Source organism: Crassostrea angulata, chromosome 2 (genome assembly GCF_025612915.1).
Source record: "Crassostrea angulata isolate pt1a10 chromosome 2, ASM2561291v2, whole genome shotgun sequence".
Lineage (NCBI taxonomy): Eukaryota > Metazoa > Mollusca > Bivalvia > Ostreida > Ostreidae > Magallana > Magallana angulata.
The window spans coordinates 46,888,808-47,032,986 of record NC_069112.1 but is presented as its reverse complement, the minus strand read 5'-3'; the positions used below and the strand labels follow the sequence as shown (position 1 = coordinate 47,032,986).

Genomic DNA, 144,179 nt, shown 5'->3' with positions numbered 1-144,179 from the left:
CTTGTACATGGCTTTGCGTAGATCATCGCTATTTGTGAATAAATATGTCGCTTGAAAGTCCTCGAGAAAACAAAACACTTATTAGGTTAGTTACTGACTCACTACGCCTCGCCATCTATGAGATTGATCAACCCAATATATTTCCGTAGTGAGTCAGTAACTAACCTAATAAGTAATAGTATTGTATTATAGATTTTTGAATTTTATCAAATAATACAATATCATAAAACATAATACAATATAGTATTATATGAAACAATATCATATTGCAATAAAACATCATAATATTGAAACATATGTTATTATATTGTATAATATAGTATGATAGTGTATTGTATGATACTGTATCATATTTGATAAATAATATGATATTGTATTATATGATACAATATAAATTGTATGATATCAAATGATACAATATCATTGGATGAAATAAAATATTATATAATCCAATTATATTAAACATAATGTATCATATGATACAATAATATATATTACAACATCATAAGATACAATTTCATGTAATATGATAATATAACATATAAACCAAAATCATATTATACAATATCGTATGATACGATATTTTATAATATTACAGTATCATATATACAATCTCATTTGATATAATTCTATATTACAGAAACCAACATCATATTATACAATACTGTATGATACAATATCATAGAATATACAATATTATATCATAGGATGCAAAATTATATATTGCAATATGATATGTAATAGTGTCATGTGATTAAATAATTTATTATTAATACAATATAATATAATACAATATTGTGTCATAATATACAATTCTATACATAACACTATCATGATACAATATTATATAATTAAATATTTAAAAAATGATACAATATTATATTATTTTCATGCATTATAACAAATTCTATGATTGGTTCTTTTGATATTACGTGTCGAAGCATAAAAATGCGAATTGACCTGTACTCTCTAAAAATAAGCTTTAAAAACTCGGATTGACCTGTACTTTCTAAATATAGATAAGGGAAATTTTGCTCTAATGTTAAAATGAATTTGATTGGCTGGCGTGATTCACCCCAACCAATCAATATTCTCTCCGCGTAAACAAACAACAAAGATGGAAGTTGCAGACGTTAAAGTAAAAGGTCGTTCTGCGACAATCAATGACGCGGAAATGAAAGTTATAATGGAAAATGTTGATGCAAGGAACACTAACATGGTAACTGCAACAGCCGTTGAGCTATTTAGGGAATATCTCGAGTCGAAAGGCGAGAGCGGAGACTTAAAAATTTCAAGTGCGAGAAGTTAGACGACTTGCTGGCTAAATTTTACATGGAAGCTAGAACGAAGGATGGAGATAATAAAGTGTTGTTATTTCAGGAAATATGAAATTACTCTATTAATCAATTGTTTTGATAAAATATTGCTTTATCAGTATAAAAGCACAACACCGATTTTAAAACTGCTTGATTGCTTTAATTTTTTTATTATGTTTTCATAATTTTAATCTTGCCAATTCTTCTTTGGAAAATAATATAACGAATGTAGCCCTTTCGCTTGGTCGATCCATAGATATATCGGCTTCACAGAAAAGCATATCGACCTCGCACTTCGTGCTCGGTCGATATGCTTTTCTATGAAGTCGATATATCTATGGATCGACCTCATGAAAGGGCTATATTTGTATAATATCGTATAATATAACATTTTACAATATAACATATGGTTTTATATTGTCTCCTTTTAAACAATAGTGTTTCATATCATACAATACTATATCATAGAAGTTATGTTATATCATTTAACAACAACCACATCTATCTATCAAGCAGGTTTGAGTGAGGTAGGAGATTTCTTTAGCATCCTTGCTAATGGAGACCAGGCTCTGCATCTGAAGCAACCTCTGCGTTTCATTTATAATATAGTTAAATCATAGTAGTATCACTTCTTCGCCTTCGCAACTTAGCACTTTCGTCTTCGCATCTTCGCGCTTCGCCGTCGCATCTTCTAAATTCTTCATATTCTTCATGGATTATACTAGCATTGAGGATTTCCACAATTACTTTGAATACAATAAAGATTGTGTGATCAAAATCAAGGGGGATATAAACCCCTAACATAGGCCCTAACCTTTTATCAACGCTATTAGAAACAAGTCTATTCAAGATCACAAATACAACATTACAACAAATGTTTAGAATATGATGTTCATGTATTACGAAGAAGAAAACAAAACAAACGCAAAATGATTTTTTTTAACATCACTTTCCTCATGAAATGTAAAAAAGAAGTATTCATATACCTGCCCCCTAAGTATTTTTTTTCATAAAGATATATACATGTATCATTCTAAGATTGACAATTCATTCAACAATAAATATTGCTTATATTATTACAACAATTATTCTTTCATGATTATTGTTCGTTAATTATCACACAATATCCTCATTGTGTATGAATCTTTCTTTATTTGCGTCATTTCCCGCCGTATGTCGACGAGAGAAGTGACGTAACTGTTAACAATCAATTTGTGGCAATGTAAGAGTGATTTGTGTGTGCTTGCTACGGATATGAAAAACTATGTATAGCGATTTATTTACGGGGTAACCAATACGGGGGGGGGGAAGTAGATTTCCCCCCATTTTTCTATGGGGGTCATTTTTCTTCATGTTTAACATAAAAAAAATAACCCCTGGGTCTTTTTTCTTCAGAAAAATCCAATTATTCTTCAGCTAGGGGGGTCATTATTCTACGTCGAAAAATGACCCCCGGTCATTATGTGGTAGTGTTGATTTTGCGTGTGTTTGTTTATTAAGTCAAAAGATCAATATGTGTGTTTAAATAAAATAAAATATGTGTTCATGTTCTTGTTGTTTTCATCAAATCATCATTTCATTCTATATTCATCTTCTTCTTTTGCATGTTACTATTAATAACTAAACGACCTGATCGACGAGACAGTTGTATGTAAAAATATCAACGCATTTGATTGGCCTAGCCACTTTGGCGGGTCGTGCATTTTATAAAAACCAGTTAACAGGTTCTGAGAGTGACCAGACCAGTTACGACTCAGGGCGTAGGCAGAGCATATTCTAGCCATTACGTACATATAAATTGTTACATACAGAACGCACAGTAAGTAGTTTTTATCTCCTACTAATATTTCCTCTTTTGAATGAGTGAATGAATGAATAGTTTTATAGTCTGCCAGACGTATATATTAATTTAGTATTATGATAATTTTACTTTATAAATAATGAAAACGTAATGTTGAAGTTTACTTGTAACGCTGTATTCTATGCTCTAATATTTCATGTACTTTTTAATTGAAATACGGCACTGTTCCAGGTATATGTGACAGCTACATTGCCCAGATATAGTTAGACTAGATTCAGCTCGATTCCATAAATCGGTACGATATCCTTAGATATGCACATTATTACATTTATATTATATGTAATTCTAGAGTACTATTTTATAGCCAATTATAGCGAGTAACTGAGTATAAAGTTGCTGATATCATTTTAAATTATCAAGTTCAATAACATAAACGTAATTATTTTATTACCAATGTTAGAGGCTGTGGGACTGTGTGTTTTACTTATATAACAAATACATGTTAGCGTGCAAATGAAATTATTGTTTGTCATATTGTATATTAATATTAATGTTGATTATTGTAGGGCTGATCCCATATATAATATAGTCCTGGGGTCAGGCAATAAAGTGAGATAACCCACAACCGGACTTGTTTTCCTTTATAAAAAACCGGCTACAAATGGCGCCCAACGTGATTGACCACGGACTATGAGGACCATCCACTCGACCCACTACTAACTTGTGAAGGCCGTGAATGGTGGACTTTCCTTGCCATAGGAGGACAAGACGGATTCGTTCTTCGGATCAGCAGCGGAGCCCGAACGTTTGACGATCCGGACTTTCTCTCCTCATGGACACATTTCAACTTATGTTGCACGCATTCTTGTGATTCATTGTTTTTTTGAATATGTGAAATTCCACAGTCCCACTGAGTAAGGTCTGTAATTTTTTTACAGTGTTTACTATTGTATTCATCGTTACGCTAGAGTAATCATTTTATTTGAGTCACAGAGAATCAGCTGATTGATATATTGTAGTCTCACCTGGGCTGATATCGTAGCATATTTTTATTTCAAATAATTGTTACATGTCAAGTAGTGAAAGAGGGTGATAGCGAAATACTATACTTTCTATTAATATCCTTCATCCCATAGCACTTAAACCACATTACATCAAGTACACTGCCCTTTGTATAGCGACAGAGCGAATAGATAGGAAGCGTCTGATTTAAAGTTTGTCTGTTGTCAATAGATTGAGTATACCTGTGACGAAACTTACAATTTCCTTCTAATTGCATGTTTTAAATCATTTCATTGTTTCATTCACTTTGCATACTTGTAGTCCACATCAGTATTGCTTAAATCGCTGATCCATTCTGTACGCATAACGTGTTCGAATCGGAAAAAAAAATCGCTCTAGTTTCCTACCTTCGGTTCCGACTGAGTGCACTTCGCGTGATCGGCGTTTTGACAGTGAAGACAGCTGCGCTATTTTAATTTCTAAAAGGTACTTGGGTTGAACATATTGAGTTATTTTTTCCAAGATTTTTGTAGATTAGATAGTTTTGTCTCATATTTGATTTATTTTTTTTTGTGGTGATTTTTTTTTAATACTGACCGGTCAAATATTTTTTTCTGCTTGTGTGTATTGAATCTGAATTTTGAAAACAATTTTTTTTGTAACACAGAATTTTGTTCTTTATTGATTAAGGCCATATTATTTTAAGGTATTGTTTGGATAGAGATAGTTTAATTTTTTTTAGATATCTTGTGTTTATCATTTTTCTTTAATTTTTTTCTGAAAATATTTTACCTGTGTACCCTTGAGTCATTTCAAAAATTTGGATTACCTCCCTTTGATCAGTTAACTTAAATTTTGTTAGGCACATTTTAAATTTACTCAGTAAATTATTTTGATTTTTTTCCTGAAAAAAAAAACTTATCCATTATTTTCTCAGTTATTGATATTTTTGGAAATTTATTCCTTTATTCAGAAAACTTTTTTTCTTCATAGATTGAAATTAATTTTAATCAACTCAGAGCCCAAACCAATTGTTTGATAGCAGGATTAATTTTGTATAATTTTTTTTACCTCGATTCAGGTGTGTTTTTGATGTTTGAAACCTGATTATTTCTATTGTCACATTGTTGATTTTGTTTTTTGGGTTTGATTGAGAAATATTGTACTTAATTAAGAATGCCACTGACAGATGAGTTCAAGGATGAGGAACTTAAGACCATGGCGGAAGGCTTTACAGAGATGGGAGTCATACCTAACCTGCAATCTAAAGAAAAATTTCAAAAGTGGTTACTTGATTTCTCCACATGAGCAAAGCCAAAATCTGATGGTGCTACTGCCAGCGCATCCACACAGGACAAATCTCCAAATACATACCAAACTCCAAGACTTCCTAACTTTTCTGGAGATAAAAAAGGAGATGCCACCTTTGATCTGTGGAAGTATGAAGTTGAATGTTTATGCAAGGACAAGTACTCAGTTGCCACAATAACTCAAGCAATTCGTAGATCCGTTCGAGGAGAGGCCGCGAGAGTCATCATGAGACTAGGAGCAGATGCAAAAGTTGATGAAATTGTGTACAAACTGGAAAGCATCTTTGGAACAATTGACACAAAGTCAAGCATCCTTTCAGAATTTTTTAGTGCAAAACAAAAAGATGATGAAGATGTAGCAAGCTGGGGATGCAGACTAGAAGATCTGATTAATAAGGCCATACATTTAAAACAAGTCAAACCATCAGAGGCAAATGAAATGCTCCGGAATATGTTCTATGAGGGAATGAAGTCAACATTGCAGGATACTACAGGTTACATCTTTGAGAAAATAAGAGACTTTGATGAACTCAGAAAAACTGTAAGAAGGAGAGAGGAAGAAATGAACAAGAGGAAAACATTCACATCTGGTCAAGTAAAACAAGTTACAACAACAGAGTCTCAATCTAACATAGATCAACTAAAAGACATGGTTCAGAAACTATCACTGGATGTGACAGACATGAAGAAAAAAGATATAAATGAAGGGAAACAAAGTACACAGGACAGTTGTACTCAAATACAACAGATAAATGATGGATACAGAGGATATTACAGAGGAGGGTGGAATAGACCCTACAACAGGGGATACCAGAAGTGGAGGCCTAGAGGAGGATATATCCAGGATAGGGATCCTCAGCAAAGCATGATGGGAAATCAGCAAAGCATGGGAAATACGGAAGATAACCAAGAACCTACCTGTCATAGATGCAATCAGAAGGGACATATAGCTATTGGTTGTAGAGTCAGACTGGACCACTCAAAAAGAGATTTAAACTTCAGACGACCTTTGTCAAGGCGCGGACGATAGGTCGCATACAACAGATGCGTCAAGTCAACAGAGAAAATTTAGTTGGAGAAGCATGTGAAGTAGATTTGATTATTGAAAACAAAATGACAAGAGCATTGTTAGACACCGGTTCGACAGTATCAACACTAGCGCTATCATTTTACAAAGAAAATTTTCCACAGACGGAAATAAGAAGTTTTGATGGAATCTTAGAATTACAGGGTGTGGATGGAAAGTCTTTGCCATATGAAGGATACATAGAAGCAGAGATCATAGTTCCCGGACTGCAGAATGACAGAGTTTATCCTTGTTTGTTCCTGATAGTACAAGGCACTAATTATCACCAATCAGTACCATTACTATTGGGAACAAATATTCTGAAAACTTTGCTAGAAGATACAAAAGTAATTCATGGAGAAAAGTATTTACAGAAAGCCAATCTTCACACCCCCTGGTTTTTAGCCTTTCAATGTCTGTCTAGAGAGAGAAAGAGCTGAGAAGGAATGGCTACAAGCTTGGAATTGTAAAATCTGCAGAGGAAGCAAAGATCACTATTCCACCAAACAGCCAGAAAACTGTCATGGGATATGTTGATAAACAAATGCGGTATCAGGAATCCTGTGCAATGCTACAAGCATCAGATGAATCTCGTATACCCAAAGACTTGGACATAGTTCCTACTATCATCAACTACAAATATGGGAGAAAGGATGCTGTACCTGTTCACATTTGTAATATAACAACTTCAACAGTAACCATTTCACCCAGAGAAATGCTGTGCGAATTACAAGCAGTGAACATAGAGGATTTATCTATTGGAAATAGTGAAATCAATCCTAGAGTAGACAGCTTTGGTATTGACATAGAAAATGTAACAGCTAATCAGTATAAAGAAGCAAAAGAGTTTCTCACTAGGAATCTGGATTTATTTTCATGGAACAGTACAGATATTGGACATGTCACTTCAGTACAACACAGCATTGAACTGGAAAATGACACACCATTTAAGCAGAGGTCGAGACGCATTCCTCCTGCTATGTACCAAGAAGTGACGGACCATCTTCAACAACTTCTAAATGCTGGAATCATCAGAAAGAGTAAATCTCCATTCACCAGCAATGTCGTGCTATGCAGGAAGAAAAATAATGAACTGCGGATGTGTGTTGACTATAGGCAATTAAACAGCAGAACAAAGAAGGACGCCTATGCACTCCCTATAGTTGAAGAAATTTTGCAGAACCTGAGTGGAAATTCTTTCTTCACTGTCTTAGATGCAAAGTCAGGCTACCACCAGGTCAACATCAAAGAGGAGCACAAAGAGCGCACTGCATTTACAGTCGGCCCTCTGGGGTTTTACGAATATAACAGGATGCCCTTTGGCTTGTCAAATAGTCCTGCGACGTATCAGAGGCTAATGGAAGAGATCCTTGGCGATTTACACCTTAACACCTGCATGATTTTTCTGGACGACATAATCATTTTTGCGAAATCGTATGATGAACACATGAAGAGATTAGAAGAAGTGTTCAACAGATTAAGAACAGCAGGTCTTAAACTATCACCCAAGAAGTGCAGTTTTTTGATGCAGCGTGTCAAATATGTAGGACACATTGTTTCTAAGAAAGGATAGAGACAGATCCAGAGAAGACAGAAAGAGTGCGAAATTGGCCAACACCAAAGACACCTGAGGATGTGAGGAGGTTTTTAGGCTTCATTAGCTATTATCGTCGATTCATTAAAAATTTTAGCAAGATAGCCAAGCCATTAACAGCGCTCATGCCAATACCAAATGACAAAAAGAAGGGGAAACAATCAGCGCAACAGAAATGGAAATGGGGTAACACAGAAGAGGAAGCTTTTAAGAGACTGAAAGACTGCTTAGCATCACCGCCAATCCTGGGTTTTCCAGACTACTCTCAACCGTTCGAGGTACACACTGACGCAAGTTTACAGGGACTCGGTGCTGTTTTATACCAAAACCAAAACGGAACAAAACGAGTGATAAGCTATGCCAGTCGGAGTCTCTCCAGAGCGGAAATGAATTACCCAGCCCACAAAATGGAATTTCTTGCGCTCAAATGGGCCATAACGGAAAAATTTAAAGATTATTTGTATGGAAATTCCTTTACTGTATATACGGATAATAATCCGCTGACGTACGTGTTAACTTCCGCCAAGCTGGATGCCACAGGACATCGGTGGCTTGCAGAACTATCCAACTTTAATTTTAACATAGTATACAGACCAGGCAAGAAAAATCAGGATGCAGATGGACTTAGCAGAATGACCAATGATACAGAGGTTATACGTAATGATTCTGTCAAAGCCATATGCCACTCTATGTATTTTGAAGGATTGATTTGTAGCATATCCTTAAATACAAAGACCCTTGAAAGTGATACAAGCAGCTCAGCAGTAGCAACTGTAATAGACTGGAAAGAAAAACAGGATACTGACCCTATACTTATGGAATGGAAGCATCATGTTCAGTTGGGGAAGAAACCTAAGATGCACCAGTTGTCATTTGGCCAGGACTCATACGCCTTAATCAAGAACTTCAAAAGACTGTACATCGAAGATGGTGTGTTGTACAGGAAAACAACAGTCCACGGAAATGAGAAAAGACAACTTGTTTTTCCAAAGTGTTATGTCAATACTGTATTAGAACAATTGCATAATAGGTTTGGACATGGAGGGAGAGAGAGAACAATGTCCTTGATTAGAGATTGTTTCTACTGGAACAGGATGTTTAGCGATACGGAAGACTGGATACGAAATTGTCAGAGATGCGTCTGTAGGAAAACATCAACTAATGAGCGAGCCCCACTTATTGGAATCAAAACATACTACCCGTTAGAACTTGTCTGTATGGACTTTTTGACGCTTGAGAAATCTAAAGGAGGTTTCCAACACATATTAGTACTCACAGACCACTTTACTAGGTTAGCACATGCAATACCTACACGCAACATGACTGCAAAGACAACAGCAGAAGCTTTGTACAACAATGTTATAACATATTACGGGATACCATCTAGAATACATAGCGACCAAGGGGCCAACTTTGAGAGCAAGATCATAAAAGAGTTATGTAACATCACGGGGATGGTGAAATCAAGGACAACACCCTACCATGCCATGGGGAACGGCATGACTGAGAGATTTAACCGTACTCTCTTGGATATGTTGGGAACCCTTGAACCACATCAGAAAATCAATTGGAAGTCCCATGTTGCACCGCTGGTTCACGCTTACAACTGTACTCGTCATGAGAGTACAAACGAATCGCCGTATTGTCTAATGTTCGGCCGTGATCCCAGACTCCCGATTGATTTGGCATTTGGAATCAATGTGCAAGAACAAAAAACACTGACAAAATACATGGAGGATCTTAGGGGGAGGATGAAGAAGGCATATGAGCTTGCATCAACAGCAGCAGCACAGGCACGTGATAAGCAAAAGGATTACTATGATTTGAAAGCAAGGGAATGTAACATCAGAGAAGGAGATCGGGTGCTTGTAAAAATTGTAAGTTTCGAGGGTAAACATAAAATAGCAGATAGGTGGGAAGAAGAAGTTTACATTGTCCAGAAGCAGCCCAACCCAACAATTCCTGTTTACACGGTATTCAAGGAAAATGGGGAAGGAAGGAAAAGGACACTCCACCGAAATCTTCTTCTTCCCATTGGTCATTTGGATGGATTTCGGCAAAGACAGTCGAAATATACTACCAAAGAAATACCACCTGTTATAACACCACAAAATGACCAGCATCAAATCAGAGAGGATGAATCAGAACTTAGTGACGAATCCAGTGAAAGTGAATCAGAAATAGATGTACCGGTACAATACGCAGTAACAGAGGAGTACACACCACAGGATGTACATGTACAAGATGTTACTGGAGAAGATCAGCAAAGGGAGAACGTTAGGGACGCCCAACAAGCTGATGACACAGACAACAGTTTTGCTGAACATCAGCTACCTTAAGCTGAGGAAAGAGAAGAAACAGATGCAGTTAATGTTCTATCTGATGAGGAATTGGAAGCACTGGAATATGAAAATGAAGAGAGACAAGAAAGAGATGAAAGAAGAAGCACAAGAACAAGAAAACAACCAGTATGGTTAAGAAGCGGTGAGTACGTCAACACAATTCAACAAAAGCAAACTAAAGATCTGGAGTGGAAACAAGGTGAAAAGTTGAAATACCTCCAAAGTATGCTTTTAACAGGTACCTGTAAAGGGTTTGAGAATAAGATAATCGAAACGATGCTCGATATTATTAAACATTGATTTTATTTTTAGCTGTTTTTATGCCGATGATAATATACCGTTTGCGAGAATCAATTGCGTTTACTGTAAATAGTGAAAGTTATGCGTATGGTTTCATATAATAACCTCGTAACTATAATCATATAAAACGTTTTCGATATAATATGCGTAGTTAAATGACGAGGACGTCATTTTCCAGTCGGGGGGAGTATGTGGTAGTGTTGATTTTGCGTGTGTTTGTTTATTAATTCAAAAGATCAATATGTGTGTTTAAATAAAATAAAATATGTGTTCATGTTCTTGTTGTTTTCATCAAATCATCATTTCATTCTATATTCATCTTCTTCTTTTGCATGTTACTATTAATAACTAAACGACCTGATCGACGAGACAGTTGTATGTAAAAATATCAACGCATTTGATTGGCCTAGCCACTTTGGCGGGTCGTGCATTTTATAAAAAACCAGTTAACAGGTTCTGAGAGTGACCAGACCAGTTACGACTCAGAGCGTAGGCAGAGCATATTCTAGCCATTACGTACATATGAATAGTTACATACAGAACGCACAGTAAGTAGTTTTTATCTCCTACTAATATTTCCTCCTTTGAATGAGTGAATGAATGAATAGTTTTATAGTCTGCCAGACGTATATATTAATTTAGTATTCTGATAATTTTACTTTATAAATAATGAAAACGTAATGTTGAAGTTTACTTGTAACGCTGTATTCTATGCTCTAATATTTCATGTACTTTTTAATTGAAATACGGCACTGTTCCAGGTATATGTGACAGCTACATTGCCCAGATATAGTTAGATTAGATTCAGCTCAATTCCATAAATCGGTACGATATCCTGAGATATGCACATTATTACATTTATATTATATGTAATTCTAGAGTACTATTTTATAGCCAATTATAGCAAGTAACTGAGTATAAAGTTGCTGATATCATTTTAAATTATCAAGTTCAATAACATAACCGTAATTATTTTATTACCAATGTTAGAGGCTGTGGGACTGTGTGTTTTACTTATATAACAAATACATGTTAGCGTGCAAATGAAATTATTGTTTGTCATATTATATATTAATATTAATGTTGATTATTGTAGGGCTGATCCCATATATAATATAGTCCTGGGGTCAGGCAATAAAGTGAGATAACCACAGCCGGACTTGTTTTCCTTTATAAAACACCGGCTACAATTATTCTACGGGTGTCATTATTCTTCATTACACCGGCACCAAAGTTGTCGTTTTTTGTGTTAAAATAGGTTTCACAGGTAAGGGACCAATAATCAATAGGCATTTATGTTCTAGAATAACATGACACATTGAAACACACAATTTCACTTGAAAGCAATGAATAAATAATGGAGAGAAAGATAACAGAACGATTTTTGGGGTTATTTTTTCTCAAAAGTAATAAACATCACTTTTAAATGTTTGTTTAAGCTATTTGGTCGTCCCTGTATCAGTATTACCATTAGTTGCTTTCACACTGACTAAATCCAGGTATTGATTTCTAATATATGTGCAGTCGTAGCGAATCTTATTTTGATGTAGCCGACATTGAAAAATCAATATATCCATTTGGTAATTACCCGCAACGTTTATAAACACTTGCTGCACTAATTATTTGGTTATCAAATTAAGAGTGGATATGAAACAACGATCAGTCGATTGAATTTGGGTTTTAAACTGTGTATTGTCAAAATGGGTAAGCAATTCATGTAAAGTTATAATGCTTTATTTAAAAATATTGTTTTTGCCGAAGAAAAAAACTAACTAAAAAGACGTACATTACAAAATTAATAATTAATTCTCTGCTACTTATGCTTAGTGTAATAATTCATGATTTGTTCAGATATTTATGCTTTTTTAAACATCAAAATTAATTAGATAATATGACGATAATAATCTTTTGACGATACATCGATTAACACAACTGTAGTTTGAAAAAAAGTGAATGTTTTCTGTGTCGACTATCACACTTGTTCTATCACTTCTATGTGTGTTTATAATTATGCAGTGAAGGTTATGTACTTGTTTCAAAAACCTACAATCATTCAGATTATGATCAATTATTAAATATCGATACTAAACATACTGTTTAAAAAGACAAGACCAAGACAAGAACAGGCCCATGGAATTTTTTGAAGTTTTTTTTAGTGATCGCTGAAACAGTATCTGCGCTTTGATTTTATGAAAATTGTTGTTTTTTATTGTCCTTATAAATGGATATATGTTGGGTGTCATATTTAATATCTTTTATAAAAAAATTAACATTTTTTAAGATGTGTTTAGTAATATAAACTGTTTTTGCTTAGAAAAGATTATATTATATATAATTTTATTTCTTTGTAACGCACTGGCAAAATACGTATACATAACGTCAGAAGAAAAGTAATGCCATGACATTAATAAAAATATGCTTTTTTTTACTCTGTTTCACATGAGGAGTCAAGAATGCACCGTTGAAGAAGCAAAATATATCAGAATTATTGTACATAAAAAAGAAAATGCATAGGGGGGATTTTAAAGTTCATATCAAATATAGTTCTTTACATTTGGATTTTAACGCATCCGAAAATAAATAAATACGAATGATATATAATAATTATTCCTTTTACAATAATTTTTAATCAAACTAGACTTTGCCCCGTGCGTGCAAGGGTTGACAAAGCATTGCATATCGAACATTTACGAAATAGAAACATCGACACACCATATTGTTGACATTTACATAATAAAGTAATGCTATTAATTTCATACGCTTTCCTTAGTTAGAATAAATCTAATCTAACTGTGTCTTAGGAAAGGCCCCCACCATGGACAGTAAGAATGCCTCCAATATACCCGTAACGTAACAGCTAGAAAATTGCAGAATCGCCCCGAAACAATTTTGGAGAAAATTAATGAAGTTGCATGGAAATTAACAGTCAAATTAATCATAATAAACCATTTTGAGACTGTCTGTAAATACCTTTTATCTTTTTTAACAACGTACACGTATTTTCTTTGCTACAGATCGTCATTTTAACAATAAAACTCTATAAATCATATATTCACCCTCCTAAGAAATATATTGTGAATTCTATGCATGAAATCAAATATTTCTTGCCACCACAAAGACAAAAGTAAGTACTAAGTAGTTATGTATATTTGTTATTTTATAATTTCTCTCATTTGAAATTCCAGATGATTTCCGGGATTTTTTGAGGAATTTTCACTGATTATTAATTATCAAAGCTTAATTGAAAAAAATAAAAACAAATTGGTAATCTTCAAGTACCAATGATGTTTAAAATATATAAAACAAAGGCAGTACTCGTCCGATTTATCAGTATTAAAGCTCAAATATTTGAGTCTATTATTTTAATATAGTAGTATAGATAAGAGATGTCAAAAGGGCGGACAATTGTTCGTTTAAGAAAATTAATTTGTGAATGGAAATAAGAAAATTCGTTATCTTGAATCAAGATGTTGGAAAACTTAGGATCATAGGATTTTATGTTGATCTTCATTCTTATACTTTACTTAAAACGTCAGTAGTTACGTCATGTGTTCTGTTTTTGTTATTTGTGGTGTTGTACTTGTATTCATATTGCAACTACCAACCTACCTTCACTATAAATCATACATTAAACTTTTTTAACATTTTTAGTTAAACTTGTTATTTTTAAGACAAAATTGACCTGTTTGACAATGTTTGGAGAATTTTTAGCTTTAAATTTGATTTAAATCAATGATAACAATTAGAAGCCTTTAAAAGAAAACCCTGAAGAATAAGATATGTAGATAATAATTCAAATAGTGAAACAGACCATTGCTTCTTCATCCGTTACACATTGCACATATATTCCTCTTAATTCACGAGATTCTAGGAACCGGGTATTCGTCCTTTGAGAAACCATCTGTAAATGCTTAAAGTCAATATTAGGTGTAATGATGAAAAGAAATTTAAATGAAAATACTTTTGAGAACATTCTCAGATTTTAAGACTTCAACAGGATTATTTAAGATTTACCGCGTTTAAATTTGGTAGGATAAAATGTACTTTATGTTCATTTTATTATTTTTATTGTGGGGAAGCATCCTCAGATAGTGTAGATTCAAATTTGTGAAAATCATGACCTCCGGGAGTAAAGTGGGGCCACAATGGATTAGGGGGGGGGGGGCTTCTTCTCAGAAACTAATCAGCCAGATGTTTCTTTATAATTATTAAGACTTTGGCCTCAGGTGGCAGGGGACAGTTTTTTTAATACAATTCATTGTAGCCAAGGGATGATGCATGTCTTCGGAACTCTGTAACTAGAATTTCCTCAGTTCCCATTCAGCACAAGTACTTTTAATTCACTCTTTATAAGGCCAATCACCAATTTCTTAAGAAAATTACTAATCAAAACCTGTAAAATTCTCTACATACTGGTTTTTATGAGATTTTGACCCTTTCATATTTTGCAAATTTTTCATGATTTTTCAGCTTTTTAGACCTCCCCCAGCTAATTCCCTGCAGAGGGTTGACCTTCCGTACCGCGTGCATGTTGCATTATCACATGTCAGACTTGCCAGTGTATAGTTTACAATGTCCCATCCACCTACTTTTCGTGTTATTTTACCTCCCGTCTGTAACTTGCAATTTCACTGTGTAAAGTCAGCACAACAGTCATAGCCGCAGGTTTCGCATTTTACTTCTGATTCTGATGTACCTAACATAAGGGGCCTACATATTGCATATCAATTTCAACAAGAGACACCCCTCTAACTAATGATAATCATTAAAAATCATTTCATGAATTTTAGCAACACTCATAAGCCTTCAAGTACAGCAACTCTCAATTTTACAAAAAAATATTGACGGGTACTTTATTCGAAATTGTCCCTTGCTAACTCAGGACAATTCTTCAGCCTCACAAGAGGGTTCAGAGTTTGATGTAGGTTTATATCCCATATATAAACAATTGTTAAGGATCTATTTGAGAACTGCAATACTCAGCATGTGATATGACCATAAAATCATCCTGTTAGAAAAGGGACTGATGATTATAAACATAAGAATATCCGAGGGGGGGATGGATTTTATTTATACAGGATCTACATGTATTATTGTACATTGTCCAGATAGTTTGTGATATGACTCCATTAAGCTGATTTTATCATACCTATTATTCATCAGGTGAGCGATGTGGCCCATGGGCCTATTGTTAATGTCATTGTTTATTTGCAATTAGTACTAGCTGTTTATATACCGAAGTTTGCAAGTACTTTCTTAATGTCAATTTGATTACAACAGATATCGATTTCAAATTCATGCAAAATCATTTGTAGAGTATTCTGTTTCTTGTGTTTAATTCTAAATTCGAAGTTTTAGAATTGGTTTTGTTGATATTGTTTTTAAATCAAGCATTTTCTTTTGAATTGTAACATCACAATAAAGAATTGATTGTGAAAAATATCCAAATGGGATGACGCATGTTTTTATGCTTAAATAAGTTTCACAGGTAGGGGACCAATAATCAATAGGCATTTATGTTCTAGAATAACATGACACATGGAAACACAATATTATTTGAAAGCAATGAATAAATAATGGAGAGGAAGATAACAGAACGATTTTTGAGTTTGTTTAATCTCTAAAGCAATAAACATCACTTTTAAATGTACTTTTTAAGCTATTTGGTCGTCCCTGAACCAGTATTACCATTAGTTGCTTTCACACTGACTAAATCCAGGTATTGATTTCTAATATATGTGCAGTCGTAGCGAATCTCATTTTGATGTAGCCGACATTGAAAAATCAATATATCCATTTAATATTTACCTGCAACGTTTATAAACACTTTGTGCACTATTTATTTGGTTATCAAATTAAGAGTGGATATGAAAGAACGATCAATCGATTGCATTTGGGTTTTAAACTGTGTATTGTCAAAATGGGTAAGCAATTTAATGTTGAATACATGTACAGTTATTAAGTTTTATTTAAAAATATTGTTTTTGCCGAAGAAAAAATAAAATAAAAAGACGTACGTCACAAAATTATCAATAAATTCTCTGCTACGTACCTATTCTTTATGTAATGATAATTTATGATTTGTTCAGATATTTATGATTTTTTTAAACATCAAAATTAATTAGATAATATGACGATGATAATCTTTTGACGATACATCGATTAACAATTAAGTGAATGTTTTCTGTATTGTACTATCACACTTGTTCTATCACTTCTTTGTGTGTTTATAATTATGCAGTGAAGGTTATGTACTTGTTTCAAAAACCTACAATCATTCAGATTATGATCAATTATTAAATATCGATACTAGACATACTGTTTAAAAAGACAAGACCAAGACAAGAACAGGCCCATGAAAATTTGAAGTTATGTTAGCTATCGCTGAAACAGTATCTGCGCTTTGATGAAAAATTGTTGTTTTCTATTGTCCTTATAAAAGGATATATGTTGGGTGTCATATTTAATATCTTTTCTAAAAAAAATTAACAGTTTTTAAAATGTGTTTAGTAATAAAAATTGTTTTTGCTTAGAAAAGATTATTTTATATATAATTTTATTTCTTTGTCACGCACTGGCAATATACGTGTACATAACGTCAGAAGAAAAAGTAATGCCATGACATTAATCAAAAATATGCTTTTTTACTCTGTTTCACATGAGGAGTAAAGAATGCACCGTTAAAGAAGCAAACTATTTCAGAATTACTGTACATAAAAAATAAAATGCATAGGGGGCCTTTTTAAGTTCATATCAAATATAATTCTTCAAATTTGGATGTTAACGCATCCGTAAATCAATAAATACGAATGATAATCTTTAATCTAATACGAGATGTCAAAAGGGCAGACAATTTTTTGTTTAAGAAAATTAATGCTAAATTCATGTATCCATGTTTTCTTTGCGCAAAAGAATGAAAATAGTTTTCATAACCAATTGTGAATGGAAATAAGAAAATGCGTTATCCTAAATCAAGATGTTGGAAAACCTAGGATTATAGGATTTTATGTTGAACTTAATTCTCATACTTTACTTAAAACGTCAGTAGTTACGTCATGTTTTCTGTTTTTGCTATTTGTGGTGTTCATTTTGCAACTACCAACCTACCTTCACTTTAAATAGTACATTATATTTTTTAAACATTTTAAGTTAAATTTGTTATTTCAAAGACAAAATTGACTTGTTTGACAATGTTTGGAGTATTTTTGGTTTTAAAACTGATTTAAATCAATGAAAATTATTAGAAGCTTTAAAAAAAACCCTTAAGAATAACACATGTACTAGTTAATAATTCAAAAAGTGAAACAGACCATGGCTTCTTCAGCCGTTACACATTGCACATATATTCCTCTTAATTCACGAGATTCTAGGAACCGGGTATTTGTCCTTTGAGAAACCATCTGTAATTGCTTAAGGTCATATTAGGTGTAATGTTGAAAAGAAATTTCAATGAAAATACTTTTGAGAACATTCCCAGATTTTAAGACTTCAACAGTATTATTTATGATCTCACAGCGTATATATTTGGTAGGATAAAACGTACTTTATGTTCATTTTATTTTGTTTATTCAGACCGGCGTTTTATAGGTGATTGATGCGGCGTCCTAAGTAATCTTATGATTTAAAATTTACGTTTTTACAATATCTGATGAAACAATAAATCTGTTTGAGGGTTAAATAAATTTTGATCGATCCATACAACAAGTGCATGACTCATCAGTTGACTCCTTATTGTGTCAATTGAGTGATTGGTGGTTGTCGGAAAAAGTGTGTAGTTAACGGAACGGGTAAGATATTTTAATATTAAATTCATATAATGTGAGAGTATGTTTTTCAAAAACAAAAACAAAAACAAACAAACAAACAAACAAAATAAAGTACAAACAAAAATTATATATGAATTATCCTATAACTATTGTTAAATTTTAGAATATCATACTTCAAAATTGAGGGCATTTTGAGCAAAGAGAAAACAATGAAAAAAACTTCAGATGCATGTTGGAATAGAGAAAAGATATAAAAACAGTAAAAATAAAAGCGTAGGTCCATTTGAATGCTGGAGAAAATGTACCCAGGAAAAAAAGTACTCAGGAGAAAACGTACCCAGGAAAAAACGCACCCATGACTTAGGGTATGTTTTCTCCAAGAGAAAACGTTGCCTGAAGAAATCATAAGCAGAATGAGAATTGGTTATGAAAACTATTTTCATTCTTTTGCGCAAAGAAAACATGGATATATGAATTTAGCATTAATATCTTGTACAGAAGGAAATCGTATGTATCAGTTGGATATTTGATTTGAGTTCTACAGTAACTGTTTTGAAAATTATTTTTCAAAATATTATATTTAGAATGAGATACAAGCAAGAGACGCGAATCTTGAGTCTTATATTTGCTTACATGGTCGTTTCATTAGTAAACATCCTACATGTATTAAAATTTTATTTTTCTGTGAAGAAGGATGATTTTGAGAAAAATGAAATCATTAACAAAAAAAAAAAAAAAAAAAAAAATCAGAATAGTTTTTATAATTAAATGTTTTACTTTTTGGTTACGATTTCTGCAGGGCTGCGTTTATGTGCAATTCCTTTTACCATAATCTTTAATCAAATACGAAATGCGAATAAGTGGTGTAATGTTGAGGATTATGGATAATTCATAATGACCGCCTATAGATTTCGTAGGATAAAACGTACTTTTGTTCTTTTTTGTGTTTATTCAGACCAGCGTTTTAATAAATTTATTAGGTGAGTGATGCGATGCTGTGAGAAATCTCATAATTTAAAGCTTAAGTTTTTTTAAATCCTTGATCGAAAGATAAATTCTTCTAAGAGTTATCTAATTTTGTTAATCCTGTATACCACACATTTTTCAAAGTGTTAGACTTCTTAGTGATCTCATGATTTATAGCTGAAATTCTTTTAAATCCCTGATCGGATGATAAATGATTTTTTAGGGTTATATATTTTTGATTATTCCGTATAACACATTTCAAAGTTTGTGTTTTATCTCCGTTTAATAAACATAACGTTAAGAAAACAGTTTTCTTTCTTGTCCCACAAATCTAATACATATGTTCCAAAATATTTGGGAATGCTGTGCTTTTATGTACATATAAAGTTTTCTAAAGGTATATGTGGCGTATTTGGAGTAAAAATTTTGACATGAGTATGAGTAAAAATATACATCATGCTTCTTATAATTAGAAGTTTCACAAACTCTAGGTCCATAAAAGATGTTTTTTCTTTAGTTATTTGTCTCTTATCTTTGCTACATGTCTCATAAAGGATGAGAAGTCGTAACACATATTTGCCGCTCATTTTTGTGATGTGTTGTAGAAAATACACTTTGATTTTGATCCCTTTCAAAAGTTAAAAGAGAGATTTTTAGCTCTCTATTTCAAATTAGTAAGTATAAACAAAATAGATGGATCTACGTACAATATCATAAATGCATATGAAGATTTTAATTAGATCAAGCACAACTTTTTTCATATCATGTGACACTGTTTATTGCCAAAATCCCACAAGTCAATATATAATTTAGTGTTAAAATATAATTCAGGTTAAAAAAGATCTTATAAATTATTTAAAAGTGTGTTTTATGAAAGACAATAACAGATTCAGCAAATTTGAATACGCTTGCTGAAATGCATATTATATGACACGTTTAGCACAAGCGAGTATAACAAAGATAAACATTAAGGCATGTACTTTCTTGCATTGCTACTACAAAAATCATAATATATATATATATATATATATATATATATATATATATATATATATATATATATATATATATATATATATATATATATATATATATATATATATACACATACATGTACGTACGTTTCTATATCGTATTGACTGTACATAAGCTTATGAAATTAAAGCCATTTGAGGTATAAGCCAGACAATAATCTTCAGTTTTTTTGTTCCTTGCATACCCTTATGTTTTAACAGAATAAGAGCTCCTTCTCTCGAGAAGATGGGTGGTAATCAAATTGGCCATCAGAAACTGCATATAAGGCTAGCTAACAATTCTTAGTTTTCTTTGTTAGACAATTCCTATTGAGCTCATTAACGCTATTAATTATATTTAGAGACTCAATAAATTCGACCAAATCATGCACAATTTTCAAAGTGCAATACGATCTAGCAACACGCAAAAAATAGGAATTTTAAACATCGAAGATTTGGTTCCAAACTTATTGCACTTTCAAAGTTTTGAAAGTGCGTTGTAACACAGCATGAACGTCAGAAAATGTATCGTTTATTTGTAAATAACTGATATGAATTATTACACGTTGTTTCTGTCAGATTTAGTGTTTCGTATTTGCTATGTTTAATCCAGTGCCGGGGTTTACAATTTGATGCAAACATTTTGTACGAATGAATGACCGACGTGTTCGAAGTGCAAGAGCTATTTCAACTAAATATTTTTTTATGAATTTCTGTCAGCTTTAAGCGAGTTCACATTTGGCAAACAAATGCACTTTTTATGGGCAAAGCCAAATGGACTGTTAGCATTTTCGACTAAATACACCTTAACGCAATATGGTGCATTTTTCTTCTTTCATATGTAGATTGAAATTGATTACATACTTTGAGCAACAAATGAGAATACAATTGATTTAAAGATTAAATGCGTGCAAAATTGAACGGAAATTCAATTTTTTTTATTAGTTGGTCGTATTTCACTACATAATTTGCCGAAAATAATCGAACAGCCTACATACACCATTCAACTCCTGATTAGAAATTAATAATTGACAATACAAGTTGGAACCTGATATACCATGACTGTATCAAATTTAACATATCATTATTAAAAATGAATTAGACATGCAAAACACAATACCTCGAGAAATCGATAACTCAATTTTCTTACAACGTAACACCAGCAAAATCGATTACAAATGCTTCAACCATCTTAAATTTCATCAAGATAGCGCGAAACGTGCATAATATGTTTTCAATTAACATGACATTTAATCAATAAATTAATAATTAACATATGTGTCTGTTTACGCCAAAATTGATTTATACGTAAGAATATTTCGTCTATTAAAGTACCAAAGAACGACACGTTGAAAGTTACACAAGCAAAAATCTACACAAGACTCTGTAAAAGGGGGAAATGTCGCCAGAAATGTGAATGGTTGTTTTCTAAAAATGGGCAAGACATTTATAACTTTAAAAAAAATGATTAAACGGGCTTTTAATTGTAAAAAAACCCCTAGATAAAACAAATATGTCCTCGTCATTATGACCACTGTTTCATAAGTATGAAGAAGCATAACACAACATTCAAACTTTATATTTTAATTCATTTGAACGTTAAATTGCTATCTTTCAACTTAATAGCGGAAATATAAATTACTAAAGTGAGGATTTGACTCAATAGAATTCATATTCATATGGACTTAGTCTGCCAATTTGTGAAACTAGTAAATGAAGTAATACGTTTGTTAACTGAACGTTCTATAAAAGGAGAAAATTTTTTTAAAAAACAACTTTACAGTAAAAAAAAAATTGGAATGTGGAAAGGTACTTTTAAAAATACTCACTTTAAAAAGTATTTTCAAAGTGCATTACATTTGGGACCAACTCAGCCCATTTTGAAAATATTTTCAAAGTGTGTTGATTTTTTTCCCAAGGCAATGCATTTTGAATATTTTTCAATGTGCTTTATGATGGTATATCAACTATTTGAAAATAAAAGATAGAGACAGTTAAGGACAAAAACTAGTAAATGATTCCAAAGTGTCCTTTAATGCTAGAACAATTAAGACTTCATTCTTGATTTATGAATCTTTTTCCCTTGCTTTACGGCTTTAAAGGAATGAAGTAAAAAAAAGGAACAATTTCATAATATTCCATATTAAATAATTAATGTAAAATATCCACCATTTATTGCATTTTATAAAAATATCTGAGGGTAACCGTAGTGTTTACAACTGGCAATTACACATTTGTTTAGTTAAGGAATTATATTTAAGATTTTCAGTAGTGAAGTCAATGAGTATTTGAGTACTTGACTATCGTTAGGACACTACGATCATCGCATAAAATTTTTCTAGTCGATTAATTGTAATGAAGGGAAAAAAATATAAAACTTTCTTTTATATTTAGTGCAGAAGTTTTTTCCTACTAAACCTAATTTTAATGCAGGGATTCAGAGAACGATTTCATTGTATTACGCAATGTACATGTACTATAATATCCCTTTTTTGATTCATGTTCAAAGTACTGCATATCCCGTAAATATGTTACTAATTAAATAAGTCTTTTCATGGCTCAACTCTGGATCTAAACTCAATAAAATCTTGCTTCATTAATATTGTATTAATAATACAATAGCTGTATTCGTTTATAATAGATATATTTTATTATTCTTGCCCCAAAAAACTGGCACATATCAAACTGGCCCAGCTTTCAGTATTTTAAATACTTTGATTCATCATAGGTAGCGCTTTCACGAAGCATCCGGGTTGCGTAACAGTTTTGGTTAAATGACAAAAAACATTTAGCTTATATGCTAACTGTTTCGAAAAAAAGCGTTGTTGTTCATATGGTACAATGATATTGAATAAAAGCTGCCAAACAGTAGTTTGAAATCTAGAATTCTCAATTCAACATTCAAAACGTAAACAAAAACATTCTTAAGTATTGTTTACATGACTAATAATTGTGAGCTCTATATCTCGCTTAAAAAAAGACGTTTGACATCATCAAATTTAGATTGTCTTCAAGTATTAAAATAATATCTTACTGAAGCATTGTAAACATTAAGACGGAAAATGATTTTTGACCAAAATCGTTACTATGCCCCTTAAATATCCACGATATCAACATACTTTGAGATAGAATTAACGCCTTTTAAAATATTTTAGAATCTGAATGATGCTTTATAAAAGTAGATTTATGCATAAAAATAACACTAGATTCATTCACTTAAAGTTAACTAGATGTTCACAAAACCGAGCACAGTTAGAGTGCACAGGGTATCTTTTTATATTCATGCAGACGTAAGTGCAAAGTCAAAATGTTCTTTTATATTGTGTTTGTATTCAAAATTAACATCATCCGTAACGTTTATGAATTTATGAATTTATGATATTATTACCATAATCGGGTAATATGCTAAAATGGTATTCGCTACTTCATCGCTCGCAAGCACTGTAAACTATGTAATAAGTTAAAAAAAAAAAGACTGACTCATTATTTTAAAGCGGTCTTTGATTTTGATTAAGAATTCTTTTTTACAGAGCAGTTTAAAAAATATTAGCAGTTTTTGTTTCCTTAAAAAAATAAAGTTTTCTAAGCCAATATACACTGAATCAATATTTGAAACTTAATTATTATCTTTTTTAAATTATTTATTCATTTACGTAAATACTTAGAAGTTTTGTTAACTGTATACTGTAATACGCCAAATTAAGAGAGATTGGGCCTTGAAAATAAATCTACTTTGCTTAAAATTTAAATTTCACCATTTGGTGATTTTTAACAATAGTTTTTATATATATCTAAAACTAAACGAAATCCCAAAGCCAGACTACATAGAAAATTGTGTTTATTTGGTAGATTTTAAACAAATTCAACAAAGTTTGAACAGTAAAAATCGATACTTTTCGAGACTAACACCTAGAAAATTGGAATGGTTAATAAATCATTTTTATTTTAAAAATCCAATTGATATACAAATGTAGAAGTACTATAGAAGGGAATTTCATCAAAATATGTATGGCCTTGTTAAAGTCAAGATCTAGTAAATAATTTCAGGATGAATTAATTTTGTTCCCGTTCCGTATGAAATTATATAAATGGAAACCCCAAAACTAATTTTCAAAGTTATTTGAATCGGAAAGGTCTTTTGTTGGAAAAGGAAGACCTTAAAAACAGCAAAAACATGATTTAAATGTTACGTGTTCTGCTAGAAATGGAAGTCTTAAAAAATGTAAAAAAAAATATATGTTAGAACCAGTGCCATAAACAAAGGTAATGCGGATTATATGGAAGAAATGGATGTTATTGTATATACCATGAGATAAGCTAATTCTGGATATTTTTGATTGTTATTAAAAAGGTATCTACGATTCATTTTCTTTTTTAAGTGAATTGAGTACATATGAGCAGGCTAAACGTATTGTTGTTCTATCTCATTTTATGTTAAAGAATATACGTAAGCTATTTATAGTTGTCACGTGATAATGCATCTATGTGGCAGTAATGCACTAACCGATTATATTGCATTGACATATATTTCGGAGGAAAGTACTAATTTTTTGATCTGATGCAAATCAGTTATTTAATCTCAGGATTTTTAACCCCTTTAACAGTCAAAATAAGACACTAAATCGCCCATATGCATCCTTAACCTACTTGCATAGGTGTATGCGTATTTCTTGGAAATTTATAGGTTCAACCAATTTTTTGCATTAAAGTTTTTTTCTGATATTTTCTTTGCCATCATTGTTTTTTAGTAGAAAACTCTTTTTTCGATAATACTTTTTTCTCGTGCACAAATATTGTGAAATGGCAAATTATATGTTTGATTATTTATTGCGTATACTTAGCCAGTAAAGTAAGATAATAATTATCGTATTAAAAACCAGAACAGAGAGCCATTACACATCAAACGTGTTGTATAAACGATGTTTTTTTTTTTGCTTCTAGAGAGCGTGCAGAGCAAGGAAGAAACCAGGACAAATGATGTTTCACCCAAAGTAGATCTGGTAGTTTAAATTGTAAAACAAATTCTTCCGTTTTAATTTTTTTCTAAATAAACATAGTATAAATATTTAGTTTTTTTATTGATATCATCGATATCATTTGAAAATTTAAAAAAAAGTTAAGGTAGACTCGGTGTTTCAGACAGACACGATGTTTTCTGAATAATATGCAAAAATGACTTTCTAAATCTTAAAATATAGGTAAATGCATGTCTATATTCAACATTCTTCATTTAAAAGAAAAGAAAAAACCCCGAAAAAACCATAATGGCAACATAGTTAATTCATCTCTTTCATAGATATTATCTAGCAAGTCAAGTTCAACGCCTGTGCCTCAAGATCTATTAAGATTTAAACGGAAACTTTCGCTTGGAAAAAAAACAGGTACGAAATTTCTAAAAATACCTTAAGCAAAATTTGTAAGAAACGGAAAGGTACAAAGTTTTCGAAAGATATTCAAAATCTATTTTCTCATTTTCAGAGTCACTACAAAGGTCTTCAGTTAATTATCATATTTTCGAGGTCAAGTATTTTCCGCATTTTGAATATATCTACACACAAACCTGGGACTGCAAAAAGCGTGTTGAGAAAGTGCAAAAGGTAGAGACTCTGGGAAAAGGATTGCCAAGAGATGTCTTAATCAAAATAGGAATCGTAGGAGATTTTTCAATAGATGACCTTCGCCTAATATCAAAAAGTACAGGTAGAGTATAGTGGATATCACTCGCGGGATACATTTCTGATATTCCACTGTGTGTTCTTACGCCACATGACGTCATAATTAAACATTACGTAGGTTTAGGCGGTTGGTTGACGTAGAATGAAAAAGTAAATAAATAATTCAGTTGAGTTTTAAATGTGAAAAATTTAAAGTTGTTTCATTTATTTTCCTGAATCCATAAAAAAGTTCGAAAAATAAAATGTTTGCTTGCAAAACTTCAAGGAATTTCTTTAAAGATTCCGTAAAGATGCCGACATCTTGCAGTTAATGTGTTGTTCAGCTCACAATTACAATTCTAACCAAACTAAATTATGATTAAAAGAATCTGTGATAAAAAGAATCGCTCATGATTTGCGTAGTATATGATTTTTGTCCAACTCGTGTGTTTTGTATTCCCCCCTCAAAGGCTCGGGGAAAGAAATGGCATAACTCGTTGGATAAAAATCATACACCATTGCAATTCACTAGAGATCATATATAAATTTATATAATCAAAATACAAAACTAACAGATTTGAAAAAAATATTGACGCCATAGTATTATTGTTGTCGTTATCACCAGGTAAGGCAATTACGTCAGATTTTTAACGGATGTAAAGATGCGGTTACACTATGCGAATTTCCATTCGATTGTCTTATCTGATTTGCTAAAATCGTAACTTGTGTATAAAGTCTAAAGCTAATATGAAAGTCGATTGAAAATGGGAAGTGCATCAGATTTTTGTAATTGACTCTCTGGTAAAAATCGTTCGGTCACAATGTTTTTCCCGTACAATAATCAAATTGAGTTGATTGTATCAAATGAAAATCCATTGTAAAATCGTATCGTGTGACCACCTCACCAATGCACTCTAATCGATTTACCTGAGCAAGTTGATTGGAAATCGATTAAAATATCGCATCGTGTGACCGCACCTTAAAACTACTGAATAAATGAAATTAAAGTGGTAACGTTTTACAATTTGTTTTGCTTTTTTTTTATCACAAACACACATACACACACACACGCGCGCGCGCGCGCACACACACACACACATACACACACACACACACACACACACACTGAATGTGTCACAGTCTCAATAAGACCGTGTACACAGTAGTGCACTGGATCCAAAGGTCATGAGTTCAAATCCCGGCTGGGGCGGAGGTTGAACTCATAAAAAGTGAATTTCTCGTCATTATATACAAAATTTCTTCCCCAGGGGCAGATTTATGTTAATTTGAGAGTTACTACAATGTCTTGGCTTATCATATGTATGTACATGTATCAATGAAATGTGTATCGCTCCGATCCTCACAAGTTTTCATGAAACTATATTCCATCTAAATCTCAAAACGATCGTGTTGTGCGCGGCTAGAACGCTGGTTCCGTTCGTTATTGAAAGCAATATTTTTGATAACCACTAGATGGTCCAGTGGTTAACGCGCTGTCCACTTATTACTGTGAGAGTGGGTTCTGAGGGTATTGAGCTCAAATCCCGGCCGGGTGGAGATAGACCTCCAATTTAATGCATTTCTCTGTCTTTATATAAGATTATTCTTTCACTTTGAAATTCAAAACACTTTCTGTGATAGGAAAGAGAACAATTTCCAAAGATCAACACATCTGGGAAGCGCAACCTCTCATTTGCTTTCAAAATGACCTTTCACCCCAATCAGAGTTAAAGGTATGTGTTAGGTTTGCTTTCTAAAAACTCCAACATTACTTTCAACATTCAATACAATTTTAGTTTCCATTCATTTCGGCTTAAAAGTTTCATATTTGAAAATGATTAAGATCACGCACACTATGACCATGTTATGCAAATGGAACCGATAAGGATTTTTTAATGAATTAATACGTATGTCTTTGCGAGTTTTTATGCGTAGAACCCATTGGAACGTTGTAGTGACCTTATTAAATGCACACAAAAAGGAAATGGATCATAGAAAAAAGTCTTTGATAGTCATTAGTTGAAAAAAATAATGATTGTCTTTTAAAATGCACTAAAGCGACTTTCGTTAATATCAGATACTTTTAAATATCACTGTTTTACATCAGAACTTAATTTCTTAATAATCTTTTCTTGAAGAAATATATTTTGCGTCAAGAAAAAGCATGCCACAAGGTCCTCATCAAACCTACCACCTTTTGCAATGATACAGATGAATCACATTATTCAATAATCAGCGTTGTTCGGAACAGAGCACATATTCAAGAGGCAATTACCATCTGTTTAGAGGAACCCATTCATCAGATGTTAGAAAAACTGTTGAAAGATGTCAAAACTGCCGGTTTAAACAAAATGCAGGAATCAGGAATTACTGCTGAAATAGAGGCTATTCGCAAACAGATGATATTAGAGAACAGCAGAGCTATATCTGCTGCTCCTGTTTTAAAAAATGAAGGAACAGAATCCGTTATCCCAAAAAATATAAAAGCCTACCTTTTCGGGTAATTTTTTATTTCATTTATTTTTAAAAACAAATTCATCAATTCTAAGATATCAATCTTAAAACAAATTCTTTTCTTGTTATGACATCCTTGTTTGTTGTTCGTCTTGCGTTGTGTATCTGCTTAGACCATTTTCCTCATTTAAAAAGGAATATACTAAATTTTTAGTTTGATTCAAAACATCAATTTAATCTGGAGATTTTGTATATTACAATCAAAATAAAACTTTAAATTGACAATATGCTTCCTTAAGCTTTTCACTCGGTATGCTTCTCCATTTTTATTTGCAGGAGACCTGACGTTCATTCTTTCGGAATTTGGAGAAATTCGTCGTTTAAAGTTCTTGTCAAGAAGACTGATGACAGTGAATTGAAGAGTAAATTGACAAAGGTGAATCCAACTTTCTTTGAAACATATAATTTAGAAGTAGAGAAAGGAAAATTGGAAAACAAACACACCAATATGATGCAGGGCGATTCAATACAATCAAACTATTGCAAAGGAACACTTGGCGGGTTTGTTACAAAATCCGACGAAGAAGGGAAAAAATATGCATTGACTTGCAACCATATATTTCCCGAGGTTGATGAACCTGCATATAACCACGATCTTGAGAACATTGGATCTTGCAAGTTTACAACACGGGAACAATCCTGCGATTTTGCGGCGATCGAAATAGAACAGTCATTTGTGGATAAATGCGACGTTTGTGTCACAAGAGAGGACAGAAAGAAAACTAATGCTCGAGTGTATGCTGAAAGCATAGGAAATATTGGACTTGTTCATAAAATAGGAGCCACAACAGATGTGACGAAAGGTAGCATTCTTAGTCCCGAATGGCATGAACGAGTACTCGATAGTGATTGGATGTCCACTTTTCTTGTACAAGGCATCGGTGAAAACTTTTCCGAGGAAGGTGATAGCGGATCGCTAGTTTTCTCAAGACCGAGAAATGTGCAACAAAATTGCGTTGATGTCATGGGCATGGTATACGGCAATAAATTAACGGTGTATGATACTGATGAAGAGAACAAACATGTTGAAAATAATTCAAATGAAGGTGAGATTGCAGCTTCAAATGTTCAGGATGCCGATAATATTTCTGGTTGTTTTCGTATACATACAGCTCTTGAACTTTTTAAAGAGAGTCAAGGGGAAGATTTTGACGTAAAATTTAAGGATGACCTATCGTCGTCATCTCCTTCGTCGTCTCTGTCTGATGATCTCATTTAAATCATTTCAAAACAATATTTCAAAATTGTTTTGTTCTTTCTGAATAAAAAACCCTCAAAAAATGCTGCAAAAATTGTTTTTAACATTATCTCAAGGAAAAAGCTGAACAGTTTGTTCAGTAATTATTACAAATATGCTCAGAAATTCATTATGCCATTCCAGAATCCAACTTCATTTTTTAGAACTTCATTCATGTTAATATTTTTGAACAGTTAATATACATTTCATATAAATGTTATTTCAACAAATTTTTAATAACTAATAAGCGTTTTTCATTCTAAAAAAAATGACAAAACAACAGCTAAGTTACAGATTAATTTTGCAAAACATATTTCAAGTTATACAAAATATATATTTACATTCCATTTTTATGAAATAAGTTTTATTTTCGTCTATAGTAGATTGCTACTCATAAATTATAAAAGTTTATAATAATATATAAACCAGTGTTGTTCAATGTTTTTGAAATATTAGATATATTATACAGATATATCTTTTTTGTTATCCATGTATTTATGTATTCATCGTGGTTTTCTTTCAAAGTGATTTTAAAATGTTTTATCAGATATGTTTTTCCTTTAATTACAATGCATAAAAAACAATTGTTTAGAATATACATAGACAAGAAAAAATATAAGAACAGATGACTATTTCAATGAACAGTTACAACTTTATATACTTTTGATTGTACAAATAAGTTATGTTATGTTGCTTTGGCCTCTGTGGAGAGCAAAATAGAAAGTGAAAAGTGAAAAGTGAAAAAAAAATGCACAAAGGTAGATGTCCAAATGAAAAATTTTATACTTATTGTTGTTATGACTCTGCATTTTTGTTTGAAAATCAATCATAATTTTCTTAAGCATACCCAGTTATGCCTATTGATTGGACTCACTTTTTCTGTCGAAATGTGTTTGTGCTTTGGAATATATCTTTATAGCGTATGGTCCAGAATTGAGCTTAAATTTTAGAACTTATTTTTAAAGGATTAAATCTAAGTATATTAGTTTTTTTTAAGATAATAACTGTTTGGGGAAGTTTATGCAAAGCGGTTTGATAAAAAAAATATCTCTTCCAAACAATTTTGTATCGTATAAAACAAAGAAATATTGAGTTCCTTCCTTATGATTTAATTTTTTGCTATTAATTGTAAATAAAACCGGTCATTTGACTTAACAATTGACATCAACATGTATAAAATTTAAACGCAAAATTAAGCAGATTGATACGTTTTCGACGTTAGTCTTACTATGACGAAGGCAGCATTTTTTATACGATATAAAATATTTTTTAGCCAATCAGAAAGCGCGTTACAAAGAGAATTAAATTATTTTTTAAATATATGCTATGCTTAACTTGGGTTGCTCAACCAAATTTTGGAATTTACTTGTCAAGTTATAGGGAGGAACAAAGCTCACATATCTTTGTAATTATATAAAAGGCTCGTGCCATGTTTTTGTTTTTATATATAAAATATATTGGTGAACGCCGTATTTCAGATTCTTTCTCTTTTATAGTTCTTTATGAATACAAATCAACAGTTTCTATAATTTTTCATTTTCAATTTTCATTTAAACCAGGTTTTAAGTGTTCGGTATGTAAACAAAGCTCTGTTTACGCATTGTTGTTAATTCTATATCATGATAACAACTTTCACTGGTGGCTCTAAAAAAGTACTGAAAGTGCCATTTTTACTGATAATTCTTTGATATTTACTGATATCAACATGTACAAACATTTACTTTTGGAAATGCATTAAAAGCATTGCAAACATCAGAATATGTAATATAAAAACAATATAATCTTAAAAGGGGGGGGGGGTATGAGTTGTCATGTTATATTTGTGTGTTTTCCATGTATTTGTAATGTATATAACTGTGTGTAACTTTGTATTGTTTTTTCTTAAGCATAGCAAAGGGTTAACTTTCCAGTTTAAATTAGATAATAGATGATTGCGTATATCAAAGATTTTATCTCATAGTTTTAATTTATAGCCTCCTGTCATGTATTCATGTTTGGGTATATAATATATTAAGTATTTTTTTAAGTATTATTAAAAAACGACTCGATCTATCATTGCATAGCTAATTAACAAATGATTTAATTTATTTACTACCTCTTAAAACCCGTTTATCCATGGTATGATTATTTTGATAATACCATTATCTGAACTATTAAGTCAATTGTGTAGATTGATTATAAAACAACGATTTCACAAACTGCTGATAAATCATTATTTGAGTTTAAAACTCTTTGTAGTGCCTTATATATCAATCCCAAATGTTGTTCTATGCATGTCTGTTTTCAAAATAGTTTTACCTGATTATATTTTACTGATACTATCACAGACCATATAGAGCATGAACTCTGTAATAATTTCCTGGTTACTTTTTATATTAATAAAAGTGGTTTCTACTAGGATATGGTACATTTTTACATATTGCATATACTTAAGGACATTAATTACAAACGGTGTATTTTTTTAAACGACATTTAAGCAATTATTTTTTTTTTATTGTATCAATGAAATATTACTGTTCGAAATCTCGATTATAAAAATATAATAATTTTTAAAAATTTACAGACATGTATTTATGCATGTATATATGTATGCGTTTGTATTCAAAATTGACATTTTTTTTTTTTACAAAAGGTCACAAAAAATATATGCACTTATTTTATGGTAGATATTATTTAAGATTTTTTATAATAAATGTTATGCCCATGCATTGATCTTAACAGTTACCAATAAAGCTTATTCCATTAATAGACTTAAATCTTTCGTTCCATCTATGAACTGCAGCTTGTTAATTTTTTACCTTAAAAAACAACTAAATGGTCATTGACGAAATAATGTCATTTATTAATGACGAATCAAAAACTTGTACAAATAAACCACATCACAAACAGGGAGATCCCTGACAAAGTCAATACTTAAACTTATTAAAATGACTTATGTAACAGGTACTGTGGGATCTCCCTTATAAGTTAAAAAACACCTGAACAAATATTGAGATCACCCGGTAAAATATAACCAAAAATAGTAAACAACAATGGCAGGGTGATCTCCCTTAATATAAACATGTAAAAAATTAAGGTGGCATATACAAAGTTCTGCCATAAATCTAATAAAACCATGATGCACACAATGTAAACATTAGAATGGATTTCTGATATTGGCACAAGCTATTATGAATGTTGTAAATTATAAAAATTTTTGGACGGTTAGATGGGGATGGTGGTGGGTTAAACTTTACAAAGCGATCAATATCTTAGATTACGGAAACACGTCTTTCTCACACTTGAGTTTAAAACAGAAGTTATACAGTGGGGCCTCAGATATCCGGACGCCAGATAACCGGACGCTTCAGTTTACGGACGATTTTATTTGGGAACAGATTTTTTATACGTTATTTTGTCTCATTTATCCGGAATTTCGCGTTCCGGATCCGGACGGTCTGTTTTTACCACAAAACACTAATTTACTACTAATCTTGCTTCATTTAACCGGACGGTAAAATTTGATGATACCCTACTCAGTACAAAAGATTACCCCTGTCGATTAAGTTTCACACCTTTTTAACGTGCTAGACCCTCATGAGTAGCTTGTATAAATACACCGACTTCCCAAATCTCTTTCAAAAATTGAAAAATTGCGAACAACAGTGTATCACACACATATCACACTTGGACAGAAAAAATTCAGCTAGATTCGGTTATCATTATTGTCCGGTTAATATTTCATGACAAAATAATAAAATAAGCAGAGTTCTTTATCTCTTAAAAACGTTCACTCTAGCATGTGTTGCTATATGGTATGAAAGGCAAAAAAAAACTAGTATCAACACTGGAAGCCATTGCATACAAATACATTATCAATCATGACAACAATAGACACATTTCAGATATCCGGATGCTTCACCTATCCGGACGATTCAACTTGGGAACGAAAGCGTCCGGATAACTGAGGCTTCACTGTATACACGTGATCGAAATACTCTCATTTCATTGGCTAATGACGCGGTACAAGCACAGGCATTTATAAATAGATACATGATGGACAAATTAGCTAAAAATAACCAATAAAAACCGGAACTTAAATTGGAATTTCTAAAAATAGAATTCACGATACAATGATGACATAAAACATATTATTTGGCAATAATATTTCATGATGTGCAATATGTGTGTTAGTATTTTGTTATTAACTATACATTGACACTTATAACAAAGTGCGTTAATTTGGATAAGGATTTATAAGATTTGAAATTTATGAATTACATATGGTGATAACGAACAGTGTTTGAAATCAAAATCCAAAGGAAAAATACAAAGCAGGAGCAGAGCAAACACGAACCTCTGAAAAATTAGAGGTAAAAACAGGTGCCATGTAGGATTGATGCATCCTCTGCTGACCAGTTTTCAAAAACCTCCATTAAAGTCGTAGAGAAATATAAAAAATGATGTCCGAAAAAGTAGGCTTCTTTTATGTATTGTTTAATGTAAGGTCAAGTCTTGGAATATAATAGAGTTTTACAATACAACATTTCGAAATAAAATGACACAAGAACTTTTGTTCTTGTGTAAAGGATTTGATCCATGGGTCTCTTGTTATTGAAAAGAGATCATCAGTATACATCGGTTTGATTAAAATAAGGCAATTAGCATGAACGTCTTTTTTTTGCTTTAATAAATATAAGTATGAAATTACAATATCATTTTACAAAAGATTTGATGTCAATTCTACTACAGTTATTGCCGAGATCAAAGAAATACCGCGGACATTATTCTCCAATATACCACGAACGTCATCACTAAATTATCAGATCAGAAATACCTATTTGTCTCGCACTGATCATGGAAGTACAACTTCAAACCGTAAAAAGTTTTGAAACAATGTCAATTTCACGTGTTAGTTCCAGTCAAAACAATGTGTATTGTCTCAAATTTTTATTTTTAGAGATCAATGCGGCTGTTCCTAGGACCTCCCTACCACATTTTAACTGCGTGGTTTTTACATAAAATATAAAACGTAAAACGTGTAGTAGTAATAATCGTATTAAATTGCCCTTAACATGTTAGGAATGTGATTCAAAGATGTTTATAAATAAGTGAAGAGTATTAAAATCCTAAGAAAAAGTATGTCGTCTGCATGTGATTCCTTTGATCGATACACATGTAAACATTACTAACAAAACCGTTGGGGTTACAAGGAACAGCCGTCAAAATGACCTAGATCGTCTCTCTATAAGAGAAACGATCTGTAGAAATACTGGGCTGTTAGTAGAATAGAAATAAAGTTCTTGTTTTCGTGAATGTTGCAGGATAACCTCCTCGGTCTCGAAATGTTGTTTGAAATATGAAAGCCTCGGCTAACGCCTCGGCTTTTATATTTCAAAACAACATTTCTTGACCTCGGAGGTTATTCTGCAACATTCACGAAAACTCGTACTTTATTTCTTAAATCATTTGGATTATGGAATAATTTCTCATTAAAGTTATTTGTCAAGAAAGCGATCAATGTAAAAGCGCTAAATGATGACTTGATAGCGTTAAACAAAACAACTTCTGTCAATAATATCTACTAGAAATAGAAATATTGACGCAAGCATCAAATAGACCGCAACAAATTTAATTGTTGCATTATATGAATCATCATTGATTGTTTACATAAAAAAAACCACCCCAAAGAAGAAGATAACAAGTTAATTGTACTAATTTTCATGGTAATTTTCAATATATTTTTAGCAATTGCACGTTTACTATTTTACTATTATAATAAGAATCGAGTTCTTTACTGTAAGCATTTCTATCGAAAATTGTATGGTCATTGCCATAGTATGAAGTAATGGAGAACACATAAATTTGTACAATATTATAATACAAACTTCTACTCATCTTTATACTCTTGGATATTATGTATTTCAAACCATTTTAATTTTTTGTTGCATTGTATTGAATTAAAACTGCATTAGTATATGATTTGAAGGGATCACATAATAAAATAGAAATGGGTTATTTTAGAGGCACATGTAAGATTATGCTCGTCCGGAGGAATCTGCACAATTTTAAAGGTACAAAATAAGCCGGATATTTTTTTTCCTAAATCGAATAATATCTTATCTACACTTCAGTTTATGAAGATAATCATGGTTATTTAAATGCATGAGTTTCTCAAAAGAATTTTTAAAAAATCGGATTAGCTCAAATTTTCCGGTAAATCTTTCATATTTTTGCGTAATTAATTGATATGAATGTCATTTCATGATATTTTTCTACCACAAATCACTTGGAATTATCATAAATACACACACAGAGTCATTTTATTTGATGCAGCACATAGAAATTCAAGTATATCATATATAAATAAAATATATGTCTTTCAGGTCTTAAGTATTTCAAGTCTTTAGTATGTCCCATATACCGTTTTGAAAAGAATGAACAACTTTGAAATTTTCCAAATCGATTATAATCTCGATAAAAACACTCCTAACACGACAGACAATGACCTACATTTACGAGTAAAAAAAAAGTTTAATATTTTTAAAAGGCATAAAACATATTTCTACATGCAAATGAACTTTAAATAAAAAAAGAATAAGCATAATAATAATTAATATCTAAAAAAGAATATATCGCAGAAACGCAGTTAAAATATTTCAATGTATATCAAATAACGGACCGCCTTAACAATTCTGGCGGCCCGTAATAAAAAGGTGGACGGAACTGCAAACGCTAAAGCAAGTGAGTTCTAGACTAATATTCCTAAAATGAAGCGACAGGAACACTTGGGGGTTTGTAACAAAAACCAATAATGATCAGAAAATATATGCATTGACTTGAATCATTTATTTCCGAATGAAAATGAACCGGCTTATACTAATGACTTACGAGAAATTGGCGCCTGTATGTTCACAACCAGGGACAAAGGGTGTGATTCTACTGCTTTTGAGATAAAAAAAAAAGTGTTTTTCAGATTCCTTCGACATGGCCTTCAGGAGAGATGACAGACAGAAAATCAATGCAGAAGTTAATTCCAACAGTTTAGGAAATGGAAACATTGTACATTGCTGACTGTCTCCATTTGAAATACTATTTGATGGACAAACAATACATGAACTTCATGGTCAAGTTACTCTGGCACTACACAAATTAAGATCTACATGTAATTATGAAAAGCATATCAAATGTTGTTATAAACGAAATATGTGGATTTAAAGTTTATACCTTAACCAAAAACAAATACACAAGCTATTTTGTTACACTGGTCAATGATTTAACAAAGGTGTCAAAAAGCTAAGTATGTGCAATAGCCTTTGAGGTACTTGCAGAACATTTTAAAAAGCCCAAATATTAATCTTTTAAATCGACCCCGTCTACAAAAGTCTTGCATGTTTATATGAACGTAACGGCTTTAATTATTAAAACAAAATAGTTATATCATATTAATGTTTGCTGTGGGGAAGGTAAGACTCTGATACGGACCCTTTACAGCGAATTTAATAAGATTGAGATATCCAAGTGGGGGAGGGGGGTGACCTCCCTAAATAGACATTGTTTTTTATTGTATTTAGCTATTCAATACAGGCATAAACTGAGGTAGGAGATGAACATTTTATCAAATGCGAATGAGTGTACATTAATTTAGTTGTATGGATTTTTTATATGTATATTTTTCACAAAATGACATTGGTAAACGAAAAACGAGTACGAATTCAGCCGAAGGGGGGGGGGGGGGTAGTTCAGAGATCGTATCTATTATTTGGCTTATCCTGATTCTCTGATACATGTAATATATGTGAAATAAGTAAATTCAGATCCAAGTCGAAAATGTTGGTATATATTTACATGTACATGTACATGAAAGGCAATATGAGCTAAATTTACTTTTAGAATCAAATTTTGCTCCACAAATCTGCTTCTATGATAATCTCATATGCATTTTACTTAAACATTCATATGATATAATAAAATTAAAATATAACAGACTTTATCAAAAGAAAGATTTACAACGCAGTCTGTAACTTTAATTTTTCCATTTTGTCTGCAACTCTTTCGGCTCGGTAAATATTTACTTCTCGAGTATCTAACTCATTGCACTGACCTCAAAAACAGCATTGACTTCATAGTAATTGCCAGACATAAAAAAACCAAAATCAAAATGGATTGTTAAATTGTCCACGTCTTATAATATATAAACGACCACTTAAAGTTGAAAAACATGTATAGTCTTACTGAAGGGTTGTGATGTTTCAAACTAATTTCCATTTATGCTTACTATTATAGATTTATTGTTTAAATATACAAGATTTGCGATATACAAAAGTAAACAAAGAGTTAACGCTTACAGAATAACCTGACACACACACCCTTCTATATTAACTCATGATCATATTAACGGCATCAACGCAAGGTAAGTTCAATATATTTTTTTTTTTGTTTTATTTAAATTACAGGAACTAAAAGTTTAGTTTTTTTTACGAATTATATATGCTTCAGAAAAACAAAAGCACAAAACCACCCCCCCCCCCTCCCCCAACAAAAAAGAAACTTAACAATTTTAAAATGTTTTTCGTCTAATAGCACTTACGTTGTCTCACCAGAGGTCGTGCTACACAAGAATCGATCTCACCTCTGTCAACGCCCGATGTACAATATTCTTGTACAAACTTAAACGATGGGCAAAATATATTTGAAATCCATGCAAATACTTAGTTTATCTATAACTATCTATAACTATAATTCAATTTAAATCTTAAATACTTTTATTACTTAAATACTTATATTCATATTTATTTCAAAGTGGTACAACATAAAGGTAAACATTAAAACCTGAGGGATTCTAAATTTTTGTCAAAATGATACCAAGTAATCAGTTTTCAAAACGACAAAATATCCATAAGAATGGATGAAATCACATGAGTTTAAAAATTCTTTGCTACTTTGTTCGCCAGGAGTATAGTTTTTCCTAATACTTTTTCCAAAAATTCGGCCAGATTCTGTTGTTTGGAGAAAAAGGCTTAAAGAATGTATTTTAAACCCAATCTGAATCACATTGAAGTTTGATAATTTGCTTTTTGATAGTTACGTCAGTGTAATTATTATGTAATTTAATGTTATTTTATTTTTTAAAATAGCGCATCGTAAATAATCTAATTAATGAAAAATGAAAATGAGGAGAAATAAACAAAAACTCTGAAACCAATAGAACCTTTGATTTCGTAATAATCATTATACCTAATGTTTGTAAACAATGATTAGAGCCACTGTTTATTTATACTGGAGGTCATGAGCCAGTTGTTTCAAATAAAGTCAAGAGTTCTATCTCTTGTTTTTATTGTACTTTAAAATCTAATGGTATCAGAATGGACAAGTAGAGGTTCTGCAACATACATGATGATTATTGATTGCATGAATATTATTATGTTAAATATACCGATGCATAGAACCAGCTTGAAATTCAGTTAGTATCATGTTTTTTTGGAATTACATGTACACCTGTAATAATTTCAAATACCGATAATGCGAATAAAATGTGTATAGCCTTTGTGCATGTAATGAGCCACTTTTAATATGTCCGAGTAATTTGAATAGAAATAGCTTTGAGAAGAGTATTGCAATTTACATACTCAATTCAATAATATTTTTAAAAGACATATTTGTTAAAAAAAATAATGGACCGATTCACTAATCTTTAGACATAAGGAAATCTAACTAATGATAAATTGAAAATGAGGAGCGGTAATATTATATCAGGAACTTAAAAATTAGGGGGAAAATGTGACATGTCATTTATCTGTTTTAACATCAAGCATGTTCTAAGCTACGCATAAAGAAAGTAAGAGTAACTATTAGATGAATATCATTTTCAGATGATGAAGTCAGCCGAGAAAAATGTATGAAGCAGAACTGTTTATGATGACTAATACAAACAAATAAATGATCCATTAATTTTTTTTTTTCGGCAAGTGTTAGTTTTGCCCATCTTCACTTTCAAACAGTTTCGCTCCGTCTTGAAATCTCTCACGCATAGCTGTGTTTAAAAAGAGAAAATTTGAGACATTAAAATTCGGTCAATATTAAATTCGCCCACTGATAACAACGGTGGAAGGGGCGAAAACAAGAGACATGGGCGGTCACATCGCTCCCCAGAGCAACAATAAACTAAATAAAATCAGCTTAAAGGAGTCATAGATAAAATTTCTAAACAACATCGAATAATAGATGTTAATTATTTAGTTCTTTGTAACAGGATTGTTTACAGTCATAGGACATATTGAGCATAGTAGTTCTTGAGAAGATGATCAGACTTAAGATCTAGTAAAGGAAAGGACCTACAGGCTTATAAAATGTAAAATAAAGATTTTTTTCAATGATGCTTCATAACAAGAGCTTTGTTTGATAGGGTATACCCGGGCTAAAATTCTTGGTAAACACAATAAAAAATCAAGTTTTAATCTGGCATTTTCAATGAAAAATGAAGGAAATAAGGAACGAATTTAGGAGTTTTGTCCATTTTAGATTAATAAAATATATATAGAATGCCTACAGTCTCTTTAAAAACGGAATTATACAAGATCTTGAACTCCTCTTTAAAAAGATGTCAAATTAAATATAGGTATCAGGATTACTTTTTCCATGATTTAATATAGAATGTAAAGATATTGTTTAATTTTTTACATAATTTCTTTAAAGCCGCAAAGTACGGGAAAAAGAATCTTCAAATCAATAATGACGTCAAAATGGTTCTAGCATCAAATGGACTCTTTGTTATTTTTTTTACTAGATCTTGACCATAAAAAAATGTTTGTTTACGGTATTTATTATAAACCTTCATCAAACTGTGAATCCCTTGTGAGGCCCATAAACTGTCCCGGGACAAAGTGTAAACAATTTTAAAGAATCAACAATATGACAAAATGTTTGCATATGAGTAAACCCAAATATAATTACATTTAATCTTTTGTGAATAAATCAAATGTTTTCCTTTGTAAATGTGGTTTGGAACACCCCCCCCCCCCAAGTGGCCCAGCCCTACACCTAAAGATTATAATTTTGACAAATTTGAATCACATCTATCTAAAATGACTAAAGTTACAGTTTTAAATAGGCAAAGTGTGTTTTAGATGATTTTTTAAACGATTTTTCCCTATATATTCCTATGTAAAAAATTAACCACCCCTATTTGTGACTCCACCCTACCCCTGGGGATCATATTATGAATTAACTTGAATCTTCTCTACCTGAGGATGCTTCTACACAAGTTACAGCTTTTTTTCCTGATCGGTTTATGAGAAGAAGAAATTAAAAGATTTACTGTATATATTACGATGGGAAAATTCAAACCTCCACTGTGGCCGAACCCTAGCACTCGAGATATCATGATCTTATTAAACTTGAATCTTCCGTAACCAAGGACGCCTTCACACAAGTTTCAGCTCTTTTGGCATATCAGTTTTGAAGAAGAAGATTTTTAAATGTTTATTGTATGCATTCTTACGTAAAATTCGACCACCCATTATGACCCCATCCTACCCCTTGGCAAACTTCAATCTATTCTACATAAGAATGCCTCCACATGAGTTATAGCTTTCCTGGCTGATCAGTTTTTGAGAAGAAGATTGTTATAGATTTTTCACTGTATATTCCTAAATAAAAATTCGACCCCCAAAATGGTCCCATCCTACCCCTGAGGATCTTCATTTGAACAAAAATGGATCTTCACTAGAGAAAGTTTCCAACAAGTTACAGCTTTCCTGCCTGATCAGTTTCAGAGAAGAATATTTTTAAAAATTTCCTTTATATACTAGTATTCCTATGTCAAATTCAATCTCCCATCGAGGCTCCACCATACCTATGTGGTTAGTACAATTTATCTTAATTTCTCATTTGGTTGATCAGTTGCATAATTTAATCAATATTGTTTTGTTTATAATGTGTTTTTAATGGAAATTATTTATTGGAGGATCGTTATAAATCAATAAAGGATCATAATTCATATCTGAGCATGCTAGGTCATCTTTATCTTACCTGACTACTGATATGTGTTCAACTTTAAATTTATACGTCGTTAAACCCAAGCAAAAAAAGGAAGAGTTGTCCCTCTTTGTTGAATCAAAATGAACATCGAATAATATTGTTTAAAAAATTCATGTAGTTGCCTTTGATGGAAAGATTAAGTTACTCCTCTTAAATAATTCAGTTACATCATCATTCAGTATTGATCAAAACAGATAATTGTTTTCCCTTTTATCCTTAACGCATCTCAAGAAATCGTAATATTGCGTTAATTTGATGTCAACTTGATGTACCATTTATTTTAAGCATATAATATTTTTACCGAAATAGTCGAAAATTCTTTACAATAACCAAACATTAAGTACAATTTTTATTAAGATATAAGTATGCAATGCACACATCATGGTTCTTTGAAATATTTCATTAAGTTAATAAAAATAAAAGAACCCTTAAATACATAGTCAGCAATCTTCTTATATTGACTCCAATTCCTTGATTTGGTCTTCTTTTTTCTAGTCCCGCGTTTTGATTTGTATTGTCCTTTTTGAAAATTTTCGAAATCCTCCTGTGTATGATCATGTATTGTATGTATTTTGTTAATTCCTGTTCGAGTGTTGTTACATCTTGATTGCAAGCTGTTGGAGACGGTTTGTGTGTTGTAACATCCCGAGTGAGGAAAATTACTTCTTGTTTGAGTTTTGTCAATTTCAAAGCGAGTATTATTTCTTCTTTTTGACACAACTCCGTTAAATTTATAATTTTCTGATCGACTTAGACTACATTCTTCAAGACACAGTCGAACGTTGTTTAAACACATTTGCAAAGTATTCAGTAAAGTACTTTGATTGCTGAATTTTGGTCGCATGTTAAGTCTGGTTATAAATTTGTCTTTCCAAAATGTCAGGTTTCTTCTATCTCTTCTCCGAGCTTTGTTTACTGTTGCTTGACCAGTTTTGCGTCCTGATTGAAAGCTGTTGTAGAATATAACGTTACTTTGTATTCGTCGCAGGGGCTCGTTGAATGGCAGCGAAATCTTATTTTGTTGGAATAAAACACAAATCAGTTTTGAGCGACAATTCATTTTAATTTGCTTATTCCAGATATTATGCTCTTGAACCCTTTTATTCTTAGTCCAGTTATCATATGCGTGTTGCTACGGTCTAATATCATGCAGTGACTTACTTCATGTCAACGTACTACCGGGTCCTTACAATACCTTCTGGATGCACTTTATAAATATGTCCCAATGCTTTCAATTTAAGTAATAGTCTGATGATATAATATGACTCATAGATTTTGTTTCACAAAGAAAACATGTGTAAGACAATGTTGCGAAACATTGCTAAAGTAGACATAAATACAAAGCAATGATACCGATCTAAGCTTTGCACATGGTCTATTAATATTTAAAAGGTTCGCGTTTTATACTGCACAAGCGATCGTTAACTGTCAAATACAATGTAGCCTTTTAACATTACAAAGCATGTTTTGAATTACGTAAGGTTAGGATTGCACAAGTATAATTAAGTGATTATCGATTTAGAATGACTTGTTCATGAGCATTCAGGGCTACACAATATTTCGTTTTTTTTTTCTGGGGGGGGGGGGGGGTGGTAGACACGATTTGACGTTGAAAGAGAGATGTTTTTTGTGTGACAAAAACTAAATGCCAGGCAAGTCAATAGGGCACTAGTTTTAGTGGCTGACAAAAACTAACACAGTTTTCAAGTTAGTTAAATGCTCTGGATCTTACCTATATATTTATATGTAGATGTTATCACACTCCAAATGATTTTGTACACAGGACAAAATTGCTAACTCACTATTTAGAATAGAATAGTATTTATATCTTAAAAGTCTTTAAAGATGAATTTAATGTTTAAATTGGTGACCTTGATTTGATTTGAACATATTTTATTATGCAAATATACATTTACATCAATGGATTAGACAGCAGGCAATGCCTATGTATAGGTGACCTTAATTATAAGTAAGACATTTGAATACCCAAATGGACAAATGGATACAATGTTAACCGAAACGAACATGAAACTTTTCTTTAGATGTGCTCAAATCGTGTTAACACTTTTTTGGAAAAATAAATCTTTACTTTCTTTTTTGTGTTCTTATTATAGTTGCATGCATTACTAAAAACTAAAAAAAAACCTGATGGGGCATGCTGCGTTTGACCACGGAAGAGCGTGGCAGGGCAGTTTGTATGGTTTCTGCAGGGTTCTTCTTTAGAGAGGTTAGAAAAATGTTCATAATTAACGATAACGATTATCGGTGATATTGGTTAAACATGATGCAGCATACTTATCTAGTAAAACAATGTATTTTTAGGTAGCTACATCATTTAATAGGCACCACACGTCAATTGCACGGTTGTACCAGAATTTTGTGCAAACCGGAAGTGTGAGGGTCCGAGCAAGAATAACAAAGCGCCACGTAACTACAAGGTGACAAGACAGACACATCGCATTTATAAAAGATAACAGCTAAACACAAGCTGGCGATTTGGTCTTGACTTATTTATTAATTAGCAATAAGTTTAACAACCGACCTGTCACCCACTTGATGAACAGGTATATGGCTGCACAATAAATCAATGAATGAATCAAAATCAATAGTTATTCAATCAATCAATAATCAATAAATCAATAATCAAAGTTCAATCAATCAATCAATCAATCAATCAAAGTTCAAATATGAAAGTCAATATCAATATGGCTTTGCTTTAAGCGGGTTGCTGGCTAGGTTAGGTGGACCCTGGGAACAGTTGACCACCTATTCCCAAGCTTTGAGCAGGCCCTGGGAACAGTTGCCTACATCAAAGACTTGAGAAACCTTGCCATGATGCAAATTCCGCCATACAAACAGCTTTACTTAAGGTGTTTGTCCGCCAGACAATTTGCAAACCCAAACCCATCGAGAGAGGGGAATGTGTTCAGGGCAGTTGGGGGCAAGTTTAATGTTAAGCCATAACCAGGTTATTGGGGATTAGGTAAAGGGAAAGGGTAGGGGGTTGGAATAAGGTTGTGTTTGTGACAAGGATAAGCTAATACATATGATCAGGATATACTGATGAATGGGTTTATGAGAACAGATAAAGTGCACCCTGCAATGTGTCAAGGAAAACATTATTGCCCAATTCGGATAAATGTACTCCGTCTATGTAAGCTTAACATTTGGTTGTTATATTTATTTAATTCGAGGTGCTTAATAAAAGCCCCTCCCAGTTCAAAATTTGAGTTGCAATTGCATTGTTAAGATGAATTCTGGACTTTTCTGCTGCAATAGTACTAGACATATAACGCCAACATGACCGTGGCAAAATTTCGGACCAAACCAACAAAGTGTTAGGCAAAATTGTAGCTAGTTCAGATATAGTTTCAAACATTTTTAGTCGAAGGTCCAATAAAGGTAATGCACCAATACTGTTGCCTCCGCAATGTATCACTAACATGTCAGGAGGAGTAGTGTAAAATAGCTGGGTAGAAATGCATGTAAAAACGTCCCCCACCTCATACCAGGTCTGCTTATTCAGCGTACCTCAGCCCCAATCAAGTCGTGAAGGCCCATTGAATTGCCTCCAGCGCGCGTTTGACTGTGTATTTTAGCTTTGGAAATAACTGATGATCCGACTATACATATATGTGGCGCTCGACCTGAAATTCTTGTTATATGTTAGCATTGGTGTTAAAATGATGCAATAATAGAGAATTTAAGACTATAACCTTATGTATTTCTTGTAACACATTGACTTCCAACGCCCCTTAGACTGAATTTGGTGTTCTGGGATACCTTTAATGAAAGCTGCCGTGGCAGCGCCTATGCGAAAAGAGTGGGATTTAAAGGCTGCGTGAGGGATCTTTAGATGCTGTAAAGTCTTGGTAAGGACTGTGGAGAATTGGTATGATGTAAGAGGTTTATTATTAAAATGGCAAAGTAGTTGGCCTTCAACAGGTGGTCTTACATAGAGAAATTTTGTCAGAGCTTGTTGTAATATTAAAGATTCGTGATCAATAGGTATAACTATGGTGGTTCCCGTGCCAGTTTGATCTGATTTCGAAAACTGCAGGAATAATCGTATGGTTTGAGATGTAATTGAAACTGCGTTAGCTTGCAGAATTCAACTAGGGGATGTACCCATTGTGACTGTTAATTCACCAACACGCAAGAAGCCAAAATAAGCTAAAAGGTAAGCAGAAGTGAAGAGAATTGACTCATAAGTGGAGTGGCATGTGTGTGGTAGGGCCTGAATTATTTCATGAAGAAGAGGAAATGTGATGGGTCTTCGAATGTCGAGAGAAGGGTTTTTCATGGAAAGGCCAATCAGGAGCTTTTGAATTATGAAGGATTTAGTTGTGTCCGGGAAGTTGTTACTTTTTTGATGGAACGCTATTGCGGACGTGTACGTTTTGATGGTAGAGGGGGCTAATTTTGAAGCAGACATATAAGCTATGAAATTAATCAAATGGTCCAAAGGGGGGGATTGGTGTGCGGTCAATGGTAAGAATCACGAAACTGGGAATAAGTGAGCTGAGTATTTGTTGAAATCGATGCCGACAGTAGTGTTTGGACCTCCTCTACAAAAGGCTCCAGAACTCGGATGGGATTGGTTGCGGGTTGGGTGATGCTGCTGGTGCTAGCTGACGAAAGCGGTGCCACTGAAATCGTGAAATAGAATCAGCTATTTGATTAAGTTTGCCCGCTATATGTTGAGCCTTTATTTGAAGGTTTAAATATAAGCATTTTAGGGCCAATGGCCCAATGAGGGACATGACGCGTTGAGACTTTGATGATTTGGAGTTAATAATGGATACCAAGGCCATGTTATCTGTGTGAAGCAAGAGTTTGGAACTTGACAACTGACATCCCCAAATATAAATGCCCATTACAATTGGAATTAATTCTAAGTAGAATATATCTTGCCTAGTGGCTGAGTCCCAATGTTCGGGCCACGAGATGTAAGCCCATTCCCCATGGAAATAAACACCACCACCTGTTAATTTAGCACTATCTGTGAAAAATTCCAGATCCGTGTCAAAAGACCACGACTGAAGGGGCAGGTTCCATTAAAGGAGTGAATGAACTTGAGCTGAATGGGTGCATCTTGCCGCATTCCTGAGGTGACCCTAATCATGTGGTGAGGTCTGTAAGCGCTAGACATAGCACCATAGAACCTTCTGATAATTGCGACTGTACAAGAGTAACTGCTTCGTCAAAAGAAGAGTACTTAACTGAACAATATTTGGGGTCAATGAAGTCATTAATACTGTTACCTTCCGGAGCAGACAAATGAGTAATTAACCTCCAGCCGCCCGATTTTTTGGGAACAATGCCAATTGGAGAAATACGCAAGTTTGAAAAGGGTCTGATAGGATAAGGACCAGCCATTCTACCTAGCTTAATTTCTTGACCTAATATATTTTTAATTTGATCAGGGTGTTGCTGAGCGGATTTCAAATTTTTGATTCAGTGAGGGTTCTAGGGCCTGCAACGTTGAGTTTAAAACCCTTTGAAAAATCTTGTAATAGAAACTGCTTGTCCTCTTGACGAGGGTATTCTTGAATATACATATGTAACTGCTAAAATATTATTGGGGTAGCTCCTAGTTGCCATTTGTCTATATTGTCTTGGACCTGACATATGTGGTTGGGCGTGGCGAGGTCTGGTGAAGTTGAAGCGGGGGGATGATGGGCCAGAGATTCTAATTTGTGCGGAGCCTTGGCTCCGAAAAGGCTGATTGTAGGCGGGTGATGCGTTGCTGTGAGTTTCTCGCCTTTGTTGAGCACAGTGAACTTGTGGGTGTGAACCGGAGCAATACATGCATAGGTGAGAGTATAAGCAGGACTGGCGAGAACAATAGCCCTTAAAGTTGTAATCGTAGCACTTGTGTGAAGCTGTGGGGTTGTTTGTTGTTGAAGCCATGTAGATAAGCCAAAGCTCTTAGTCGATTGCTGACCAGCTAATTGATGGATATATAGACTTGTTTATCATAATCAAGCCAGCCTTGACTGCTAGGGTTGCGGGAAGCCCCTGTGCAAATGGTGTCAATATATTTAAGCAAATGGGGGGGGGGGGCTTGGTCAATATGGCCAGAGATGTAGATGCCGGCGAACACGAGCATTGAGTCAGTCCACCTCTCTATGGAAGTTAGTTTGAATGCTTTTGGTGCATTGGAAACAATGGCCAGCTGGCCGTCTTTAACTGTAAGTTTATGATGGCCAGCATCAGAGGAGTCTGAGCCTGATTGCAACATGTTGGCTAAGTCAATGTATTCCCCCTTAAGTATCTTTTGTTTAATTGGTTGCGATATATGATTCCCAAGAGAGGACCTGATATATGCAGGCGTTGTATGTCTTGAGTATCGGAGATTAGCGTCGGAATCGGTGCTGCAGTAGATACGACTTCTGTCTGGAGGGTTCCACAGGGAAAAGATATGGGTGCTGCAACTTCCTGATGTTGTGGACCGGCAGTGGTGGAAGTAGGTACCGTGGTTGGAGCTGAATTAAGAGGTTCCGCATCTTTGCGGGCCGGTCTGCGTGTCCTAGAAATGGGTGGCCTTGCCGGGGATTTTTTTTATTTGGCTTTTGGCATAGTTCTACAATGTTGTTTAACAATTTAAGCCAATTGTTAAAATTTAGTTATATACATTATGCAGCAATACTGACAGTGTACTGCTATTTATTTGGCATAGCTTTACAATGCTGTATAACACTGATAAGCTAAGTGTACCAATGTAATGTTGCGACGATATATATAATTATATAAGTATAATGATTACATGATTTAAGTTTTATGATAATAAAGTAAGTAACATATGTATAATAATAATTGAGGTTTTAAATGATGTGTTGTCAAAATAATGGAACTTTTGTGTGTAACAAAATACTGCACCCCACGTGGTGTAATTTTATCACACAAAGGAAAATTCGACTTTACCCAATTATCGACGAAATAATTATCGAAATACGACCATATTAGTTGAATTGTATGAAAGCCAGTACTTACCGTGATAGGAGATATACTTAATTCCTATGATATGTGAAGATGTTTGTCGATGACGCCAGATTCCCTGGATTCTCAACGTTGAATTTTTCAGGGATGCTATGTGATGGATGGGTAGACAAGAAAAGGATGTTGAACCCGATATTAATCAGGTCAATCTAACCTGATTGATTTGTTAAACCCAACTCCGTCAAAATATTTTAGTGTTAATATATTTATCTGTAGGGATAAATTCCATTATCCGAGGAAATGGAGGCTACGCCCGCTATTGATATGTGAATCACATATCGGGGATACTAATGTTTCATAAACAGTACTCAAAGCAACTGGTCAGTTTGCAACAAATGATGTTTCATTTTCTGTATTATAATAAACTTTTGAAATAATAAACTAATCAATCTTTGTTGCGTTGAGATCTAAAACAATCAAAGAAATAGTAAGTGGTGTGTTAGCAGTTTTGCCTAGTGCATATGATACCTAGTTGCTTCAAAAGATTAAGTCAGTTAGATATGTCTATTAGTATGTGTATTTTTCTATTGTTTTCTGTTGCTGTAGTCGAAGTACAATAACCAAACAGATCATGTCAAACTGGATGCTATTGATTCAAACTTGATTGAAAGGCCGAATTATTTTGAAGGTATAACAGGTATAAAAAAAAGGTGGACAGTTGTTCAATGTTCGGGCTTTAAGGAGTAAAAGACCTTTAAGAAAATGCTCTACAGGTAATAAAGTCTGAAGAGAAAAAGGTTTAGTAGTTTTTCCCAGTAACAGACGATGAGCGCCCCTTCCCCCCACCCTGCGATCGTTCCTTTTAAAAATATGGAATGCTACATTTCATACGTTACTGTCAGATGGTCGAGGTAAAAAAAATGTATGATTTGGACGAAAATGTGCATGCATGAGTTAGTGCGGCGCTTCAGACTGCTAATACATAGTATCGATCGATCACCATGGCTATTTTATCATTTCTTAAATTACAGAATAAAACATCTGGTGTTTCCAGGTTTTAATCATTATGAAATCAACGATTTTATCTCACTTTATTGCTTTTTTTCAAGGGATGGTGTGTGACAGAATGATGTGAAGTAGATGCCATTAGGATGTCCCAAAAACCTCCGATGACTTGAAGTTCAATTCCTAGCAGTAGGAAATTTTGATATACCTTATTTAGTCTTCAAACATTCAAATAGGTTGATGGTAATTTTTTCATGATTTTTTTTAATAATCACGCATATATCATCCCAAACCTTTGCTTGATATAATTTGTAATTATTTGTTAGTTGATAAATCATGTTAAAGGATCCAAACTCTTCAAAACTTGTTTTTACATAAGGCATCAGTAATGGTTGATAAACTACTATACATTGATATATCTATCGTTTTGGCAACTGCCTTGCTTTGTGTTACGTTTTTGATGGCCTGGCCAATGCCACAATTTCAACTTCAAACCTTAACATCTATCTTTAAAGTAAAAACGTGATTTAGATTTTCAAAAGAGAGTAAATATTTATAAAATGTGTATTTTATTCCAGGTGCATAAATCATTTATAATGAATCTTGTAAAGAAAACAGATATCAAACAGTTTTCAGTAAGAATATTTTCATTGATAAATGAGGTCAGAGTTCTGGTAAGAAGGAAATTTATGATTAAGACGATAATGTATGCATGCATTGGTTACACTGAGTGCGGCACTTCAAGTTACTGGTTTATATTACATTCATCGATCTATATTTTACAACCATTCCTTGAATTCCTGAACGAACATATCTGGCTTTCATGATTTTCAGCCTGATTTAAACTACCCCTTCTCTTACACTCGTCAGGGTCTGACAGGTATCGACAGAAGATCATATTTACTCGACCTTTACATCTGACCTATCAGGAAAGGTTTGCCTTAACAAGTTTGAAACTTTATACTCTTTTTCCATTATGTGCCACAATCTATTAGAGTAAAATATTCAATAATGTTATTAAAGTTTAATCTACCTGTTTTAAAACATTTGCATGAAATGTTATTTTTTTCCTTTTGTAATGTGGTTTAACTCTCTATTCCCCAAACCCATCCCACGCTTTACACCTTACTTCTTAACAATTTCAAGTTACTTAATGAGTTCAATACCTTTCCCCTTTTTTATTCTAAAATCCCATTGGAATGGCGTTTTAATTTTATTCCCCATTCTTACCGATAGTTAATCTTATCTTGTATTTTTGATTTACAATAGTTCAGGTTTACATTACCACAGGATGAATGACCATAACTTTAAGATAACTTAAAGATGCTTAAAGGTAGCTTAAAGACGATCTTTAAGTCACCTTTAAGCTATATGTGTTGCTTAAAGATGGCTTAAAGAATGCGTAAAGATGGCTTATCTTTAAAGACTATCTTTAAGCCACCTTTAAGCCACCTTTAAGGACAACTTATAGGTCCTTAATGTCCAAACTTCTCTAAGCCACCTTTAAGCTACCTTTAAGTCACCTTTAAGCCATCAAAAAATCTTTTAATTCAATATTGTGCTTAATTTACCAACAATATATATTAACTAAATGATAATGACAGAAAAGGTATTAAAACGGTTTTGTGTTCTAGACAATAAAATGAAAAAAAAATAATCAATACGCCCAAGATGAGGATTGAACCTGGGACCCTTCGTTTACCAGCATCACTTCGCTTCCAAGTGCCACGGCAACTTACATATTCAGGGAGGTTTTTATATCCTATATATCAGTAGATATTGAATCAATGTATTCAATGTGTATTTTTTACTTGAAAAGATTTTGACTTCCATTCAAATTGTAGCAATCAATCATATCTAATTTATAAATTACATGCATGCATATATTTAGAATGAAATACGGAACTTGGTCTTCAGTGAAAAAAAATATATTATACCTTAATGGAAACCGTTAGGCTTACTTAGTAAATAAATTTAACGCTGAACGCTGGTGTTCAGCGTGCCTCTGTTTACTATGTCTAAAAATATCAATTTCAGCAAGTGCTACTATTCGTAAACAGAAATACCGCGATGCCATAGAACCCGCGATATGATAGGAAGCTACTACCAATTACGGGTGACGTTTTTACTGCATGTGGCAATTGCAAATAATGTATACATATACTTGTACATACAATTGTATGATGTACCAGGCCGGGTATGTGACATATTTACTCTTTTACATATATTTAAACAATTAACCCCTATTTATGATCACCGGTACAGGAATTAATTATAGCCTCTAGATTTTACTCTTACATACATGTATCTTTGATTTGTAGACGTAACATTTTTAAAACCCAGGGTTGGGAATTAATACTTTGAAAATGAATTACAAATGTAAATAAACTTTTATTCACTAGACTTAACGTATACACGTACATAATAAGATTTGAACGCCTTTAGAAACCCTGACTTGCACCTGGGCACACGACACACCTGTTGTGTATATCTTGTATATTCTGTGTTAGTTCCAGGGGTTTTCTTAAGTTGGACAAACAATAGACTCTAATTAGATACACACAAACGTTCACCTGGGCACACGACACAACTGTTGTGTATATCTTGTGTATTCTGTGTTAGTTCCAGGGGTTTTCTTAAGTTGGACAAACAGTAGACTCTAATTAGATATACACAAACAAACAAAACTATGTCTAGACAAACAAAGCAGTAATATTCTGCCCGATATAACAAAGGCAGTTGAGAGTCTTTTCATCTTAAACATGTATCTAGCAGATTTAGAATTATACCTAGAAATAATTAAAATTGAAAAAAAAATACATACCTTCAACCAATTATTAAATTAAATCATGCAGTTTTGGTTCATTATCTTTATTTTGTTTAATAACCGGATGAACTAAGAGAGAGAGAGAGAGAGAGAGAGAGAGAGAGAGAGAGAGAGAGATTTCGCCGATTAATTTATAATAGGAGACAAACATACATAAATATAATTTCATGCACAAATTTAGATACAGAGACTGCGCTCACCCCTACAATAATTTTGAATAATTTTGCGACCAAAAAAAAAAATTATAAAAATTGTTATAACGGCAATCTGTGTCCATCGGAGCGTTATTGATGATAGCGATATGTGTTTAATGGCACGACAATTAAAACCGCCTGGAACACCCCCCCCCCCTTTCCTTGGAAATTATATCATCACTCGGATAACCCCCTCCCCTCTTTATAAAAGAGCTTTTGCATCTAAGACATGTTTTTATTGTTCAGTTTCAAATTGATCAAACTTGACTTAAAGGGAACTTAAAGATGGTTTAAAGACAACTTAAAGGGAGCGTAAATGCCACTTAAAGATGCTTAAAGGTGGCTTAAAGATGGCTTAAAGGTGACTTAAAGAAGTTTGGACATTAAGGACCTATAAGCTCAGCTTAAAGGTGACTTAAAGGTGGCTTAAAGATTGTATCTCCTTTAAGCCACCTTTACGCCAGCTTTAAGCCACCTTTAAGGACTTGCTTAAAGATTGTTCATCGCCCTGTGTACGTTACTTACAAGATCCTTATACATGCCTTTATGTTATAAGAAAACTACTAAAGGTTTTTCCCCATTTTAGATTTTAAAAAACCTGCTACGTGATAATATGTACAAGTTCTTAAGTTTATCTGTTTGCAAGCTGCTTCCTCGAACAAAGAACAACTTAAATTTTAAAATAAGCACTGGTAAATTGAATAGATTATGAATGTTAAAACTAATATCAAATGAAAATAAACACGGTTGTTTTTGCGTGGCAGGTATTCATTTTGAATTTTTAATCGTGTATTTGTTGCTGATTTAAATCGCAGCTATCATTAAAATCTCTACCTAGTTTGCCTTTTTTATGCCCATTTAAATTTTCTTATTGCTGAAATAAGATGATGTTAAATGAACTATTTTTTAATTATTCTAAAACGAAGGAAAAACTTTGATGAGTTTGACTTCACATTCAAGTAGAGTTCCATAGTTCTGGGTTTTAACTGCAGACATAACAATTAGATTTGGTGTTAAATTACCTATACAGATGGAACATTCAATGTTTGAATTAATTTGCGACGACTGATCAATAATCAAAATCGTTGAAGAAGAACTATTTGATATGAGGAATATATATAAAAACACCAGAACTTACAAACATGCAAATACATGAATACTGAATTTAAAAACTTCGAAATCCAGCAACAGCATTCGATGCCTCTTATTTAAGATACAATATTTGACAATGCCAGCAGTGTTTCACACTGTTGGGCACAAAAGATCAAGAAGTTTTTAACATTTAAAAAAAACCCGGTGAACTTGCTCAAGAAGACATTTTAAGTCGAAATATCAATTCAAATAAAATTCAGAAACAGCAATCACATTTGATCACCGCATACCAAGAGGCTTAAGAGAGCAACATTCAAGCAACATATGTTTACAGAGAGAATGTATTGAACAGAAGAAGAGAGAAATCAGCCGAGAAAGAGTAAACTTTAAAAAGATCTAGTTAATAAAATTAAACAAAGTGATAATACAAAAGAAAAAAAAAAGAATTTTATTGCTCTAACCTAAAGGCTCAAAAATACACCGAGAATAAAATTGCAGATTGGTATATGATATCCAGAAGTTCTGGCGACGCATTTCTTTATACACATATGCATTCTTGTTTTAGATATCAAAATAGCAGGAAGAAGACAATCGACATTGGAGACTGTGGTCGTAACGTCACACTGATGTCAGAAAATTGTGGTAAGAAGTCAAGAAATCCAATATTTCCTTTTATCTCGTTGAGAAAAGAAGAAAATATGAGTATTTAGTTCTTAAGATGACAGGTTACTATATAATATAACCATTGGTTCGGAACACCTACCAACGCAAAGAGCTTAGTTTGACATTTCAACTTCTTCAATAGTGTTTTAGCAGTCTTTTCAGTAATACAATACACCAACTCGTCTCAAAGGGCTAATAAACAGAGTACGAATTGTTTTGTAAATGTATTTGCTGGTTTATAGGCAAATCTTTCATCACTTTTTTCTGATGAGCTATTCTTAAAATAAAAAGAACCATAACAAACTATGTATTTTTACTTTTATATTTAATATATTTTAATGAGCACGCAATTAACTTTTTTTTAAAAGTTCAAATGCATAGGAATACCCACCCCTGTGTCACGCCCGTTGATGTTTTCAAAAGTTAAGAGTAATTCTGTATTACTGTTAGTATGCCTATCAAATGTTTTATCATATGAAGACTAGTTAATTCTTGGTTTAATAATATTCATAGTGTTTTGTGAATTTTCATCATAGTAGTTGCAACGGTTTTGTCGGAATTTTAGCTTTTTTTAAAATTAAATTTCATGACTATTAAACTAATCCTTGTTTTCTTACGATAAGTTTTATACATGTATTTGTTCCTATACTGATAACATTGACTGGTATTGTGTTTCTTATTATCCACAGCCACTGCTGATACTTATCACACTCACTTACACATAAACGGTGGGTTTAAATACTTGAAAGATCAGATGTCATTTAAGATGGAATGCTACAACAAAATTTTATCTTATGGATCGTAAGAGTATCATTTCTGTAACAAGATTGCGTTGTTTAAAGAAGGATATTTGCCCTTAATTTTATTATACGATTTTTATTTACGACAAAGTAGAAAATATATTAATTCCCATTAAAATTTAAACTCTGCAGTGCGTTACTTGCAATCAAAATAGATTTTTTACTTTTTCGTAAAAAATACAAAAAACATTTGTATATAAGAAATAAGGGCATATATCCTTTTTTGAACAAAGCAATCGTGCTTCAGAAATAATAGTCTTACAAGCCATAAAATAAAATTTTGATGTAGCATTCCACCTCAATGAAAACTGTAGACGCAATGTGTCAGAAATTGTGGTGAAAGGTAAATGAAATTTAAGACGCTTATACTTGGTAGAAAGGGCGGAAAGACAATCTTCAACATTTTAACCTGTATCATTGAACCTGAACATACAAGGAGCTCTTCATTACATTATACGATTTGCGTTCAGCAAAGAAACATACGTGAATGATTAGATCGGAGAAAGGATTAATGGGAGAATACGTGGATTGATTATTCTATTTATTAAACACAATGGGTAAGACACATTTTCATTAATTGAAAATAAATAAACTAACAAAGATTTGGAAGGCGATACAAACTTGACATGTTGTCCAAAGGAGGAGGAAGGCATGGCTTTCGACGAACCCTTATGTAACATAACCTTTTCACAAAATGTAATGTCTTTGACAGATTTTCCAAAATTTATTTGATAAAGTTTTAGGTGTAGCATTTAGTTGGTTTTTTTTTTGCATGCACAAAATTGAATACATAACTTAATCAAATTATCAAATAGAGTAGAAGTTATATTTCCCCCTTCTTGAAACATATTTTCAGTTGATTATCCATGCCCTAAGTTCTGCATTAATGTATATGAATTTTGAATCGTAGCGGCTACTATAACAGAACAACCACATCCGTCGACTTACTCTCACCATGGTCAAGCTAAGGTAATTTCAAACAATTATTGTATTGTGCAACGAAATATACATATAAAAATATCAAACTGTAAAAGATTATGTGTCTTAAATGATTTTATTATATTTAAAGAATACCCTTTTGTATGAAAGAAGAAGGTACAGTTTCCTTCAATATTTGCCCTAAAATTCAAACGTTGTTTAAATCTCATAAAAATACACATTTACCATCTTAAACATGTGTGTATATAAAGTACCAAGTTATACACTTTTATCTTGTTTCCAAAAATAACTATGACTTAAGAATTTTGGCATATTTCTAAGATTTAGTCAAAAATGATGAACAATAGCGCATTTTCTCGTAGTTTATTGAAGAGGAAAATGTGTCCGCAGCTGTCGCCCACAACGAAATTAATATATTTTATATGATATCACATGATACAGTTAAAATGTAGGTTTCATCGTGGGCGACGACTGCGGACATATTTTTCTATTCAAAACACCACTGAGGAACTGATGTCTTCTGCTCAGTTTTATGAAAATTACGGGAAATTTCACTGTTTATGACGTCCCAATTAATCTTGTGAAACTCTAATCAGGTAACTATTTATAGATTCTTTATTTATGGATATCCTTGTGTAAATAAGCATTACATTTCAATTTTTTGTGATATTTTTAAAAATCACTCTAAAACAGGGCAAAATATGATTGAAACTGTACCTAGTTCTTTACACTGAAACTTGTTTGTGTTATATACGACAATACTTAAAAGAAAGTCTTTTTATAGTCTAATTAGTTTCTCTACCACCTAATCCTCGAAATAAGCCATACATGACACATTAAGATTGAAAGATACCTAGTGGTCATCAAATTACCCACAAATCTACATGAAAGTTATAGAACAGCCATAATTTATCATTGATGAAAGGAAAAATCTATTAATTTTGGGTTTACAATTTGAATGTTTCCTTATATAAAGGAGAATTATATAGTCCAAAACGGTACAACCTCTTACAATCATTTTTTTTTTTATCATTTTGTTCCCATTTTGTATATTACTCTTATAACAATGCATATATAGACTGTCGAAGTTTTCAGGAGTAAGTGTTTTTTATTGAGACGAAAACACAAACAGAAATACAAAATAACCATTTAGATAAAAGGTGTTTAATTTTGGTTATAACATAGGCAGGTGTTTGAACAATCTTAACATCTTTTCAGCATCGAAACGCATTCAAAACATGGCCACGAGGAGGATGTAAACGGGAAGGTAAAAACTTGAATTTTTTTTTTATGATATTAATAATTTGAAATATGTAAGAGCAGGCCTAGCCCCACGTTGTTTTTGTGCAGTCAAGTCATTGAATTTGAAGTCAAAGGCTTCACATCTTTAATGTATCAGTTACGTTTGCTTTCGATCTCGTAAAATTGGAAAAGAAGGTCGAACAAACCATGTTAACACCTAATGCACGGCAGAGTTGACGAGAAAAACAAAAACTAATGATCACCTTTTTGCAAGCTAAAACAAAAGCAATTTTAAGGGAAACTTTTAAAAGGTTTTTGAATGAATGAATAATATTCGACCGCATGATTAGAATTCAGTGCTAGAATACTTTAGAATTAAATATTTTGTTTTATGTTTTCTAACAAATGATAGACTCAAATCAAGTTTTAAAGCCCTTGGTCGAATTTCTTGTAAAAAGAATTTATATATGTATTATAGTTTTAAATCAAGTCCACATATTGCAGTAGAAATTATAAAATGTTATTTAAAAAGATAAAGATATGAAGTCTTTAATTTTCATATCATTCTTATTTAAGATCCCTTTTTAACTCTAAATCGAAATCAACATGAATAGTTTATACACTATGTTCAGAATACATATCATTAACATTTTAGTGAAAAATAATAGAATTAATCGTTTATTAATCGATAACTTGTTTTAAAGTAATTGATTACAATCGATTACAGGACAGAAATGAGTTTAATTTAATAAAATCGATCACACAAAATTCCACAAGTTTTAAGTAATCATGCCCATGCCTGGTTAGTACCTCAAGGTGAAGGAGTGAATAACTAAATGCACAATTGTTGGTCAATAGTTATTTCAGAAACTTTCTGTTTTCGGCTCATTGCATTATTGTTTGGATAGTAGTGACCCTTTCTGTTTAGATAAACAGTTATTTAACATAAATAGACAATTGTTTGGAAAAAGCGGCGACAGTTAATATCGTAAATATGTGTATTTTGGTTTTTTGACCGACTGACGAAGCAGGCTGCCTTCTTCTTTATTCTCAAAAAAATTGAGTTGATCTAGTACCTGAGTACATGTATCGGTTTCACATGCATTGGATATATATATCAATCGGTGAAGAGAAAAATATGAAAAGAACATGTCTCTTCCTGAAAACATACCTTATTTATTTGCATGTGATATGCCCTTTTTATTTGCAGAAACTGATGTAAAATGTTCAGAAAAAACAACAGCCCCATTGTTGGAAATGGAGTCTCATACTGCAAGATGCAAAGTAATTTTCAATTTTTAACATAAGTAAATAATAAGAAATGTATGATGGAAAGGAACAATTTTGGATAAAGTACCCGAATAAAGTTACCGTGAATATTTTTGTAACGAGATTGTAACTGTATTTGAAGGCTGGTATTCATTATGATAATTAGGGAATTGATTATGGGTGATTAGTTGATGGTAGTAGAGTGTCATTCCTGAATTTTTATGTAAAGTTTATAAATCCCATAGTTTTATAAGAGGGTGCTTGTGAGTTAAATAGGAAACACTGGCTGCTGACGGGGTTAGCAAATTTTTACGTGAGAAGAAAGTAGTGCTGACGGTCAGTGAAATTGTGCCAAAATGACATGTATCGAGAATGGGGCAGTACAAACTGGCAGGGCGGATCCATATCAGATTATAGATTTCACCCTGTCCAGGGGTCATCTCTTTGCAGAAGGGCGTTAGCACTGGTTAGGGTGGTACGTGTATCGAATTGGGAGAACATTGATAAAAATTTTCAAAGTACACGGGGGAGGGGGGATATGGCCAGAAAGCATTTTTGCTGATTTTCTTTCCATGATGTCATCCAACAGGTAATTATAAGCCATTTTGGCCAAGATGCAAAAAGTGAATTTCCAGCAACACAGTGGTAAAGGGGGTCCACACCACCAATCCAGGAATAAAAAAAATTGCCTTTTGCCACGGCCGATTTTCCTACAGTCGAATAATAAAAAAAAATATAATCTACTTAGTTTTCATTTTATTTTAACCGATTATTGATTTTGCATCATGATAATATATTTTTTTACAACTGAAAAGCCAGTTATGTAATTATCAGTTGCCCCCTCTATAGCTTTTAATTAGAAATATGAACAGAGGTACCTTGTTAAAGAAGTTCTTGTATTACCCAAAAGTCAATTATTTGCGGTATATATTTTAATATTTTTTAGAATCAAGAGAGGTTAAAATCATGGATACCGAAAGAAGGTGAAATAACAGGTAAATACCTTCTTTGTAATAATAATCATGGGTAATAAAGCTATGACTGAATAACAAAAGTGGATGAGGATGTATTTGCATGTACATTATATAAGTTGCGAATGTAACTCTTTCATGTGGAGGATTTTTAAATTTGATTTTAATTTATAAACAATAAAAATAAAGAGTGGTTAATTTAATCATAATTGCAGTTGTAAGAAGCATCAAAATTTAATTTTTTTTTTTCATTCAGAATTATTTTTAAATTTTCAATTTTTAATCGAAAACATGAGTAAAAATATACACTTTTTTACTTAATTGTCAAAATTTTCAGAAGGTCCAGTAACCAGATTGATTATTTCTCGAAGTCCTACAGAATCATCAAGTGATGGGCCATCTCACCATACAGGATCAGGGATAGAACAAAAAAGCAAAGGCAATGGTATGTTTTATTACAAAAAAAACCCTTTTAGATGTGAAATGAAACATAAATGATTTCATCATGGTCAATGACCTTAGATAGTTTTATTTACTTAAGGAATATGGAATCATTTTCTGAGCATTTTGAGATGAACAAATACAGTCGGGGTGATCAAATCCAATAAGGCCTAAAGAGCTTTTTTAATAAATTTGGTCAACCCCGACCGTATTTGATCACCTCATGATATTAAAGAGTGATTTAAAAATGCTTATATTTGAATAATTTTCAGTTATTGTACAATCTAATATAACAATTGTTATTGAGGAAATACATAACAAAATTGTATTGAAGTGTTATTACAGACAAAGCCAACTTAAAATGGTATTATTAATGAATAACAGAAACAATGTATTTTGATCAAATTACATAAGAGTTAATGAGTAAAACAGGTAAAAGTAGATAAAAATGCGTTGTACTGAGGATTTTTGACAACCTTCATATGCTATTTCAATCGAAATTGAAGTTATGAAAAACATGATATTTCTGACTAATCATGAATTTCATTCCAAATTCCCAAAATTGAATAGAATGGTAAAATATTTATTGAGTTTCTAAACATTTCAGAAGGTACAGTGAACAGAGTGAATCAAGGTTCCGCACATTCATCAAGTGATGACGCTTCTCTTTACACAGGCTTTGAGGAGGAACAGAAAACCAAAGGTTAAAGTTTCCTTGCTTTGCAACTTTGATTACCAAAACATCTTATATGTAAACTGATATAATCTATATTGGATATGTGAGTGATATTTAAAGAATTAGTTAAGTCTGTAGCATATATAATGCGTCTGTAATGCATCATTTCATTCCTTGTTCCATAACCGTAAATAGTTAAACTTATTGATGATTAAAAGAAACCTTCCATTTTAATCATGTTTATAAGTAAATGGGCTTGGCAGATAATATTAAATACTAAGTGCCATTTTACTAAGGATATTCCTAACCTTCATCAGATTTCTGACAATTTGACAATTTATCCCAAATTCTCAACGATGAATAAAATGGTAAAACATTCATTGAGCTATTAAACATTTCAGAAGGTACAGAACCTAGAGTGATAATTTCTCAAAGTCCCACAGATTCGTCATCTGATGGGGCATCTCATCACACAGATTTTGAGAAAGAACAGAAAAGCAGTGGTAAATATTTTCCTTATATTGTAATTTTTATTTCAAAATGTAGTGTAAAATGTTCTAAATTGGATATGTGAGTGTTATTTAAAGTATGAGTTATAGACGGTTTTATTTACTTTATCATCTTGAATTTTTTTTTTCAGTTTACTTTCTATTATATGATACATGTAATCTTTATGCGTTTATTTACAACCAGGGAGATTTAAGCAACTTTTGAAAGTCTCGCATTGCGATTTTAAAAGTCATTTTTTATTCAATTGAAAGCATTAACCAAATATCTTTAAAAAAGAAAGAAAGAAGGAATGTGTTATCTTGCTTCATTTCTGTATAGGATCATAACTACGATTATCAAATTATCATCTATGCAGTGTACACAATGACGTTAAAATCGAGCACTTATTTTTCTTAAATCTCATTCAGTTTAGAACATGACGAATGACCAACGAAAGGCCCGTTAGATTATAATAATCCTCGTCATACATGTTTAATGTCTTTCTTAAATAAATTTCTTTGTAGAACCTTGCATTATTCTTTCCCTTATATCACTGAGTAAATCTGTGATTTCACTTTGGTTGATTTCTGAGGAAACTTTTCTTAGTTTAGACGTTTCAACGTCATGCCCAGCTCGCAAAGGGTTATCTTTCAAATGAGAAATACAACACTTGACCCCATTTAGAACAAGCACGCATTGCTATATGAAAATGTCTACAGGTGCTTAACGTGAAATAATACACAAACCTTTGGACTTTTTGCGACAAATTATGTACGTCGCCTTGGTATATCCAATAAACATAACGGGGAGGGCGATAGTTGCAAATGTAAAGGGATATTTACGTGCGGTTTGAGCACATTCATTATTCACTGTGCGTTCAACTAAACTCTGTTTAGTATTTACAGCTACATTCGTTATACGAGAGTACGTACCTGATGCCGAGACGGAAAACCCTAACTTACTCAACTCCATTTTTTTCTATTCTATAAACCTTTTTTCTTCATTTTTGACATATAATATCGCCAATGCACACGTTCTTTCCGAAGAATACACTACATCTACATTCCAATACTTCTCCCACACCGGTACCATTTCCAAGAGTTGTTTTTGAATGGCAAATACAACAGTTTAAATCGGATTTTTTTTCTACGTTGCACCTATCTTGTTTAACACAGAGTAAATTATTCTTGTCCTCTAATAAAGCATGCTTACACTTACAGTAGTTATAGTTCTAGTTGATTACTTTTAGAAAAAGTTAAGTTTATGCTTTTTCCATCGATATCTTTAATTCAAAGTGCAAATGTTCATTTATGGAAGAAGATGGGCGTTAAAAATACAGAATTCTATTCTACACTATTCTTCATAAAAAAACTGTGTTTATAAATGCTCTTAATTTTAAAAAAGAACTACTATCAGTACTTTGATTTAAAATTTGAATTAAAATGGATCATCAAAATTCATTTTTTCATCAAGGGAATATAACTCCTTAAAATAATGTAAGGTGCAATATGGCCAGTTTTCTATGTTTTTTATCGTGTAAACTTGGTTCATTTTACTTTTATTTTTAACTAGCAATATCAAATACTCTAGTTTAAAATGATTCAGACTTTTAATGCCCCTTCAACATTCACTGAATTTCTTAACCGATACGGTTATGCATTTTAGTGTCAACCATAAACTGTTTTAAAAAAAAATAAACATAATTAACTGTTGCACAACATAACATCCGAGTACTTGACAAGCACCTTTGAAATAATGATTAACACATTTCTGAACGGAAGAGATAGACCATTTCTTTAAAGAAAATATGACACAACAATTAGCGGAACGTCATTTTATTTTCTTACCAATTTTACAATGATAAAGAAGCTTGTTTTCAATCAAGTGAACTTTTCGAGAAAAATTGGTTCCTGTAATTCGCAAACAGGAGACATGCTGTGATTTCTAAATGCTCAAACAACAAAACTATTTTTGCCTTTTTTTTCCTCTCAAAAGTTTTAAAAGAGAAATTCGTCCGGTTTATATAGTTTCCAAGAACAATTAAGTATTATAACTTGTTCTGCTCTCTGACTTTTTATACACTGAATCAAAGTGTTCAATTTTCATATCATATTATGTATTTATTACATGAAATAGTACCCATCTGTTTGTCTTGCTGTTGGAATTGTCTCTTTGCAACACCCCCGATTTGGTTGAGATCCCCCCAAAACTTGCGGGTTGTTGTTGGTTGTCATTGGAAATGACGATACACATAACATTTAAAAATTATTTCAAAAGTATTTTTGTATACGCTTTGGCAAATATTCAAAACAATATAAGTGAGCCAAACCTGTCGTAAAAGGAATTTAGACAGACACATTCAAATGGCTTTGATTTTTTTTCCTCATTGGTAATTCTCCACAATTGAAGTGTTTTTCGTTTGAGACTATTACTGCCATTTATGTCAATTGTAAGAATTTAGAAGTTGCCATCAATCTTAAGCACGTGCTGAAAATGCCGATTTCTCTTTTTCATGTATCGTCATGGTTTATTGATTTTGAATCAATATTGCTTATCGAAGTTATAATTGAGAATACGTATTTTTAAGGGAATGTTGAAAACTTCATTTTTTTAATGATTTTTAAATCATTTATTCATTAGGGTGAACAACTATAAGATTTGAAATGTAAATGTATAATGCTATAGATATGATTCAGTTTTGTTTTTAGTTGTATTATATTATATTTCATATAAATTAATTTGCGCAAATTATTAACTGATATATAAACGAAATTCTTTGTTTTCATCAAGAACATATTTAAAAGTAAAAGAAGTAGACAAGTTCAAAAATATACAAAATGAAGTTCTACTGAGGATCAATCAAAATTGAAGTCATCGGAAGCATCAGATTCTGGGTTATCAAAAATCATTTCCAAAAGTTTGCAACACATTAATAAATGGTTAAATATTTTCTGAGTTGTCAAAATTTTCAGAATGGACAGTAACCAGAGTAATAATTTCTCGAAGTCCCGCTGCATCATCAACTGATAGAGCATCTCACCACACAGAATTTGAGGAAGAACACAAATGTAAAGGTAAAGGTTGTTATTAACCTTGTTATTATTACATGTATGACAACAACAAATAAAATGTATATTGAAATATTCAAGATTGGAGAGAGTTTTGCATATCCAATGTTTGATTTGTGAGTAATATTTAAAAAAATTAGGTAAGCAATAAGCAGATATGAACCATGAATATTGGGGCAGAACTTTATCCAGGGTTTATTGCAAAGATACGAGGTCGTTATTTATTTAATGACAAGTCCATATTTAGTAAATTGCAATCGAGTGGACATAACTGTGTCTTTTGTAGAAAGTACAAGAGTAGAATATATACGCCTTAAACAAAAATCTTTAACCGATATTCGGTATATGAGTGCCAATCGTGGATGTTAAAATAAACATCAGTTGCTGAAAGACACAACCTCCAAGTACATGACTAGCCCCAACTCCCCCCTCACCCCCCCCCCCCCCCCCCCCGGAATTATGATTTCAATCCTTCTGAACATTTTTGGGACGAAGCTACTAACGGCCCTGCAACAATTAGCGGAACGTCACCATTATCTTATTATCAATTTGAACAATAATGAAGAAGGTTGCTTTCAATTAAGTGAACTCTCTGATATTGTTATACTTTCATGTTAAATACTGAAATCTGATTGGTTAAGACGCAGTTAATAATATTTACTATTACCCTCAGCGTTAGCAACGCACTTGGCAACGGGTAACATTAAAAAATGTTACATGCGCGAAAATTATGCGCGTACGGTTCGCTGTAGAATTCACGTTATTCCTATATAAAAGCAGTAAAATTTTCTTAAAAATTTTAAAAAAGACATTCAGTATAACAAAATAAATAGTGCCTGTTTGGGAGGATAACAGTTGAAATTGACACCCCTCGAAAACCATTGTCAACCTCCGCTTCGCGTCGGTTGACAATGGTTTTCGAGGGGTGTCAATTTCAACTGTTACCCTCCCAAACAGGCACTATTTATATAATAACATGCTTTAATGTAAGATAAAACACACTCAGTTATTGAGTGTTGTGATTTATAAATGCTCAAAGCAACAATACACTTTTGCTTCCGTTCTGTATAGTCCTCTCATAAAGTTTGACAGAAAAAAATCGTCTTGGCAATTTCAATTCCTAGTTTATAAATTGTGAAATCACCAATGTCAGGTCGTTTCCAATACCGGGTCACTCATATGTGTTGTTAAAATAAAGCAGTAAAAATCTTATACATTACGAACTGTGTGCCTTTCTGTTTTTGATCAGTAAAAATTTGTAAACACCAACATTTACAGACCATTCCAGAAATAAAATTAGGAATAAAGCGCTATCGAGATGGAAATTAAATTTTAACACATCTTTGACGTGCTACTTTCGTACTTTAATCCGCAGCTTGGTTTATGTGAAAGTTGTATTCGAGCATTAATAAATGCGAAATATTGTGAATGCATCAAGTCATATGTCATTAATATCATCAAAAATGTAATTGCTTAAACAAAACTACTCTAATTGATAAATGAAATTGAAGGCGTTTCTACAGTTGCGAAATATTTACCGGATACTTAATTGACTGTGTGGTTTTACGATAACATGAACGAGAGAGAGAGAGAGAGAGAGAGAGAGAGAGAGAGAGAGAGAGAGAGAGAATATCAAATTTCTGAGGGACTCATTTGACCTAAAAGCTAACAGAGCAACACAAAGTTGGCACATGTTCGTCTCAATAATAGCTTTCCTTATTCCTTATAGATTTCTTTGTTTGAAATAATTTCTAATATTTTAAAGGAGTTGTTATTCATATATGAAAGAAACTTCGAAATTAGCTCATGATACCATACCATAGCATTCATTGGTATATTCCACTAATGCATTTTCCATAGGCGGTTATGTTAACATTAGGGTTCATAGCTCCGGCTCTAATGTTTGTTTAGCAACGAGGGTCCCCTTGAAAAAAGAACTCTCCTAATAGATATTGTTGTGTGATGTCAAAATACGCCTATATTGAAAAACTATGAAAATGAAAGTAAAAATAAAGAACTTCTAAGTTTGGGAAAGGGTGTACATCACGCAATTTCAATTCTTTCTTTCAAATGATAATTTATTTGACAGATTTTTAAAAGATATTCATAGAATGACTGTACTATTTTCAACACCATTTCATTTAGCTTATCACAAGCAGCTAAGTAAAGGCATTCCGAAAATACTGTTTTTATAATTGAAAATATACCATAATCAGGAATGTTCCTCAAATCTTTATTATATAAATTAACAGCGATATCGAATACAATATTGTATGCATTTCTGTTACGCTTCATATACTGCCTACTCACGTGATTAGCGTATTCTTCAATGGCAAATGACCAGAGTGCATCAGCGCAAGTGATTAAGGACAATAAATAAACCATACATTTTGAAAAAAAAACTTTTCAATAAACCGTGTATTTCGCTGATCTTGTTGGAAATTGAATAATTATTCCGTTTAGTTAGAATAATTTAATTCGCACTATCCTCAAAATGAGGCAGTTTTAATTTATACAAAATTAGAACAATTGGTCCCTCTAGTATGATTCACAATGGTACCTTTTATCTCCAATATTTACGTATTTTTTTTTCATTTACTCATTAAATTGCACGTAGCAGGGGTAGTCTCAAAATCATTGGTTTATAAATAGGCATTAACATAATAAAAACCTTTGAAACTACTGAATTTTTTATACTTGATATTTAAAATATTAGATTTAGTATAGTATTACTTGTATTAATGAAAACGTCTATGTAAAGTAAATATGCTATTTTATTAATATTCAACATAATTCACTTCACTGTTAACGTTATGATACATTCCCTGAGAACTATCGAGATTATGACTTCAACGTTTTCATGACATCATACTGTGTGAAGTACAGACACGTGATTTTCTAATCACCGCTGTGATATTGATAGGTGTCATCGAAGTGATAACAGTTACTGTGTTTTTTTGTATTTTTAAATTCTTTGAATGATAAACGAATGTGAACCAATCAATTTATTGTTTTATTCATCAACAGAAAAATGAAACAAAAACATTGGTTAAGATAATATATGAGCTTGATACAAATTTTAAAACTAAACAATGCTTAACAAGACTCATATTTTTGAACTGATAACAATAAATGAATTCATGGGTAAAATGTAGCATTACCTCTTAAATTTGACCATTATATAATTAAATCACTTTCAAAAGATGTAACATGATAAGATTGAAAATGTAGTAAAAATTAAATATAATGTCATATGATGAAAAGATTAAATACGACAGAAAAAAAAAGAAATCCAGCAACCCCCACCAAAAAAACCTCACCGAAAAATAAAACCCAAATTTAAAATGTGCTAATGTTTAATAGATAAAGTCCATTTAACTGATGTTACACCTGATCATGAGTTATCATATGACATAGTTTTAGACGAAATGAGATACTTTACTGATTAAACTGTATACCTAACTGAACAATCAAACTATTGAAAACTCTAGTGGTATTCGTTAAATCGTTGCAATGTCATGGTGTCGTGTATCTTTCAAATCAGGAAAAAGGAAGAAAAAAATTGTCAAAGGGTATTAAATAAGACAATTCATTTATCCACTTTTTTACGTGATTACTCAAGAAACTGCTCTCTACTTGGCTTAGCTTGTTTGTAACTCTAACAAATAAGGAAATATTTTAACTGTCAAAATATCACTAGGTTTAGTAAATTACCGCATACTAAGAGCGTACTAAAAGCCAATCCTGTGTATAAATGCTAGATAAACGTTCCAAAATGGGTAAGAACGTTTTTTTTTATATTCTATTAAGTTTGAATACATTATACATACAATTATCAAACCTGACAAAAGCATTGCTTATACAAATAAGAATAAAAAAATTATCTCTATATATCGTTAATTAACCAAAAATCTAATTTGCAAAGTATATCATTCAACTGTTTCCTTTGTAGTGGTTCAATATTATTTGTCTGATTTAAGATTGAGATTATTTTATTAGGTTACTTACATTCTAACTTAAATAGCGATTGGAATCGCTTAATATAATAATCTTAGTTGCATTATGGATACTTTATAAAATCTTATTCACATTCAGTGTACATTTTCCCTAATGTTGCATTGGAAATTTAGGACATTACATATCCAATTTCATACGTACTTGAGACAAATAACCATTCAATCATATCTATTCGTCAAGACAAATAATTTTCCTTTACACTGTTTCTGGCACTATTTATATTGGAAGCTAACTAAGTAACATTTTAATATGGCTGTTACATGTATGTTTCATATCCGTGACTAAGAAAGTTTATAATGGCTTTACACGACGGTTCAAATATATTTCATACAAATAGACACCAGTATGAATATGAATATAAATATAAGCATTGGATGCTTAATTTTAGATGTCGCGCAGAATTCGATTTGTCTGCGCCCCTTGTTGTGTTAAAGTTCCGACGGCATCCAAAATTAAGCATTCAATGCTTAATCAAAAAAGGCAACACATGCCACATGTCTTTAAATCAAATCTTTAAGCATATAACAGTACAACCTCTTAATACATAGTCAGCACATTCCTTTGATTGACTCTAAATTTTCACAATTTAACTTTACAAAGTGTTAAAGTAATATGGACCAAACCGTTACCAATTTACTTTACAAAGTGCAGTAATTTTAACCACATCGTCCATATCTTTACAAAGTGCAGTTACATTGACCAAACCGTCGCATTTTATCTTTATTTACAACCACAGTATCGACAAAACCGTCACAACCGTCAAAGTAAACTTTACGAAGTGCAGTAATAGTGACTTAATGTCAACGAAATTGAAAAACAGATTTTTTAAAATTTCGTTGACATTGTCAAAAATATATCATGTTTTAAAGACGAAATTCAAAGTGCGTTGTATCGTCCGTTACAAATATGCATCGGTGTGCTTTCTGAATATCATAGGTAAAATAACAGTTTCAGAAATTTATTATTTATTCGACTCAAATTGTAACAAAGTAATGTAGATCCATGGTGTATATCCACCCGAATTGTTATCTAAAATATGTTACCTAACAAAATTACTTTCTCTTCTATGTCCACCAAATCCATTAGTAACCCTACCGCTACCCCTTCGATTCCATTGAAGTCTCAGATTTCTAAACAGGAAAATTACTAGTATTTCACAGCACGGGTATTACCTGCGCAGTCGTATATCTTGTGATCGTTGTCGATACTCCTACTACTACTTAGGAGAAAGGAAATATAAACTATTTGGATCAGTGAGTGACAAACGGGAAATGTACATAAAACAATGTAATAAAACGTATACGCTACCTATATGTGAAAAGTATACAGGAATTGAAATATTAATCTCTACTCTCGATAACAACGCTTTAAATGCTTCCTCCACTATTGTTATTGGGGAAGTAATATGTTTTACGATGTGACCGTTGTGGCGAGCACAGCAGATACGAACGATATCTCGCATTATTGTCAAATACATCCCAACCTCAAACAAATGCGATCACGTAGAACGCAAATCTGACTACAATCAGCTGTTTTAATACGCTACGGCTCTCGATACACTTTAGTATTTCGAGGAGTACCTAAACTGACTCAGACGACGCGACAGGATTATTTTCATTATTAACGAATTAAAACTGAAAAGTTGAAAGCAAAGATAATTCATACACTTTTTACTAAGGACGTTTTGCAATTTTATAAATTTTCTGCTAACCTGAACGGAAGATTCATGTGAGCTTTTCCGATCACCCGGTGTCCGTCGTCCGTCCATCCACCTGTCTGGAAACTCACAGTTTTGACTTCTTTAAAACCACTGGGCCAAATTAACTAAACTTGATACAAAGATTTCTAATGGAAAGGAATTTCAAATTATTGAAAACAAATTAGCATAGCATTTTCTAAAAGGGAGATATTGCAAAAAAATGAAAATAGACTGCATGTCTTTATGTAATCTTTTTCTATAGACAAATGCACCAGAACTTGTTTTTTGTTAAAATTCTGACCCCAGACTAACACTGTTGCCCAAAGAGGGTTCAGAGTTTAATATAACAAATTTTGAGGAAAATGTTTAAATTTTTTTTTCTCATGAATTAGAATGCTACAGCATACGGTATTACAATGCTAACACCCTCCTACAGGTATACATATCAAAACCGTGACTCCACTTCTACACGAGTCAAAGTTTAACCTTGAAATATATAGGAAAAATGTGTAAAACTCTTCATTTCAAGAACTACAATTCTACATTTTTTGAAACTACTATGCAAACATCCATAAAAAGAGTAGATTCTTAGATTGTTGAAATTGTGACCCCGGTCTAATACTGGGGCCCCTAGAGGGGTTCAAAGTTTAACATAGAATAAATAGGAAAATTGTTTTTAAAATCTTCTTGTCAAGAACTACTATGTTGGAATTTGTGATATTTCTCTGCAATCATCCTCATATAATCTATACTTATAAATTTTGCAAACAACGGAGTACTTTCTTACACCTTTGGTATTACAACACATGTAGGATGATGTCCGTAAGGTATAATTGAATTTTCACTGATTATAGCATTGAATCATGATTTTTTGAAGTATACACTCTCATAACTGCAGCGGTGTGTGCATACAAATTGAGTAACGCGCGTTAGCGCGTTATGAAAATTTGTATGCACACATCGCTGCAGTTATGAGAGTGTATACTTCAAAAAATCATGATTTAATGCTTATATTTACATTTTTTAACTTCTTGCCTTGTCTGCAAATGTAATTCATACCTTAAAATTCTTATCTTATCCTAAGGGTAAGTTAATATTAATGGAAGAGCCACAGTAACAGCCACAAGCGTGAACTTTGATTTTCGCTTGTGACGTTGCAGTTTACAGCGTTCAACGTTTGAGACGTCATAATAAAACTCATCAATTTGACCTTTGACTACTTGTTGCATTTAGAGGCATTTGAAGATCAGAGAATTTAATGGAAAAACACAGTAGAATGTAAATATAAGTTATTATTTTGAGAGTAATCAGAAACCGACTTTCTTTTTCGATAAACAAGCCCGAAATAGCAAAACTGAGAGTAAGGTGGTGGACACACTTTGGCGGATCCAGGTCTCAGATAGTCTCAATCAAAATATACTTGCAATGAAATAATATTGAATGATTAGGTATAGAGTGAATATATTTGCTGTGAGCCTATTTAGAGAATATATAAAAGTTAAGATTTAACAGATGTTGAATAAATAAAATAAGTCAATTCGTTTCTTTAATGGGCAATGTTAGTTTTGATACTCATTCGCTTGGAAAACACGACCTCTGTTGAGAGAATGGGATAGAACGGGGTAACCAAGAACGCGGATTGACTAATTAACGAAAAGTGTAGGACGAGTTCATCGTGCATCGCGGGCAAATACCCTGGATCGGACTTTGATTAATAAAAAAAGTTAATAAATAAAATGAAACAATTGATACGATTTAAGTATTACTGGAAAGAACTTTCTAGAACGGGAGGCCTAGAAACGGGTTGACTAATTGACATCATGGCGGAAAGTGTAGGGCAAGTTACCATCGGGAATATACTTTGAATCTGATAACTTTGGTTTAAGATATGCATGCAAATGGATACTGATGCATAACCTAGCGTGTTATAATTTCATACTTTTTTATACCACTACAGATTGGTTGTTAACATTAGACATGAATTTGTAAACATTAATGATTAATGAAGAGATTGTAATTGTATTCTACGTCTATATGTATAAATGATGTATGCAAAAAACGGGGAAGATTAATGGGAATGCCCCCCTCCCCTCCAGATTGTTTTTCAAAACAGTCTTTTATCTGAAATTTCTTATTTGGTATAGTAATAGAAATTATATTGAAAATTGGCCTAAAGAACCAATGAGAGAGAGAGAGAGAGAGAGAGAGAGAGAGAGAGAGAGAGAGAGAGAGAGAGAGAGAGAGAGAGACTCTAAATACCCATTGACTGGTTTAAAATAAATACAATCAAAAAGTTGGGTTTTTTTCACTCATCTGCGTCAAATGGATTATATTAATGCCACCTACATGTTACATGTATATATTATCCATTTCAGTTTAAATTTTTCATCTCTGCCCTCTGCTCTAAATATCAAACAATGCAATTTGTTTTAATTTTGGTATTAAAGAATAAGACAAGGAAAAAATCGGACAAAGTATAGACAAAAATAAGCCCCCCAAATATTTCAACATGTTACACGTTAAATCATAATAATGTGTAAAGTAGTAATTTCCTTGCTTGTGCGGGCTCTAATCTAATGTAGATTATAAATTGTTTCAATCGTGACCCCCGACTTATACTGGGGCCCCATGGGGATAAATTTAATATAGAATTAGAACATAAAGAGAAATTGTTTGAAAATCTTCTCACGAAAAACAATGCTACAATTGTGATATTACTATGCAAGCATCCTTAAATAATGTAGGTTCCAAAGTGTTGAAATTGTAAACCCCAGAGTTATACGTGGCCCCCAGGAGGGAGATGGAAATATATAGCGAAAATGTTTAAAAGTCTTTTTATTTTCAAGAACTACAATGCTACAATTAGTATACTAGCATTCTTAGAAAAAAGTAAAATTGTTATCTTTGACTTAAACTGACACCTCAAGGGGTTCAATGATCACCTTGGAATGTATTTGGAAGATATTCAAAAACTAAAATAAAATGACACAATGAACTGTTGTTTAGGTGACCAATGTGGCCCATGAGCTTTTTGTTTATTCTTCTGAATTTCGAATGAAAATAGGGTTATAACACAAAATTAGCTAGACGTACAAATTAAGAAATGGAGAAAAAAAATTTCGCGGATCAATAAGCCCTTTTATTGGAAGATTTTATGACAATTTTTATCACATCATTTGTCTATCCTAGCATTGTTGTCGCAAACCACAGTCAATATGTATACAATCCCGTTCCATCTGGCTGTGGTTTCATATTTATCCAAATATACTTTTGATATTGTTTTTACAAAATAAAACCAGCAAGACCCCTTCCTTATCGACAATATTAAAACATTTCTGAATTTAAAACAGTTTAAAGAAAGCTCAACCGATACTCATTAAACTTTATTTTAAGATTAATTAATTTTTAATCAATGATATGTGTAAATAACTTCTAAACAGGTTAACTAATTACTATTTTGTCACTGCACGGGCATTGTCGATGTGGACGAATATCTTGTGATCCTTGTTGATACTTGGTCAGAATAAAATAATCCAATATATCAATTTCTGTCAAGTCGAATAGAAATAGAAAAGACGTATGGCAATTTCAAATTAAAACCATTGAAAACAGTTAATAATAATTGAAAAATGTGGCCATTATCATCGTTAATTAATTTTATCGTAATTTGATAAACAAATTGTTGACATAAATGGTATTACTTCCTTTTAAATTCCTTTAAATTGATTGAAAAGGTCTCTGAACATAAGAGAAAAAATAATAAACTAAATCAAGTACTGAAGAACTGACGGGAGTTGATTTTGTTGATGTTTATCTATTTTAAAGTCAATGATATGTTAATAATTTTGCATGACAAGTACATGTAGTTTCTAATTTGAATTACGCACATTCTTATAAAATGAATTGTTTAGCTTTTTTGACAAGAATGTCGAGAAATCCCCATATGAATCATGTTAAATATTTAAAGATAAAATTAATTCAATTAAACTATGTATCAGTAATAGAAATATTTCTCGAAAATTGTATGGATCCAAGTAATATTGAACTCGTCTCGTTCAACCAAACGCTCGGCTGACACCGTTAATCTCCTACAAGGATTTACGGAGACAGCCGAGCGAGACTACTGTAAATGTATTATATTTAGCGTGTACGATATTTGGCGGAATATGATTTTTGAACAAGTTGGCGTAGATTTGATTTAGCGCATTTCTAAATGTAACTATTTATCTACTTACATATTTTACATTTGGCGATGTACTTGATTTAGCTGACTCCGTTTTCCGCCAAAAGCGCTAAATAGAATACACAGCCAATTGTAATACGTTTACAGTATTTTGAACTCTAGCGTATATATTTAAATTGTTCGTGCCATTTAAAATCTGACTTTTTTCAAGGTATTTATAAATAAGTTTCCTTGAAAAACAATGCTTTAGCATACATTACATCGAATTTATCAATTATTTTCAAAAACTAAGTCTTGTCTGCAGCAATGATTTGTGCTGAGGTCCAAACACTTTTTCACTTTCGGTTTGTCTGAATAAGTGCATAGGAGAGTTGATTAAAATCAACTCCCAATAAAATCATTATTGAAAAAGATTTTTTCTTTAAGTTTTAGTTAAGTAAGCTTGGGCGGTATAATAGCTATCAACTTATCCAGCGTTATTATAGCTTTATTGTCGTCTTAGATCTTTTTTTATTTACCTTTAACTGAAAAAAGGTATTTGAATAATTTTAATAAAAAGATATTCATGATTTACACTTTTAATAAATCTATTATTTTCAGTCTATTGAATTTGTTAACCAAATTAACTGGTGACCATTCCCCTTACCTGGTAGCTTTTTGTTGACCAAATAATCCCGTTACCATCCAAACATCGATATTTATTCATCTTTATATATCTTTTTGTTTATATTTTTGAACATTGTTTTGAAATGCTCTTTTCTTTTGTTAAAAAAAGGACAAAAGGAAAAAAATCTCTATTTTGTAAACGCGAGCATGTAAAATATGTCTTCATGATAATTATACGTTTTAGTTGTTTCCTCTATTATAACTTTTTAACAGCATTACATAAGGAAAATCAAGTTTTATTGAATCGACACGATGAATCATTAGCAGGTGAAATAATTTGATAAAATGTGAATCATTTTTTGATTATTCAGATGTACCAAACCCGCTTCGTGCTGATGAATATCATCCTCAAACAGAAGTACAATCCATGGCAGAATATACGGTAAGTTAAAAATGCCATATTTTTATGTACATGAATTCTAGATTACATTAATTTTGTATTAGATTTCGTAACTGTAAGATACTGATATATAAAAAGAAGCCCTATGGAAAAAAACAAGTTCATATAGTAATTTAATGTTACAAGATACCTACATTACAGAAAAAGTTGAACTTATTTCAGAAGATATGTTTTAGTGAATGTTATTTTTACCTGATTCAGATATATCTTAAACAAAGCAACAACGAAAGTGACGTCATTTAACCGCTAAAAATTCTTCTTTAATTTTTTTAATTGATGTAGGATTATTACTTCGATGATAGTTTGAATCCATTATCATCGTTTGGAAAATCTACAGAGGCTAAAGATAAATATTTACCAAAACATCCGAAAAGCAGATCAACATCAATCTATGAAAGAAATATTGGTTATGCTGACATTGTATGATATGTATTTTGAAATTGCTCGATATTTACTGAAATTTGTAAAGAAGTTTAGTGATATTTTTTTTTAGAAGTAGAACTAAAGCCATCGGTAAAGTACTCCTATTACAAGGCCAAATATTTTCAACGTTTTCATTATAATCACAAACTTATGAGGGACTGCCAAGATCGTATAGAAGGTTTAAGAAGTACCAGGGATCAAGTAAACTTAATTGGTGACGACGCTGAAGACGTTATAATTAAAATAGGGATTGTTGGAGAGTATACTGAAGACAAGCTTAATTTATTATTAAAAAGAAAAGGTAAAGTATAATAATAAAGTTCTTGTCAAAAAAAAAAAAACATAGTTGTGAAGTGTTCGGGTATACATTAATTTGAAAAGATTATTTATAATTAGGAAAAAGGGAGAGACCACCAAAAAATCAACAAATTTGGAAACAGTCCCCAATTATTTGTTTTGAAAAATCAACAAAATCGGCGTTAAGGGTATGTTTTTCCTCTACATTTGAGCATTTTATCTACATATCTCTTTATGATGTATATTTTTTCATAATATAACCGTTTTTCTTATTTTTCAATAACTCTATTTTTATAAATATAATATCAATTAGTTTTGTGAATTTAGATGTTACGCAGAGAGGAGGCTTGCCATAAAATACTGATTATATCTGATCCCAATAACAATGAACCGGAAAGAGTAGAAGACTCCATTGTCATCATTAGAGAAGACAAGGAACAAATTCTCAAAACGATCTCTGTTTGTTTGGAGGAACATATTCATGAAATATTGCAAGGCTGGTCGGTAAATCTGCCGTTGGAAGGTTTCGGCAAATACCTACCCGACATTTTTGCCGAAATAGAGGATATCCGTAAGCAAATGCTGTTTGATGATAATAACCACTACACAACTGATGCTTCTGCCTTTCGGGATGCTGGTAACAAATTAATTGTTCCAAGCAATGTGAAGGAATACCTTTTTGGGTAAATATGTTGTATGTCTCTAAAGATATTATAATGATGTTAATTACTTTACTGTTTGAAAAAAGAGGATTTTTATTTTTGGGTTCAATTATGGCAACTTAAATCTAAGACTTATAAATGTGTTAATAAAGTTTAATTCAATTACTAAGCTATTGAACAACATGTACTAAACTTCCTTTAGCAATTGGACAAAAAAATCCATAACTTGCAATAGTTAATCACATTTTTCTCTTTTTGACGATGCACTACCATTTTGATTCATTATCATTCATTGGTCATCAAACTCAATACGCCATCCGACAAAACGTTAAACGATCCTCAAGCATATATACTCAATTAACATTAAATTGCAATTTACTTTTGTTTCCAGAAGATGTGATGTTAATTCATTTGGAATCTGGAGAAATTCGTCATTCAAAGTGTTTGTCAAAAAAACGATTGATGCAAATGAATTAAAATCTGAACTGAAGAAAATACATCAAACATTTTTTGAGAACTACAACTTAGAAATCGTGAAAGGAAAATTGGTAGCGCTAAATACCTTAAAGCAGGGAAATTTTATACTACGAAATCAAGACGGACAAAAGTACGCGGGAACACTTGGTGGGTTTGTTTCAAAAACAGATGATGAGAAAAAAATATATGTGTTGACTTGTAATCATGTATTTCCTAAAGAAGAGCTTCTTGCGTACACGGATAACCCTACCGACGGATATATGCATGTAGGTACCTGTGTGTTCACAACAAGGGACAGTTCTTGTGATTTTGCAGCTGTTGAAATAAATGAGTCTTTCTTAAATAATTGCGAAGTACCCTTAAGAAGGGAAGACGAAAAGAAAACAAGTGCAAAAGTATATGATGAAAGTTTAGAGCAAATAAGCATTGTGCATAAAATAGGAGCCAAAACAAACATTACCAAAGGACGTATTTGTTGTTCGGAATATTATGACAGGGGTATGCCTGAAAACCTTTTCCTCGTGAAGGGTACAAGAACAGTGTTTTCAGAACAAGGCGATAGTGGATCGCTGGTTTTTTCCAGACCAAAGACTGGACGGCAAAACTACATTAATGTCATTTGTATGGTATTCGCCAATAACTACCTGTCACGTGAAGAAGATAGTGATGATGATCAGAACCTAAAGAAGGACAAAGAAATGGAAGGTTCTCCGAAGAAGGATGCAGAAAGGGTAAAAGAAGACTTAGACGAAACAACAAGCCCTAATACTTCCGCTTCTTTTGTCGGAGACGATGAACAAAATAATAAAAATCTATCTTGTTGTTACCGTATACACCCTGCTTTTGATCTTTTTAAAGAAGAAAGAGGTGTGGAGGTAAAATTTAAGGATGACTTGCCAACACCTTCGTCTTCATCTGACGATTCGTATGAAGAAACCAACTGATTTAATACAAAAGTTTTTGGCGTTCTCGTGTGTTGTTATAGCAGCTGACCTAAAGTGATTTTTATACTAATAGAGATATCATTTCCTGCGTATTCACATCAAGGGACAGTTCTTGTGATTTTGCAGCTACTGAAATAAATGAGTCTTTTTCAAATAACTGCGAAGTACCCTTAAGAAGGGAAGACACAAAGAAAACCAGTGCAAGAGTTTTTGATGAAAGTTTAGAACAAATTATCTTTGTGCATAAAATTGGAGCCACCACTAACGTTACCAAAGGAAAGATTTTAAGATTCGAACACTATGCGAAGCATTTGTCAAAAAATCTTTTTCTCGTAAAGGGTACAGGAGAAAAGTTTTCCGATCAATGCGATAGTGGAGCGTTAGTTTTTTCTAGACCAAGGTCTGGGCGGCAAAACTACATTAATGTCCTGGGTATGGTATTTGGAAATAACTTCATAGATGATGATAATCCTGATGATAGTGATGATGATCGCATCGTGGAAAAAAAAGATAGAAAATTCTCAAAATAAGGATAAAGAAAGGTAGAGCCAAATGTGAAAAAAACAACAACCTCAAACACTTTCGCTTCTGATGTCGCAGATGATGAAAATCTATCTTGTTGTTACCGTGTACAGCCCGCTTTTGATCTTTTGAAAGAGAAAAAGGACATAGAAGTGAAATTAAGGGTGACTTATCTACACCCTTATCTTCTTCGGACGATTCTTATGAAGAAGCTTGTTAAATAAAGATATGTAATAGCGTTTCAGTGTGTTTTTACAATGCTGATTTGAGCTAATTTGAAATGAATTTTCTGCAAGGAAATAACCAGAGAAACTGAAGCATTTTAATGAATTATTTTTCGAGCACAAAACGTGCACATTGTATTTTAATTTTATGAAATGTTTTCTGCAGCTTAAACAGGTCTACAACTCATTCATTCATAAATATGCGTTTAAGAGACATTATCATATCAAATTTGATACTTTTTATATATTTTATAAAATGATCTCAAACAAGTGCCAATTGTATGCATTGTACTTTTAAGGAAATGCATATCAAAAAGAATTACATTTAAAAAAAAACAAATTGATTCTTAAAACAATCACATGTGTATTTCCCAAAAAATGAAACACACGGCACGTTTTTCGGGAAGACATGATGATGTTGATGCATGTAATAGTGATGATGACTAGAACCTTATATAGGAAAAAATGGATGATTTCCGAATGAAGGATGGGGAAAAGTTAAAAACTAATTTTGAACAACCAGCTCCAACACGTCTTTTTCTGTATGAGACGATGATCAAATACACGAAAATTCTATTTTGATGTTACCGTGTAAGCATTTGATCTGTTTAAAGAAGAAGAAGAGTATGACCTGAAAATCAATTTTCCGGATATTCTTACGTTAACCAGACGCGGATTGGTCTGTAGTATAATATAACATCTGGGTTTTTTAAGGATTAGATTTACTGAGGATACTAAACCTTTTTTTCAGAATTTACTTTTTGAGTACAAATAAAAGTTCACAAAATGCATTTCTTGAATGTTTTTTTTAAATTTTATTTTTTTAGTTCCATAAATGATTGTAGCTTAAGCCTACGAGACATTCTTTCATATTTACACCGAAGGCACAAAACAATACTTAATAGACACTATCAAATTCACAACTGAATCTTTTAAATATAAAATTATAAGATTATGATTTTCAATCACTTACCTTTTTTATATGTATAATTCTTTTTATGGAATGCATGTAATAAAATAAATTGTTAAGAATTGCTGGCTTCTTTTTTTTTTAAATCACACATGTGACACATGTGCATTTCAAAACAAGAAACACAAGCTATGATCTTTGGGTCGTTAAAGAGGAATTTTAATAATCGTTCTTTACCGACACAAGATACCGGTATAAGCTATAGGGCCAAATGAATGTATCGCAGTGACATTGTAAAGCTTGGATCTTCAGACATAATGCGTTTTACATCTCAAAATAATAAGACGTGCCGATGTATCCTGATTGTCTGGCCTTAAACTGTTTGCGTAATATGCAAATAGCTGAGCGGAGTCAACTGTATAAATCTCAAAAGATTATCTTTTTATTTCATAATAGAAACGAATAGCATTTCGGCTTAAAATAAATATATTTTTTGACAAAAGTTTTAAAATTTACTGAATTAGCCCTTTGAATATGTTATACGCACTTATGACTCGTGAATGTAGCTATAATTCAACTACAGACGGACAAATATCTAAGTAGCGGTTTCACTTGGAAATACCTGTGGTTGTGTTCGTCAGTTATATTACATTATTATAGAAGCAAGTTTTGTTTATGCAGAACTTTTTATATCCATGGATAATTTTTAACAATTGTCAATAACTTAAATTACTTTAAATAAATTGCGTATTTCACGGAAAGCATGTTCTAATGGTGTGCAAATTTTCATCAATTTCATGTATGATGTTGTAAATACATGTACATATCATTCGATGTCGCTAGATGATTTATATTGGCTGTAAATCCTATACTTTGAGTGTTTTATATTTTGAAAGTTGTAAACTAGCAAAACAAATTCTTACTACTGGTTTTTGAATCATCGCAATTCATCTTTCGGGTCAATAAGCTTCGTTAGAAATACATCTTTAAATGAAATCTAATAAACGTTTTGCATGATAAATGTACTGCATTGAAAAGATTTAAACACTTTTTTGTTTATTATTAGTCCCCTACTGGTTTTCACCGGAGGGAACTATAGCTTCCCTCTGCGTCCGTCAGTCCGTCCGTCCGTCTGTCTGTCCGTCTCTCTGTCCCACTTCAGTTTTCCACACTTTTTTTCTTTATGCGTTTGAGGAATAATATGAAATTTGCTGAACAGCTTCAAAATGTCAAACTACAGATCAAGTTTAAACTTTTGTAGCGTCTGGTCGACATATTTTCGAGAAAATTAATGTTTTATATTCCAATTTTTTAATGTTCGGGTTCCTTATCGGGCTCGGTGTGTATTGAATAAACGAGGAAAGTATGTAGTTAGTAATAATATCGTGCATTACTTGGACCATTCCTTTTATTGTTTGTATCAAACAAATAAGTTCTGTAAAATAGTGTCAAGCATTGTGTTGTAAATTTAATCGACAGGGTTTTTGTATTACCATAATCCGGTTCGTTATCGGGTTGGTCTCTTGATTCGGGGTACAGAAGACGGTAAGAAATGATATTCTGCATAACAGTGCATTGTTTTCACAAATTTCTACAAACCTGTAGAGGACGTGTATTGCTTATGCACTACTCTCAGAATGCTTGTTTAATGTTAAGATTTCAAGGTGAATCAATAGTGTAGATGAAACTTTAAATGCCCTGACCGACTGTCGAGGCTATTTATGTTTCTTCTTAATATTTGAACCACAATACATATGCACAAGATTTAATCATTACCAATTTTCTAGATCATAAACCTACTACAACACAGTTGATGGATTTAGAAAATCAAAATGGGTAAGAACATTTTTTCTAAATTTTATCGATATAATGATTTGAACATATGAGAATAACGAGCGTTTCTTCTGTTAGATGTGTGAAATATCTAGTTATTTACTAATCTTTAGCTTGAAAGATTACTGTGATTCGTAATCAATAGACAATAAAACAAAAAATAAGAGCGGGTATTTTTAAGGTATATCATTTCAATAGTTATTTTTTCAATTAGATAACGTTTATATAAATTCTGCATAGGAACACCCCTATCACACAAAGTCAGTTTCACAATTTCCGTTAGGAAAAAATAATATTTAAATCATAATTAGATAAACAAGAACACTACGTGGAAATGTTTTAAAACGTGTCATTTATTTATTCCAAAAATATCCTATGCACAAAGCCAGATACAACAAATTATGCATAACTCTTAAGTTATACATTTACCACGAACATCTGATGAAAATGTTCATATAATTTTTGTAGTATGAATCAAATAATATTATGAGTTTTAGGACGATGTATATTAGTATTTTCGTTGATCAGCTTCTAAGCAAGCCTTTTCTTTTTGGATGGACTTCGCCATCCATATGGAATTGGGTGTTTCTGTAATGCTAGTAGCACCTTTGGATTTTTTTATATGTGTATTTTTACCACGAAGTAAATGCTTCTCAACTGTTTTTAAATAGTGTCCGTACTGGAAAGCCTTCTAATTTAAATATTACATAACTCATTCGAAAATTTCTTTTTAAAAAATCGCAAGGTTTTGCATGTTTCATCAAAAAGCATTTTGAAATTAGAAGTACAATACGACACAACGCGACTATGTTAAGGCTGCCCGATTAATTTCACAGCGATATGTAGAAAGTCACTTGTCTGTACTTCATATGATATGACGTCATAGTTAACTTTGACGTCACGATCTGCATTCCTTTCGATCGTTCTTAGGGAATGTGTCGTAACGTAATAAGTGATATTCATTGTGCATAATAAAACTGCTTCATTCCTTTACATAGACACTGTTACAAATACAAGTGGTACTAAATTCAATATCACCGATATGGAGTATAAAAAAAATCAACAGTTTTAAAGCTTCGTAATAGGTAAATAACTATTCATAAACTAATGGTTTTGAGACTCCCCCTGCTACGTGTAATCTAATGAAAGGCGATATGTATATGCATATAAAAACGGCTTGGCACAAGTGAAAGATAAAAACAATCTTAGTATATTTTACGTGAAATCGGGAGAGAAAATAAGTATTAATGTGAATCTTGCTGGGGGAAACCTACCGATTGACCCGATTTTGTGTAAATCGAGCCTAAAAGGTAAAAATGTGCCTAATTTCGATGGCGGTGCGGAATGTTTTGACAATATTTCAAATAAACGAAATATTTATATGAACCCCCACCAAGAACTGCAAAATACATTACTTAACGAAGGATTTTTCATAAAAATATTTTTGATTTAATGTCAAAAATAGTGTTGGATGTCACTGTTAATTCATGTATTAAAAATTTAAAAAAAAAACTCGCTCGGTTAAAGTATTTTTCGATAATTAAAATAGTATCATTTTTCGATAAATATTTTGCTTCGGACAGCCTTAACATAGCCGCGAATTATATATATATATATATATATATATATATATATATATATATATATATATATATATATATATATATATATATATATATATATATATATATCATAAACGGCAGATTACGAAAACGAATCAACTAAATAATCCTACATATATCTGGAAAACATTTTTATCACGCAATTTTAATTGGAGTTGTGCAAAAAATTAAAGATGAAATATCTTAACAGGTTTCAATTTGAAAGAGTCCTTTGTATATATTGATTATATAAAAGGCTTTTAGGAACTTGTTTATTTAAAGGCTCTGTTTATTAATGCTATTGGGCATGGATTAAATACCGACATTGAACACTGAATGCTGAACACTGAATAAAGATCAGCAGTAGATGTTTTAAACACGGAAACTATCTTTAAATGGGTTTTGACACCTGAGAAAATTATATCAATGAAAACAGTGTGTGGCATGCAAAGAAATGTTTTATACCTACTGCACCCCCTCTCCTCTCTCTCTCTCTCTCTCTCTCTCTCTCTCTCTCTCTCTCAAAGTTAAAAATAGAAAATGTTTTTACCAGGGAAGCGAACAAGACATGTACATGAAGTTTATTCTTAAATATTTGATCTAGTGCTGATTATTAAAAAAAATCATTCACAAAGATATTGATCATATTTACCTTTATTTGTTGAGAAAATTGATTGTGTAAGATATTTTACTACAATTGGCAATGTTCTAATTCAATTCAACTTTGAGTTGTTTTTCCATGAATACCCGATACCGAATAGTTTAACACCATAAAACGTATTTTATTCACCGTGTTTTGAGCACGTATCATATGATTCAAAGATGGAAAATAAAATACAGTACATGACTGTGAGATATTTGTTGGCATGGCCAGCGAACTAAAAATGACATTTTTACATTCTGTTTTAAATATAAAAAAAATAAAGGTAAATGCCAGAAGATGAACTGAATGAAGATGTCAGAAATATGAAAACCCTTGCAGAGAACTGTTTAACAAAGCTACAATGTGACTTCGGATTAAGTTATCTGATAAGATATATATTTTTCATTAGTAGTCAACTTCATCAATTTAATTATACTTTTAATTATATTGTTTTATGTTAAGAAATGTCTTTGTCGTACCTGTAAGATGTTAAATCGATATCTAAGGAACAAACTTAAAATGACTTGCCTATTTTCTCATTAAACCAAAGAAATAATTAGGTTTATGGAACGTCTAATTTTTCTTATCTTTTATATTTATTGATTTTTTCATAAAGATGAGTCTCGACGACATTATCTGTTAAACATCTTTTGAATTGTTGTCATATTTAGAAACAGATTCAATCATTTTGGGCATGGTGCAACACAGTTGTTTTTTCAGCTTTATATCAATGTTATACTTATATGGAGTACCTCACTAATGTATTGTATTATATATAACTCTAGTAGCAACAAACTTTTTAGCCAGTTGATTTTATCTCAGCAAACATAGCAACACAGCATATTACATGTATCTTCACTAACACCTATATTTAGTTTAAATCAGCAAGGCATATTTACCAAAGGCCGTGTTTCCAAAACAGAATCACCACCAAGTTTCAATTGCGTAATTTACGGATTAATAGCATTTTAATATGCAGACGGTAATCAAATTCGCAATTCCGTTTTAAATGACTGACTTGTGAGTTAACCAAAAGGTCAAAAAAATTAAATCTTCTTTTTTTATTTTCCAGAGTGTTAAAGATAAAAACTCATCATACCAGATATACCCAGAACATCATTTCATTTCCTTTCAAAAGAAAATTACGTAATATCTTTTTCATGATTCAAAAGATTTCGCGTATACTTTTTGAATTTGATATAAGATAGGATTATTTATCAAGGAACAAAAATACCCACTTACGTAATATTATGGTTAAAAAGGTAAACGGATAAGTGTAAAAAAAATACCCACTGTGTGTGTGAATATATATGTATATATTTCTTTCACGTTTTATAAAATCAAGTCAGGAAGGTAGACACTAATGAGGCATTACGTAAGACGTGCTATCTTGCTATTGACCTCTGAAGACTAGAAATATGAAGACATCTTTGCATATATGTCTCGTGATAAAAATATAATTATTTATTTTGCAAAAGTTTTATGTTGATCAGATTACAAGGCAGACCGATAAGGGATTGGTGTCACTTCTCTTGAGTATTCTGGTTATCATCTTCCTACATCTTGAAGAACTATTTAAATGTATGTAACAACCCCCTGTTCTTTTGGATAACATTTCTAACACCGAGTAGATGAATTTAAACGAACAAAATGGGTAAGAAAATACATTTTTAAAACAAACTTTATGTAGTGTTATCGCTGAACAACCTTTATGATGTACATTTTCTGGATGATCCTCGCACTCTTCATACGTCGTTATACGTCTTCGATGATAACAAAAAACCCCTAAAAACAAGTGCTCTACTGATACGAAGCTAAATTTTTAGTCTTTGAAATAGTTTGAATTTACTTTTTAACCCAACAAGTCAACGGTAATTACCATGTAAACTTATTAAGTAAAACATATTCAATCAAATATCAAATTTTTATCGAAACATCTCTACGTTAAATATGTAAAAAAAAAACAAAATTGTGAGGTTAAAAGGATATTTCATCAATAAGCGTTTTTTAAATTCAAGCATCTCACGGCAATATGTTATATATTCTTTGTATGGACAAGATGACAGATACATTGTCAATAAAAAGGTTCCATAACTAAGAAAACGCGTTTTACAGTGATAAAGTGTGCCGACAAATTCTTGGTAGTTTGAATCGTGCTAAAAACAAAGAATATACCATTTTGCCAGTTTTTAGTTTTTAGTTTAAAAGAACCCATTCCATTGTATTGATTAGTGATAAATGTTCTGGTTCATAGAACTTTATAGTACGGAATTATCTGAAATAAAACGATCACAATGACAAATACGGACTGTATTGGTTTTCACACAAACTACATTCAAGCAACTTCTTTAACTACTGAATTTTCAAATTTCATTCGTTTAAATTGTGTGACGCATAATTTGTTTTATACCAACCGCACCCTTCTCTCTCTCTCTCTCTCTCTCTCTCTCTCTCTCTCTCTCTCTCTCTCTCTCTCTCTCTCTCTCTCTTAAAACTTTAAAAACAAAAAGGAATAACCTCAAGGAGAAGTGATGATAAAATTCTTATTTGCAATTTGTTTGACTCAGTGTGGGATTTTAGGTAACAATTGTCACAACCTGACTTAAGCGTAATTTTAAAAGAAACACAATAAAATATTAAAGCTAAAGTGCTGTATTTCGTACAATGGCTTAATCAGAACCAGAAGTAATTAAAACATCCTCGCTTTATCGCAATATGCACTTGACTAATAGTATACACGATATTTTTGTTATTCCGAACTGACCTGAATTAAAAGACTGAATTATTTCTTTGAAGACGGAAAGTCCAGTGCATCTAAATCACGTCCGGGAAACTCTACGACGGTACTCAAAACTGCCTCTTTCACAACAACACCTATACTCTTTAGCTTTGTTCCCAGTCTTCGGGGATTTCAAGTAAATGTTTTCAATAATTAAAGATTTAGGATTAGAGAAAAAAAGTTTACATTGGAAATTGAGATTTTAATTAAATTTACAATGTTATCCCTCCCCTCTCCGAGTAAGACTCTGACCCAGAGTCTAAGAAAACTTGGATATACGTACCAGTTAAAGTATACACATATTTAAGATTAACATACACAGACATTTAGGATTAAACAACAGTAAAACGGAAATGAAATTACTACATTCACAATTTTAAAAAAATGCGATTCATAACCGGAAGGTTGGAACACCTGCGGACTCTGGTATATAGGAACTGTACGTATGTGGACTGGGACGTGGATATTTCTGTGCTCTGTATGAGTTGGACGCGTACGACTGTCTTATTCCGTTAACACGTGCATGGCATTGTTGACTTGCAGATGATCGGGGTGTGGTGGTTTTGTCCTTCATGTGTTCGTGTGTCTTTATCTCTGTTTTAGATGACTCCTCCGTTAAATGTAGAGTTTCGGTGTTGGTCTCCACACTCCTTTTTCGAATAGGAATTGATACAAAAGGGAACACACATCTCAAATTTATTGTCCTTCTTTGGTCCTACCTATTGGCGATCGAATCTCACTTTCCAGTTTAAAAATGTCGACATCTGTTCTTGAGAATTTCTTTTCAAGGGCCTTAATTTTTTCTTTCGCGCATCTTGAAGTTTTCTTCCAGCACGAGAACTTGTGTTTGTTTTATGGTCATGTTTTTGTTGTCTTTTTCTTCGACGTTGAGAGGTTTGTTCAAATATATCAAGATATTTTTCTGCTGCTTATTATTTAGTTCCTTCAATGCTGAAATCTTCCTTGCAACTGTATTTTTCTTTGTTCTGGTCTGGAACTATCAGTCTTGACACTTTCAAGAAAGAAATAGGTTTTGCGTCAGAAACATTAAAGAATGGGAATTCGATGGCGGTCTCATGTCGAGCTATAAACATGGTCCAGCGTTTTTGGTCGCGCTCTTTCTTATGAGTTGATTTCTTTTTGACAACCTTTACAGTGCCGATCAGACCCAACCTAACAGAAAGTAAACTCAGACTAAACCCTGGGTTTACTTTCTGTTAGGTTTACTGCGGGTTTACTAGAATGGACCCAGAGAAAACTCAACGTAAACCCAGAAAGTAAACCCAGAGAGTAAACCCGGTCAAAAGCAGACCTCTGAAAGCAGACGCTAACTGTGTATTCGGAATTTACAATAGGCATGAATTACAGGCGGTAGGATGGTAAAAAAGGGTCTGCTTCACACCTCAGTGCGAACAGTTGACCTTAAAAGCAATTTCCAAGTAAACCCAAAGTAAACCCCGAGTGGACCCAAATTTTCAAAAAGTAAACCCAGAGTAAATCAAAAAGGTAAACCCAGGGTTAAGTCGGGGTTTACTCTAGTTTTAGGTTGGGTCTGTTCGGTGCTGTACGTTCACTGATCAAATACACGAATTCCGGCATTGCGTTGAAAGATGGCCGATTTTCTGACATTTGAAACAGCGCATAACAATAAGTTTACACTTTGTCAGGTATCCTTTGTAAAATAAATCTCTGCAACAGTAGCATGTTATGTAGAAGTTTGCGCAATACATGTATTAGGGGGATTATATATTTGGTATAGGTCTGGGGTACTGGGATCTAGGTTTTACACATAAAATGTAATACCTGCGGGTTAATTACCTTTAGAATTCTCCTCAAATTATCACAACCTGCCTTAAGCGTGATTTTAAAAGGAACACAATGATATAGTTGAAGTGCTGTATATCGTAAAATGGCATAATTAGGAGCAGAATGGGAATATACTCGCTTTCTCGCAATATGCACTTGACTACTCGTATACACAATAGTTTTGTTACTCGGAACTGTCCTGAGTTAAAAGACTTAATTATTTCTTTGATGACGAAAAGTCCAATACATCTAAATCACGTCCGGGAATCTCCACGGCAGAACTCAAAACTGCCTCTTTCACACAGCGCGCACATTTCACTCAAACATTCAGCTAACACAATGAAGGAATTATAAGACTCTCACACAGGTGTCTCTTTGACAGGAGGAATGACACTAAAGCAAATCAAACAACACCTTTACTCTCTAGCTTTGTCCCCATCTTTCGGGGATTTCACGTCAATGTTTTCAATAAAAAAGAATTAGAATTAGAAAAATAAATTTACATTGGAAATTGAGATTCGTATTAAGTTTACAATGTGACACATTTTCTTTCACAGAGGTATCGACCATTTTTTCTAGAATCTCAAAGATAATTTGCTATAAGCCCAGTCAAACCTGTTTTAAAAAGGCTACCTAATGTTATCTTTTATAAAGGCTTATAAACCTTTATACAGGTGTATGTATACACAACATTTCAATGGTGCCATGAGACATTGGTATCCGATTTGAAGAAAACGTGTAAAAAATGTAGAAAAATAGGTTAAAATAAAAGGTACTAAGTGAAATTAGATATAGAAGAATAAAGGACCATGGAAGTACCTGGAACACACAACTAATGTAATGTAGCGGTACGTTTTCTATCTCTTAGTGCGTTACTGATTCGGTTGTTTCGTTAATAGTATTTATGTTGCACCTTACAGTCAGACATGAAATGTTGATTTAAGAACAATCTTAATATAACTCACGACTTTATAAATTTAAAATAGATTACATTTTCAGGTAAAGTCAAATGTAATTGATTTGTTTTAAGAAATGCTTAAACGTTTTAAAAATTAATTTTTGTCGTAGTTAAAAGCTAACGAAATTCATCGTGCAAATACCGTTAACAACGGCGTTTTGTTTAGTCTGTTTTGTGCTTTTTCGGGGACGTATATTTACTAATTTGGCTCCAATAGGAATATTTTGGAAAAATGATCTATAACCTGTTCTGTGTTATATTAGTTGCCTGAATGATGATTCTGTTTGATGTCAATGAATTTTATAAATATCATCATTTGGTCTCTCATACACTCACTGGAATAAACAATATACATGTACCGTTATGTTTGTCTCTAAAATATACTGTATCATTTTATCATTAATTTTACCATAGTGTAAATAACGATGTTCCACAGAGTTGTATTGCACATTTGTCTATTTTTTATTTGCAGCAGAGACTATGATGACCCAACAAATCCAAAGGTCTATAAATACACGATCAGAGGTAAATTTTTAAAGATTACTTGATGTAATAAAAAAAATGAATAAATAAGCGAAGAGTCAAACCTATTGTTAGAAACTTTGCTTTTATATAAAAAGTTAAGAACATTTTATACACTTAATTTATTTAGTAAAAGTTGTCAGGTTTGTAATCATTTCCATATTTATTCAGGACTTAATTACAACCAGAAGATGCGGATATTTTGAACAAGGTAATAAAGGTACATTTTTTCAAAATAATTCAATTTACGATGATGTTTGTCTTTACAAAACAGCTGCATAAAATAAACCTTGTATCATGCATTCAATTTGGTAAAGAAGATAAGTACCCTGTGTCCCTGTTTCCTGAGAGCTTTATCACGTTGCCAAAAAAGGCCATAAAATTTTACCTTGACTTTTCAATAATTTAAAAAAGGCACTTAAAAAAAGCTTATCACGGCAAGATTTGGGAGATTTAAGACACCTTTATTTTGTAACGGAATAAAAAAAAATGACGATATTTTCAGTGTCTTGACAAACCATTGCATTATTTGATGGATCGATAAAAAAGTGTCAGCTAACTAAATAATGATAGGATTGAATCCCGATAGGACTTTGCAGTTTTTACCTTATATGTGTTTGAGGTCTAATTCTGTGTTATTTAAAAAACAAGATTTAAACGGGTAGTGTGTTTAAATTTCTGCAGTTTCGTCTACGTTTGAGTCTAAAGAGGCCTAATAAAATATCAATGTTGATACTAAAAAAACTGATCAGTTTAAGCTTGTCCGTTGTTACATAAAACTGTGAGTTATACATCTACTTTTTAGTAAAATAAGTAGGTACATAAAATTTCAGCTATTGGCGAATGATTAAGTTTTCTTTTTTAAGGGACATTGTGACACACAAACCCATGGTTAAGCTAATATCGACATTTTACACGATTTCCACATTTTTTATAATCATTTGAAAAGGTACACTTTTAAAAAAATTTACAGTGTTCAAAAGTAAACGAACGAAATTATGCAGTGAAAAATAGAATTAAGCGTTGGATTGACACAAAATATCAAGTATCTCATCTGTTTCATAGCCAGGCAAGCGCAAAGGAATGTATATACTACAACGTAAAATATATCATTAGCCATTGGCCTTTCATTGGAACTATGTTGAGATGCAATCTGGATGAATGCATATTTCTAACCAGACATAGAATAACGTCAAATTAAAAAAAAAACTTTTCTCACTGTGTCAATCCCCCTGTAGCTATTTTTAGACAGCAATTACAATCACGTGACACTTAAATCGACGTCCAAAACAACACGATTTGTTTACATGTGCAATTTCCGGATGAGTTTTAATGACATATTAACTGTTAAGTGATATCTTATGATGCAAGATACCTTCCATATGATAAAATTTTGTCAATCTCGGCTTATTTCAGTTGTCGTAATCAAAAAGTAAAACATCTTTTTTGAGTCACCGTACGTGTCACTTTGATATTTCATGAAATTTTTTTTAAGTATTTAGATGCCATATATTTTTCGAGTGTTCCTTAACTGCCACTAGGGATTAGTAACCGGTCGAAAAAGTCATTTTTGGTTGCTTACAAGTCGATTCAAGTTTCAAACATATTATGCCGACTATCAAATCATGAACTATGCACAGTAGTGATACTTGTATGTTAAAAGAGTAAAATAAGACACAATCAAGAAGAAAATGATAAGTACATTTATTTGAAAGCATTCCTAGATTATCGGAATTATCTTGTACATTCAGTAACTTACTTTGATGCACATTAAATACGTGTGTTTTTCATACATGCTTAAAGATCTTGGAACTACATCTTAAAGTAATTAAGCGATAATAGATTCCGGCAAGAGAGTAACGGTATTTTGCCATTGTTATCAGTTCTACAAATAAACAGTCTGTTTTCTTAAAGCCATTTCAGCATTGCAAAACTACTTCAGTAACTTTTGATTGAGTGTGCATGTGCTGTGATGTAACAATATGGTACTAGGAAACGTTCTACAATGATCGAATGTTTCAACACAGGGTTTTTTATTAGTTTAGAATGTTTTGTTTAGCCTTACATTGAGCATTCCTTACCAATGAATTGGTTGTCATGACGTTTCTAAAACTTCTTCTGTTCAATAAAAGGTGTTATGGCGAATAAAATACGTAAGCACAGCGAAGTTTGATTAGCGCTCTTTCCCGTATATAGGGAGTACCGGTATATTGCGATAAACGTAACAATGAAAATCGACATCTAATTTGACAGTTGGATAAAAACAGGAAAAAATGCATATTTAGGAATTAATATCAGCTTTGAGCATATCTAATCTTATATTTGTAATGACCACCATAGATAAATTACTGTATACAGGGTTATTTTCGCCACGTGTAATTTTCGCCATTTTACACTTGCAAACAGTTTCGCAACATCTTGAATTCGCACAGACTTAGTTGTATTCAAAGAGAGGTCAAATGAAACAATGTAGTTCGCCCAGTCTTAAATTCGCCCGCTGACCAAAAATGTGTAAATAAAACGGATGTGAATATTTCGTTGTATACAGTATTTACCCGGTTTACATTGCTCTTTCATGAAAAGTATATTATAATCAAGACTCACATTTTTCTCTTGGTTAAATACTTGTCTTTGTTTGTTATCTTTTTTAGACAATTTGGATGTGATAACAAAACCAAAGTCTACACAATCAGAGGTGATTTTTAGAGAGGCAAAGGTTATATATTTCCATGCAGTATTTAGTCTTTCAACTACATAGACAAAGAAGAAAAAATATAGTTTTAAAAGGTCTTGTTTTATCATATTGATATTGTTCTTGGATAAGATAATATTTACTATTGTATCATTTACATTTATTCAGGACCTGTATAGAAGCCGAAGGTTCGGATATGCAGAAGCAACCACTGAAGGTACATGTAGTTAGTCGTATTCTATTATGAATATTGCAAACAAAGCCGCTAAACGAAATTTAAGATTGGCGGCATTTATTCATTAAAGGAAATCTGTTTGCTCTCATGTTCCTATGCTACTGTGCCTGATCAAGACCATAAAATGTTAAATAAATGTCTATCTGCATGACGATAACAGTCATACAAAGAATATAAACAATAAGGATAATACTTGAGCATATTTGGATTTGATTTATGGTAGTTTTAAATGGAAAAGGAGCTATTGAGACAAAGTATTATTACCTAGCTGCCAAGGTACCGGTTTCCCTTACTCCTTAATAAAAATATTAAAGATGTTTCTGGAGACACATCAATATTAAAGTCATTCATAGGCTATTGCTGATTCATATCTTCTTCAGAGTACTAGTATTTATAGTTTGGAAACTCAATTATCATTAGCCAATAACTCTTAAAATTTATAAGGTTTTTTTATAAGTAGACGATCATGTTTCCCTTTTTAGCATGCTACACATAGATAAAAGCCTGATTTGTTTTTCAAACAATATTGGCAGTACAACATCATGTGATATGGGGTCGTTTGGATAACAAACAATGATTCTTTAAAGCAAGGTTTGCGGATACAGGGAAATAACTCAGATTTTGATTGTAACGTAAACACTAGCTGTTCAATTCTAACTTAAATTTAAGCATGTTTAAGATGAATAACTTAAAACTTACGTATTATATATGTTTTGACGAAACGGATAACATCTCCATCCATTTTGCAGTTTGAAATTATAAACTCTGACTTTTTATATAAAACATAATATAAGGGGACGGACAAAGTCATTTGAATTTTATACTAGGAAGAAGGAAAGTATGTATTTTATTTAAGCTAGAATGTCTGAACATTTTGTTATTTTTTGTTTTCAATGTCAAATTATATAAGGAAATTTTTATTTTGTTATTTTTCTTAGGATTATTCCTATAACATACCTGCAAAAAAGTATAACATATCAATTGTTATGTGATGTGAAACTTTACAGCATATACGAAAGAGAAAAATAAGTGTTAATTCACAATTAAAACAGAGCATTCCTTCGTGTAGACCCATGCCTAACCGAAAGGATAAATTAATTCAAATAAGAAATAATACCATGGACGGGGAAGTTTTCAAATTTTTAGAAGAAGCACTGCCTTAAAATTGCCATTATTAATCAAAATGATTTGAATAATTCAAAAGCATCTTACAACAGTAAATATAAAGATTCGTTTTAACCAAAATCATTATACATGTACATGTGATGGGACCATGCACATTTAAGGATTTAAAATCTAGAAACGTTATTGTGTACACTTTTGTACCATACTATTTTCAATATGCAACGAGTAGTCGTATATGAAAAACATCTCAAGACCAATACTTGAAATATATTTATTGAAAAGAGGCAAGCAGTTATACGCCTCTATTAGTATACACAATGTCGTTGCAAACATGTACATGTATTTTATTTTTCCACATCTATTTAAGTAAGCCTGTTTTATCTTATATAACTATGTTTGCACAAAACTGCAAGCAAATTTTATAAGAAAAAATCGAATTCTGATATATGGAATCATATTCATTTACGTTTGTCTATATTTATTTGTAGAACGAAGACCGAGTCCCTTCCTCTCAAACTCGGAGGTTAGCTTTGAAAAATATGGCGTCATCCGTTAACAAAAATCCAATAAGTGTTTTTTATTTTATCTACAAACTTACTTCAAGGTGTTGGAAAAATGATCAATTTTACAACAAATATTTACGTAGTCTCGTCTAAAAATGATAGCCAAATTCAAGCTTAAATGATTTAAATGAACATCACAACACATTTTCCAGCATCCATACATAGCTCAAATACAGGGGATTGTGTATTCATAATAAGCAACAAAAGTACAAAAGATTTAAAAAAAGGACATATCAATCGAGCGTGATGTCGTTCAAAAAGATCTTAACTTAGCATATCGTACATTTTCAGTGCTTACAAGCGCACAAAAGATACGGATATGTTGAAAAGGATCCACTAGGTACGTATTACATCATTTGTCACGATATGTGAACAAAGCGGCAGAAAATAATGGCTGTTTCTATTATACCTCTATGAATAATATCTATGTAAAATTACAATGAATAGACAATTTAATTTATCAAACTGTAAAATAGTTTCTGTTCTATCTGCCCATGCCCATGGTGAATAATCATTGAAACAATTCACCGGCGGAATTCGATTTTCCTCTTTTTTAAACTCAGAACACCTCTGACGTAACAATCAAACGATCAAACGTCGATCACTCTAATTTGTTTATCATCAAGAAAGTTTGCATCTCAGATAAATAAAGTTTTCATCGGTATAATAAAATGCCTATTTACTGACTATTCGGACGATAGCAAGTTTATTGTTCCCCTCGAAAGAAACTATTTCCCTCGGCTTCGCCTTGTGAAATAGTTGCTGTCTTGGGGGACAATAAAATTCATATCGTCCTTATAGCCAATAAATAGGTATATACTAATTTGTTCCTTGTAAGAATTGAGGTGCATAAGCAAATAAGGGAATGAATTTATTTAAAAAAAAAACAACAAAAAGACAACAACAAAAAAAGAAAAAAAAAAGAAAACCCAAGAACAACAACATCGTACATGTACTTTAATTTTGAAATTACGTTCAAAACATTAGACAATATGGGTAGCTTACTCAGCAATGTTCAGGTCTACCAATGTTGGTAGAAATATGGAATTGTTAACTATGACGTCACAGAAAAACAAAAAATGCTAAAAAAAATTAAAAAAAAATTAAAGGAATGTTTGATTGTTATCTGTTCAAACACATTAAACTACTTGAAAGGTTACCCCAGCGTACAACTTTGTAGTTAAATAGCGTTAGGTATTATACAAATATTACATGGCTTCGAGGGCGACACACCAGAATATTTGCCCCGATGTGACAAGAAAGCCCATATGGCTTTTCAGTAACAGAGGGAGAAATATTCTGGTATTGTTGCCCGAGAAGACCTGAAGTATATGACGATGTGTTTGACATCTATCTAATTATAAACCTAACTACGATATTAACAAGGGCTGAAGGGGATACAATTAGCAAATCATTTTCATATTTTGTTTACGAATTAATGAGATCTTTTAGTTATTAGAAAGTGCTGCTGCTTCGGTGAAATCTATAGAATGAATTACTGTAAATACGAATGTGACATGAATTTCAACAGAAACTCATTTCTTAAATATTTATTCTAATAGAAGATGAAGGTTTGACAAAACAGCACCACTTTTGTTATTCTACTAGAGAGGTTGAATTTAAATTTTTAGTTCAAATATGATGCCCTTGTGATATTTTTAATGTGTTAATGACCTACATTTGGGAGAATAGTTGAAACATATCACGTCACTGTCAATTCAAGGTCAGCACTTAATGTCATTCAAAGTGGTATACACTACTGTTTCATTTAATATCAATTTTATATCGTAATAAACTAATTAACATAAATATTTGGTATCTAAATATCCATCGTTTTATGAAGGTTGAAATCCGTTGATATTTTCATAAGACACCTTTTCAGTGTTGCATAGAATTTTATTGCACTAGAGATGCTATAATTTATACTAAATACATTTATATTTAGTTTGTCTTTTTTAAAACTAACTAATCGTCGGGAATCCTTCAATTATATTGTATACTATGGTTTAATGACAATCACGGGACCGGTTTCCATGAATTTTATGAAAATCATAGTTTAACTCCGCCACCGAAAGTAGTACGCTATTAGGAGTTACTCCCCTTAACTATCCTTTCACTAAATCTACGTTATAGAGGATTACAGTTGAAAATGTATAGATAACAAAATGCCCCCAAAATGCGAAAAATAAGATTATGTTATTTAAAAATAAAAAAAAAATAAAATAAAATGCATAACTCATGACAAGAACAAAGTTTTGATCAAATACATATACAACACATATTCAAAAAACAAGACACTATATAATGTATACATCATTTGTTGATTATAAGTATTTATAATTATCGGGGATTTTAATGTTAAAACACTAGCAACGGAAACATTTCTTTCTAGATTTTGTACCATTTGAAAGCTCATGCATCCCTTTATGATTTAGACCTAGAGAAAATCTGAATACAACATTTCTTGAGCTCGTTTGAGGAAACATTGAAGATCTTCGCTTTTCAGTTTGAACTGAACAATTCTCCGCGTTCAGAACAGCCGTATAATGGGGATGGACATATTGTTGCCCTGCATAGACAATGAAACCATAATTGTGCATACCATTTTTGTGCAATTATGGTTGCGTCCGCTTTTTGAAAATAAAGTATGTCCAATCTTGCGGGGCCAAAAATTGAAGGCTATACTGCAAATCGACCTATGGTGTGAAGACCATACTTTGTGTCCAAGAAGTTGAATAACTATTGCACGTACTTTTCTTTCAGGCGACTTAAGCTATCCGATGCTATGTGACACCACGTACTGAATACGTGATTCTTTATAGCCTTTGTTCATATTGCAACAAAATCAATTCGTTTGGTCCAAGTAGGCTATGGTTGAAATGATGTCCGTCATCACTTGAATAGTTTTCCGAGTTTAATGGTTCTTGATTGCTACCAATGCCATTAAAACAGCCCACATCTCCCAATAGTTTGAGTGTTTGCACCTTATTGCACTGTCCCAAAATCCTTGAGCTTCCTTATAGTTTAGAATGACACTCCAACCAACTTGTTATAAGCTATGCGTAGATTAGTTTTGGCAGGAGGGTACGTCCGTTTTAAATGTATAATGCGTATATCCACCATAGAAAATCAGATTTTGTCGCAGCTATGAGAATGTCACAGCTAATCAAGTACTAATATTCTATAACATTTCTATAAAATCAATCTTTAAAATAGATCCAAGGTAATAGCTTATCACAATTTGAGCTTTTGGTGGTCAAGTACAAATATCTTCCTATCTAATTTCAAACACGTATTTACATAATACAGATCATAGATTAATCTTAACTTTTTCCTTCTTTAAGACTTAATTCCATTATAACCTGATAAATGGTTGTTTTGTAGATGACGTAATTGTTCAAATTCCGAATACAATGTGAACAATCGAAACCAGTGCAAGCTCATAACATCATTTTTTTTTTGGGGGGGGGGGGGGTAAGTAGTCCCCTTTTTTAAAATCTTTGATTTATTAATCTACATGTGATCGAAATTCCGTATTTACATATGTGTGTTCACCTTGTTTAAAAAGATGAAATGGTCATTTCATAATTTTTTTTTATATTATGTACATGTAAGTTTATACAAAAAAGTGTTGCTTAAAAAGAGAGTAATTAAAATGACTTTGGCTTCATGAAGCATGTACGGTGTTAATATTGGTTAATTTCAGTAACTTAGCGCATCTGCCAAAATACAGGTAAAAAACTGCAGACACAGAAAAAGTACAAAGTTCTGTTCATAGAAAGGATCTTAACTGAATAAAAATAAGGTAGGAACATACGATTTCTTTGGGTGCAATGTATTTAGGCATATGGCAACCACACGTGCAGCTTATAAGATCACGGCCCCATTCATGCAAAGGATTGCTTTGCTGTTGAATGTGTTTTTAACAGGAACTGCACTGTTGAACAAATCAGAGCTTACATTGCCCGCTCTTACACGTGAATCTCCTGAGAGAGTCCATCAATCCCCGTAAGTCTAATCTAGCATGGCATGAATGACAGAAGTCTTTGTTGAGGTGCTATTAATTTTTTAGAAGTCCGCTCTGACCAAGCAAAAAGATTGGGGGACTTTTGGTACCTGCTGATTTTTATGCGCTGAGCCCCAATGGTCTCACCAAGCAGTCATTCTTTAAAATTTAAAATGACTCTTTGAAAAGACAACACTTAATCAAATAGTAGCATTTGTTGAGTATCTTGATCTTAACTAGTCTCAGTGGACCCTAGTCCTATTTGATCAAGAGAAACAGCCCAGTGTTAAAAACTTTACAGGCACCCACGTGTTTTGAGTTTCGGCGTATTTCGATCCCTAAGCGTAGCTTCCCTATTGTTAAAACTACCACATTTTGAAATACTATCATAAAATGAAGAAGTATTAGCTTATAATGGTAAAGTATCAGCATGTAATGTTGAATTATCAGCACGTAATGTTAAAGTACAGTCATGTTATGTTAAAGTGATAGCATGTAATGTTGAAGTATTAGCACATAATGTTAATGTACCATCATGCAATGTTAGAGTATTAGCACGTACTGTTAAAGTACCATCTTATTATGAAGATTATCTACATAAAGCAGTTGAGTCGTTCTATTTTAATTGTTTATTCATAGTCAATAACCAGTGTCTGCTCTTGCAATCTGAGTTATTCAGTGTGGCTTTGTAGCTATCATATAGAAGAAAAAAGCTGAAGAAAAACGAGGTGGCGACAGATTGAAAATTGATTAGACCGTTGTCCATGTAATCGAACCAGAGGCGGGTTTATTTATCTTGCTCTTGTCTTGCATTAAGAACAAGAGCCTTAAAATGAAAGTCGTGACAGAATTATTAAAAAATTGCAATCAAGACTACAGTCTCTGGTTTCATTGGTATTGGACTATTGGCTTTAATACAATGGGTCCAGATGCCTGCTGTGTCTTGCTTTGTAGTTTAATGGTTTGTTGATAATGATTGATTAATCGTCACAATTGTATATAAGGAATTTAATAATAAGTGAGCATTTTTGTGTTTTGCATAAGCTGATAAAAATAGGTATCAATGTAAGAAAATCGTGCTTTGAATTGTAATTTTAATTCATTTTTTTTTATTTTTGAGAGCATTTTGATACCATGTCAATTATTACAATAATGTTTTCAAACATTTCTCAATTGTTAACAAAAAAAATACAAGATTAGAACACGTTTAACTAAAAACAATTTAATTAGACAAGAAATGCTAATTTAGCAGCTTTAAATTCCAGCTTTTACTGACTATAGATGTCAATAATGAAAACAAACGCTAATAAGACTAATAAACTTTAACTCAATATCAATTGCAATGTACGGAGTGTTGCAGAGTATGTGATACCATTTGAAATTCAAATCAACTAAATAAAGTTTGGCCTTAATTTGTAAATTGTGACTCAAATAAAAAGGGAAATAATTTTATTTTTTCCATGAAAAAGTTTATGAGAAAAACGGCCATTCATTAAACTATGATGTCACAAAATGGCATTATATTTCTTTGAATAAAAAATTTATTCAAAATGAATTGGACGAGAAAGCAGACATCTACCGTTTTAAAACTGTGTCAGACTCTAGATATAGTTTATGACATAATAATATCATGGGCTAAAATAGCATATTCTTTAAATAGTGAGAAGAGTTGAGAAAATGGGTTCCGTACAGTGGTTTTTGTGTGGAAGTTTACTTATCCTATTGACGTTGTCACCGAGAAAAAAGAATGCCATTTTGACGAACTTTCTGTTTTGTTGTTTTTTTATAAGCAACGCTCAGTTTGACAAGAAGTAAATGTTTGTGAAATTTTTTGGGTGATAATGATTGATTTGTTTGATAAATGTAAAAAAAAAATATTTAAATAGTCTAGGCATAAGATAGTATGTGGCACCTTGTATTTTGATTTCGTGACGCCCCAAAACAATATCGGTTGCTAATGCATCGAATGATTTCAAATAAAACGGTATTATGATCAAAGAACTGATCATGATTGAATTATTCTAATCCATATAATTACACACTGACAGTTTACAAACACTAATTAATAATTCTAAGAGAGTATAAAAGAAGCCGTTTTAGGTACATGTTGTCAGAAATTGTTTAAAGCTTTACAGTGAATGGATTGCAATAACCTCTGAATAAAATGGGTAAGACAGCTTATTTATTACGAAACACAACTTTTTACGTTTTTTTTTAAAGAACAGGCTTAGTCCAACTGAGAAATTGTGGGTAAGATACAATGATTTTTTATTATTCAAATCATAAAATTTACAATTCCATTTAGGATATAAAATTTCATTATATTTTTAATCAACCAAAAACACAATCTGCAACCATTAATTAGATAAAAAATAGTTAGCAAAAAAAAGTTGTTTTGTCTGAGGTTGATCACATCTATTCTGTATTTTACTGCAACTGTTTTTTACAAATAGAGAAATGTGATTTTTTTCTGTTCACAGTCCAAAAATAATTGAATTAGTCAATGAATTTAAAACACTTTCTCACTGTTCAAGCATGCGACAAAACCAACATGTTGATAATGAATGAATACGTAAATAAAAATTATGTTGCCGAATGGTAAAAACAGGTATCTGATTCCATTGTAAATAAAAGGTTTAAATGAATTATAATACGTAATAGTACTTGGTTCCCATTGTTGATAAAGTGTCAAACAATAATTGTGTACATTGTAAAGGAGGGCCTGATTTCCTTCAACTGTATGTTATGCAACAGGAAAAATGTCAGTAAAGAAAATAACTCTGTAAATTAAGGGGCATATATATTTCTGGAATTTGAGCTATAGATTCTTCTAGTTAGGCTTCACAAGACGTGCTTAGTTACATGTATATACGATGTACCGAGACTTTAAGATAAACATGGTATAGAGTCATGTTATAAATCATCAATTTGAAGGAAATATGAAGCAAACCAGCTACCAATTATAGAGAGTTTTCTTTTTTCTGTATGAACATGAAATTTAAAGATCTAGAAAGCCTAGAGTCCCTTTAACATCGGCATATAAAAGATGTTGACCTCTAAGAATGAAATTTTTACTTTTTAAAGGATCTCAAAAAATTGCTCTAAAGTACGGTAAAAAAATATATAAAAATTAACACACTACGATATTATAATTATCGATCTAGCACATAAAGACTTCTGAAATCATTTTAAATAGAACATTGGTAAATCATCAAAGTGTCACGTACGTTCTACATACGATTTTTCAGACACTCTTCTTATGCATATCGTTACTGTGGTTTTAACAAGAATAGGGTTGATATTCTCTAAAATTGTACCTACTGTATGCTTCCATAACAATAGTCAGAAAAATCATGTTTATTACATTTTTGAATTTTTCATGGTAGGAATTTAAACAGAAAATGATTTGAAAGAAAATAGTATAAATGAATGAAAAACAAATCTTGTCATTTAACTGACGTAAAAACTTTCTGTTTTGCAAGTGGTGTAATATTGATTAAATTAAACTGTGACCAGTGTTGTGACCTAGCTTATGCTGTTGCCTCTGTATCCAATAATTTGCATATGATTTAGACTCATGCAATAGTGTGAGGAGGTCCTTATACGTGTGTGGACTATAGACAACTTAACTGGGTAAGCCATTTTTCTATAAAACAGTGACCATTAGAATAATGCAAATGAATTTGAGACAATGTAGAAAAGTGTTTTTGCCTTTACACAGAAATATTCTATTCCTTTAACATTTGATATTAAAATGGAATTTTTTTACAGCGCGAAAGCAACGCCAGATGAACATTTACGGTCCTTTTAACAATCATAATTGAATGCAATAACTTAATACTTATTTACATTTATTTAACAACACATTGGATATGTAAGAAATCACTGCCCTTTATAACATATTTTCTCTATGTCTGAATGGATTGTTTACACTTTATACTTTCATTTTTATTAACTGGATATTTGGTTCTTGATATAAAACGTTTTATATATTATAAATCCTTACAACAGATATTAGATAATCTGTCATCAGCCTCGATAGAGATTTTATATATATATATATATATATATATATATATATATATATATATATATATATATATATATATATATATATATATATATATATATATATATATATATATATATATATATATATAATCAAAAAAGAAAATGAACAGTTCCAAAGTTTCTATTCACTAGCGCTTTCTGGATTTACATCCTTCTTCAGGTGAATGTACATAAGTTATGAACTTGTTTTCCTTAGAAACGTTTACTATGACGTCATGATGTAACGAGAGTCTTTTCAGGGAAGGAATAAATCCATGACGTCATAATACAATATAAAACGTTAAAGTTCGGGAAAACTGAATTAGACACAATATAATAATAACGACATCAATAAATTTACAAATACAAAGACTGGCTAGAACAAAGATGATTATACAGATATTTAATGTTTGTTGAGTTTTGGGGAAAATAATTTAATAAAATAGTTCTCTTTCACAAGTCTCATGGCGGTTGAATCGGTTTTAAGTTTATAAAATGGGAATACTTTATAATCTCCCTTAGCACATCTGTCAAAATGTTCACTGCATGGGGTGTTTCTGGTACTGGGATCATTGATCTGTTGGCGATGGACGCGCATGCGGGCGGTAAGTTGTGTTCCGGTTTGGCCGATGTAAATTTCGCCACAGTGGTTACATGTTATACAGTAAAGCAGATTTTTGGATTTACACGACATATTTTCATTAACATAAAAAGTCTTGCCACATTTAAAAGAAATAGAATCTCCTGTCTTTAGGAAAGGACACGTGCCGCACCTGGAATCTCCGCATTTGGAAACAACATATTTTTCTGCTGTTGAATGAAATTTTGCTCTTGTCAATATTTTCTTCAGATTTGGTGGTTGTCTTTGGCTATGGAGTAGGTCAGATTTTTTAATTAGTTGTTGAAGTTCTTGATCCCGCTCAATGATAGAAAAATTCTTTTTTGCTTCTTGAAATATATTAAAATGTTTGGGATTGTAGGTTGTAACAAAAGGAATTAAAAATGAATCTTTTTCCTTTTTTCTGGTTGTTCTGAGTATATTCTGTGGTATTTTCTTTGCTTCTTCTATGGCCGAATCTATTAGTTTCCCGAAAAACTAATAGATTCGGCCATAGAAGAAGCAAAGAAAATACCACAGAATATACTCAGAACAACCAGAAAAAAGAAACACTAGCAAACCAACAACACTCGTTATCTAAGTGTCGGATCAAAAGATACACGGTTATAAGATGAGATATAAAAAAGCACTAAAAATAACCAACGAAACGAACAATAAAGTAAAATATTGTCAAATTTTCGGGACAACTCGTCCCTTCTTCAGGACAACAAAAACAAAACTACATAAAAAAGAAGAAAAACATCTACAAAACTAGCACTAAACTACAAACTAAATAATATATAAAAACTAGATAATGTATAAACACCGGATCAAAACGTGGCAGCTACATCTTTGTATTTAAGATTTCTTAAATACAAATATATATATTAGCAAGATCAATACTCAACTGGCATATCAATCGAATTTTAAGCCAATCTTACGTACAGTAAGTAAGAGATGTATTGTAAAAAGAGTTGGTAAATTTGCAGTCAAAGATACAAACTCGGCATTATAAACTAAAAAAAAAAAAGAATAAAGAAAATAAACAGTTAAAAAATATATGTAGATAGCGCATATATTGTCAAATTGGATTTACACACCTACTAAGTGGGTCCAGGGGCATGAATACAACGTATGTTTTTAGCATGCAAAAATAACCAAATAAAAAACACTACAATTTATGAACAAGGGAAAATCTTAGATGACAACAAGGTACAAAAAATATAAATCGTTTACAAATTCGATCAAATTAAACATAAATTATATTTATTATTTATTACTGACTGACACATTTTCTCCTACAGTTGAGAACGATTTATAAGGGAAGCAAGTCTACGTATTTTTTTTTACATTCAAAACATAAAAATATAATCTCTCTCTCTCTCTCTCTCTCTCTCTCTCTCTCTCTCTCTCTCTCTAAAAAAGTCATGATGTTAAATGATAATTGTCAAAATATCACATGGTTGAGAATGGTGAAAAATCGGTGTGCTCAACGTTCGCACCATAAAGTATACTATATGTCTTTATTCTTATAAACAAAAACATGAAACTGAAAACAAAGCGAAATTGTTTTGTATGTATCATATCAAAATTATAATTCAGACTGCTTTCTTCGTTTTCAGATGCAGAAGCTCTAGAGCAGGAGAAAACACAGAAAACATCTCGACCATTTGGTTTTTCATTCAAACTAGATCAGGTAGCAAACACATAACTTAAAGTTCTCGTTTGAATTTAAGTGCGTATAAATTTTAATTATAAAATTAACATATAAATGTTGGGTTTTTTTTTAAATATTTGCATTAGAGTAATAAACCATCACTATCATAAAGTAATTTGTTCAACAACAACCTTGCAAAATTAACTAAAATCTTTAGATTTTTTTTCAGCTATAAACTATTATCAAATGATGAAAATTAAAACTCTTAATTTTGGAATTCAAACATTTCTTATATGTATGAATTTCCTGTAACAATGCTGATCTATACTTCTCTTCCTTTCAAGGTGATTGACCAAACCTTTTAAATTTAAAACACCCTTCCGTCATGCTAACCGAATATAGGAGACTATTTGCAGTCATTGAAATGAACGTATTGCAATGTAGACATTTCTAAAAATGAAAAAAAAAAAACAAAACTAAAAAGCATTCATTTTCACAAAATATGTAGGTTAGGGTATAAACCGTGTGGCGTGAAACGTTTTAACAACTTTTTTAAAATAATAGACTTGTGAAAAATAATTTATATTACATTTGTACTAATTTTTTTAAAAAGTAGTTTCCTATACACTTAAATGCTACGTTCAACATCTGAGGTATTTGTTACTATTAAATCATTTTTTATCCAAAAGTTAATATTATTTTGATCAAGCCTTTATCATACTAATATTTTAACAAATTAAACATACCGCCTTCAATATATTAAATACGAGGGTTGTCCCAAAATAATGTAGACAGGACACATAATTTATAATCTGTTCACTGGAGTTTCATTAGACTTCTATGTTTTCTTCAATGACCCTTTGGCAAACAATGCTGAAAAGTCCAAATCTGTACTTTATTTATTTCTCGAGAAAATGAATAATTAGTAAGAACAGGTTTTGTCAGGCGGCGCAATGTGCGACGTCAAAAATTTCCAGTTTTACGTTGTTGCTAAACCCTCCACATCGTTCACGATAACATTTACGTTTTATTTCCGAAAAAATCTTAGAAAAAATATTATCTTTGAACATGTACTCTGCGTGCACATTCAATATATATTTCTAGTTTTGTTTTGTTTTTAAATATTTTCTAAGTACAAACGATCTGTCGGCTCCAAACTTGCCCTGTATTACTTGTTGTCTAACGTCCGTCTTACCGAAATGTGTCGTTCAACATTTTGACGTCCATTGATATCGTTCGGGGTTTCTTTTTTCCACTTATTGTCATCATACTTGTTCAAATATTTTCAATGTTGTTTAACTACTTATTCACAAAACGCATTTCTCATCGATTTTGTTAATTTCATTTACTTCCAAAGCCGCTTAGGATTTATTTCATTACAATGATTACAAAATTATTACAAAATTGTATCAGTTACTGCTGCGCCGCCTTAAACGCTGAAAACGTCATTTTATTACCACTTAACTTTTCAACTTGTCACAAAACGCGCTATAAAATATTTAAAAGTTTTGTTATAGCTAAAACATTTTCTGAGTAAAAAATAGAATTATTATCAAATATCGGTGTATGTTTTATTTGAATTTTTTCATTCGAAAAGTACTTTTCCGCCCAATTTTCAATTCATTATGTTGATTTTACCTTTTTGTTTTTGACATTGCGCCGCATGTAGAATTTCTGATCTAACATGCTTTCATTTAACTAATTTAATCTCAAACAATATTCGATTTTAAAACATTATTTGAATGCAAATTTCTTGAACCCTTTGTGGCACAAATTTCATCTTCCTTTGTCTTCGATTAACTGAATAACGCCACTTGTCTACGCTATTTGGGACAACCCTTGTACGATGACTGTTGATTTTATAAATACACATTCTTTATAATAGAGGTACATGTAGGTAATTTATAATTTTGATTTTGAAACTTGCGTTGTGTATAACTACATTAAGGTTAAATAACGTGTTTGATGTGAGCATTTAAGAACATTTTTAAAATAACTTTTTGATAATTCAAGCCAAAAATATACTCCTACGTTAAACGTCACCAAATAACATGGTGGTAAAGATCCTTGTTAATCTAGAAAAAGGCCTCTTTGCTTATCACAACCATATTCTGAATGTGTTTTCAAGTTCATGATTGCAGAGAAATAGATAAAAGTTTAAGAAATAATTTGTGTTCACTAAAAAGCTATAATGACATGCTCTGATATTAAATCCCCCCGACCTCAGGTACTTTGAATAAATCGGATGACCTAAACATCTGAAACTGCATGAATAGGTTAACGTCAATGACAACATTTGTGGTGAATGGATATTGTTAATAAATGTTTGTACTTAACATTTTATATTTATAGCTACCTTGTAATTCCGCCATCTTTCCTATTCACACCGATTGTGATTCATACCTAGATGGAAACTTGAAACTAATACGATCTAGCTCTAACTACTTTATAATTCAATCAAAACTTTCATCAAGCTATAATTAGATACATCTTGGACGGAACAAATGACGTCACACTCAGATTATTTTAATTTTTGTACAACTTTTAAAAATTTAAATAATAATATATCTTGCATATAAAAAGCACTGTTTATAAATTATATCAAACACTTTCCTTTCAGAATCCAGAAAAAAGTTTGAATAATAATACAGAAAGTATTCTTCGGGAACGGGAAGAACTGAAAATCAAAGGTAAAATGGTATATGTAATCATTTACTCGTATCCGATTTACTTACCATGAATGCAAGAATGCATGTTTATTAAGTTCCATATGAAGCATGAAAACTGTCCTGTTGGTACAAATGGTAGTCAAACATCGCCCTTGCAACCGTCTAGACGTACTGCTACTTCGTTATCAGTTGACCATTAATTGTGGAAAACATATAATTTGATTTTTAACGTGTGCATCTGTTACGAATTCTCTATTTTGTTGTAGAAGTAGTTGTAGTTACAACAACAAAAATATGTTGCATTGTATGATAAAAAACTTTGCAAATGCAATTCTGTATCTTATGACTTCCTCAGCAGTTAATTTATTACCAAATTGAATTCAATATGAAAAAATAGATGAAATATCGTATCTTTGATTCAATGAGACTGGCTATTTTAAAGACATATTGTATCGACGTTAGAAAATATGAATGATGTTACCTATTATTTTGAGAATTTCAGACGTGGCATCAAAAGAACCCTTCCATGTTCGTTTCTACAAGATGAAACACTTTCAACATTTCCAATATGTTTATAATCAAACTGCTGGTTGCCAATCCCGCTTACAAAAGCTGCAAAATAACATGGTTTTGACAACCCAAATGGCTAAGGACATGTTCATCAAAATCAGGATCCTTGGAGAGTTTAAAGACGAGGACCTTAACCTAATATCAAAAAAAGCAGGTAGATTTTTTTTGACATATTATAATGAAAAATATGTTTTGCCGTTTGTTTTTAATTTTAGTTTGTCTTTAAATTTAATACAATTTTGTTACAGGAAGAACAAAATTAACAGAAGGTCAACCCATATGGGAAGCAATGCCTGTTGTTTGCTTTCAAAATCATCATTCATCCAAATCAAAATTAAAGGTGTGTATGTGTCAGATTTGTTGTATATATAAGTTCTTTAAGTTTTCCCTGCACTTGTATTTGTTCTACATGTAGCTTTGATTCATTTCGTTCGTAATATTTCATATGCATTCAAGTATTTCTCACACTATTGATAATAAAAATATCACTTTATTTTAATTTTTTGTATATTTGTATACGCTAGGGTCTTCAAATATTTTTGTAAATTTAAAAGACCATTTGAATGTTGCAAAAATATCTGTATAAATGGAAATAGCAGCAAACAAAAAAAATATATATTATATTGCAATACGAGGGCCTTATATGAATTTTAAGAAATTTCCATTATTTTATATTTGACATTTTAACTTTATTTTGTAACACATTATTACCATTTTGAAGGAATATGATATCCACCGAAAAAGTGCATGTCACAAAATCCTTATAAAATCGGACACATTTTATGATGAAACAGACGAAAATGACGATACAATAATCAACGTTGCCCGAAACAGAACACATATTCAAGAGGCAATTACCTCATGCTTGGAAGAACCGATTAATCAGATGCTAAATCAATGGTTGAAAGATCTTAAAAGTGCAGATTCAAGCAAATCTTCATCAAGAATAATTGCTGAAATAGAGGCAATTCGCAAACAGATGACGTTGGAGGACAATAGAGATTCAACTGCTTGTTCTGCTCTACTATGCGATGAAACAATATCCGCTGTCCCTGAAGAAATCAAAAACTTTTTATTTAGGTAACTTTGAATTTTGATACCTTTTAAATGTAAAATAATTAGTTTTCTTGTTGTCTTAGTAAATAAAAAAAAATGCTTAAATAGACACCTTGCTGGATGTGGTAAGCTTGTTTCCAGGATCAACCTTGTACATTTATTACCATTGATATTTTAAAATGTTAAGGATAATCATTTAAAATTCAAATGTTTATTTTATCCAACAAAAATCCATGTTTGCAATTTCATTTTAATCGATTGATATTTATAACAAACTCGTTTGGGATGATAAAGAACAGCAGTGGCTAGCCCTTCTTCGGAGCTCTCTATTAGGGAAACAATCAGTACAAACTCTGAACTATTAGTAAAAGTAGTAATGTTGTAGAATAAGCTTCTTAGTTCCGAATTCGTGTTTTCCTTGGCCCTTTTTTATTTCATAGCAACATTTTAGCATTCGAATTTTATCCTGCAATTTCCAAAAAACTCATTTTTTTTTAGTTCTTTAAAAATTAATGGTACAGTTTTAGATGATTTATTTATAAGAAAATCAAATTTTTATTTTTTAATTATATATTATTAGTCATATTAATTCGTGGAATATCCACACACATACAATATTTTGAGAATTGACACATCATTCCACATACATATTAAAGATCATTTGTGACTCCCCTTCAACCGAAGGAACTTACGCCATCGTCGTGCGTTCTACGTTGTACTAAAAGTACTGCTATCGTGAAAGTTGACAGAACAATTTTATCATATATCCTTTATCCTGCATCTTACATGTATCCTGTAAACAAGCCTATTTTATCCTATCCCATACAGTCCAAATTTAGAGCTTCTCTTAGAGATACAGACACATTTACATAAACCCATAAATTTACAAAACAAGGAAACATTTTATCTGTGCATCGATAATCTTAATTGTACACGGAAGTGCTGGTAAAAGTGGTAGGCAAAAACCATGATAGATCGAGATTTTTCAATCTTCGTCGCTACTGATTATTCCATCCAATTGAAATTTCACGGTTTATTCCGAGGGGGGTGATTATTTGATTGTTTATTTTGAGGAGGTAAGAAAACCCAGGTCGACGTTTTACTGGTTTGTGGACTTTTTTTAAAAGTATGCTAGCGGAAAAAAGAAACTGCATTGTAAAATTTAGTATAATTTTTCTATATGTATTCTTTGTATTTATCAAATTTAAATAATCAATAATAGTAAAGTTTTTGAAAATATCGGATGGTAACCGTCCGGGTGCACGGACTTTTTCATGGTTAGTGAGCACCTGTTGTTAATTGAATAATTTGTACGCACAAGTTTTACAGTCCAATATTGTTTGGAATAAGAACTGTAAAGGATTCGTTTAAATAAAATAGTTTCAATAACATTTACCCCTATGTCCTGCCACGACTCAACGAAAACCAACGTAATCGTGCTGTTGAGATGCTGCAACCTGGAATGCTGTTGCAAGACACTTCGGAGTTCCCTTGGAAATTTTACTCGAATACGATTGGCTTCATCATGCAGGATAGGATAGTATAGAAAGAATTCAACTTATGTATTTCTATCATGTACTATGCATCCTGTTTCCTTTCCTATCCTTGTCAGCTTTTAGGATGGGAGCATCGTACGTTAACTTCCAAATATTTGCAGGTTTTGTTAGCAAAGAGCATATTCAAAGAAAGTTAACAAAAAGTTAAATGAACTTAACACCGAAGATACCTTATATTTTAGGCAAAAAAGCATTAGTGTTTTCTCATAAAATCCTTCTTTTTCTGAAAAGTAATTACATTTATTATGAACTCTTACATTTCAAGACACAACATTCACAAACACATCAACGTATTGGAAGTTACAGTTATCTACTAAATATATATATATATATACATATATGTATATATATATATATATATATATATATATATATATATATATATATATATATATATATATATATATATATATATATATATATATATATGTGTGTGTATATATTGAATAATTTGACTAAGTATCATTTACATTTTTTGATGAAATGTCAGTATTCGTCTTCATATTTATTTGTAGAAGGCCCGATGTAAATTCTTTTGGAATATGGAGAAATTCGTCGTTTAAAATCCTTGTCGAAGAAACTGATGAAACCATGTTGAGGCGTGATCTAACTAAAATGAACCCAACATTTTTTGAAACATATAAATTAGAAGTTGAAAAACGAAAAATGTTAGACAGACTGTCTAATATGATGCAAGGAGATCAAATTATGGCAAAGATACAGAACGAAGATGGAAACTATCGAAAAGGAACACTTGGTGGTTTTGTAACAAAGACTGACGAAGAAGAGAAAAAGTTTGCGTTGACTTGCAACCATATATTTCCCGAGGTAGATGAACCTGCGTATAACCAAAATCTTGAAATCATCGGATCCTGCTTGTTTACAACAAGGGAACAATCCTGCGATTTTGCGGCGATCGAAATAGAGCAGTCATTTTCAGACAAATGCGACGTTTATGTCAAAAGAGATGACAGAAAGAAAACCAATGCTCAAGTGTATGCTGGAAATATCGAAAATATTGGACTGGTTCATAAAATAGGAGCCACAACAGATGTTACCAAAGGTAACATTCTTAGTCCCGAATGGCATGAAAGGGTTCTCGGTGAGAATTGGGTGTCCATTTTTCTTGTACAGGGGATTGAAGGAAATTTTTCTGAGGAAGGCGATAGTGGATCGCTAGTTTTCTCAAGACCACGAAGTGTGCAACAAAATAATGTTGATGTCATGGGTATGGTATTTTCCAATAAATTAACGGTGTATAATAATGAAGAAAACGAACATGCTGAAAATGTTCAAGATGCAGATAATATTTCTGGTTGTTTTCGCATACATACAGCTCTTGACCTATTTAAGATGAGCCAAGGGGAAGATTTTGAAGTAAAATTTCAGGATGATCTGTCGTCATCATCGCCTTCGTCGTCACTTTCTGATGATTCGAACGAAGAACCCATTTGAAGCAAATGTTGAAACGCTTCAAAGCTGTTTTGTTATTTTTGACATATAAACACAATAAATGCAGCAAAATTGATTTATTATATGATCTCAAGGAGCCAGCTGATTACTTTGCGTCATTTATTGTTACAAGTATGCTCAGAAATCCATTCTGCGATACCAGAATCTAACTTTTTTTTCAGACCTTCTATCATGCTTATATTTTTTGAAAAAGTGATGTGAACATGTGAACATAATGATTTTTCAAAATATAGAAAACACTGAAGATAACCGGTCCGGGAATCAAAATGTATTGCGAGTTCTACTTCATATGAACATATCAGCAAGGCAGCATCTGTGTTTAGTATACATACTTTCAAAAGATCAAGAGGTGTGAATGTCGCAATTATCAGCATTGTAAACTGTCAGTATGACACCTTCTTTAAGACATTATGTAATTTCTTTATAGTGTTATTTTTGATTTTGAAAATATTTATTAAAAATGAAATATATATAAACAATATGAATAAGAAGAATTTTTTTATATTTTCCTCATTTTAGATTCATTTATGATTGAAATCAAGTTGGATATAATTTTTTTATAAATAAAAAAAAAATTCTACCCCCTTCTCATTCTCACTCTGAAAATATTGGAATATCTCCTTTTCTGTGGCCATTAAATGTAAGCCCAATGAGACTGAAATATTACACCATTACCCATGTTGGAACAACTTGCACTGTCTATAAATAACTGCATGTCAAAGTCTCTTGTCCAGTCAACTATCTTGAATAACGTCACCCCATTAAAGAAATCTAAATACAAGTGCCAAATGTAAATGTATTTCGTCATCTCGGAAGTTACTCTATGACGTTGTTGTGGATTTGTTAGGCCGTGTGTAGCGTCATAGAATCGACCTTCCTAAAGGAATAGACAATAAACAAAAATTCAACAACCCTGTAAGTTTTTACTTGAGTGTTACTTTGTTTTTATTCAAAATAGACAACAACTCTGCCTTGAGCTGACACAATCGGTCCTGAAGAATTTGAACAGTCATGTTGTAAGATTATTTTGTAACCAATGAAAAGTCAAAATGTTGTGGGGTTGTTTTTCCTTAGCTTAAGGAACCCCAAGTCTCCTCAGATGGAACTAAAGCACGATACGAGAGTTGTACAGTCCAATGTTCCTAAACTACCAACCAGTAGGAAATCGTCTAAAAAATGTAAAACATTGCTACTTACCGACTGTTCCCTAAGTGCCCATTCTAAAAACTGAAAATTTCTCAAACTTGGCACAACCACTAGCACATCCAAATGGTAAACACATATCTAGGTAACTTTATCCAGAACTGTGAAACCTAACAAGTCAAATCAGAGGGGTTTCTTGGCAAAAGTCTAAATGCTCTTTTTATGTCAAGGCGTGTTACTAAAGCCCCCTTTCCGACCTTAGCTAACATATCGAGTGCAGACTCAAAAGATTTGTTTCTTACTGAACAATATTGGCTGTCAATTAAGTCATTAACACTTAATCCTGCTGGATAAGATAGGTGATTGATAAGCATATAAGATCCATCTTTTTGGGGTACTAAGCCAACTGGTGAAAACCTAATGTTATGTAAGATACTAGAGGTGAATGGGCTTTGTTTGAAATACATATATAAGATACAGTATGTGATAAACTAGTGGTTCCTAAATAAAATAGTCTAAATTTTCATATCAGCAAACCAAGGCAATCCTAAAACACTGCAACCAAAGGAGTCGTCATAATTTTGATCAATTAATCTATTAAATGAAATAGGTAGTTTTAGAAATGAATTATGTTTGTACATATATCAAAATAAATGTGTTAAGAAGAAACATTAAGTAGATTATTTGTTTATTTCAACTTAAAAATATAATCAATAAGGGCACACTTTTTTTCAATCAAGTCACGGACAAAGATATTGATTTTGATATGCAAACATGGTTGGATCAAGTTACATAAACACCCTTGACTGATCACTATAGTTTTAATAGATGTACTTACCATACGTACTCAAAGTGTAATAAAACTGATAAGTTTCAACGTTTTTCTCACAAAAATGGTCAAATTAAGAACCTTTGACCATAAATGAATCATCTAGGGATTCTACTCCCTATTTTTCACTTTATTGATCTGTGACAGTTTGCCCTCTGAAAGAACGGTCTGAAAAAAACCCTTTTGAATTCTCGGATCAACAATTTAAACAGACACCAATTTTAAAATATTCGATACTAAAATTATATTTAAGTAAACGCAATTAAATATTCCCTTTAAAAATACGATAGTATGGAACACTATAAACCTTAACACAATGACCTGAAGAATTGGTTTATTTAAATCATCCAACCCTGACACAAATTAGTTGTTGAACGTGTAATTTGTGTTTGAGGATAATAATTTTTTTTAAATGTTTTAAAATGATTGTATTAAAATATAACTCAAAGTAGTTATCAATTTATTTTCTTTTAAATTTATTTCTTTTTCAAAGAACAGACATGCAGAACAGACATTCAGTCACACATACACACACATATATGAATATTCACTGGAATGTATTATTTTTTAGTTACTTGCCTACATCGAGAAAAAAATTAAGTAACAAAGCAAGAAAGAGAAAAAAATAGTCATAATAGAAATAAATCAGATGTATGTGGTATCTTAGGAAAATTGTGAAGAAACAAAACGTAAATAAAAATAATAAATTAAAATTAAGCAAGTATTTAAATCACTAACCAGACTATCATTTGACATATACGTATACACACATTCACACGCCATACACACTCAGTCGAACATGTTCGTTTTAATTAGTATGACGATCCCGATATACACATTCATAGTTCAGTTCACGTCGATTCTGATCGAAGATCCTGCCGTTATAATACCATGAGCTTTGTATCCGTTCGTCCTTGTTCAGATGTCGAAGAAGTTCTGCGTTCTGATGTGTGATGTGGTCATACATTTTAAAGTGGCTTTTCACACCACCTTTTCCTCTGTGTTTGATTTTTTTAATTTTTGAATCACTGTTTCTGTGTTTGGTAATACTGGGCGAATATTTCCCTATTTCCTGGCATACGATGTATTTCAAGGATATCGCTGGGTTGTATTGCTACGCCAGCCGTATGTTTTATGATGGCTATCAAGTCGGAGCACAAGTCTTCCTGTGCCTTTTCCTTTCACCCTATGAACTTAATAATGTTGATTTTTAAAAGTACTGCATCTTGTGGTTTGCCTGAGTGAATACTGTCAGGGTTAGAAGATTTATATTGCTGTAGGTTGGCTATTAAATTTTGTAAGTCTGCTAGCTGCTCGTGAAATTTCTCCTTCAGGTCATTCATATCCATATTAATCCTGTCGGCTATTTCTTTCGTGTGCCACTTGAATATCTTGGTTTTTTCACTTTTCTCTTTGATAAACCCGTATTTCATCTGTGTAGTATGAAGTTGAGGGTTTCTTTTGTTAGCGTATCATTCATCTCTGTGATCATCTCTGGTTTCTTTCTTTAGCTCATCCTTTATTTCCAATACAATGTCCGTAACAATGTTTTTGATGTCGTCACTTTTAACCATTGTTGCTAGTATTCTTAACAGACAAAAACATCAGTATTAATGGGTTCAGTATCGGAGCTACTGGTTCGTTGTACTTTGGACGGCCTTTTGTCTGAAACAATGGAGCTTTTTATTGATGACGGTGCCGATTGTAAATTTAATATCACCAATCGTTTGTCTGAAATCTTTTCACTCCTTTTTTTCTGACTTTGTTCTGGCTTATGATTTTTCTAACTTGTTCTTTCCTCCCATAGTTACGGATATTTACTAAACTGGCAAGAATAACAAAGAAATTTCGATTAGTAGGAAATTAAGGTTAAGGTGGATTGACACAACAATGCATTATTTGATGGATCAATGAAGAATAATTATTGAGAAAATATTATTACTATTATTATTATGAATACTATTATTATACAAAATTTATAAAGCGCCATACATAATTTATCTAAAATTACTCTACAGCGCTGTACATATAAAAGTTATTCGCATAAAAAGCTAAAAACATAAATAATATACCTAAATACACTAAATCAAAAACTACATACATATAAAACATTAATTTTTGTTTACATGTAAAAAATCAATGCTGTGTTGTCTCTATTCTCAATAAAATAAGTTTAAAATGCGTTAATACCTAAGAATAGTCTAAATAAACCTGCTAAAAAAAACTTTTCAATATTAAAAAAAAATACCCTGGAGCTGCGCTAGCGCATTGTTTTGGCTTCACCGATTTAAGCTTGTTTTTCCTGAAATACCAAGTTTCTTATTTTAGGATTTGGTGGGTTGTCACACAAGACATTGTATATTTTGCAATTTTTTTAAGAAAAAAAAGATTGTACAAAAACTGCATCTAAATCGGCTTCTAATTATTTTACATGATTTTTTGGGGTATTTTTTTTTATAAAAACGGAAACATCGTTTTAGCTGCGAACAGGGTATCTTAGAGCTAAAAATTTGGTATCATTTAAGGAACATTATCTATAAATACACATCAAAGACGGCATATAAACTTGTTGATATATATTTATTTATAAAAATGAAAAACAAGAATTGTAGATATTTTTTTTAATTAATGGATAAAAACTGCAACTTAAAAGGTACTCGCATTAAACAATTGCTGTACAATCATATTTCAACAAGAAATTGAAAAGAATAATTGAAACTATTAATCTTGCTTGAAACAAGAAAATCTTAAAATCGAACCGATCCCGATTGTGATTAAACTACATGTAATCCCGAACAAGATCATCTAAAGTTAGAATGTATCACAATTTTGCAAAAAATACAGGTTGTTTAGCTGTAGAATGGTTTGGTCATTTACAGATTTTATAATTCACTTCAATTACTCAGAATAAAATGCAGAATATTTGTAAGAGTTCAATTTTAAAATAATTTTAATCGGGATCAGGGTTTTTTTCAATCATAATCGGTTCAAATTTGATAACTTTCCTAAAATTTCGCATTTTCGTTTCAATTTCTGTATCATTGTTAAGTACGTATGTGACTATATGCTATTCTTGAAATCTTATCAATGGATTAAAAATATATGAAAGAATTACAATTTTGATTTTCAGAAATGTTTTTAAAATTAAAATATTAAATACTTGACGAAACAATCTTTGGCATGTATTTATTTATATTTACATCCTACTGTGTTTTTCCATTAAATTCCGTGACGTTTAAATGCCTCTAAATGCAGCACCTATTCACTGCGTATGACTTTACGAGTAATTTACATAAGTAGTTCTCAAACAGTGATTTCTATGTTATTTGTTAAAAAAATGTATTTCATGAATGTTGTAAAAACACCATGTTTTATAATTATTCAACAAAAAAGTTGACTTTATTGTTTAAAGCACCATTTCAAGAGTTATTTATCATGGATTATATTTCCATGCTCGTCGATCTCATCTCAACAGTCTATGTGAAAGCCAGTTTAAACCGGTTTTACAAAACAGCTGTTCCTGCTGTTACTTATTCACTCCCTCCGTGATCTGCACTTTATATCGATTTATTTAAGTAAACAATTGATTTCTTCAGTAAGGGAATGTAAATATAAGCATTAAATGATTCATTTTTGACGTCGTCGTGTCAATAACTGCCGTCAGGTGAGCAGACAAATTATCATAACGCGCTAACGCGCGTTATTCAATTTGTCTGCTCACCTGACGGCAGTTATTGACACGACGACGTCAAAAATGAATCATTCAATGCTATAATAATCATATTACACGTTAATTGACACCAAGTTGTAAGCTCTAAAATACACTGTTTTTCCTCAAAACAGTTTTTTCTATTTCACCGAAAAAAATGTAAAAAAAAAATCATTCAAAATAACTGAATGACGATACTGATAGCTGTATTGTGGAATCATATTAAAAAAAAAAATTCTACCGATCCATAACTTATGCTTCGTCACAGTCACGGTCACAGAGAATTTTACAATTCTCCAGTAAGACTCACAGACTGTAATTAAATTACACGCCATATATAAAATTAAAGTCACTGCCTTTTTCTATTATTGTAGAATATTTAGAAGATTTTGTAACTTTTTTTAAAGTAACAAAAAACAAATCTCCGTGGAGCGCTAAGAAAAACGTCAAAACATTACCAATACCTGACCGGAAGTCCAAGTAGTTATCAATTTAGTCATACACAGTGATTTTTTTTGAGAATAAATTATCTAATATGTACATTTTTTCTATACATGTAGCTACTTCTTGTTTGGGTCTGAGCAATTGAAGCGAAACCTCGCTTCATCTTTCACAATACTGTGTAAGCCTATTGACGGAATAGATCACCTCACCGTTTTAATCTTCTCATTTTAATGGTTGTATACTGTCAATGAAACTCGTGGAGGCCCAAATATTGCATGAATAAAACATCCAGTGCAAACTGATTAAGCAAGAGCTTATTGATTAAATGTAAATGAGCATAATACAATCAATTTTAAAATACCTTGACAATTAAGTACAGTAGATCTGACACAAAGAGTCAGAACTTCTGCCGATTTTTATCCACATGATACTTGATCCCCCGCTTGTGGTCTCGTCCTACCCCTGTGGACCATAATTTGAACAAACTTGAATGTACACTACCTGAGGATGCTTCTACATAAATTTGAGGATTTCTGATGAAGTATTTTTGAGAAGAAGATTTTTTCTATATATTCCACTGTACAACTTGATTTCCCTCCCCCCCCCCCCACCCGAGGTCCCACCCGTCCCCCAGGGACCATGATTTGAACAAACTTGAATCTAAACTACCTGAGAATGCTTCCGCACAAACTTGGACTATTCTGGCCTAATAGTTTTTAAGAAGATTTTCAAAGATTTTTTCTCGATATATATATATATATATATATATATATATATATATATATATATATATATATATATATATATATATATATATATATATTGACCCCCTATTGTAGTCTACTCCTACCACCAGGGACCATGATTTGAAGAAATTGAATCTACACATCTGACGATGCTTCCACACAAATTGGGACATTTCTGGCCTAATAGTATTTAAGAAAAAGATTTTCAGCTTAGGCGAGCTTACAAACCCATTAAATCGTAATTTAATAGTTTTTTTTTACTTACATTGATTGATTTTCGTTTTCAAAGAGAAACAGTTCATGGACACGTACTTTAGTGATTTAAAATACCAGAATGTTGATACGAAAACCGATACCAAACGAAACACACCTTAACATTTAGTATTTTAGTACAGTTTGCTTGAGGTAGATGTAATGCGCTATTATAGACGTCTATAGTCAAACTGTGCAAGCAAATTTCTAATTATTTCAAGTATTGTCAAATTTTCAAAAAACTACCAAGAAATCAATTTCAAAATTTAAAATAATAAAGTAATTAGAATGGATGGAACAAGACGACTTCAGAAAATCTTGCTTGCCTTGAGTTTAATGACCCCTGATACTTTTCCATGGAATTTATTCTTTTCATTTTGAAAAGACGAGCTTAAAATGAAAAAAAAGTATTTTAGACCCAATCTGAAATTCACAATGAAGTGTAATAATATACTTTTTGATAGTTGAGCCAGTGTAATGATGTTGTCATTTGCTGCATTTGATCTTTATATACTTTAAGAATATTGCAGAATTAAATGAAAAGGAAGATGACACAAACATCAATCTTAAAGGTAGATTATACACGAATCAATAAATAATAGAATATTGCTTAAATAAGTTCAGTCTTTTAGCAAGAATATTAAATTAGTTTTTTCTTTCAATATTCACTGGATTTGTTCCTCCTTCCGAAGAAAAAAAACCGTACAAATAGTTAAATCTATTTGACACTTTTGTAGGAGTCTTCCTTCATTTTGTAAAGGAAGAATTTTTAATACACATTGGGTTTTTGTCAGTGTACCGTGAAGGACTTTGGTAACTATTGGATTAGTAAAAACAGCTTTATGGTACTACTTTTGTACGCTAAAAATGCATGTAACTTAAAACTTGATCAGCATTTGAATAGAAGCTGATTATCTTCACTACATCAATGATCGTCGTTTTTAGTATACAATTGGTCAGATTTTCTGAGGAAATTTGACATGGTAAAATTAGTATTATAAACATCTTTAGCCAAATTGCTTTTCATGTTTTTTTTTTTTTTTTACTTCTGATGTATTTGACTAGCTCATGCTATTTGATTAGTGTAATATTAAAGTTGAATCATATATTATGAATTTCATTACGTGTTTATATGTCGAATGTGTCAATGTATACAAATAACTTGGAATGTAGTAATTATTATAAGTGGTGTGTAATTACCTCATTAAGAAATGCATGACAATAATTTCAAAACTACTATTCATGTAATGAGCCACTTATATTATGTTTGAATAATTTTAATTTAAATAACTTTGAGAAAATTATTGTAATTTTCTATTCAAAAATATTTTTAAAAGACAAGGAATTTCAGATTTGTTTAGGTCTTTGTACATTTACCTCCGACATTTTCAGTGTAGTCTAGCGATTTAAAAAGCGGTATTTGGTAATTCTTACATATTGAAGCTTTTGTTAAAAAAGGAACAAAGGGCTGATTCGATAATCTTCAGATAGTAATTAAAAATATGAGTAAAAAGCGACATGTAATCCATCTATTTCAACGTTGAGTATGTACGTAGTTTTGACAGAATGTGCAAGTCATTATTGGATGAATATTATTTGCAGAGGATGAATTCAGCAGAGAGAATAACATGAAACAGAATGCATTGCAATGGACTATAGTTCAAAAGAACAGGAAATTACAGGTGAAAATTATTTATTTATTTATTTATTATTTGAGCTAACAAAACGTATGTTTATTTCTTTTGATGACCCTTTCTCGCTTATTAGATGCAAGTTTTTAAATCACATTTTGTGATCACTGCATCACAATGGTTTTATTTCGTTTATGTGCATGTACATAAATAAGCAATGCATAACTTTTAGTGATGCACAAAATGGGTTAAAAAACAGATTTCAAAATGCCAAGTTTTAACTTCTTAAAGAAAATACCAAAAAATACGCCAGAAATTGACTTACAGTTTTCTAATAGGATCTATTTACTGCATGCATTGACGACATGAAGATAAAAAGGAATTAACCTAAGCCCTCATTACAAATCAGTATATCAAAACGTTCTACCGCTAATTGCTTAAAGTATCTCTGATACATTTCTATTTAAGCTAGCTAAAATAATATCTTTGTGAGATTCATGAATATCATTTTTACAAATATGAATTAAATAAATAGTTGATAGTTAAAGAAAAGAGTCTATTTTACATGTAGTTGATTATGAAACTTATGAGATTAAACTGACCTCGACAGACGTTGTACACGTGAAGATTTTAAAGTTCACAGTAACTATGTACATATTTTGGTGCAAAACTAAAATAGTGCTATGGTTCCTGTGCAATTATTCATGGTAACGGATCCTTTAAGCATTTATCTTTTAATATGCAGGTTTGTGCTCGAAACAAGCTTGTTTGACTTACAGAGCAGATACAATTGGCAATTCAAAGGTACATTTCTACAATATTGTACTTTGTGAAAAGTAATATAATTTTGTGAATAGTTCTGAATCATCCAATCAAACAGTTTAAAACATTCAACAATTTACCGAATTGTGTGAATGAATGAATGAATAGATAGATAGATAGATAGATAGATAGATAGATAGATAGATAGATAGATAGATAGATAGATAGATAGATAGAAAAATAGATAGATAGAACAAATAAATTCTTAACATTGTACATGAACTGAAAAGTTCTATGTTCACCAAACATTAAAATTAGTTTTTCTTATATATTTTTTTCTTTAACATTCTTTTAGCATGAACAAGTTTCCACAACTTGGCCACGAGGAACAGGTAAACATTTTCTCGATACTGTGTTCATTACTTGATCATGATAAATAACAAAATGTATAAGAAATATAAAAGTAAAAAGGGAGAAAAAATATGCAATAAAAACACCTGATTTTCAAAACATTAATTCAGTAAATATGATCAAAAAGGTAAAGGCGGATTCAAACGCATGATATGCAGTTCATAAGTCTTATTTACTTTAACCACTGAGCATTGATGATATACAACCAATATTCGATTGATTTAAACAGTTCAACGAAACATGTAAATCGCAATCTTGTTACGTAGGGTCTTAAAAAAGTGTAAGTCTTGATGTAGTGAGTAACTTAAAGAAAATATTTTCACAAATTTGTAATCTATATAAGTTATGTATTAACAATGAAATTCTACTTAGGTGTGTTATGCGGTTATGAAGGTGCCGACATAACAGAAAAAATACAAATCCTGCGCTAGTGGGTTTTGTTTATTTTATTTCATTTTTTTTGCAATGATTCATATTATTCTTCACCCATCTGTTGAAAAATGATTAAAGTAATTATGAAGAAAAAGTTACCTAAATTAATATACATCAGTACGTTAGATAGATAAGAATAGCCAATAATTTTTTTTTTTGGGGGGGGGGGGGATATGAGTTTGACATCAACAGGATTATTTCATTAATTACACGATTTTTCTTAGGTTGCCGAAGGTTTCAGATGTTAACTAAACTGTTTAGATCGTGTAAATACCAATTCAATTAGTTTCTACAGAACTATGAATACCAATCAGTTGTGTATAGAAATAGTCTAAGAGATGAAAATACTAGGTCGATGTAAATATTTAAGCAATGATCTTTTTTTGCTTTTAAAGGGGTAGTATCAATATCAAATGATAATTATATGTAAGTCTTTAAAACTTAGTGACTCAAGTTTACATTGTTGTGTATTTAAATCCATGTTGACAATAACAACGTTGTTTAAATTACATAAACTATATGAAAAATGGAACATATAAGTGCGACACAAAAGAGTTCATCAAAAACTCTGAAACAATCTTTCTGAAAATTACTGACACAGCAATAGTAATTGCTTACTCGGGGCGACAGTCATGCCACATCTACAGAGGCTGACACATGTAACGATTGACTAGATAAGTTTTGCAGATTATGATTCAGAGGCTGAAGGTCCAAATGAATGAAGCTAAAATAAAATCCAATGTTTTGTGAATGATAAAAACACATTCTGGCATTTTGTTTATTATCAAATATCTAAAGGTGGTATTGGAATCTGTTTGTGATAATAATTCACAAAACATACTTTGAAATAATGTTGGTACATGTAAAAATGTTAAAATACCCCTCAGAGTTTGAACTCGTGACTTACAGATTTCACAATATGGATGTGTCCCAAACCACGTTAACTAGCAATCAATTAGGAAACTGTTCACCAGAAAAAAATGTTGATTACCATAAGAACAATATATATATATATATATATATATATATATATATATATATATATATATATATATATATAGTAAAGTGCATTCTTGAAACTAACCCCAAGAGAAAGTATATCTATAAAATAAAGGTTTATTGCGGTGCCATGCATTTTTTCCCTCCAAACATTAAAGTTTTAAAGAGACCTGAAAAGTATTATTTTTTACAAACCTAGAACGTCTTTTACAGATGCTGACACATCTTATTTCTTCTGTGTTTTATCTCTAAAAACTGCAATTTGAACCAGATTCGCATATGAATCACTTACCATCACACAATTTGAGGAAGTTTGTCAGTATAAACTTTAGTTGATAGAATCAAAAGATATTTTATTTTTGATTTATCAGTATTCATTAGAATAGTTTACAAGAACTTGAAAGTTTGAAATTTAGCAGCTTAAAGTAAATCAACTGCATTTACTCCAATGGCCATAACTGTAGATTCCATTTTTTACTTCCGCAATCTAGCTATTACAGCCAAAGGGCATATGCTTGATATGAAGTTTTCCTAATTTGTGGCAACAAAATAAAAGTCATTCCCACGAAATCAAAATTGAAATAAAAGTCGGGCATACGGAATATTTTTTTTTATAGGAACAGCTATATTTACCGCCTGTGCTGCATGTTAGGAAAAATTCTTTTCATACATATCAAACAAAACAATTTAGCCTCATATCAATTGCACATAATTATGTTCCTGTATTTATTCGCAGCAGTCAGGGCTATCAGATTCTATCTTGGTTACTAACAAGGTACAAGACCATGCAGGTTCCTGTTATAAAAACTGTACACTGGTCTGCAAAGTGATTTGTGATCTGATATATGTGTAATGATTTTCTAGCAATACAGATATGACAAATTATTGGCAGATAAATACTTAATTTGAGGCCAACACAGTTTCAAATTTAGACCTATAATCATTTCTGTGGTTACTATAGATCTGATAAATATTTGTTTGTAGAAGACGTAATTTTTAAAAATCCAAATACAATGTGAGATATCAAACGTTGAGCGTTAAAATTACTCAAAGTTAGAATTTCAGATGTTGAGACCAAGGTAAGATAATTGTTGTTTGCTCTGAGTGTTTTTCTGCTTTTGAATTATAACCACATTTTGCTCTCAGTGTGACGCACAAATGTATCTAATATGCTTTTGGTGCTACAATGATGAAAAATCAGTAAAGTCAACTGGGAACATAATGACTGAACAATCATGTTGTTTACATGCATTTCAGTGAATGGATTGCAATAACCTCTGGTTAAAATGGCTAAGAATTTTTTTTTTTTTATGAAAAATGTCCTTTTTAACATTTTTCTCAAGAATAGGCTTAATTAAAACATTGTGGGAGAAAAGATACTGAGTTTTTTGTTTTATTTCAAATTGTAAAATGAGCGATGGGGAGGGTGGGAGTTGTTTAGGATTCCATCGTTTTATGTTTACTTTATTCTGATATCTGATAGACTAAACGTATCCGAAAAAAAAACTTTTATTTGAAACAGCAACTTTAAATATAATAAAAAAAAATTGCGAAAAAATTAGGTCAATAAGGATAAGAAATATGTATAAAAACAAATAGAATTCGTCATCTAAAATATATTTTTTCTGGACTCTAAGAAAAAAGAACAAAGTGAAAGATTTTATGCTTAATGGCAGAGTCGTGTGGAAACTGTCCTTTTTGTGAATCGTGCAACAAGCATTTGCGCCCTGTAAAGATGCGTTAATTCTGATTCTTCTTGGCAAATATTCATTACAAAAATCAACTTTGCACTAGATTAAAAAAGGGTACTGAAAGTTATGGAAAGCTGAGAGCAAGCTTGTTGCAAAAATGTTGGGAATATTTGCATTATGATTTCATTTTATGATACTGTAGACTTCCTGCACAAGCTTAGAACAAATCAAAATATAAGTGTAAGAAAAGCCCATGTCCTTCCCTATTTTTAGAATACTAAAGTGAAAAATAAAAAAAAATGATAAATCGTTAATTTTAATTTTTCTTATTTCTAATTGCAAACTCAGCAATGAAACACATTGCTGATTGTTGATTCACAGGAACAGTTGTTTCAAGTTCGAACTTACACTGTGAAAAGTATTAGACAACCTTTTTCAAAATTTATGAATTGCAAATTATCTTTCAGGTCAGATAACACACAGGGTACTTTTTTTCGATGTTCAATAAAATCATAGAGCCGAGTAGAGAACTTTATTTTATATTAATAACATCATCTTACAAGTCGGTTTACATATAAAATACGGGGATCCAATTAGATCGTTTTTTTATTTGCAATTTTCAATAAAATAAAGAAAACAGTAGTTGAATATGTATTCACCACACCTTTGTAATCACCTTCATTTGAACGTGCACAGTACAAATCGTATTGCATTACAAATGTAGGAGGGTAAATGTTAAGTTAGTGTCTTGTTAATCCATATTTGCCTAGTTATGAACAAAATCAAGATTTTTAATATAAAATATGGTATGAATAAATTTATCAAAAATCACTGATCTTTATCATTACATCTAAAAACCAAACTCTAATGCATACAGATTCAGAGAAAGATGTCCAGGTATATATGACCCAATGTAATACAATTTATTTTGTTCTCAAAATGATTTTCCTTTCAAACTTTTCATCCAATTAGTTCTTGTCATTAAAAGTGCCGTTTCATTACCCAACTCAAGAATAAAATCTAACATATCATATTGAAATCGATAATTTGCCAATATTGTTAAAGTAATGTGATACTTCAGGACTCTGCTCTATAACATTGTTTCATCTTTAGGTGTTAGTAGATAAATAGTGCCTGTTTGGGAGGGTAACAGTTGAAATTGACACCCCGAGGAAACCATTGTCAACCGACGCGAAGCACTATTTATTTTATTATACTGAATGTCTTAATTTTAGAGGTTTTTTTCATACTGATTTTATATAGAAATGGTGTGAATTCCACGGCGAACCGTACGCGCATAATTTACGCGCATGTAACAATTCGTTGTGTTACCCGTTGCTAAGTGTGTTGCTAACGCTGAGGGTAATAGAACGGAATATCAATTGCGTCTTAACCAATTAGATTTCAGTATTTAACATGAAAGTATAATAAAAAAAATATGTTTTAAACTAAAATTTTGATCCTTTCCCTCAAAATTATTTTTGGAAGAAAAGCAGTAATGTTGCGATGCAATATAATTTAATCTCGTCCACTAACGAATATTTTTGAATAATTACCTTATATAACGTTATAAATCAAACTGACCTTTTGGTCAAATTTCTTAGAAAATGTATGGAGTTTGTTTCATTCTTTAGTATCATAATTGAGAGCAGGTTTTTTTTGTTTCATATGTTATACGCAGAATGTTCAAATCACAGATGAAGCACCATTTAACTATCAATTAAAAGTACTGAAAAATGGATGTCGTTAAGAATGCGTTCTTATTGGTTTCATCGGGACGTCTAACATTCTAATTTATTCTTTTTTATTCAGATTGTGGAGTGGACATACCACTGGAATGTGCGACTTGCGTTGAATTTCAGGCAATTACGGTTATTTTGTCATATATTAACATAATTTTTTAATGTGAAGTGTTTCAAATGCCTTAGGAATCTGTTTTTTCTGGAATCTAGGCGGAACATAAATATCTCATTCGTAAATTTACATCCTCAACAATTAAAATGTTTGATTAAGACAAAAATAGTTTCAAACAATATCAGGTGATTTTTAAAATACGTTTTACCACAAAGTTTAACAGGAAAACATGCGTTTTGAAAAAAGTAGTTAAATTTCTTTCAGGACCAGGCTGATGCATATTCAAAAGAGCTTGAAATACCAAACACACCTGAAAAACGAATAAAGACAGGTAAAAACAAAATGTTGTCATTTTGATTTAATGAAAATAAATGTATGAACTCCAAATATTTAATTTCAGCCTTTAATGATAAGGCACATTAAAAGAGACCTTTCGGTTATGTCCTATTTCAAAGTTGGTGTTGGCGCCTTTAAAGATGTTATTTTAAATTAAGATTGATACATTAGTTCTTATTTTATTTGCCTTTTATACATGTAGTTTATTGGGTTCCCTCGTAATTATAAGATATGATCGACATTTAAAAAAAATTAAGTACCCGCTCCATATAGATCTTTCCTTTTTACATGGTTGAAATTGGAAATATAATCACAAATTCTCGAGTCATTCCATCTATCTGTTATAACTTTTTAGAAGAGTCGTCACAACATGGCGATTTCAACCCATTGTGAAACTGGTTTTGTAGTAAATATAGTGTTTCTAATTTCTAAAGCGTAATGGGTATAGCTTCTGTCTACGAACCTTCTTGTGTCGACTTCGAATATAGCAAGATTTTTTTATGAACTTGTTGTTTTACAGTTTTACAGTTTTAATAGTTTATTTTCCTTCAAAATCATTCATTTTTTCTGACATTTTCAAGTCGAATGAATTCCTGATTTCCATTTATTCTTTGACGAATAAAAAATAAAAGCTTGTATGCGAAACTTTTTCAGAGGTTGTGGAGAACTCTTAACTATAATGTACTTCTATGGTTGAGTTTTCGATTTGGATAAAGTTTGGAATTAATTATATTTGGTAAGCCTTTTATGCATCATAGATTGTCCTTGAATTTTGAAAATTTACGTGGATTCGATTAAATGTCTAGATGGTCGAGTGGTTAGAATCGTGGCCGCTCACTGCCAGTAGTGTAAAGGTTTTAGAGGTCGTGAGTTCAAACCCCCGCCCCGGGGGAGATATAGTTCTAATATAATGAATTTCGCTGTGCTGTAGATGTATTTATTTATATATCAGCAATTCAAGTGTATTTTCAAGAAGATTATATAGGAAATTGCATACTCTAATATTTTGCAAAAATGCCTGGTTAGGTACCCTATTTTTTGCAAGAAAGCTTGTCAAAGTAGTAGTAAACCATTAACAAATTAAAGTTATCTAAAATTGAGGAACGTGTCGCCTGACCTTAATATGCAAAATAATAGGCAGACTTATGGAAGGAGTAAAAACTCCGGACAGAAATATATAGAACATTATCAGAAAATCGTTAACAGTCTTGTGTGCAATATTCTGATAGGAATTTAAAAAAGGGACAATTTAGAGTTATCAAGGATCAGAGATCGTTTAAAGTCATGTAACAAAAATACGGCTGTAATGAAAAATGAACGAATGGCATGAAATACTGTCAATAAAACCGTATTATGGATATGTTCTATTTTAACCATAGAATATAAAATGACAAACACACACATGACAATAACATCAAGAACGGAATGAGACATTAACTTATATTTAAAGTAAGGAGAATTATGACAACACAAACATATAACAATCAAAATAAACTCTTTTCTTGGCAGAAATAATGTGAAACATTCTCTAAAACTATATAACTCTTTGTAAGATTAATCAGATGATCATACATTCGTTTTGTATTTGGATTTGATTTTAAAAGAAGAGTGTGTTCATTTTCAATTTAGTTTCTGACTACCTCAATTATGAAAATCCTGCCCTCACTTGTAAAGAACATTGGTTTTATCATATACGGGGCTATATTGGGTAAAATTTACATTTTCTACTGTCTGTGTCTGTGATCACATAACTAATCAATTGTTGAAGCAATAAACCCAGTAATGTACATGTAATAGGATATGAGCGACACAAAATGGGCGTGCCCTATAGCATAACCGATAAACGATATTGGATGCCCTGCGTAGTAATACATAACATGTGCTACATTAAAAAATGGTGACTGTAATTTTTGTTGAATAATAAAAGTGTAGAACTTAGAAATAATTAAAATAAATGTAATAAGGAGTCATTCTTTGATTTTTATGAAGCGATAATTTTGCTCGGAGCTTGGTCAAATTACTCATAAAGCCATGCGGGCTTTATTGGATTTGACCACGCCCCGACCAAAATTATCACCTCATAATACCAAAAGAATGATTCCTTATTCCTTAATACAGTCAAAATACATTGAAAATTTGAAATCAGAGAATTTAAAGACAAGGACAATTTAATTGATCGGTAAGACATATATTAAAGACCGAATTATATTAGTCTCAGGTGATTTTTATTATGGTCACTGTTTAATATTTCAGATAACTCTCAACACAAGGGTCGTAATGCTCCAGAGAGAACCAAGGTAATATGTAGCAAGAACACTTCCGTTTGTTTTTATTTTTACAAATTTATCGGGGTTTTTTTTCTTGCAAACTATTTGAATACTTTTGTCATTTGATTTTGAATTAATTTGTTGATGTCACCGACTGTTTACAGAAAAATTGAAATAAACAGTCGAATCAAAGAATTAACTATTCAATATGTGTTTCGATCCTTAACTATTTAAAACAATAAAGTTAACGTTTTTATATCAAATAGATACCTACAGATCCAAACCATTGTCACCTATACGTTAAATATTTTTGAAAAAGCCAAACGTTTTTTAACATTTTTTTAAGCTTATAACCTTACCAGGCATTGCAAATTTCGTGCTAAAAAATTTAGAGCATGACATCTAGCTGTGATTTCTGAATGCAGTAATGTGTTGTGTTTTGTAAAAAAAAAAACCCACAAATTCTCAGTAAATACAGACAGAAAAAACATCATGCTGAATATATTATACCGGTACAACCATTCAATATGAATATAATATTCACGCATACAAATGAGCAAAAACATAATCCCTTTACATAGATTTAGCATGAGGGCTGGCCTTGTACAAACTGTATTTTGGAATGTTTTCTTATATAAGCATTAAATATCCTTCCTAACTATCAACCATGGCCTAAAACCAACCGATATCCACTCTAGAACTACCACAGTGCAATTGCACCTTTAATTTTAATTGACCACACCCTCAAAAATGTATCCGTATCACTTGATCCTTATGATTAAATTGTTTACATCTAATGTTTTAATAAATTCCCGAATCTTCCTCAGGTGTGCAGTCCCAATATATGATCAAAACACTAAGAACACTGTGCCGGATAATTATGCCAGTGCCAAGGTGGCATTTTTGCACCCGTCTAAGCTGCATAAATCGAAAAATTCAAATATGCCATATGATAGACCATTGCTAACAGAGTTAACAACCACCTTTGTTATCATTGTATCTCACCTGTCAGGTGAGATATATGTACCTTTCAAAAACAATATTCCTATAGGTGATTTGAAATTTCCTATCGGAATACAAAAACTTCCTATAGGAATTTTAATTCCGATAGGATTTGATAAAATCCGATAGGAAAACTTAATATCCTATAGGAAAACTTCATGTCTGAATCAAAATCCTACAGGAAATACCATTCTCCTACAGTAAAAAATAAATCCTATAGGACTTTTAAAAAATCCTATAGGATTGTCAATATTTCCTGTAGGAGAATCAATTATCCTATGGGAATTATCATTTTACTATTGGATATGAATTTTTAAAGGTAAATATCCTACCTGTCAGGTGAAATACACTAAAAACAAAAGTGGTAATATACTCTCTAGACAATGGTCTATCATTTGGTATAAATGGATTTTTCCGAAACTGCATCTTAAGCAGGTGCAAAAATGCCACCTTGGCACTGGCATAATTGTCCGGCACAGTGTTTAGGATACACTTTATTTAACTGACCAGTAGTCACAATTAACCCACACTGTCTGTCTAAAGTTTTTTTAATCTAGGAACCCATTTACAGATTAGCTGTATTTTGTGAAATACATAAATATGACGTAAAATGAATCGAAAAGTATATCCGCCATGTTGGTTATTTGCCTTATCAAATGATTTGTTTCATAAACAAATGAAATTGTCTTATCATTAGTCAAATTAGTCCTTGAAATCGTTCATATCCTTCAGCTCTCGTCTGCGATTGGCTTGTCCTCTCATAATTAAAATCCAAAGTAATAGGGTTTCTAGTGTATTCATCTATTAACCATTATCGTGCCTTTAAAGAATCAGATAACTTTATTACTAATAGTTATTGTTTGTGTTTTATAACATTCAAATTTCTGCTATATTCTGTTTAGCACAATTCCCTTTTTTTTTGTTCTTAAGGTTTTCACTAACCGCTTGCATCTAAGAAAGGACGGTAACGTTATGCTAATGTTGTTCCCCGCTCCTTCGCGTTTTAATTTTAAAACCGTTAGATAAAACTTGTTCAATTCTAGGCTCTTGTCTGCCTGCAATAGCAGTTTGGTTTTCACTGATATTTCTTTGCATATCCAGGCCAATTGTCTACTAGCTCCGAAAAACTGTTCATTGTTACATTGTTTGCTACACGCAGAGCGTCATCGATTAGTCTATGCACTGCATGGTCGTCAATTGTTTTAATTGTGTTTAAGACCTGGCACATTGCGGCTAGAAATAAATACTTCAATTTATTACCTCACTACTCTGTTAATTTGTCTACACTTGAGTCCCATTGTCTCTTAATGGGTCATAAGATAAAAAACTTTGCCATCATTACAACAGTTCTCCGCTAGTACTAGCAAAATGCACGAAAAATACAATTCATTCATTTTTAAACGAAAGCCAAGTAGACCCGGCAGTGACCAATGTTTTTGATCCTTACTATATTCACATTAAGTTAAAACTGATGTTTAATCTTGATAAATTTTTCAGAACGTAGAGAACTATTTTTCTAACCCTTCAAGACGTGTGCAAAAACCAGTACTTGAGGAAAACACAGGTAGTGAGGTCATACATGTATATTTTGTATAGTGATGTCAAAAAATCGAAAGTATTACATAAACATTGATTGAATATCAAAATTGGTATAACATTGATATATGGTATGATTGTAAAGATTATTTCACTGTATTTTTGGAATTTCAGAAGCAGAACCAAGGTCATCAATAACTTATTTATTCTGGCATGCAAAGCATTTTCAGCACTTTCATTACCTTTACAATCTAGCCAGAGATTGCGAGAATCGCGTTGAAAAGCTGAAACAAAGCAATGATCTGGCAAAACGAATGCCTGAAGATGTTGTCATCAAAATAGGGATAGTTGGACATTTTACAAAAGACAATGTGAAACTTATATCGAAAAGATCAGGTAGAGCTTTGTCATTGAATGCATTCATAATAAAAATGAAAATGATTTTACATTAAGTAAAATATACATATTCTGTTAAAAGGAAAAAGTAAAGTGTCAGAAGACCAACACATATGGAAAGCACTTCCACTTGTTTGCTTTCTAAACAATACATCCCAACAATCTCTATTTAAGGTATGTAGAAGAGAAATGTTCACCTGACTTTTGAATCTGCAATTAAACACTTCTATATATGCCTAACTGACGTAACTTGATCAATTTTCTACTTTACGTTTTACAGAAAAATGTAATGCGTCAAGAGAAAGCAAGTCACAAAATCGTCATCAAATCTGACAACTTTTGTGATAAAACGGACGAAGCAGACAATTTTATTATCAGCGTAGGTCAAGACAAAGATCAAATCGAAGAAATCATTACCTCTTGCATAGAGGAACCGCTTCAACACATGCTACAAAAATGGTTGGAAGATCTTAAGCTTGATCATTTAAGGCGAAGCGCATTAGATATTAATGCAGAAATAGAGGCTATCCGTAAAAAGTTGGTGTCTAATAACAGTATAGACACAGAGGTGGATTTCAATATACCGAGTACTAGAACGGAAACAGTTATTCCTGGCAACGTGAAGGATTACTTGTTTGGGTAAGTACTAATTCTAGTATTAAGTTTGTTAATCGAAGACAAAATTAAATATGTCAAGAATGCAGACGCTGTATATCTTCTTTTTTATGGAAAACTGTATCGCTATCGGTTTGATTAAAAAAATGGCAATTGGCATTGGCATACCCAATATATTTCCCCATTAATATACGCAAAATAATCAATTGTATACGTCAACAAAACTATTGGAAATTATTACTTCAGATGAAATGTTCCCAAATTTAGCATGACAGAATGCTTTTGTTAATAATACTGTTAAATCCCAATCACATTTGTTTACAGACGATCTGATGTCAACTCATTTGGTTTATGGAGAAATTCGTCTTTCAAGGTATTTGTCAAGAGGGCGACCAATGTAAAAGAGCTGAAGGATGAGTTGAAAATGTTAAACAAAATTTTTTTTCAAAAATATCAGCTAGAAGTAGAAATGAAAAATTGGGCAGAAATGCAAACTATGATGCAGGGAGATCCTATTCAATCTAAAGATGAAGCAACAGGAACCCTTGGAGGGTTTGCTACAAAAACAAACAATGATCAGAAGATATATGCATTGACTTGCAACCATTTATTTCCAATAGAAAATGAAAGGGCTTTCACTCATGATTTTGAAGAAATCGGTGCCTGTGTGTTCACCACCAGGGACAAAGGGTGTGATTTTGCTGCTATTGAGATAAAGGAGTCTTATTCAGATTCATGCGACGTGGCCTTCAGAAGAGATGACAAAAAGAAAACCAATGCAAATGTTTATTCCGACAGTTTAGAGGGTGTCAACATTGTACATAAAATAGGAGCGACAACGGGTGTGACCAATGGAATAATTGTTAGTCCTGAGTTTTATTTAAAAGTAACAGATGAATCCACACGGGAAAATGTTTTTCTCGTGAAAGGTACCGCTGAAAAGTTTTCCGAAAGGGGCGATAGTGGATCACTAATATTTTCCAGACCAAATCGTATACAACAAAACTACGTTGATGTCGTTGGTATGGTTTACGCCAATGATCTTACATTGTATGATGATAATGATGAAAACGACGATCCAATTGATCAAAAGAAAATGAAGTCAAAATTGCCTGAAGGGTCCCGGGAAGAGGGTGCTCAAAATTACGAGGTAAACTCTGAAAATAAACCGACCTCGAGCATATGCGATAACCCAGACAAAGGCATAAATACAGCGTCTGGTATCCACCAAGATACAAATGGTATTTCATTTTGTTATCGATTACACACAGCTTTGAATCTTTTCAAAGAGAATCAGGGTGGCAATTTTGAAGTAAAGCTTAAAGATGACGTGTCTTCGTCAGAATCCGATGATTCAAACGAAGGAAACAACTGACAACTTTACGAAAGTTCGATGTTTTTGTTTGTATGTTTGTTTTGGTTTTTGTCTGATGGGCTATGGTAGTAAGTTGTCTTAAGATACTAGTTTTGTCGATTGGACTCTGTTTTGTGGTTGTGTGGTGTCAGACACCGCGCGCGATAGGACAGAGAAAGATGGCTTGCGATTAAAGAGACATCATGGAATAGAAGAAGTACATGAGAACTTAAGAAACCAACTTTTTAGTTTCTCTGAACTGAGAGAACTTGTGTTCTGTCCGTTCGTGTGCGTTATCGATATCAATTTATTTTCATTCCCTACCTAGATAGAACCACTTATCCGCTAAATATATATGTCAGGATTTACTATAATAATAGTTAGTTTTGTAAATTATATGAGTGATTTTTTTTACATATGTGTTGTGTAAAAACTATCACTGTTTTGACTGGTGCTCTTTGTAAATATGTTAAATAGTCGTTAATTTTGGAACGGAGAAAGTCACTTTTAAATATTTTTTTTCATAGAAATTAGCATTAGACACACGTTACAATGTGATAACTATAAAAAAAAAATTCTGCATATTTGCATTATTTTCGTGCAGTTTTTTGTCGGTCCAATAGAAATTATCTATCAGAAAATAGCAATGATGACATAGACATGATTTATGATGGTGTTTCTTTTGTGTTCTTAGTTTTATTTTGCTTTTTTATTATTTATTTTCTGAATATTTCCACTTTTTTAACTCACCTGAACCGAAAACTTAAGTAAGCTTTACTGATCACCTGTTGTCCGTCGTCTGTCTGTTTATCTCTCTGTCCGTCCGTCCATCTGTCTGTTAACTGTTATATTTTGACTTCTTTTCTGGAACCTCTGGGCTTCATAAAACAGACAATTGAAAAAACGCATTCTAATAAGAAAGGGGTTCGTAATTGTTAAAATACAGATCGAAACGCGTTCTAAAATATACATAATCAGTGATACAACTGGGTGAAAATTGGATATGTGTCGTTTCAACTTTTATTTAAAAAAATCCACTGCATGCGGAATAAAAATGTTCACACAATTTTTTTTTTACATAAAAGGAAATTTCTAAATTGTTTAAACCTTAAAATCCCCACCCCTGCTTCCAATTGAGGGGAACCCAAAGTTTAACTTTAAAATATATAGGAATGATGCTTAAAATACAGTGCGTAAACTTGGGAGAGTACTATGCAATCATTGGCAAGGGGTGTAGATTTTAAATTATGACCCGGATCAATACTAGGGCCTCAAGAGAGCTTTAAGATTTAACACAGAAATTTCAACCATCCTCAGATAGTAAAGTCTCTTTATTCCTCACCCAAGATCTCGGACCAGTACAGGGGCCAAAAAAAGGTATTTACTAATATTGTTTAAAAATCTAAAGAGACTAAAAATCTACAAAATTGTGCATCAATTAGGAGGAACAACGACTGTGCCCAATAAAATAATTGTCAGTTCCGATTTTACTTAAGGTAGCTCCATACTCGTAAAATTCTCTGAGGAAAGTTGAAAAACTGAACTGATTTCGACTTAATAGACTTAAATGTCATCAATTGTTAGAAAAAATATACATGTCATCACACTTTTTGAGATGCCAGATAAACATAAACTAAAGCATATTTTAGCATTAGAAGAATGTATTTTTTTTTTGTTAAAAGTAAAATCTTGTAGGCAGAAATTTGTTTTTCTTGTTTAATTTTAATGTCAACTTTATCAGAAAACTAAAATTACAAAAATATTTTAAATTTAATCGTTGGAATAAGAAAAATTATAGCATTTAGACATATAACTGAAAGAAAAGTCAGAAAAAGAGTTATTTCCCCTTTGCATAGATAAAATATATAAAAATTTGGAAATTTAGTATAAAATTAAATGCAAAAAATATCTTGAACCTACCAATTATTCTAATTACATCCATGTGATTATATTCACATAAAATAAATAAAACTATCTTGCACAATTTTTAAAGAATTCAAAGTTTTACAAAAAAGTGTGACGTCACAGAACACTGGATCTACTTTAATAACCGAATGTAACCTGGAAAACAATTTTTTTCGTGAAGGGTACAAGCGGAAAGAAGGCGATACTGAATCTCTTGTTTTCTCAAGACAGAGGTATACAAAAAAACAACACACTGATGTATTGAATATGGTATACGCCAATAACATTATATTATGATGATGTCGAAATCGATAATGAAACAAATAAAGATAGTAATGATAATCAAACTGGTAAAACGACCCGAGGGTTGGCAAGTGGGGGTGCTGATAAGAACAAAGTAAACGAAGAAAAAAAACCTCACGCAAATTAGGTATGAAAATCTGAAAAGAATTTCGTTTTGTTGCCGTATTTTAACAACTCTTAAACTATTAAGAGAAAAAAGAAAGATAATTTTGATGTGAAATTTAAGGATGAATTGTCATCATCTTCTTCGATATTATTGAAATCCTCATGGTAAAAAGATTGAAAAAAGAAACCATTTAAATATTCATGAATCATTGACAAATTTTCTTACAAACGATGGTTCGAGGTTACTGCGTGCTGTTACATGTATAATATAAAAAGGAAAAGAAGTACAAGTTTAATTTTTACTTATATTTGTAATGGTAAATAGAAAATTATAAATTAATTAAGTTTGATCAAATTATATCCAGACAAATTCAGAAGGCAAAGATTTGTTCTAATTTTTGTGTTCAATGTTTATTATGCTATTCATTGTTTTTGTTTTTGTTTTTTTAATTTTTTACAAATCTTGTTTCATATTTATTTCGGCCTAATAATATGCTTTTTCTTGATATTTGTTTTTTTTGTTGTATTTTTTCATATTATATGCAATATGATTATGTTTTATTTTTATAATTTTACAATATGATATCTCATTAACCTGTAATGTTACAATTTGGATCCGTACTTGTCCTATAATGGCGTTTGTTATTTCGGCCGATATTACCTCAGAAAAACATAATTCATCTCCATTTGAAACAGTTCAGGTAATATTCGTGAAATGAATATCAATGATTGTTACGCTATTTTCTCTTCGACAAGAGCAAACTCTTCATATATTTTCTAATATTTTCATGTTTTATTTCTTTATCTGTCTCCTATTTACCACATCCAAATTAAATTTAGAAACTTTTAACATAGATAAATCTCATAGATTTCTTCTTAGAATACTAGTCATCGTAAATCTCTGTACACAATATTTTACCAAGTACATTATTCTTCATTCGGTCCAAGCTGTTTGATAATTTATCTCTGAAGTGTTTGACAACTACGTTAAATAAATCCTACTCATGTAAGTATATAGTAAACCATTAATGATCAAACAAAATTCAAAAGACACAAGATGCAGACAAGTGTTCTTCAAATTCTCTGATATTTAGAAATATTAAATCGTTGTTAAGTCATATTTCTTTTATATAATTGTTTTATAAAACTATTCTTGTTTTAATCCATTTTTATTGTTTTACATGTAGTTAACTTGGTTTAATTTATTGACATTTGTGTAATGCTGTTGATATGCTTAATCCTTATTCAAAGAATTAATGATTACCTTGAATATGCATTCATATCATCTACTACTCCATCGACTAGTTTACATGTGATACTTGATGGAACCAATTCGAAAAAATAAGTGTGCATAATCATATTTTACATGTTCTTAACTTTTATTCGAAATATACCTTCTGCCTGTTTTAAATAAAAATACGAAACTCGCAAATATTTATTTCTTTCAAGTGTAACATATTGTTGGTTTTTTTTTATAAATCCTTGTAGTATTAATTTCACAAGATGGTTGCCAGTCATGAAAAGGAGCATTTCCTTTATCGCCCTGCAGATAATGAACCATAATGCATCCGTGTATAAGCTTTGGGTTGCTTTATAATTTTGTTACACAAGTCGCCTGCTAAAGTACCTATCAGCGGTGTTTAATTGGATGCTTGGAGAGAGCCATTGAATCAGCCACAATAAAATGTCGCTAATGTGCCTCCTTTAAAAATTCGACATTGTGGATATAGAATGGTTCTGACCCTGCCGAAAATGTCGGCTCTTCTTTCACTTGAAATGTACTTTGAAGTAATATTTAAAGAAATAGTATTCTTTATAAAGTTTTCTACTTTATTCATCCACAAGTTCAATACTGGAAACAAGAGCTCAAACTTTTATTCAAGGGAATCAACTTGTGTCTTCTTATGAGATCTTTTTGATGACAAAAATCTTATGACTGATTGTAGAAACAGAGAAAATATTTATAATTTTTCCTTATTATTAGTCCCCTACCGGTTTCACCGGAGGGGACTATAGCTTTCCTCTGCGTCCGTCAGTCCGTCTGTCTGTCTGTCTGACCGTCCGTCCGTCCGTCCGTCCGTCTGTCTGTCCCAATTCAGTTTTCCGTTGTTTTTTTCTGCATGCGTTTGACGAATGATGTGAAACTTGCTGAGCAGCTTCAAAATATCAAACAGCAGACCAAGTTTATACTTTTGTAGCGTCTGGTCAACACAATTTCCAGAAATTTAAATTTTTTCACTCCAAATTTTTTAATGATCGGGTTCGTTATCGGGCTCGGTGTGTACTAAATGAACGAGGACATTATGTGGTCAGTAAAATAATAAATAATATCGTGCATTATTTGTATCATTACATTTATCATTTCTAATAACAAACAAATAAGTTCTGTAAAATGGTGTCAAGTATGGTGTAAATTTTAACGGCAGGGTTTTATCATTATTATTATTATTACAATCGGGTTCGTTATCGGGTTTGGGCTGTTGAATAATAGACTAAACTTCTGTGTTTGCTTTGCTTCAAATATGGTTTTTTTATGGATTTCTTAGATTGTTTGCTGTTTATCATAATAATTTTTCATAATTTCATACTATACAATTACTACATTTATGATAGGGAATATTTAATATAAAGGGTCTCAAACTTTTGCCATTCTCAATCAAAGGGGTTACCGGCAGGGGACGTGTATTGCTTATGCAATACTCTCAGAATGCTTTTTTTTTTTTAAAGATTGACACAATACATGTTTTATTTGTACATAATTAAAGACATTTATTTTTGGCTGATTGAAGTCCCCGACTAGCCATACCGCATGAAGAAGATAGTATGAAGACTGCAGTAATGCGTCACGCTTCACTTGACTAGTAGAAAAACAATACAAGGTAGAACCTGTGTCTTGTTTCCTGTTCGAAGATGAATTTAACTAATTGGACGCTGTTAGATTCAAATGGGGTCATATTGTTTCCTGGTTGAACTACTAGGGGACCTGATCGAATGCTGATAAATCCTGAGTGTATGTTGTTGTTCCATGTTGGACGACCTGCTCTTGATATACAATCAAAACTGTCTTGCAAGTTGTTAGGTCCTTCTTGAAGGTTCTTGACATTGAATGGCAAAACTTCATGGGTGCTGTGTAGGGCTGATGGGAATGGGAAGTCACCATCTGATTATCCACTGGAGGTTGCGCTACATGCTCTGCTGCTGTATTGCACGCCCTGCCCTCTCGGGCGTCTGTTGTCTCCGGCCCACGCTGGCTCCTCGTCGCTGACAAATCAGTTTTTTGTTTTTGTTTTGGGCATTTTGCTCGGAATAATAAGAAAAAATTAAAATTAGCAAAAATAGTAAATACTTAGCGGATAAAATGAACGATTTTTGAGTACTGTTGCATTCCGTTCTGACTATCATACCCTTACGTGGTTTTCAGCCGAACATAAATAAAAACCATGTACATAAACTCAATCGATCAAAAATCTTCATTTTAGACTATCCATCTATATTACTTCTGGCAGCTTACAACATTACCCAATATGAGTTGAATGCTTTGTTATGACAGCCATAAAAAAGCAAGATTATGTTAAAAATTATTTTAGCAAATTTACTACGTCTTACTTTATCCACGATTGTTTAAGAAAGGGATTATTCTAGAAGGGAAGTAACTAATATAAAAACACCTGTTAAAATCCAACCCGATCGTACTCAAAATTTCCGGCTAATAGTTACTGAGATAAATGCGAATATATGAGACAAGCTCCAATATGCTATATTATCTAAAAGCCGGGACAAAACATTTTTTCTATTCCTAATCATGATGATATGATGCTAGTTTAAACCATTTGGTCATCCATATTTCAAAATCTTACGTTTATCGTTGAAGTATTTTAAACTTATGCACTTGTTTTTCAATTGTTACCTCCGTGTGCTCGAAATAGACTAAACACAGAATTTAGAGTTTCATCCCGTGCATTCTTTGTCAAGCAAGCTACTTGTTCATCGATATATGTTACAACTTAATAACAATCATAAACTACATCTATCACATGATCACAGTGTTTAACACTTTAATCGAACAAGAACTACCTTGCATTTGCCTTCCAAATACAAAAAATCGATTGTCGAAAATTAAAAAACACAAACAAAAATATGCATGTGTTGTTGTATGATCACATAGCTACCTGACATAACTGCTACAAAATATAAGTCTTAATAAAACATTATTTTATATCAATTTTGAAGTAACTTTAAGGCTAAGTTATTTGCCCTAGGATAATACTTTATATACATTTAATGTAAAACATATTTTGATCTCTATTTGTAGATTAGGTAATGCTAGTTATCACAACTTTTGATTACATTTTTCAATATTTTGAATTAATAAAAGTCCATGGGCTAATAAAGATACTTTAGAGAAATTAGACGCATATTGGTTCTTTTTTTATGTGGCCTACATTCCGGTATTATCAAGCACGTGGCACACCACTTCCGGATGAGAGAGCCGTATCGTTATTCCTTGTAGCTTTAAAACTGTCAATCTAGTGGCGATATGTATTCGTCTTGCGGACGTTTAGTAAAGGAACGAAACATTAAACGGATATTATTTTCTATATTAAGAATTTCTCTATTAGGGGATTTAAGTTTGGTACTGGTTGACAACACTTTTGAAATGATTGCATTACAAACAGGTGGACTTTAAAAACGTTCGCCTTCAATCAATGCTTCAAGATAACTGATTCTCAATAAGTTTAATTGACAAATTTGAAACAAAAATATCTTACCTTGAAGTATAGACTAAATCTGTTACGTTATTTCTTTTATTAGGATGAATGTATTGGGAAAACGAACTCTTAATGAGCATAACTCAAACCATACAAGGGAGGACTTTTAATTATATGGTTTAGTTTTTGGTTTTGTTTACATTTTTAGTTCAATGACTCACTTTCTTAAAAAAAACTCAACTTTGTCACAAAAGTTTCAGCTTTAACTGTCTGAAGTTTTGATTTCGATAGTCCATTTTTTAAAAAAAATGATACAAGCATTCAGGAATTTCTAAAACAGAGTGTACTTTTATCTGACAAATATTTTGTTTAGCAGTAAGTTATTGAAATCATTCATTAAATTAGTTTAAATCCCCTCATCTGTGTTTCATAACTTGTAGATCAGTTGGTTTCGAAATATTATTAGGAACTTGTTCAACACATCAAAACGCATATCGCGGTTTGAAGTTTTTTTAAATTGAAAGGCACGGAGAATAATGTTTGTCGGAGTTTCTATTGCTATTACTGTCAAAAACGTCTCTCCAGTTAATGACTTATCTTTATACCTTAGTGCGTCTTGCATAAGGCTTTACAAATAAGTTAGATATGAGCCCCGATCATTGCAAGCAGCGGATATTATATATGAAAGAAGTATGAGTAGAGAGTTAATTTCTAAATTATTGTAAATAAGTCTTACTAACATGGAAACATATCAAGCATATAAAGCGACAACACCAAAGATATGTAGATCGAAATAGAGAGAATAAATTATAACTTAAAAAAAGGTTTGGATTTTTTAAGCAGTCAAAATGAACTGAATATCATGTATTCACGAACACAAACTTTCATATATATATATATATATATATATATATATATATATATATATATATATATATATATATATATATATATATATATATATATATATATATATATATATATATATATATATATATATATATATAAAGCCATGATACAAAAATAAAATACATAGCATTGGGTATTGAAACTTGATCTTATTCATCAAGACATTTAAATGGGACATAAATTTTGTAGATAAGTCCGGTAGGTAAATTCAACAAAGAAAAGAAGCAAACCAAATATTGATTTGAATAGATTTATAGGTGTCTTGTCAGGAAGAAATTGATGGTCGACGGAGTAACATTGTTTGAGCTGTTTCTGACAGTCCCACCTGTATTCGTTGTCAGATCAAGTTTAGGCTACTTTTCCGTTATCTGGAATTTATATATATATATATATATATATATATTTATATAGTGACATCAGTATGGGTAAGATACTTAATATTTCATATCTTAATGAAAACAGGCTTAATTTGTAGAATATGTAAAAAAAAAAATCATCGTAGATTTCACGTAAAAGATCTTAAACTTAAGTTTTGACTTTGACTTTGAATTTATCAAAAAAATATAGCAATTTTCAAGCCATTTGATTAGAGATATTTGTTTTATTTAAAGCGTCAGAAGTTAGTTGGTTTTTTAATTATAATTTTTCGAGGATTTTGATGTAAATTGTCTGCGACTCTAATATTTTTGGTCCTAACAACAGTGCTATGTAGCACTAATTACTTAATTGATCGACTTTCTTCGGGTAATCTGTAACAAACCTTATAAGTATTATTAATGGAGGTATAATTGAATAACCCAACGTATCTGATAAATTAAGAACAAGTATTCTGAAAGTACATGTCTCCTATTGGCTTTTTAAAAATATAATGGAAAGTCTTTTTATGTGCAGAATAGAGATGTTTTTATGGACGTCCCCAATTTGAAACAAGTCGAATAAAATTAGACTCATCATCATCTATTTTTAATTATTTTTGCAATTTGAAACTCAAACTTAACAAATGTGAAGCTACACAGCAAGTTGAAAGGTTCAAATCAATGTCTCAATCAATAAAGAAACACACTCAAAAACCATGTTAAGACAGAATGACTAAAACTGAAAAGATATACGGCAAACGGCGATAAAGACTGTAGTCTGCCCGGTCTCACCTGTAGGGGACAAATAACAACAGGACTTCATAAGATAAAACGTGTGAAAAAAACAAGCAATTATAGTATAGCATAAGTAATACATTATCTTATACTGGCATCCAAATTGTCGGCCTTATTTTGGTTTTAAAAAATTGACAGGTAGGGGACTAGTAATCAATATGCATTTGTGTTCTAGAATACTTTGAACACACATTGATGTTTTTTAAAGCACTAAACACATAACACAGACAACAAAAGACTGTGCTATTTTCGTTCATTTATTTGCCACAGGCAATCAACAGCACTATGTAAATTCAATTTTTTAAAGCTATTCAGGCGCTCCTGTCTGCGTTTGAAGATTTTCAATAATTGCCGT

General features: G+C 31.9%; 4 protein-coding genes across 4 annotated transcripts; all 4 read left to right on the top strand.

Annotated features, from left to right (window-relative positions):
- The first annotated feature begins 16,614 nt into the window (after nt 1-16,614).
- On the top strand, nt 16,615-30,618 carry LOC128170385 (uncharacterized). The gene is made up of 7 exons (XM_052836159.1): nt 16,615-16,655; nt 25,418-25,476; nt 25,773-25,857; nt 25,955-26,176; nt 27,772-27,863; nt 28,269-28,630; nt 28,921-30,618. Exons 1-7 carry the CDS (start codon nt 16,652-16,654, stop codon nt 29,861-29,863), a joined length of 1,767 nt encoding a protein of 588 aa, XP_052692119.1. The 5' UTR covers nt 16,615-16,651; the 3' UTR covers nt 29,864-30,618.
- Nucleotides 30,619-75,449: 44,831 nt separating this feature from the next.
- LOC128174417 (uncharacterized) lies at nt 75,450-78,542 on the top strand. Its single transcript, XM_052839980.1, has 6 exons — nt 75,450-75,464; nt 75,765-75,888; nt 75,976-76,206; nt 76,302-76,390; nt 76,530-76,885; nt 77,256-78,542. Exons 1-6 carry the CDS (start codon nt 75,450-75,452, stop codon nt 78,283-78,285), a joined length of 1,845 nt encoding a protein of 614 aa, XP_052695940.1. The 3' UTR covers nt 78,286-78,542.
- A 3,189-nt stretch (nt 78,543-81,731) lies between these two features.
- LOC128170674 (uncharacterized) lies at nt 81,732-112,750 on the top strand. Its single transcript, XM_052836438.1, has 13 exons — nt 81,732-81,777; nt 90,034-90,086; nt 90,255-90,294; nt 92,735-92,778; nt 92,944-92,992; nt 94,624-94,658; nt 94,990-95,038; nt 104,975-105,048; nt 107,630-107,699; nt 108,181-108,402; nt 108,497-108,588; nt 108,970-109,328; nt 111,376-112,750. The coding sequence occupies exons 1-13, from the start codon at nt 81,774-81,776 to the stop codon at nt 112,313-112,315; spliced, it is 2,031 nt and encodes a 676-aa protein (XP_052692398.1). The 5' UTR covers nt 81,732-81,773; the 3' UTR covers nt 112,316-112,750.
- A 15,836-nt stretch (nt 112,751-128,586) lies between these two features.
- LOC128174416 (uncharacterized) lies at nt 128,587-134,763 on the top strand. The gene is made up of 7 exons (XM_052839979.1): nt 128,587-128,593; nt 129,826-129,869; nt 132,339-132,405; nt 132,552-132,773; nt 132,856-132,947; nt 133,054-133,412; nt 133,713-134,763. Exons 1-7 carry the CDS (start codon nt 128,587-128,589, stop codon nt 134,761-134,763), a joined length of 1,842 nt encoding a protein of 613 aa, XP_052695939.1.
- The last annotated feature ends 9,416 nt before the right edge of the window (nt 134,764-144,179 follow it).

What these genes read in the sequence shown, in the direction of transcription:
- LOC128174417 (XM_052839980.1), top strand. An exon ending in TTTATTATTAAAAAGAAAAG is followed by an intron (nt 76,207 to 76,301) that starts GTAAAGTATAAT and finishes ATTTATAATTAG; the next exon opens with GAAAAAGGGAGAGACCACCA. An exon ending in GTGAAGGAATACCTTTTTGG is followed by an intron (nt 76,886 to 77,255) that starts GTAAATATGTTG and finishes TTTTGTTTCCAG; the next exon opens with AAGATGTGATGTTAATTCAT.
- LOC128170385 (XM_052836159.1), top strand. An exon ending in TTCGCTTGGAAAAAAAACAG is followed by an intron (nt 25,858 to 25,954) that starts GTACGAAATTTC and finishes TCTCATTTTCAG; the next exon opens with AGTCACTACAAAGGTCTTCA. An exon ending in CACCCCAATCAGAGTTAAAG is followed by an intron (nt 27,864 to 28,268) that starts GTATGTGTTAGG and finishes CTTTTCTTGAAG; the next exon opens with AAATATATTTTGCGTCAAGA.
- LOC128170674 (XM_052836438.1), top strand. An exon ending in CCTAATATCAAAAAAAGCAG is followed by an intron (nt 108,403 to 108,496) that starts GTAGATTTTTTT and finishes ATTTTGTTACAG; the next exon opens with GAAGAACAAAATTAACAGAA. An exon ending in CATCCAAATCAAAATTAAAG is followed by an intron (nt 108,589 to 108,969) that starts GTGTGTATGTGT and finishes ACCATTTTGAAG; the next exon opens with GAATATGATATCCACCGAAA.
- LOC128174416 (XM_052839979.1), top strand. An exon ending in ATGCTCCAGAGAGAACCAAG is followed by an intron (nt 129,870 to 132,338) that starts GTAATATGTAGC and finishes TAAATTTTTCAG; the next exon opens with AACGTAGAGAACTATTTTTC. An exon ending in GTGAAGGATTACTTGTTTGG is followed by an intron (nt 133,413 to 133,712) that starts GTAAGTACTAAT and finishes ATTTGTTTACAG; the next exon opens with ACGATCTGATGTCAACTCAT.